We start from the raw sequence: 121,896 nt of genomic DNA, 5'->3' as shown, positions 1-121,896 counted from the left end.
GGAAAGCCATCTGGTCCTGGGGTTTTATTCTTTGGGATGTTTTTGATTGCTGTTTCAATCTCTTTCCTTGTGATTGGTCTGTTCAAATTGTCTGCCTCTTCTTGAGTGAGCTTTGGGAGATTGTAGGAGTCCAAGAATTTATCCATTTCCTATAGGTTATCCAATCTGTTGGCATATAGTTTTTCGTAGTATTCTCTTATAATCCGTTGTATTTCTGCAGAGTCTGTTGTTATTTCTCCTCGCTCATTTCTGATTTTGTTTATTTGAGATTTCTCCCTTTTTTTCTTTGTAAGTCTGGCTAGGGGTTTGTCAATTTTATTTATCTTCTCAAAAAACCAGCTCTTTGTTTCATTGATCCTTTCTACTGCCTTTTTCATTTCAATAGCATTTATTTCTGCTCTGATTTTTATTATTTCTCTCCTTCTGCTGACTTTGGGCTTTATTTGTTCTTTTTTCTCTAGTTCAGTTAGGTGTAGTTTAAGATTGCTTATTTGGGATTTTTCTTGTTTGTTAAGATGTGCCTGTATTGCGATGAATTTTCCTCTTAATACAGCTTTTGCTGTATCCCATATGAGTTGGTATGGCATGCTATCATTTTCATTTGTTTCCCAGTATTTTTTTATTTCTTCTTTAATTTCTTCAATGATCCATTGCTTGTTCACTAGTGTGTTGTTTAGTCTCCACATCTTTGTGCCTTTCTCAGCTTTTTTCTTGTAATTAATTCCTAGCCTTATAGCATTATGATCGGCGAAGATGCTTGTTATTATTTCAATTTTTTTAAATTTGTAGAGGCTTGCCTTGTTTCCCAACATATGGTCTATCCTAGAGAATGTTCCATGTGCACTTGAGAAGAATGTGTATTCAGCTGTTTTAGGATGAAGTGATCTATATATGTCTATTAAGTCCAACTGTTTTAGTTTTTCATTCAGCTCCACTATTTCCTTGTTGATTTTCTGTCTGGATGATCTGTCAATTGATGTGAGTGGGGTGTTGAGGTCGCCTACTATTATTGTGTTGTTTTTAATATCTTCCTTTAGGTCTGTTAATAGTTCCTTTATGAATCTTGGTGCTCCTGTGTTGGGTGCATAGATATTTATAAGCGTTATTTCTTCTTGATGAAGTGTCCCTTTGATCATTATATATTGTCCCTCTGTGTCTCTCTTTACCTGTCTTATTTTGAAATCCACTTGGTCTGATATGAGAATTGCAACACCTGCCTTTTTTTGCTTGCTATTAGCTTGAAGTATTGTCCTCCACTCCTTCACTCTGAGCCTGTGTTTGTCCTTGGGGCTGAGGTGTGTTTCCTGGAGGCAACAAATTGTTGGATCTTGTTCTTTAATCCATTTTGCCACTCTGTGTCTTTTTATTGGAGAGTTCAATCCGTTTACATTGAGAGTGATTATTGATGTATGTGGGCTTAATGCTGTCAATCTGTCGCTCATGATCTTGTTTTCCTGTGTTTCTTTTCCTGTGTGCTTTAGCCTACCCATTTAATACTGCAATTTCTTATGCTGCGTTTCTTAGATTTTTCATTATTTATGATTTGTGACTCTGTTCTGTATTTTATTTTAGTGTCTACCCTGAAGTTTGTATTTAGAATCTCGTGTATAATATAGTGTATTCTCTGGTGGTCTCTTACTTACTTGGCCAATACTGATTTAGACTCTTTGCTCTTCCCCTCCTAAATAATTATTTTCATTTCTTATTCCAACTTGTGTTATAAATTTGTAGTTAGAGTGATAAGATCGTCCTTGCTTTGGTAGTTTCCTTACCTTTACCCTAATGCTATAGTTGAATATTTGCTATCCTGTTCTGGTTCTATCCATCGGTCTCCCTAGTCTGTGGATTGTGACCCCTTTCTCCCTTTTTTCTTTTTTCAGGTATGAGGGCCTTCTTGAGGATTTCTTGTAGTGGAGGGCTTTTAGTTACAAATTCCCTTAACTTTTGTTTGTCTGGAAAAGATTTAATTTCTCCCTCCTATCTGAAGGAAATTCTTGCTGGATAGAGTATTCTTGGCTGAAGATTTTTATCTTTTAAAGCTTTGAATATGGCACTCCATTCTCTCCTAGCTTGTAAGGTTTCTGTAGAGAAATCTGATGAATCTGATAGGAGCTCCTTTATAGGGTATTCTGTTCTTTTTTCTTACTTCCCTGAGTATTCTTTCTTTATCTTTCTTTCTTGCCAATTGTACTACTATGTGCCTTGCATAGGTCTTTTTACATTGACAGATCTAGGAGATCTGAAAACTTCCTCTACACACATTTCTCCGCCAATCCCTAGATTTGGGAAGTTCTCTTCAATAATTTCGTTAAGCACACTTTCTGCTCCATTTTCCTTTTTCCACGTTCTTGGGAATTCCTATGATCCTTAAGTTCTTACTCCTCATTGAATCCACTATCTCTCGGAGATTTTCCTCATTTTTTTAAATTCTTAGTTCTCTTTCTTCCTCTGTCTGGAGTCATTCAGCCTGTCTATCTTCAATTATGTTAATTTGCTCATCTATGGTGTCTACACGGGCATTCAGGGAGTCCGTGTTCTGTTTTATCTGGTCCATTGTGTTTTTCATCTCTAGTAATTCTGTTTGACTCTTCTTTATGATTTCAATCTCTTTTGTGAAGTAACTCCAGAACTCATTAGCTTGTTTATCTATCTTTCTCTCTACTTCATTGAGTGTTTTGATTATAGCTGCTCTGAACTCATTATCACTTAGTTTACGTAATTCCAAGTCCTCAGCACTTAATTCTATGTTTTTATTGTTTTCCTTCTGGTCTGGGGCTTTTACAAATTGCAGGATGGTAGAGGAGTGGTTTTTTCGCATGGTGGTAGAAGTCGGTTGCAGTTACAGCCTGTCACCACTAGATGGGTGTCAAGAGCTGCGTGTTCTGAGCTCTCTGCCTTCCGGCAAGATGGCGGCATCCAGTGCGCTTTTCCGTGAGGGAGGGACTGCTATTCTCGTAGGCCGATCTGGATTCAGATCAGTTCTGTTCTCTGGTCTCCTGAGGCCCTGGGTTTATGGGGTTCCCACGCACAGAAGCTTTCCCCCGTCAGCGGGTTTCCACTGAACCAGCGGCAGGAGTCCTGGATGATCTCTGGTCGCCTGGCCCCTCCCCTGCTCCTTCCCGGACCTGCGCAGCAGGGATCCAGACTCTAGGGGAGGGAGCGACCTTCTCTCCTACCCATTCCAGCACCTCTGAGGCCATCAGCAAGGTTTATGTTCTCCGCCTTCTTGGTGTTGTAGGTCTCTAATGTGTTGGCATTAGATTTATTCTCTGAAATTCAGCTTTTCCAATCCTTTGTTGTATTTTGGAGGGGAGAGAATCCCAGGTCAGCTCACCCCACCATTTTGCTCTGCCCCTTCCTTGTTTTCCTTTTTTTTGTCTGGGAAAGGTTTGCCTTGAGCTAACACCTGTTGCCAATCTTTTCTCTCTCTTATTTGTTTTCCCCTCCCCAAAGCCCCAGTACATAGTTGTATATTCTAGTTGTAAGTCCTTCTAGTTCTATGTGAGCCACTGCCACAGCCTGGCTACTGACAGACAAGTGGTGTGGTTCCACACCCAGGAACCAAACCTGGGCTGCTGAAGTGGGACATGCTGAACTTTAACCGCTAGGCCATCAGGGCTGGCTCCACATTGATCTTTTTGACTCTAAACTCCTGGAGGTCAGACTTTGTGTCTGTTTTTGTTCACCATTACATTCCAGCGCTCACTCAGGTCTCCAGATATTTGTTGAATGAAGTAAGAAATAACCCTCCAAAGTTCTTGTACGATGAAATTCCCAGAATACATTCTCAGAGGAGAAACACCTCAGGATTTGGCAGATTCCATAATTTAAAAAAGTAGCTTTAGTGAAATATAATTCACATACCATACAATTCATCCATTTAAAGTGAATTCAGTGTTAAATTTTTAGTATATCCACGGAGTTGTGCAAACATCACCACAATCTAATTTTAGAACATTTTTGCCCCCTCCAAAAGAAGTCCTGTACCCATTAACAGTCACTCCTCACTGTCCCTCCTTGCCCAAGTTTTAAGCAACTATTAATCTACTTTCTGTCTCTATAGATTTGCCTATTCTGGACATTTCATATAAATAGGATCTCACAATAGGTGGTCTTTTGTGAATGGCTTCTTTCACTTGCCATGTTATCAAGTTTACCCATGTTGTAGCATGTATCAGTACTCCATTCCTTTTTATGGCCGAATAATATTCCATTGTATGGGGCTGGCCCCATGGCTGAGCGGTTAAGTTCGCATGCTCCACTGCAGGTGGCCCAGTGTTTCATTGGTTCGAATCCTGGGCGCGGACATGGCACTGCTCATCAAACCACACTGAGGCAGCATCCCACATGACACAACTAGAAGGACCCACAATGAAGAATATACAGCTATGTACTTGGGGGCTTTGGGGAGAAAAAGGAAAAAAATAAAATCTTCAAAAAAAATTAAAAATAATATAATATTCCATTGTAAGTCCATACCACTTCTTATTTACCCATGCATCATTTGGTGGACATTTGGCTTACTTCCACTTTGGGGCTATTATGAATAATGCTGCCGTGAATATCTGTGTACAGTTTTTGTGTGGACATATATTTTCAGTTCTCTTCAGTATATACCTAGGAGAGGAATTGCTGGGCCATGTGTTTTTTTCAAGGAATTGCCAAAAACTGTCACATCAGTTTTTAAAAAAATTTTGTGTTTTACAACATTGTGTAATTTCAGGTGTACCTTATTATATATCAGTTTCAGTATAGACTGCATTGTGCTCATCACCAATAGGCTAGTTTTTATCCGTCACCATATGTATGTGCCCCTTTTTCCCTTTTTCCCACCGTCCCACCTCTTTCATCTCTGGTAACCACTAATATGTTCTCTTTATCCATGTGCTTTGTGGTTTTCTTTTTGAGGAAGTACAGCTCTGAGCTAACATCTGCTTCCAATCCTCCTCTTTTTGCTGAAGAAGACTGGCTCTGAGCTAACACCTGTGCCCATGTTCCTCTACTTTATATATGGGATGCCCGCCACAGCATAGCTTACTAAGCAGTGTGTAGGTCTGCACCCAGGATCTGAACCAGCGAACCCCAGAATGGTGAAGTGGAATGTGTGAGCTTAACTGCTGTGCCACCAGGCCAGCCCTGTTTATCCATGTGTTTGTTTATGTTCTGCATATGAGTGAAATCATATGCTGTTTGTCTTTCTTTGTCTGGTTTATTTCACTTAGCATAATACCCTCAAGGTGCATCCATATTGTTGCAAATGGGACAATTTTGTCTTTTTATGGCTGAGTAGTATTCCATTATATATATATGTACCACATCTTCTTTATCCATTCATCGGTCAATGGGCACTTGGGTTGCTTCCACATCTTGGCTATTGTGAATAGTGCTGCAGTGAACATAGGGGTACATAAGTCTCTGAATTGTTTATTTCAAGTTCTTTGGATAGATACCCAGTAGTGGGATAGCTGGGTTTATGGTATTTCTATTTTTTATTTTTTGGGAATCTCCATACTGTTTTCCATAGTGGTTGCACCAGTTTGCATTCCCACCAGCCAATGTACGAGGGTTTCCTTTCTTTTCTCCACATTCTCTCCAACACTTGCTGTTTCTTGTCTTTTTAATAATAACCATTCTGACTGGCACGAGGAGATATCTCATTGTAGTTTTGATTTGCATTTCCCCAATGACTAGTAATGTTGATCTTTTCATGTCCCTGTGGGCCATCTGTATATCTTCTTTGGAAAAATGTCTCTTCATATCCTCTGCTCATTTTTTGATTGGGTTGTTTGTCTTTTTGTTGTTGAGTTGTATGAGTTCTGTACATAATTTGGAGATTAACCCCTTGTTGGATATATGATTTGTAAATATTTTCTCCCAGTTGGTGGGTTGTAGTTTCATTTTGTTCATGATTTCCTTTGCCTTGCAGAAGCTTTTTAGTCTGATGTTGTCCCATTTGTTTATTTTTTCTTTTGTTTCACTTGTCTGAGTAGACCTGGTGTTCATTCTGTCAGATGCTGCTGAGACCAGTGTCGAAAAGGGCACTGTCTATGTCTTCTTCTAGCAGTTTTATGATTCTAGATCTTACCTTCAAGTCTTTAATCCATTTTGAGTTGATTTTTGTGTATGGTGTAAGATAAGGGTCTACTGTCATTCTTTTGCATGTGGCTGTCCAATTTTCCCAAGACCATTTATTGAAAAGACTTTCCTTTCTCCATTGTATGTTCTTGGCTCCTTTGTCGAAGATTAGCTGTCAATAGATGTGTGGCTTTATTTCTGGGCTCTCGATCCTGTTCCGTTGATCTGTGTGCCTGTTTTTGTACCAGCACCCTGCTGTTTTGATTACTATAGTTTTGTAATGTATTTTGAAGTCAGGAATTGTGATGCCTCCAACTTTGTTCTTTTTCTCAGGATTTCCTTGGCTATTTGGGGGCTCTTGTTGTTCCATGTAAATTTTAGGGTTCTTTGTTCTATTTCTGTGAAGACTTGTCATTGGGATTCTGAATGGGATTGCATTGAATCTGTGGATTGCCTTAGGTAATAGGGACATTTTAACTATGTTTAGTCTTCCAATCCATGAGCATGGAATAACTTTCCATTTTTTTTATGTCTTCTTTGATTTCTTTCAATAATGTCATAGTTTTCAGTGTATAGCTCTTTCACCTCCTTGGTTAAATTTATTCCTAGATATTTTATTCTTTTTGATGCAATTGTACATGGGATTGTATTCTTGATTTCTCTTTCTGTTAGTTCATTATTAGCGTATAGAAATGTGCCTGATTTATTCTTTTTGAGGAAGATTAACCCTGAGCTAACATCTGCTGCCAATCCTCTTCTTTTTTTGCTGAGGAAGACTGGCCCTGAGCGTATCCATGCCCATCTTCCTCTACTTTATATGTGGGATGCCTACCACAGCATGGCTTGCCAAGTGGTGCCATGTCTGCACCTGAGATCCAAACTGCACCACTGGACCAGCCCCACACCTGATTTTTGTAAGTTGATTTCATGCCCTGCAAATTTGCTGTAGTAGTTGATTATTTCTAATAGCTTTCTGGTGGATTCTTTAGGGTTTTCTATATATAGAACCATGTCATCTGCAAATAGGGTTTTACTTCTTCCTTTCCAGTTTGGATACCTTTTATTTCTTTTTCTTGCCTAATTGCTCTGATCAAAACCTCCAGTACTATGGTGAATAAGAGTGGCAAGAGTGGGCATCCTTGCCTTTTCCTGTTCTCAGCAGGGTGGCTTTCAGTTTTTCCCCATTGAGTATGATGTTGGCTACAGGTTGTCATGTATGGCCTTTATTATGTTGAGGTACTTTCCGTCTATACCCATTTTATTGAGAATTTTTATCATAAATGGATGTTGGATCTTGTCAGATGCCTTCTCTGCACCTATTGAGATGATCATCTGGTTTTTATTCCTCATTTTGTTAATGTGATGTATCACATGGATTGATTTGTGGACGTTGAACCATCCCTGCATCTCTGGTATAAACCCCACTTGATCATGGTGTATGATCCTTTTAAGGTATTGCTGTATTCGATTTGCCAATATTTTGTTGAGGATTTTTGCATCTACGTTCATTAGTGATATTGGCCTGTAGTTTTCCTTCTTTGTGTTGTCCATGTCTGGTTTTGGTCTCAAGGTGATGTTGGCCTCATAGAATGAGTTAGGAAGCATTCTCTCTTCTTCAATTTTTTGAATAGTTTGAGAAGGATAGTTAGTACATCTTCTTTGAATGTTTGGTAGAATTCTCCAGAGAAGCTGTCTGGTCCCGGACTTTTGTTTTTTGGGAGGTTTCTGATTACTGTTTCAGTCTCTTTACTTGTGATTGGTCTATTCAGATTCTTGATTTCTTCTTGATCTGGTTTTGGGAGGTTGTATGAGTCTAAGAACTTATCCATGTTTTTCTAGGTTATCCAATTTGTTGGCATATAGTTTTTCTTGGTATTCTCTTATAATGCTTTGTATTTCTGTGGTATCTGTTGTAATTCCACCTCTTTTGTTTCTAATTTTATTTATTTGAGACTTCTCTCTTTTTTTCTTGGTGATTCTGGCTAAGGGGTTGTCAATTTTGTATGTCATCTCAAAGAACCAGCTCTTAGTTTCATTAATCCTTTCTATTGTGTGTTTTAGCCTGTATTTCATTTATTTCTGCTCTAATTTTTATTATTTCCCTGCTTCTGACTTGGGGTTTTGTTTATTCTTCTTTTTCTAGTTGTTTAAGGTGTAGTTTAAGATTACTTATCTGAGATTTTTCTCCTTTGTTGAGATATGTCTGTATTGCTAGAAATTTCCCTCTTAGGACCACTTTTGCTGAATCCTGTAAGAGTTGGTATGTTGTGGTTTCATTTGTCTCCAGGTATTTTTTTATTTCTCCTTTGATTTCTTCATTGATCCACTGGTTGTTCAGTAGCATGTTGTTCAGTCTCCACACATTTGTGGCTTTCCTAGCCTTTTTCTTGTAGTTGATTTCTAATTTCATAGCATCGTGGTCAGAAAAGATGCTTGGTATGATCTCAATCTTCTTAAATTTTTTTTTTTTTAAGATTTTATTTTTTCCTTTTTCTCCCCAAAGCCCCCCCGGTACATAGTTGTGTATTCTTCGTTGTGGGTTCTTCTAGTTGTGGCATGTGGGACGCTGCCTCAGCGTGGTTTGATGAGCAGTGCCATGTCCGCGCCCAGGATTCGAACTAACGAAACACTGGGCCGCCTGCAGCGGAGCACGTGAACTTAACCACTCGGCCACGGGGCCAGCCCCTCAATCTTCTTAAATTTTTGAGGCTTGTCTTCTTTCCCCATATATGGTCTATCTTTGAGAACATTCCATATGCACTTGAGAAGAATGTGTATTCTGATGTTTTTGGATGGAATGTTCTATGTATTATCTATTAAGTCCATCTGGTCTAGTATGTCATTTAAGGCCACTGTTTCCTTGTTGACTTTCTGCATGGATGATCAATCCATTGATGTAAGTGGGGAGTTGAGGTGCCCTAGTATTATTGTGTTGCCGTCAATTTCTCCTTTTAGGTCTGTTAATAACTGCTTTATATAATTTGGTGCTCTTGTATTTGGTCCACATATATTCATAAGTGTTATGTCCTCTTGGTGGAACGTCCGTTTTATCATTATGTACTGCCCCTCTTTGTCTCTTATTGTCTTTTTTATCTTGAAGTCTGCTTTGTCTGATATAAGTATGGCAACCCCTGCTTTCGTTTGCTGGCCATTTGCTTGGCGTATTGTCTTCCATCCCTTCACTCTGAGCCTATGTTTGTCTTTAGAGCTGAGATTTGTTTCCTGGAGGTAGCATATTGTTGGGTGTTGTTTTTTAATCCATCCAGCCACTCTGTGTCTTTTGATTTGAGAACTCAATCCTTTTACATTTAGAGTGATTATTGATATATGAGAGCTTAGTAGTGCCATTTTATCTCTTGTCTTCCGGTTGTTGTATATTTCGATTGTTTCTTTTTCCTTGTACTTCTGACTGCCATTTCAGTTTGGTGGCTTTCTGTGATGGGTTTGTCAGTTTTTTCTTTATGTATGATTTCTGGTTCTGCTCTGATTTTTCGTTTAGTGGTTGCCATGAGGTTTGTATAAAAGATCTCATAGATAGTCCATTTTCTGATGGCCTCTTATCTCCATTAGCCTAAGCAGGCTCCCTCCCTTTGCTCTTCCCCTTCTGAGTTATTGTTGTCATAAAATGTTCATTTCTGCGTTGTGAGTTTGTGACTAAATTGAAGTGTTTATAGCTATTTTTGATGCTTCCCTTCCCTTTGTCTTTTATGTTATTATTAATATTTTACTGACCTATTCTGATATAGAGCTGCAGTTTTCTGATTCTATCTGTCTACTTATCTCCTTGCTCAAGGCTTTGTAAACCTATGCTTTTTAGTTTCAGATGGGAGGGCTCCTTTCAATGTTTCTTGTGGGGCAGCCCTAGTGGCGATGAACTCCCTCAGATTTGTTTATCTGGGAAGGCTTTTATTTCTCCATTGTATCTGAAGCATAGTTTCACTGCATAGAGTATTCTTGGCTGAAAGTTTCTGTTTTCCAGCATTTTGAATATATCATCCCCTTCTCTCATAGCCTGTAAGGTGTCTGTCAAGAAATCTGCTGAAAGCGTGATAGGGATTCCTTTGTAGGTTATTTTCTTCTGCCTTGCTGTCCTTAATATTTTTTCTTTGTCATTGATTTTTGCCGGTTTTAATAGTATATGCCTTGGAGAAGGTCTTTTTGCATTGATGTAATTATGAGTTCTATTGGTTTCACGTACTTGTAAGTCCAGTTCTTTCCCCAGGTTTGGGAAATTCTCAGCTATTATTTCTTTGAACAAGTTCTCTGCTTTTTTCTCTCTCTTCTCCCTCTTGAATACCTATAATCCTTATGTTGCTTTTTCTAATTGAGCTGGGTACTGCTTGAAGAATTTCTTCCTCTTTTAAAAATCTTAGTTCTCTCTCCTCCACCTGAAGCATTTCTATATTTCTATCCTCTAAATCACTGATTCTGTCCTCTATATTGTCAGCTCTATTTTTGGTGGATTCTAGATTAGTTTCTTTTTTTTTTATCTCATTGTGTTCTTCAGATCTAGAATTTCATATCCAGAACAGAAATTCTGAGTTTTAGTCTCTTTGGTGAATTATTCCTTCTGTTCATTAATTTTATTCCTGAGCTCACTGAACTGTCTTTCTGAGTTTTCTTATAAATTGCTGAGTTTATGATAACTATTTTGAAGTCTCTGTCATTTAGGTTGTAAATTTCTGTGAGTTCAGGATTGGTTTCTGGAGACTTGTTGTTTTCCTTCTGCTCTGAAGTGTTAATATAGTTGTCCATGGTATTTGATGAAGTGATCCTTTGCCAGCGCATTTGTGGTAATATTAGGTTACAGATTCCACCTGCCTTCACTTTGGGGTGGGCACGAGCTGTGTTTTCTCAGCCCACCCCATCTGCTGGAAGTTGTGCAGGTAGGGCTACTCTGTGGTTGCCTGGGCTGGTTGCAGCTGCTCTTCAGGTTGTGCTCACGTGTACAGAGCCTCTTTGCTGGGTGGGCAGGTTGGGCACCATTGGTGGGGCATCTGTTCTCAGCAGGGGACTGGCTGAGCTAGTTTGCGGTAGGCAGGAGGGGTGCCTACTAGTGGGTCTTGTGGGCTGCTGTGTTCCAAGGCAGGGAGGGGTGCCTTCTCACTTGTGCTGTGCTAAGTGTTGGGGGCATCCACACGGGGGCTGAACTGCCACTTGGTGGATCCCTCAGGCTGCTGTGCTCCACAGGTGGGGGTGCCTTCTGAGTGGACAGAGTGCATTCTTGCCTGTGCTGGGCAAGAGTGAGGGGTACTCACGTAGTAGCTGAGACACTGCTGCTCTCAGTGTACAGTGTTCCACAGACGGGGCCACCACAGCGCATTGGGCACTCCCATGGGCCGGGCTGCAACTCCAAAAGGGTTTGCACAGGCCAGGCTGTCCCTGCCTCCTCTTATAGTCACATGTGGCTGCTGTGTGAGGATCCATGAATGGGCTTGCTGCCACCAGTGAGGGGGAGTGGGGCACTTACTCAGTTCAGGGATCCAGTCCACCCCCCTTCAGATGTGTAGCTGCGTGGATCTCTTGAAGTCCTGCTGTGCTGTCAGGGAATCCTCTGCTGGCTAACGAATGTCCATTTAGTTGTAACTTAAAAGGGAGAGACTGAAGGAACAGCTCCCTCCACCAGGAGGCTGACATCACTCTGTCAGATCATTTTACATTCCCACCAGCCATGTGTGACAGTTCCAATTTCTCCATGTTGCCAAGTCTGGTCATTTGTATGTCTTTTTGATTATGGCCATCCCAGTGAGTGTGAAGTAATATCTTACTGTCGTTTCGATTGGCATTTCCCAAATTACAAATGATGCTGAGTATCTTTTCATGTGCTTTTTGGCCATTTGTGTATCTTTTTTGGAAAAATGTCTATTCAAATCCTTCACTCATTTTTAATTTGGGTTATTTACCTTTTTATTGTTGAATTATAAGTATTCTTTGTATATTCTAGATATAAGCACCTTATCAAATATATGAGTTGCAAATAGTTTCTCCCATTCTGTAGGTTGTCTGCTCACGTTGTTGTTAGTATCATTTGAGGTACAAAGATTTTTAATTTTGATGAAATCCAATTTATTTTTTCTTTTGCCACTTGTACCTTTGATATCATATCTAAAAAACCATTGCCTGATGCAAGGTTATGAAGAGTCCCTCTTATGTTTTCTCCTAACAGTTTATAGGTTTCACTCTCATACGTAGCTCTATGATTTGAATGATTGGACAGGTCCCTTTCAAGACAGTGACCATGTCTTTCCCCAACGATTTTTGTTCAACATTAAACTGAAGAGCCCTTTTCCCTGTCTCAGTCCTTGTCCATTCACGTACAAATTTATCCAAGTAGTTCATATTTTGGTTCTTGAGAGGTTAGGAGCTGGGTGTGTATATAATAGGTAAAATAAGTATTTGTCAGACAAATGTATTTACTGGGCAGCTACTGTGGAGCTGGAGCTAGAAAGATGAGTAAATTACACTCTTGTCCTCAAGGAGAAAATACACCAGTTGGAGCGAGTCAGTCACAGTATTTCTTTATTCAGCATCTTGAAGGGCCCAGCACGAAGCAGTGGTAAAGAAGTACTTCTCTGCTTTTATCTATGGAATGGTGGGCTAAGTACAGAGTAGGGCACTTAATCCAACCCGAGAGGAGGGGGCAGTTGGGTGGGAGTGGAGAGAGAGTCAGGAAGTGATGACTGAAGGGGAGGATGTCAGCTGGCTGAGGAGGCAATCAGACAGAGCTGACCTTCAGAGGCTTGGTCTGAGGACCATAGAGGACTGTGCATCTCAGCAGTGAGCATGGGGCTGTGTGCGGTGAAAACAACACCTCCTTCACCTGGAAAGGGGGAGTGGTGCAGGAAATCAGCACTGGACTGTTGGGGGCCGCCCAAGGCAGACAGCTGGCTTCACCCTCCTTTCTGGGTGGCCTACAACATAGTTCTTAATGGGGAAGATTTCATAGGCACAAACTCAGAGCTTTCCAGATAACATTCTGCACAACACAGCATGCTAGGATATTACCAGATGCCACTAGACAAACGCCGAGGAACAGCACAGCCTCAGGGGCTGGGGAGTGGCTGGCATGAAGCCTCAGAAGAATCATGGAGATGCCAGAAGGCCTGGGGCTGTGTGCTCTGAGAGGCATCTGAATTTGGCCCTTTGGCAGCAGTTGGAGTGGCAACCAGACAGCACAAAGTCAAGGCGAGTGGGAGCTGAGGAGGTGGAGGCAGAGGGCACAGACCACTCCTGAGGGTCCTGGGAGAGGGTGGAGAATGGCATGGCAAGGATTCCCACCCCCCTGCCTGACCTCCCCTGAGCCAGGCTGACAGCCTCTCCCCTTGGATGTCTGTTTCCTCCTCGATGTGTCCCCGTCCCCTACCCTGGCCTGCGCTACCCTGAGGCACCCCATTCTTCCAGCTGTCATGACTCTAGGACTTCTCTCAAAGTCCACACCCAGCCACCTGAGCATCCTTCCGACTTTGCTTCTGCCTCTGCTCTCGGCCCCCATTTCTCTCTCAACTCTGCAGCAAGAGCCCTTTGCAAACTTTAACTCAGGGTCATTGTGAAGGTAATGTCCTATTACCCTCTCCTGGAAGCAGCTGGCACCCCAGCTGCCCATGCTGCCCTGGCACCCTGGGCACCAGCCACTGTGGGCTGTGGGCTGTCCTTCTCATGTGCCATCTGCTCTCCCTAGATATCGCCTCCTAGGCCCCTGACCACTGGACCATCCCCTCCTTGACCTTACTGTTCTTCGCTCTTTATCACTCTAGGCTCTGCAGCATGAGGTCCCAGGGCAGTGGGCAGTCTTGCCTGTTCCATGTCCCCAGCACAGTGGAGCTGCACACAGTAGGTGACTGTTTCAGTTAATGGATGCATAGGTGAAGGGGAGCATTTCGCTTTTGCTTTTTAGGAGACTGGAGAATGTTTTCAGGTGAAGAAAAAGAGCATGAGAAATGTAGATGAGGGTGGTGTGTGAGGCTTCAGTGAAACCAGGAGAAAGATGGAAGGTCAAGGGGGACATCCCATCCTCATGGGCAGGGCTGGACGTCAATTGGGGGTGTTGTAGGGAAACAGTACCACTGCTGACCCCAGATATCATCTCAGAGTTGTTCACATGCTTTCTCTTGAATTAATGAGTCTGGTAACGAAAGCCTGTCATCTGTTCATGGTGAACTTGTAGGAATGAGGATCTCTCATCTCCATCTGACAGAAGCAACTGCCCCACCCAAGGAAAGGGGCACATTTCACTCAGGCCAGGACAGACCCCTCCTGGCTGGCTGCTCTGGTGGGCTGGTCAGTGCATAGTTCAGTTCCCAGCAGCACGCACGATGCTCTGAGCATCCAGAGCCACAAAAAAATGCAACACGTGTCTCAGGATCGTCAGCTGTTTGTATTAAGCCCACTCTGACCTGCTGAGCAGAAGGCAAAATCCTCTGCTCAGACCCAGCTCCGGGCCTATGCTGGCTGAGGCCCACTCTGGGCCCACTTCCCCGAGCTCATGGGGCCTGCCCTCTCCCAGCAACTTCAGTGTTACACCCGCATCGGCCTATTGCCACTGTAAAGGAACACACTGTCCCCCTGGGCGAGGACAACAGGGTACCCAGTGGTCTCTGCTGTCCCCAAGTGCTCAGCAGACCGCGTAGGTGACCTCACTAGAGGCTGAACCCAGGCACCACAAGACTCAGGAGCAAGAGCGGGTTTATTCAGATCTGCGGTCGGTTATAAATCTGGTTTGATGTTTGGTCACAGGCCCCAAAAAATGCCATTGTTTTGAGTTTACGTCAAAATACAAAGCCTAACATTTACAGCGTGAAAACTTAAAAACAAAAGCAAACTTGGTTTAAAATCACTGTTGAGGCGTTGTTCTCTCCGAGCGTCATCTGTGCGATGAAGGAAGGCACTCAAGACCTCAGGGGATGGTTTCTGACAGTGCACACAGAACCGTTGTGTCGTGTGAACACTCAGGTGTTACCGAACGGTACTGTGTCTCTGAGCACTTCATTTTATTGAAGATACAAATGCTTTTGATCGTCTTTGGTTGTAGACCAGATGCCCCACTCGGCGGCCCCACCACCTCCCCTCCGCCCACAGGGATGAGAGCCCGACCCGGACCAGGTGGTGGTGCCAGGCAGCTGCTGTGCACCGTGCTCGATGGCTCGGGGGCTGGAAGGGAGCCAGAGGGGAAGCACTGTTCCTTAAGCATCTGGGCTCCTGGAGGATCTTTTCTCCTTCAATGCAAAATCACACGGCCGAGCCTCAGGATGGCGGGGAGAACAAGAAGGAAAATGACCCTCGCTTTGCCAAATGCGGCAAAACGTAGCTTTAAAATTAGGAATCAGAGAACTGTCATCTAATTTCCTCACCAATCGCTTTTAGGGTCTTTGATTCTTTCCTGAAGCCGGAGGCTGAGCTACTGTCCTGGTGTCCCTGGGGGAGAGGAGACTCGCTACACACTGCCTACCTCAAGGACAGCGAGGGCAGAGGCCAAAGCCCCTCCCAGGGACACCCTGACTCCTGCGCTTCACACGGCTAAACCCTCAAATGGCTGAAGAAGGGAAAGGCCTCGAGAGCCACCGCACTGCGGGGCCTCCAGCTTACGGAAGGAGGGAGGGCCCAGTGGCTAGGTGACTTGCGACCCTTTGACGCCGCGTACCTCTCATTTCAGGTTCTTCCGGATGGTTCCAAAGCTGTAGGAAAACATCCCCTAGAAGCTCAAAGGCAACTGGGCTCAGGCTCGGAGGTGGCCTTCCTGGTCTAAGGGAAGGGCCGTGAGGCCATCCCACTGACTTGCCCAGGTTCACGGCCAGCCCACGGTCAGAGGTGGTGCAGCTTGCCCCGCTCGGTCAGCAGCGTCATGGCCACGGCGTAGAGGAGGTAGCCCAGCACGAGGAGGAGAGTGCAGGGCAGGGGCCCGATGCAGAAGAGAGAGGCCACAAAGAAGGCCAGCAGCAGCGACAGCAGCGTCCGATAGCTGCCCAGGAAGCGCAGGCTGAGCCTGGGGCCCTGGGCACGGCTAGCCGTGCGCCCCCGCTGCACAGGGCTCAGCAGGTGCCTGTCTGCCAGCCCGGGCTCCGTGAGGTGGTAGCGACAGAAGCTGCCGAGGAAGTCGGCCCGGGAACACAGGGCTGCCATCTGGCCTGCGAACTAGAGCACAGAAAAAGGCCCGGGGATGGGCACAGGTCAAGGACTGCAGTCTCCACCTGGCTTCTCCCCAAGACTGGGGAGGACGGGAAGGGGGCACAGAGATGAGGGTGTGGCCCTCCTGAGCACACTCACCCTGCAGTTGATGGCGGAGGACAGCCGGAAGAGCAGGCGGACCAGGCTGGCAATCTCATAGCTCCGGATGGGCTGCAACTCCGCGTCCCCCTGGTACTCGATGTCAAACTTGCGCAGCCCGTTGATGATCTAGAAGCAGCAGGAGAGGAGAGCCCCAGATGAAACCCAGGCCATGGGCACAATCCAGAAAATACACCTTTGCCAATGACTAAGAGGAGATGTGTCTGCTCTGGGGGTGACGGGGGAGACAAGGACAGGCTGGTGGGACCTACGGTCACGCTGCCTACAAAGCCAGACCCCCGCGGGACACAGGCCTTACCTGGTAACGGCCCAGGGGCGTGAGGATGAGTCCGTCCTCCCCAACAATGCAGTCTGGGAGCTGCTTCTTTCCATTCTCATCCTGAGTTGTCCCCAAGGCAAGTGTGAGCTGGGCGAGCTGGGCCTCGCTGAGCTGTCAGAGAGGAAGCCCCTCATGAGGCAGTGGCCGCTTCTCACCACCGCTTCCAGTTTCCAAGGGGAGGGAGGAGACTGCTGTTCACCGCCCGGGCCTCTAACAGTGAGAACGAGGGAACCCAGACATGACATTGCAGGTAGGGGCCAGCATCTCCTACCAGAGGAGCCCAGGGGCCCTGTGCAGCAGGAACCACACCAGGTCCTGGCAGGTGGCCAGTCCTGCCTGGGCATGGGGTGAGGGTTGTGGCACCAAACCCCAGGAGGGGAGAGCTCCACGGCTCATACTCGGAACATCTGGCACAGGTACTCCAGGGCCTTCTCCAGGTACTCATCCGTCTTGCGGACACTGTCTTGTCCCAATTCATCCAGGTCGTTGGCTGCATAGGAGCCATTTGTGTCTGTGGGGCAGAAGCCCAACCATGACAGAAAGGGCCGGGCTGCTGCGCTCTCCCCACACTGGTCAGAGAGGCACTTGGCAGTCTGCTTGGCCTGCGTGATGAGCTGAGCCAGGCGCAAGACCTGTGGGGAGACGGGCAGGTCAGCCTGCTTCAGGGGTGTCACCTCACACCACCCAGCCACCAACAGATCAGATGGCCAGGAGGGGTGGCTTCCATGTGACGAGGATCTTTAAAGACTAAGATGTGTACTCTAAGTGTGGGAAATTCCCAACAAACACGGCCTTTATTATCAGAAAAGAATCAAGGGCCAGCCCCGTGGCTGAGTGGTTAAGTTCGTGCTCTCTACTTCAGTGGGACAGAGTTTTGCTGGCCCAGATCCTGGGTGTGGACATGGCACCGCTTATCAAGCCATGTTGAGGCGGCATCCCACACAGTAGAATTAGAAGGACCTACAAGTGGAATATACAGTTATGTACTGGGGGACTTTGGGGGAGAACAACAACAAAAAAGACTGGCATCAGATGTTAACTCAGGGCCAACCTTTAAAAAAAAAAAAAAGAAATTAAAGAATCAGACTTCACTGCACCAAAGGCGCCGGGCTGTAGCAGCATCTACTTGACACCAGCCTTCCTTTTCTCTTTCCTGAACCAAGCGGGTCTTCCCTGGTGTGCTGGGGCCCGGAAGACCCCCGACTCACTCACCAGTGTCCGGACCTCGGGCCCGAACATCGGGGTGTACTTGCAGTCCTGGCCCTCCAGGCCGTAGACGTGGCTCTTCACCTTGAAAGAGTTGTCGGTGACAGCAGGCGGCCATGACGACAGGAAGCTACTGGTGAATGGGGGAGCTGCGAGGAGGCGGTGTTGGCGGTGGGGGATGACCAGCTCGGGCTCCAGGAACAGCTGCTCGCCTGGAAGGCAGGATCTGACTCTGGCTTCGGCTTCCAAGGGCGCAAAATACCCAGCTGCCACGGACAGGCTTCCTGAGCTCCTCCAAAGGTTTCTGAGGGGGTGACCGCGTGGCGTGGAGCCCCTCACCAGCAGGAAGCCAGAGGGGCCAACGCCTCACAAAGCTGGCTGAGACGAAAGCATTACTGGGACCGAGATCATCTCTTGATGCCACCACCAGGGTCACTGGGGAGCCGAAGCTTGGAGCTCTGCTTCCCCTCCTACTGGGCACACCCGCGGCCACGAGTCCAGCAGCACCAGGGTAAGGCGGGCAGCAGCCAGGCTCACCCCATCACCGTGCCCCAGGGGTCCCCACAGCACCCTTCACCAAGGCCACCCACAAGCCCATGCGGTGCACGCAGGGTCTGTGGGTCCCTCTTTAAGTGCTGCTATCTGCCAGCAAAGGGCTTACCTTTCTGGATCATTTCAGCCAGGTTGGGCTGGGCAAAGACTTTGGCCACTCGGAAGACCATGAGTGCGTTCTTGGGGCTGACCAGGTCGGTGCGGAGTGCACGACTCAGGAAGCCCACAAAGAGCTTGGTGTACATCAGCAGGTTCTCCTGCACGAAGGGCGCCCTGGGGATGGAGCAGTGTGTCAGGGGCCAGACCTCCTTCTGGAGGCAGGGCTGCACTGGCCTCGCCTCCACTGCACCCTGCTCTTCCTGGGGTTCCACATTTTTCCCAGCCATGACCTCATGGAAGTATCACAAATCGGGGCTGAGGGGCTGGAGGAGGCAGGACAGAGGCAGGGGAGACTAGGCCCCCTGCAGACAAAGGAATCTTCCACAGGACGAGGCTCTTTCCTACAGGATCAAGACCACTGTAGCAGAGTTGGCCAGGGCCCAGAGGGGCGCACAGGGGAAGGTGGTCAAGGAGCAGAGGTGCCAGTGGCAGGCTGGGGTGGGCTGCAAGGAGATAATGGGAGGCAGTTTTGGCGGCTGCCATGCAGGGAGCTGGTGAGTAAGGGTTGAGGGGCAGTTTGGGGGTAAGCGTGAACCATGCATCTGGGACGATAATGGCAAGGAGACAGTTTCTGCAGGAAATCCATCCCAGGGCCCAGGCAAGACACAGCAGGGTCAAGGAGGGGGCAGACTGTGCTCCTACCCTGTGGGCCCTCAGAGAAGAGCCCCAAGAGGCCCCTCAAGCAGGTCCCCTCGGGGAGGATAGGGTACCAGCGCTCACCATCTCTCCGACACACACCGGGCCTGGTAGTCACTGCTCTGAGCCTGCTTCTCAGGCGCATACCTCCAGGGCTGCAGGTAGCTCAGCCACATCTCCAGGACCTGGGGAGACACGTGTGCCCCAAGGGCCCGGTGACTGGCACGCAGGTGGCTGTGGGCTAGGCTTTGGGCCGAATCCTTGTGTGGCCTGGAGCCGGTTCCCGGGAGGAGCTCAGGGAGCAGGTGTAGCCCGAGCCACGGGCTTCGGCTCTGCTGGGGAGGGCAGGGGTGCCGCTGGTTCTGGTCTCTTCCCATGGCCCTGAGAGTGAACAGCTGAGTCCCTCCCATGTCTGCCCCCCAGGACCTCTGTCATCAAGGGCACACGGAGGGCAAAGGCGAAGCTGTGACAGGCTGACACTCACGGCTCTGAACGACGCGTCCAGGGGCCAGTGGCCGAAGCAGTGCTGCAGGAAGAGGTAGAGCTTCTGCTGGACAAACCTCGGGACAGCGGCCCTGCAGGGAGAGGGGAGGGTCACCTCCCGTTTGCAAGGGTCGGCTCTGCCAGGGGGCACCCCTGGGGGTGAGGCCTCCTACTGTAGCCCCATTCTTCAGAGGAAAGGACCAAGGTTCAGAGAGGTTAGAGAACGTCAAAGGACACACAGCACACGCACAGCTGACCCAGCATGGCTCTGTGTGCACTTCACCTCAGCTCACCCCACACAAGTTGCTCACTCTGCTGGTCCCAGTGAGCCTGAGAGTCAGGCCACCACCCCAGCCTTCTCCTGATGTGGGGGGAGCAGGGAGCAGCGCAGAGCGCGGTCTCCAGTCACAACTGAGCCACCTGCTGTGGAGGTGCTCCCAGCCCGCTGCCTTTCCTGGGTGCTCTGTGGAATACTGTCAACGCAGAGCTCCCACTCCTGCCCAGCGCTGGGGAGGATGGACAAGGTGGAGCAGCAAGATGGGGCCTCGGCCCAGCCAGCCTGGCTCTTTCCACTGAAGAGGGCAAGCCTGGAAGGAAAGGCCACGGCAGCCGGAGAAGCAGCTGGGCAGCCCCGACCCGGCTCTGTTGACAAGACTCTGAGGGGCCTGTAGGGGGTGAGGAGACAGACCCAGGAGGGGACAAGGTGATTTCCCACCTGCCCCAGCCTGCAGAGGTCTCACACACCTGGGCAGATGTCACCGTGGACGACATGTGTGTGTGGGACAAGGAGGCGGCCAGCTGGGGACAGGAGCCCTGCCGATGGCCCCGTACCCACCGTTTGAACTCCTCCAAGGGGCTGGCGGCGTGGGAGTGGGCGGAGGGAGAGAGCTGCTCGGCCTTCAGGCTGTGGGAGAAGGCGTGCAGGTGCTTCAGCAGCAGGCGCACCACCAGCACATGCTCCTCCGTGGGCATGAACGGCTCCTAAGATGGGGAGGGCGTGGCCTCAGGACCACGCGGTCAGGAGGAGGGCTCCCAGCTCTCCCTGTGCTCGGCCCCCAGGGCTGACCCCACTCAGCCTGGGCCTGTCTCTCTGCTTCCCTGACAGGAGAGGTGGGCTGGGCTGGCAGTGGGCCACCGCAGGCCCCACCCGTGCCTGGCACCGGGCAGATGAGCCACGTGCTGCTGGGTCTAACGGCTGGGTCTACCAGAGACAGGCTCAAAGCGGTGAAGCGCCTGGCCCAGTGCCTGCCGTGCGCCCTGGGATGGCTTCCTAAAACAGACACGTCTGCCAAGGGCTTCCCTGCGTGCTTCAGACCCCTTTTCTGCACCCTCTGTGGGCGACTCAGGTCACTGCTGCCCATCTGGGTCCCCAGCTCCCAGCTAGCTGGAGGAGAAGGAGCAGGGGGCAGGGCAAGCCAGCATCCACTGTGATCTGGATTTGGGGGTCCCCTGCCCACCTCCCGGGCATGTGCAGACAGCTCACTGGGGCCACGGCTTTCCCTTTTGGGTGAACCCCTCCCCAGGTCCTCTTCCTGCCGCAACCCCACCCTCCCACCTGCTCCCCCTCCTGGACACGGCTCTTTGGGGCTCAGCCTATGGCAGCCCTTCCTCCCTTACTAATGGACCTGTGGTTAACACAACCCCCAAACCAAGCCACCCTCAATCTGGAGCCGAACTTTCGATTCATGGAGTCCATGAAGGATCTCTGAGACCCAGACCTGAGAGGAGAGCCGAGTGCTGGCCATTCAGCAATGGAGATCAGGGTGGGGCCCCTGAGGAAGTGGTGGACGGCATGGCTCCCAGCTCTGGGGTGTCCAGAGCGACACGCTCCTCTCCCACCCTCATCCCCAGTCCCCTGGGGCCTCCATAACCTTGACGGAGGAGCATTTAGCAGCCATGTCCAAATCCCATGCGGTGCTGAGGCTGGCGCAAGCCCCACCTCCTGGCACATCCCAGGTGCAGCAGGCCTCACACGGGCCCCAAGCCCCAGCCCTGGCGCCACTGCTGCCCACAGCCCCGTCCACTCAGCTCTGTTATGGAAACACTGCCACAGGCCCAGGCGACACATCCCACGGGGCACTACATCTGGGGATGGAACTCCAGGAGGCCAGAGGTAATTTTCTTTTGCTTATCTACATTTTGTAAGTCTTTGTGCAAGGAACTTGCATTGTTTTGAGAAAAAAGGAAGATTTTAATAATAATAAGATTAGAAGGGCATCTAAAACCATAGGGCACCAATGCCAGGCCATGACTCCCCACCGGGAGCCTCCCCTCTCTCATTCCTGGCCCCTTGCTCTGACCCTGGTTACCACCCTGTCGGCTCAGGGGAGGCGAGCGCATCCACTTGGGAACAGGGACCCCTGCCCTACCTCGTCCCACCTTCTGCGGTGTTTCTGTAGAGCCAGGCTCCCCCCACATGACCCCAGCAACCACACTGGAACCCTCTCGGGTGATCTTCCGTCTAGGTTTGTCAAGTCAAACTTATTTTCCTCCAATTCCCCACCCTCCTGAGCCAAATCCCCATGGGAGTCTCTGACTATAGCTGCACATGGCCTCCTCCCCTTTTAAGGACACCTTTCCAAAGTCTGCAGCATTTCTCACGGGCCTGGCTCTCGCTGGAGCTCTGTATGCCTCTCCCAGGGCTCTCGGCCCTCCTTGGAAGGGAAGGCAGCCAGGATGCTTCTCCAGGGACCCTGCTTGTAGCCAAGTGAGACCCTCCCCAACAGAGGCCGGAATGGCCCCCACTCCTGTGCCCAGCCGTCCACACTAGCCCTTCTGGATTGTTCCTTTCCCTCCCCCTTGCAGCTGCTGCTTCTGAGCGGGAAGCTCGCTGTGAACTGCACTCACCATCCCATCCCAGCAAAACGTGATTCCTCATCTTGTTCTCAAGGTCAGTGCTGTGTGTTCCCACCCAGGGTGACTGGACAGGCCCTTGGCCATGAACACGGCTCCAGATACACGTTTGAGTGGTTCCTGTCCAGACTTCCTGGCAAGCATCTTGTGAATCAAGGAACCACAGATTGTTGGCCTGAAACAGCCTCCAGGTCTGAACTCCACATCACTGACCTCAGATTTGTCCACACACTGGTCACTTCGCCTAAGCAGACCACAGTCGCCATGAGATCACCACCGGTTCTCATCCGCCTCTAGAGGAGTCCATGAGGCCACAAGAGGCCAGGCTCAGAGGAGAAGGCCAGGCCCTGGCTCGCCCAGGGATTGACAGACTCTCTGGGCTGGGGGCTGAGCACCACATTCTCCTTACACTCTGCCTCACACATGGCTCGGGTTGGCAGAACCATACCACCCACAGGTCCCAGGGCCTCTGCCTCCTCAGTCAGTTCCTGAGTGCCAGGCCTGCACCGCGGGCCGCGGGCAAGTCAGGCCACTGCAAAGGCTGCACCATTTCGCTCCCTCGAACCAGGACCAAGCACAGAGCCCTCCAACACCTGAGAACTGCAACACCTCAGCTGGCTTAGGGCTTGGCTAGGCAGGTTCTGTGATCCCATAGCAAGCTGGGGTCATCTGCCTTGCTCCCTGCCACATGATGCACACCCCAACCCAGGCTAGTCTGCAAAGGTGGGGCTGGGCCAGGTTGAAGGCTGACCCCTACTGCTCCCTCCTCACACACATGGGCCTCAATCTGCCTGGAACAGGTCTCTGAATCACCCCCAGCCAGCCCCCTGCCAGCCCCTCGCTTTACCACTGCACTGACGTTAGCTCTGTGGCTTACACCACGGGCAGGCGTGAAAAGGAACAAAACGAGAGCGGCCAGTACTTGGTAGGCGTGGAGGGCCTGGAGGCTGGGTTGGGCAGGGCTGTGGAGGGCGCTGGAGACACTGAGTCGGTAGTGCAGAACCTCCAGCTGAGAGACAACAAAATAGAGAAGCCAAGAGAAAAGGTGGGGGCGGGGCAGGGGCAGAGGGCAGAGGAGAAGCGGAGGCAGGGCAGAAGGGAAGGGGAGAGTGGGGAGAGAAAAAAAGTGAGAACGAGCCCAGAAGTAAGGAGAGAAAACAACAAAAACAAAAGCAGGTCAGTGACAATCCAACAACCACAGCCCAACAGCCTCAGGCCAGGAGACATCCCCTCTCAGCCGCCCAGACCAGCCCCACCCTCCGGGGGGTGGACCGGAGCCAGGCCTGAGGAGGGCATGCTCCTCCAGCTCCCAGGCAGAGGGACTAGGGAAGGACAGACCCTCAAGGTCACCTGGGCAGCCCCCTCCATGTCGCCGGGGCCTGAAGGCCTCTCCAGCTCCCTGAGGTCAGCCACACTCACTCTCCTTCCAGAGGGTCCTGCTCTCTCTCGACCCTGATCACAGTGTGTGCAGTGCATGCATGCTGCCGCCCACCAGAAGCCCAGGGGCCTTACTGGGACACACTGCCGGCCACCAAGGCCCTGAAGGCCCTGAGGCTCACAGAAACTTTTGAGGAGCCAGTTCCACATGGAGGCGTCTCTGGCCAGGAAGGAAAAATATGTAATTTATTGGACTTCCCTGGGTTGTCCCGACGAGAAATTCACTAAGGCGATACATGATGTGCTCAATTCCTGGCTCCAACATCCAATCAGTGTCCCGTCCTGAATGGATCCCTCTGCCTGGGGATGGGTTCCCAAAGGCAGCACAGGCTCACCTGGCACCCTCTACACCCCACATTCCAGAAATAGCTCAAGTGGCCCAAACACTCATCCGTTCTAGTTCTGGGAAGATCAGCCTCTACCTCACCAGGACCTCCACCCTCCAGATACAGAGCCTTCCATCAGTTCCAATGTCAGAAGTCCCTGAGAATCTGGCCACGGCCACACACACCCTGAGGCGGCTAGAACTCTGAAGCTGGGACAGCCATGGACACCGGGGACAACAGCTGAGAGGGCATGCTATCTGGCTCCCAGCCCAGGACCCTCAGCCCTACCTGCTGCAGCATTGAGGCCTGCTGAAGCAGCCCCCTTCAGCCAAGCACAGCTCAGAGCCGGCCCCGCACACATCCTGCCCCGTGAGGGCCAGCCTCCCACCTGAGCAGCATGCCCCACTGGGCTTCACAGAGGAGAGATCAGAGCGCATGTGCCAGACTCTGAGGAAACAGGCACAGCCAGAGACACGCAGAGCAGGGCTGGGAAGGAGCACAGCAATGAGGCGGGGGCCCTTCACAGCCTTCCTCCAGCCAATCCTGGGCTTGGCTGCAGCTCTCAGCAAGGGCTGAGGGAACACACAGGTCCCCCGTTGGATCCCTGCCCCTACCTGCAGGAACGCAAGGCAGGCCCCACAGTGGCCTGCAGGCTGCAGGGCTGTGGCCGTCCTTACTACTGGCCCTTCCAGAAGCCCCACTCGGCAAGCTGGGGTCAATGGAGGCCTGGGCCTCTGGGAGCAGTATACACGGGACCCTGCCCAGCCACGGACCCACTGTGGGACCTCCAGGAGCTGCACCTCCTGCATCCCTAACACCAGGAACACTGACCCCAGGGCTTCCAGGAGACACACAGTGCAGAAGGCCTTTTGGCTGGCAGATCTACTACTAAAAATTAAGATGGGCGTGCTTCCACCGGCTCAGGAGACAGAAAGAGCAGACAGGAAGGCAATACAGCGAAGCGGCCTCTGCAGATCAAGCCACACGCACAGGGGCTGAGCAAGGCTCCCAGGACCCCAGGGGAGAAGCCCCCTGGCCCGATTACTCATGCACTGGCCAGGAACATGCAGCAAGTCTGCTCTGGAAGCAAGAGGGCAGTGCAGGGGCTTTGCAACATGAGAGGTCCAGGACAGAGTCCTGGCTTTCCTCCTCCTCCCATGTGACGCCAAGGATGGAGATTTAGGGTGCCCTGCACTTTAAGAGAGCAGTGGCAGGGGTTGCACACCCCCAGCGTCCATACAGCAGAGCACTGGGGCTGCAGAACTGGTGGCCAAGGCTCTGAAGCAGGAGAACCACGGCTTCTCCCAAGAATCACACAGCAAAACCTGCAGGCTGCCCTCCTCAATTTTCACCCAGGATCCGTAATTCTTAGGGAAGCCCTCGAGAATTGTATCTGGCAGTGACAAAAACCAAGTGTGAGGAACAAACTGGTGCACAGAAGCTGTGGACGCAGTTACAGGCCAATGCTGCCTTCAGCAGCACACAGTATGCTGCCCAGCAAGAGATGGGGGAAAAGCGAGGAGAGGACAGGCCAGGGGGTGTGTGGGAAGGTGTCAGACCCCACCCACCCCCAAAATGGCTGCCTGTCAACGCTCTAGAGGAAGTGGAGGGCAGCGTGGGCACCAGGGTGGGCTGGGTCTGCCAGGGGCCACCTCAGGGGGAAAGCAGGAGGCACTGTGACGGTAGAGGGGACAGACCTGGACGTGACTCCCAGAGGCATCACAGCTCCCCCAGTCCCAGAACACAAGCACCACAACTTCATCTGCTCATGCTGCCAGGGAGGGGGCTCTGGGATTAGCACGGGCATGACCCCAGAGAGCACAGGCCTCCAGCCCTAGGGTGCAAACCCACCACAGAACAAAACCCACCTGCTGTTCAGCAACTCAGTGAGGGGTGAAGGTGGGTTTCTGCTTCCCACTATCCAGCCCTCAGAAAGTAGCTGTGATCGAGGACAGGAAGCAGCAGGCTGACCAGGCACACCAGGGCCAGAGCAGGAGATGGGAAAAGGCTGTGGCAACATACCTTGGCATGAGGGGACTGCATTTTTTGGTACATCTCCAAGGAATAATGATGAAGCCACATTTCAACAAAAACCTGCAAAAGAGCATTAGCTGGTCTAATGATGTTCAACAAGGCATCACCACCATTTAATGGGGAAAGGACAGTCTTTTCAACAAATGCTGCCAGAAACCAGGATCTCCACATGCAAATGAATAAGCAGGACCCTTACCTCACACCACATACAAAAAATAACTCAAAATGGATCAAAGAGTTAAATGTAAGAGCTGAAACTATCAAACTCTTAGAAGCAAACGGGGAGAAAGCTTCATGACATTGAATTTGGCAATGATTTCTTAGATACGACTCCAAAAGCACACACTACAAAAGAAAAAAATAGACAAACTGGACTTCATGAAAATTAAAAACTTTTGTGCATCAAAAGGCACTATCGACGAAGGGGCTGGCCCCGTGGCCGAGTGGTTAAGTTCGCGCGCTCCGCTGCAGGCGGCCCAGTGTTTCGTTGGTTCGAATCCTGGGCGCGGACATGGCACCACTCATCAAACCACGCTGAGGCAGCGTCCCACATACCACAACTAGAAGGACCCACAACGAAGAATATACAACTATGTACCGGGGGGGGGGGGGGGGGGGCTTTGGGGAGAAAAAGGAAAAAATAAAATCTTTAAAAAAAAAAAAAGGCACCATCGACGGAATAAAAAGGCAAGCCACAGAATGGGGGAAAATATTTGCAAATTACATATCTAATAAGGGATTAATATCAGGCTATATAGAGAAACCCTAAAACTCAGCAACAAAAATAAAACAACAACTGAATTCAAGAATAGGCAAAGGATTTGAATAGACATTTCTCCAAAGAGGACAAGTGGCAAACAGCCAATAAGGACCTGAGAAGATATTCAACACCACTAATCATTAGGACAATGCTAACCAAAATCACAATGAGATACCACCTCATAGCCATGAGGATAGTTATAATCAAAACACAGAAAATAACAAGCACTGGTGAGGATGCAGACGAATCGGAACCTTTGTGCATTAATGGAAGGAATGTAAAGTGGTGCAGCTACCGTGGAGAACAGTAAGGTGGTTCCTCAAAAAATTAAAGAGAATTACCGGATGGTCCAGCAATTACACTTCTGGGTATATACCTCCCAGAAACTGAAAGTAGAGTCTCAAAGAGATATTTGCATATCCGTCTTAATAACAGTATTATTTTCAGTAGCCAAGAACTGGAAGCAACCCAAGTGACCATCAACAGATGAATGGATAAACAAAATGTGGTATATCCATACAATGGAATATTATTCAGCCTGAAGGAAGGAAATTCTGACACATGCTACAATGTGAATGAACCCCGAAGACACTATGCTAAGTGAAATAAGTCAGTCTTAAAAAGACAAATACTGTGTGATTCCACTCATCTAGATACCTAGAGTAGTCAAATTCACAGAGACAGAAAGTAGTGTGGTGGTTGCCAGGGGCTGGGGGAAGGGGTAAATGAGCAATTATTGTTTAATGGGTATAGAGGTTCAGTTTTACAGCATGACAAAGTTCTGCAGATACATTATAACCATGTGAACACATTTAACACTACTGAGTGTACACTTTAAAAGTGTTAAGGTGGTAAATTTTATGTATTTTACCACAAGTCCTAAAAACTTTTTTAATTAAAAAAAAAAAAAAAGGGCACGAGCATTTCAGTCCAGGAAATAACCCTCCAGTTCTGCCCTGTAAGCTCATCTTGGTGGCCTGCCCTCCTCACAGGCTGGCAGAGCAAGAGCCCACATCAGTGTGGGCCACTGGAAGCACCAGGAGACCCTTCTGTGAACACAGATGATAATTCCAGCTGTCCGACCTCCCGGTGCTGCTGTGACAACAACATGGAAGCCTCAAAAAGCACAGCAACCCACACGCCAAGAGTGACGTACAGGGTAGGGGGGACAGAGTCCCATTTTATACACATTCCAGGCTGTCAACAAGCAATGCTTGCAGTTACCAACTCAACAACTCCAGAATCCAGGGTCAGAACCAGCCAAATTCCTCCAAGATGTGTTTGGAAGAGACACTCAAGCCTGGGGGGTGCCAGCGGTGCACTGTGGAAATGAGCCAGCCCATGCCTGAGGGAGGGTCTGGAGCCCGCATATGGGCAGACAAGGGGTCCCGCTGCCACCCTTTTGTTTTTTGGGGTTTTTTTTGGAGGAAGATTAGCCCTGAGCTAAGTACTGCCAATCCTCCTGTTTTTGGCTGAGGAAGACTGGCCCTGAGCTAACACCCATGCCCATCCTCCTCTGCTTTATACGTGGGACGCCTACCACAGCATGGCACTTGCCAAGCAGTGCCATGTCTACACCCAGAATCCGAACCGGTGAACCCCTGGCCACCAAGAAGTGGAACGTGTGAACTTAACCGCTGCGCCACCAGGCCGGCCCCTCCACCACCCTTTTGGATCCCCTGACATGGAAGGGCTGGGGGCTGCCTGCCGACTGAGGTGAAGTCTTTGAGGGACCTCTCCACTCAGCGTCATAAAAATGTTGCTGGCATAGGGTTTATACCCACAGGATGGTGATCCCAGGAAACATAGACATGGGAGTGGGTCAGAAAGGCCAGGTCAGGTGGGGAGAGCACTTACACGGATCCATTGGAAACTAGAAGACTGCACAGCTATTACATCACCATGAGAAAAACAAAACTGTGGACAGGGAATCCTGGGATGAAAAACACTCCCAATGACATATAGGTTAGACAGGTGGGCAAATTTCTTCCATCTCTGTTTTCTAAACATCACAGTAGGAAAATACTAACAATTTAGAACCACCCACAGGATGAGGGGCAGTCTTTAGGCCTCTGCCCCACAGGGTAGAAGGTGGCTGAGCAGTTTATTTGAAATGGAAGCAGAGAAGAGCTGCCTTGGCTCTCACCTGGAGCAGAGTTTCTGACCTCCAGATCTCATGGGAGGCAGGGTCTGCATTCACAGATGTCTGATGAGAGATGTGTCGCTTCAGGAGGCTGGTGTGGTGGAGGCCATAGGAAGCGAAAGGCATGGCTGGCGTCCTGAGGGAGACACAGAAGCAGGCCTTAGTTAGGGACTCCTGCTGGCATAAGCAGGGGCGATCTGGACTTCAAAATCAATGACAGCAGTAATGATTACAGTCTGTTCAATCATACAATGACCCCCAAGTCCATGTTGATACATACAAATAAATAGAAAAGTCTTCCTTACCATAGAGTACCCACTAATACATGTAAGAGTGAGGAAATCAGAAAAGCATCAGTTGGCAACCAACTTATTAATAGCTGATCTGGCCGAAGATCATCAGGGGATGCTAACACTAGTGATAACTGCATAGTCTTAGTATATTTTCCCACTAAATCCCCCTTGTTAATTAATTTGGGCACAAAGTCTTTAACTTTACAGCAGGAAAACCTGGCCAACACCCCTTAGCCCAGTGATCAAGCTAATGTCACCAGTAATGGGGGACAGACACCCTGGGCCACACCTGCAGTGCTCCTTCCAACACCCACCCTGGGCCTGATCCAAAGGAAACACTTGAGAACACCCACACCCAGGCTGCACACTTTAAAGGCGTGAAGGTAAGGAAAGACTGAGGGACCGCTCCAGACTGACGGTCACTAAAGTGACAACTGCATGCAGCGAGTGGACCTGCTCTGGGTGCCAGCCAGGCAGCAGACATTAGCAGGGCAGCTGGTGAAACCTGAGTGGGGTCTGAGGATTAGATGGTGGCCTGGTAGCAATACGAACTCCCTGATCTGGATGGAAGTGCTGTGGTTATGAAGGAGAATGCACAGCTTTTAGGAAACACACTCTGAAACATTAAGAGGTTACGGGGCATTACATCTATAACTTATTCACATGGCGCAGAAAGAAACCTATGCAGATAAATCGAGAGAGGATGAAACAATTCAAAAATCTGGGTGAAGAATCTCTGAAAGTTCTTAATGTTGTGTGCAGCAACTTTTCTGTAAGTCTGAAATTGTATGTTGAAACAGCAAACAAAATTGGGCCTAGAAAACTGCCTGGCAGCTGAAGTCTGCCCTGGAGAGGGAATGAACCCGGCCCACCCAAGTCCTCCTTCTCGGCTGCAGCATCACCAATGCCAGGGAAGCCTCTCCCCACTTCTGTGCCCCCACTTTCAACGCCTTTTCCTTGGGGGCATCTGTCCACACGTGGGAATTTGGGGTAATGGCATGGCATGGACCAGCAGATGTGAGTGGCCAGCACCTGCAGGAAAGAGCCTGCCTGCAGCCTCCCAGGGAAGGCAAGGGGCCAGTGAGGTGGAGGAGGGCTCAGAGGAGCACAGGCGGCAGCTGCCGGGGCAGGGGGGTCTCCTGGGGAGAGTTGGCCAAGAGGCCCCACGTTTAGGGCTCAGCAGTCCCCAGTTCACCCTTGGGCTCAGGCTGGTGCTCATTCCCCTCCTGCATAGTCCAGCCTGCTTGGATTGACACAAAAGGCTCTTCACCCCAAGGCCTCTGGTTCAGGCCAAGACTTGGTCCTGGAGCCCACACAGATTCCTACTATTCTCATTTGTCCATGGGTCAACCTTCCATGGCCTGCCTACACGTTCTTTCTCTCCAGAACCATCGGCCCAACACCATCAATCAGCTCTCACCTTCAAGTCATCTGCCACCCTGCTCAGTGCCTCAGTGTGAGGCTTGGGTGCTGCATGTGATGGGGGCTGCTACAGGCAGAACACAGCCTGTTCCCACATCAGAGCCAGGCCCTGTCAATGAGGCCACAGGACCTGACAGTGCAGGGATGGCTCCTGAAAACCAAAATACAGATGTCCTCCTCACCCTCACCCTCCAGTCTGCCTCGGCAGGTGAAGATGGGGAATCTCAGGTATAAGAAAAATCAGGGAACCCTGGACAAAGAGTGGCACCATCGTCCCCATAAGCAGTGCCCACTGACTGGGCCACTGCCTCGGGGAAGGGCCAGGCCTTAACGGCTAACAGGAGGCATTGGCCACCTCAGGCACTGGCCAAGAGCCTTACCTGGGAGCTGGTGAGGGGCTGGGCGCCCCCGGACTGGAGGAGAGTAGGGGGAGCACATTGCCTTCTGTGGGCAGGAACCATGAGAGGTACCTGTCCACCAGGATGAAATAGGCACAGTCTGAAGTACGAATGTGCAGGGCTCCGGGGAGTGGCTGGAAAATGAAACTCACATTAGCGTGTGGCTCTGGGTATCGCCCCAGGCTGCTGAACCCAGCAATCGCAGGCTTGACTCAATGCAGGGAGGCCGTGGGACGTGGGCTGTGTCCCCGAGGCCGGCCCACGAGCACCCAGGGCAATGCCAGAAAAGTTCCCACTGCAGAGGGCCTCACTAGACCCCTCAGTCCTGCCGGCATGTAAACACCCCGGCACCTCCACCCTGACCCCACGCCCAGCAAGCACCTTCTGTGGGAAGCCTCCCTGACCGCCACCTGGGGTGCTCAGGTCACCCCACACTGGCTGGTAAGTCTGCCCACCAGCCTGTCATCCTCACTAAGTAAGGACGGCTTGAAGAGCAAAGGCTGGAGGCAGAATGAAAGAAGGACCCGCAGAAAGGAGGCAGGAAAGGAAAAGGAGAAACAGAAGACAAGGAAGGGCCAACAGGTGGCGCTCGGGCAAATCCAAGCTCCCTCTTCTCCGTGTGAAAACAAGAGCCCGGGGTCATGGCCCCCACCCTTCACGAGGGGCTTTGCAAAAGCAAACCGCTCACAGACATCGCTTCTGTACCTTCTGAGTGATGAGGCTCAACGCAAAGAAGAACAGGTAATACTCAAACGGACCTGAAGGCAGTGTTAGGGGCAAATAGCACGGTTGCTGGCCACCCCCCAGCACTGTGCTGGCCACCCACAGCCTCCCACCCTCAGGGCCGACAAAAGGATACTGAGAGCCAGGTTCAGACCGAGGCCCCCAGGCGGGGGAAACTGGACCTTGTTGTGGTACAGAGGGCTGTCTGGGAGCACGCGCTCCTGGATGGAGGCCTTCACGGGACCCTGCAGGGAGAGGGAGGTGGGCTCGTGGGCAGGTCCCGGCACGGTGCCCCACATGTGGCGCAGCCCTTTGGGAAGGCTGTTGAGGAGACCAGCACAGAGACCCTGCCCGTGGGACCAGTGCTGTCTCTGCGTGGCACTTGAGCAAAGGAGCCTTCACAAAGATGTGCAAACAGCAAGGGCAGCAGCTGTGCATGTTTCTGAGTGTAGCCAGGCTCTTGATAAATCCCATCTCCTGTGCTTCTCATACCCACCAAGCAAGTCACCCCTTAATTTGCCCTGCAGGACTGCAAACCTGGAAAAACAAAGTGACCAGTCACACGGCCCTGCCTGTCACCAGGCGGCACGGCGCTTTCCCCATCGGCAGAGTTTGGAGTGATCTTTATAAAAACCACTGAAGCTGCAACTTGTGATGCCTCCTGGGCCCTGAGCAGACACTGTGGCTTCTCTTGCCCACTGTCACAGCCCCTCTGAGGGCTGGCCCACCCACCACTACCGCAGCCGCTGCATAGGGCTCTCCACCCCCAGCATAGCTGTCCTCACATGGTGTACTTACAGGCAGGTAGGAGACCGGAAAGTCAAACTTATAGTCTTCAGCTTGCAGTTTATAGACCAGCTTCATCATCGGGCCACTGAAGATGAAATTAAACCAACAAGCACAGGGCAAATGAACTACAAACCATCTTGCTTTGATTGTTTTTTAACTTTGAAAAATAGAGTGATTTAAAAATGGGGTGGGCCGGCCTGGTGGTACAGTGATTAAGTTTGCACATTCTGCTTTGGTGGCCCAGGGTCACTGGTTTGGATCCCGGGTATGGACCTACGCACTGCTTGTCAAGCTATGCTGTGGCAGGCATCCCACACATGAAAAGAAAAGTAGAGAAGGATGGGCATGGACGTCAGCTCAGGGCCAGTCTTCCTCAGCAAAAAGAGGAGGATTGGCTGCAGATGTTAGCTCAGGGCTAATCTTCCTCAAAAAAAAAAAGGGGGGGGGGGGTCACAACAGGAAAACACCCAGCCCCTCAGGTGACAAACCTACTTACCCAGGGTCTAGAAATTCCATCGCAATGCTGTACTCTACAGGGCTCACACGTCCCTGTAAGCAGCGGAGGTTCCAGCCAACGAGGACGCCATCCAAGCTGCCGAAGATGCTCTCTACCAGCCATGGGAAGATGGTCTGCAGCTCCTGAAACAGCGTGCCAGTGAGGCTTTGGGCAGGCTCGCCGAGGACCAGTGCCCACGGACGGGCTGTGTGCCATGTGGGCCTCCCCGCCCAGCTCTAGTCCTGCACCACATGCTGCCCACCTCCCTCTCGGGCCCAGTTCTCTGAGGATGTCACTCCCTGGTTCAGAGACCCACAGGAACCCTGGCACAACAGTGCCAACAGGAGGAGCAGCTTTGGATTCTTTCGCTGTGGTTGCGTGGCATAGCAAGCAAGACTGCTTCACGTGTCGGCCAATTAATGAAGTCAGTCTATGATTAAAAGGTTTTTAAAAAAATGTCAGAAATTTCTGATCTGAAGAGAGTTTTATTAAAAAGGGCCTCAACCTCCTGTCTCAGAGTGAGCCCTTGAAACTATGACTTACTGTCATTTGGTAGTAACTCCTTGTCCAGGCCAACTTCTTGCACTTACTTACCCTTACTATTTGACAATTCCACATGTGACGTAAATATACATTTTCAGTATTTACATCAGGGTTTCCAACCTTGGCACTGCTGACATTTTGAGTTGGACACTTCTTTGTTGTGGGGGCTGTCCTGTGCACTGTGAGATGGTTACCGGCATGCCTAGCTCCCACCTACTCAATACTAGTAGCACTATATGCATCTGACAACTAAAAATGTCTCCAGACATCGCCAAGTATCCCACATGGGACACAAGCATCCACAGTTGAGGACCCCTGGTTTACGTGTTCACATGTTTAAATGTGTCTATAAACGTGACAGTCACAATACCAGGTCAGGCCTCCATAGGCCAGTGCTCAGAGGTGAGGATCAGTAATAACGTTTCTTAAGGATGTATGAGACACATCCCAGAGACACTAGCAAAGCTGTACCTTTGCTGGAAAATCTTCAATGACTTTAACCAAGTCTTGGCAGCGCTGAGCAAAGGGTTTATTTACAGAGTCAGCTTTCAGGCTAGCCTAGAAGACAGAACAAATCAAAAAAATCAGGAGCATATTCATCTTGCAGCTTTTGCTGATATTCTGGCTCAAGTCAAAAGAGAAATCCAAATGCTGGGCAGGACTCAGACACACACCACTGGCCTGATTCTCCAACACCTCATCCATCAGGTCATGTATGTGGCAGTGGCCTAAAGGATGCTACTAGAAGAGAGGCAAGGTCCTATGCTCTCTAGACCAGTGATTCTCAGGCTTGCTTCCCAGCACCCTCCTTCAGGCACCTCCAGTTACCTGAGAGAACGGCACATTAGCATAACAAAAGTGACTTCCATCTGATCCGAAAGCAAGGGGTCAGCTCCAGGGTCAACCCCACAGCAGGAGAGGACCCCTATTGTGTAGGGCACCCCTCAAAGACCACAGAGCACTCACCCAGTGTGCACACATGAACTGGAGATTTCCCATGACTGACCACTCTTGATTCACCCCACTGTGATCACCAGTGAGAATGACCAATGGTATGACGGTGTCATTTGTTGTCATTTAAGTCCTCTTAACCAAGATGTCCTCTACTCAGTAGATAATGAACCTACTAAATTCATCACCTTAAGAAATAAGGCAAGGGCTTGCACCATAGCCTAGTGGTTAAGTTTGGCACGCTCCGCTTTGGTGGCCCAGGTTCGGTTCCCAGGACCTACACCACTCATTGGCAGCTGTACTGTGGCAGTGACCCACATATAAAGTAGAGAAAGACTGGCACAGGTATTAGCCTGGGGTAAAGCTTCCTCAAGCAAAAAGAGGAAGATTGGCAACAGATAATAGCTTAGGGCGAACGTTCCTCAGCAAAAGAAAAAAAGAAATAAGGCAGGCTAAAAACCGCAGATAGTTTCAGCCAAGTGCCGACACTAATCACGAAGGTGATGGAGAGAGAACATCGAGGACAAGGACTGAGGACATATACCCGAGGTCACGGGGCGCGGGAAAGCACTATGTGTCCTGACTCCACGAAGAAAAGAAGCCTCCACGCAAATGGATAAACATCCGAAGGAAATGCCAGAATTTTAACCAAGAGGGTTTGTCCACTTGCTAATGCGGGCAGAGTCCACAGAGCTCAGGCAGAGGCGGAGACCTGGGCTGTTCAGGCCATGGGGCAGATCTGTTGGCTCCAGAGGGTGCACTGAGGAAGAACGTCCCAAGTAAAAGTTTACCGAAAGCATCTTCCAGGAAGTGAAATTAGAAACTTTCGCCACTGACATCCACCTCACACTAACTTCTCAGGATTATGCTTAATGCTTAAGTACAGTTCTGGTGGCCCCCAGCATAGCTGTGTCCCTCCATTTTTCACTGACAACAGTCATGATTATTAAAACACCTCACTTTTGTGTAAGGAATTACGAGACGTGACAATTCGGACCTACATCCTTTTCACTGCTCTTCCCCACACCCTGGGAAGTAAGAAAACGGCGTTTGAGTCAATTCGTCTTGTAGATGAGAAAACCAGGGCTTAGCGGTTGAGGAACCCCAAGGTCCTGCACCAACAGGAGGCAGAGTCAAACCTAAGGATTCTAAGCCAGTCCAGTGTTACTCCCATCACACGCCCCAGAACACCCACGGGAGAGTTCTTCCAGCCTGTGGAAAGCAGGCTCCAGTCCCTCGGCTACACGAATGTCCTCATGCCACACTCACCAGTAGGAAGCTGGGCTGCTGCAGGTGAGGGAATGCCATGACAGCTCCCGTGGAGGTGGAAACCGCCGTCTCAGGAAAGCACTGTGGAAGCAAGAGGAAACCTCAGCACCTGCCTCCGCAGAACGCTGCCCGCCTCACAGTGTAACACAGGGACACGCTGGTGACCACCCGCTGCAGGCCAGGCCCGCGTCCCACGGAAGGCGCCTCTCCCGCGTGCACAGCGCCAGCCTCACCAAGCTCGAGGGGGGTCCTCGCCAACGCTGGGTGGCGCTGGCACAGCCCTGCCAGGAGCCAGGCTGGTGGAAGGGCTCCCCAGCACTTCTCACTCAACCCTGGGGGGCAGGCAGACCTCTACAGACAGCCCCCAGCGCCCCTGCCCCGCTAGGCACTGAGGGGACGGGACTCTGTAGACACCGCGAGAGCCTCCAGTCGGGGGGCCGCTGCAGAGCAGCCGCGGAGGACAGGCGGGAGACGCAGCCCCCGTCCCACAGCCCCAGGGAGCTGGTGCCGCCTGGACGGGCACGGAAGCAGAGTCTCCCCCAGGGCCTCCGGGCACAGGAGAGGCGGACGCCGCGTGGCTGGGAGGCAGCGAGCGCAGGGGCTGTAAGCCTCTGGCTTCTTTAAGCGAGAACAGAAAGCCCGGCCTCACACCAGGCCTGGCGCCGCACAGACGAGCAGCCGGAGACGGAGAGAAGCCGAGCCCCTCGCCCTGGCCGGCGGGTAACGGGCAGGGCCGGGAGCCACACACACAGACCTGCTCGCGGTCTCTCAGGGGACAGGCGGCCATGGCCTCCGTGTCGCCTCGGCTGAACGGAGGCTCGGGGGGACAGCGCGCCCAGGGAGCCTCTGCAGCAGCCGTCAGGATAGCGGGACCAGCTCCGCAGACGCCCGCCTCCGCCCCGGCCCCACACGGAAGACCCAGGCCCGGACAAGCAGCCCGGAGGCGGGGTCCTCCGGAGGGCTGTGCCCACGCCGAAGGCGGGCGCCCTGCTGTGAACACCCGCTGAGGAAGACGGAAGCCCCGCCGCAGGCCGGGGCCCAGGGCTCCCGGGAACAGGGCGCCCGCTCCAGAGCGAGGCGGTGGCGCGGAGGTGAGACGAGAGGAGAGCACCCGCGCTCAGGAGCGCCGCCCGGGCAGCGGCGGGAGGAAAAGGCCGCAGGCGCGACCCGGGCCCCAGAGGAGGCGGCGTCTCTCCGCCTGGGCCCGGCTGCCAGCACGCCTCCCGCCCCGCCCTCCGGAGCGGCTCCCGCCTCAGCGGGCTCTCCCGAGAGCCGCAGCGCCCAGCGACGCCGGTCGCGCCACCCCTCCCCGCGGCCGCTCTGCTCCCGCTCCGGCTCACCGGTGTCCTGTGAGGCGAGCCTCGGCGGCCCCTCCTACAGATGGGGAAACTGAGGCTCGGAGATCGAGCCACACGGGGAGGAGGGCTCGGGGGCCACACCTCTGGCTGACCCGAGGCTCCACTTTAATCGGAGCTCCCCTCCTCCGGCCCGTTCACCGCGCGGTAACCGAGCACCGCCGGGGCAGGCGCGGGAGGCGACAGGAAGGTGTCAGGAGAGCGCTGCCGGCCCGGCCCGGCCCGGGGCTCGCGGAGGAACGGCGACGGCTCCGGCGGAGGTTCGGGGAGGCCGCTAGGACGCGGGGCGGTCCCGCGCACGGCTCCCGCCACTCACGTGTGGAGTCCACAGCCTCGCTTGCCTCAGGGACAGAGGCTGCCGTTCAGTTACCGAGCGCCCAAATGTCGTCATCAGGCTGCGCGTGGCGTCACGTCCCCTGGCTGGGCGGGAAACGGGCTGCAACCAATGGGAGCCTCTACCTCTGAAGGCGCCTGCGCAAAACGACGGCCAAGTTTTGCGTCTCCGCCTCTGGCGGCGCGTGCGCAGGGAGGGACAGTTGCGCGCCAAACTTCTGGGCGGCCGACTTGTTCCGGCAAGGACTGCGCGAGCGCATAAGGAGAGGCCGTTCATTAGGGCCAGCGAGGCGCGGCCTCTAGTGGGAACCGGACGCTAGAGAGCGCTGTGGGAGCGCATAGTGGGGCGGGGCGGGGCGGGGCGGGGCGGGCCGGGGCTGGCGGTAGGCGAGGCCGTGGTCGGGGGCGGGGAGAGCGCGGGGCCAGCGGATGGCACGGGGCGGGCTCAGGGGCCGGCAGGGCGCGCACCTTCGCGCGGCCGCGCAGATGGAGGCGCTGGGCGCCGGCCCCCGCCGGGGGCGCGCCCAGGTACAGGAGGCGGCCCTGCAGAAGCTCGCGCTGCGGCCGAAGAAGGCGCTGAGCGCCCAGGAGATGGACCCGGACGAGCTGCGCAGGCGGCGGACGGCGCCATCGACCCGACGTGTTCAGTGAGTGGGCGCGGGCGGGGCTGCACGCTTGGCGACCCCCGACACCCCTGCTCTCCACCCCTCGCCCTTGCCGGAGCCCCTGAGGCCCAGGGCAGAGTCGGGTCTTGAGGGGGGCGGCCACGCCCGCCCGCTGTCGCCGAGCCGCCCGGCCCGGGCGAGGTCTCCCTGCGCAGGGTGTCTGTCTCTGCAGGAGCCCGGTGGCCCTGCTGACGCTGCACGTGGCGCCCCTCGCCGTCCTCCAGATGCTCCGTCCGTCCGTGTGCCGAGCAGAGGCTGCCGAGCGAGCCCTAGCCCCCTGCGGCCGTGTCTGCCCCCATCGAGCGTGCCCGAGACGAGAGGTCAGAGTTGGGCCCGGTGCTCCCCGCCCCTGTGGCCCGGGTGGCGAGGTGGCAGGGATGGGGAGGGGGCAGCGCCGGGCACGGGGTGGCCTTGGCCCTCAGTGGCCAGGCCTTTCCGTCGGTCTTGACCCAGGACCCCCTGGGCCCAAGCCAGGGGCTCGCCCCTGGGGCTGCAGTCCCCAGCTTCGGCCTGGCTGCCGCCCTGGAGAGAGCACCTGCGGATCGGGTGGATGCAGAGTGGGTGCCCCAGGGAGGCCGAGTAGGCTGGGCCTTATCTGGAACTTTTGCTGCCCCAGCCTCTCCTCCCCTCTGCGCTCCTGCCTTCGTTCCACAAACCCGGGAACAAGACTGCTTTGGTGCCTGTGCTCATGGTTTGTCCGGCCTCAGGGAAGCGCTCAGGGAGCTGGGCAGGCAGAGGCTTTCCTGCCACCCCCTCATCTTACCCCACTCGCCCCAAGTCCTGCTCTGGAGTCTGGCCAGATGAGCTTCCCTCCTCGGGTGGTGGGGCGTGGGATGGGAGTGAGCGTGGCATCCCCTGGCTGCCCTGGACACTCAGGGTGCAGAGGCCGGAGTGGCAGAGCACTGGGCATGGGTGTGAGGGGCCTCCCCGCTCTCGAGGGTCATGACTGGGGCATAAACAGGTGCTGGTGACGAGGTGTCATGGTGCAGCTCCAACTGCCTCCTCCCCATGTGTCTGTCCCTTCTGCTCCCAGGTGCTATCACAAACCCTCTGACTTGCAGCTGAACCTTCTGGGCTGGCTCCTTGGCCAGAAGCTCCGGGGCTCTCTCAGACAGCCCGAGAAGGGCCGACGTTTGGGTGGAGGGCAGGCTGGGCCCCTGTGGGAGGGAGTGCCAGGGTCAGCTGGGTGAGACTCGGTTCTGTGGAGGTGTCCCCACCCCAGAGGAGGACAGCAGACCGAGGGGCAGGGAAGGGGCAGCGTGGTGCACCGTGCAGAGCAGAGCCCTGGGTATGAGAAACGCCTCGGCCTCTGAGATGCTATAGGCCACCTGGGTGGGCAGTCTGGAGGACAAACTGTGACTCTTCTTTTCTGCCTGGTTCCTGAGCTGAGAGTACCTTCCAGGCGTTTCTAGGGGTGTGTGAGGGAGAGCTGAGATCCCACATGTGGTGTGGCTTCACCCTCCTTCCTGCCCCTCCCCATGTCGCCCACCTGGAAGTTCCAGGTGCCACCTGGAGCTTGGGCCAGGGAGGAGTGGGGCAGGGCCAAGGGGCAGGTCAGGGGAGGGGTGGGTGGACTAGCGGCTGAGCTGAGGAATCGATGTGTGAGTTTCCAGAAGGAAGGAGAAACTGGGAACAGAGCCCTCCTCCCTCGAGGGGTGTTGGGGCTCATGTGCTGAGGACTCTGGGTGCCAGGCCGGCTGTAGCGCTGGGGGCGCAGTGGGACTGCGAGGTGGACATGCTCTTGGTCCAGGGAGGGAGATGGCTAGACAAACCGACAGTAACAGAAGGGAGGAGGCCAGTGCAGCTGGCCTTGCTGGAGCAGTAAGGGTTGAGCAGGGTGGGGGGCCCTGGGTGCCAGCTGCAGTGTCCTTGCCCTGCAGCCCTGCAGGCGGGAAGTGGGGAGGGGGCTGAGAGAGGAAGGGCAGGCGGGGAGGCAGGGCAGAGCGTGGATCCAGTGGATCCAGGCCATTGGTGGGAGCGGGGCCTGAGCTGGGGGTGCAGGAAGAGGGAGAGAGTGGAGAGTCAGGAGGGGTGCTGTGGGAATGGCGCTGGGAGCACTGGCACAGAGGGGTTGGGAGGTCAGAGGGGGCTCTTAAGGAGGTGGGGAGGGAGCCCTGAGCACGGGGGCAAGAGTGGAGTGCTCGGCTACGCAGGGTCGTTTTCGCCTCAAGTGCTCGGGCCTTGGGTCCTACTGGGCTGGGCGGCCAGTGGCCAGGCTACCAGGACACAGGGGCCTTGGGGAGATGCCTGGTGGGGTAGAGGGCAGCCTGGGGAGGGGTTTGATGGGGAGGAGCGGGAGGGGAGTGGCAGATGAGGGGCCATGCCAGGAATGCGCTGTGGCCGAGAGGCTGAGGCCAGCAGACAAGACAGATCTCTGAGGCCCCTGTCCCAACATCTGTGCACAGAGACCTTCCTGCCACCTCATCAATGGCAGTTTCTGGGGTGGAGAAAATAAAGAGTTGTCAGAGTGGTCCAAGTGTGGGGACCATGGTGGCCTAGGAGGACGAGGGGTTTGGGGCTGTGGGCACTCACTGGCCTTAGATTTCCCACAGAATCGGGGTGTGCAGCTGCTGCAGGCCATGGGCTGGAGCCCACTCAGGGGCTTGACTCTGTCTGGATTCCTGACCCCTGGCCATTGAGGTGGCCTGTGGCGACTGCCACCGACCAGCTCACTCCTTTCTGCATTTTCCCATAGAAAAGGGAGAAGCAGAAGACCCCAGAAGCAGCGAGGGGGAATGCTTGTCATGGGGGGACGTGGGTCACTGAGGAAAGAAATTCAGTGGAGTGCTCCCTGTTGAAGTTCAGTAAACTGTTTTAAAGACGTCCCTCCAGGATATGGTGCACATCAGTCTCTGTTGTTACGTCTGTAACATATTCTGGAAGCACTGATTAAACCCTTACTGTGTGCCTGGCCAGAGAGGGCAGCAGGCCTAGCTGGTGGGTGCAGACCTGGTGGGCTCTCCAGCCAGGTGATGGAATGCCCTGGACACCACCCTGCCAGGTAGCCTTGATCTCCGGGTGACCTGCTTTAGGGGTGGGAGGAGCCCTGACTTTGAAGACAATAAGCCAGAGTGTTTTTAATATTCAGGGATCGTTGTCTGCCTTTGATGCCTAAGAGGGCCCCTCAGGAACCAGGCCTGGGAGCATGTCCCCACCGCTCCCCACCCCAGCCTGCAGTCACCTTTGACTCAGCCCCACCCTCCATTCCCTCTGACTCTAATAACATCTCTGTATAATACACCACAGCTGCACCCAATGGCTCTAGGAGAGAAGACTCAACTCGCAGGACAAATGCCAGAATGACCGGTTCCCCAAGAAGGGAGGAGAGCTCTCACACCGGCGCACAGGCAACTCTACACATGCGTGTTTCTTCCATCCCCAAAGCTACAGCCAAGGGTGGAATTTAAAAATCCCTTACAGGCTAGACAGTCCCCAGCATGACTGTTGCAGGGCAGTCCCATCAGGCCACCCTATGTGGCCTGGGTCTCACAGGCTTCAGGGTGACATTCTGTCATCCCCTGGTGGCCACTGAAAGGTGCTCTCTTTGCAGCTCTCCTCGGAAACTACCTCAGACTTCTAATCTGGAGGAACCCAACGAATGTTGTATACTGAGCTTTCTATGTCTAAAATGCAGGTCAAGACTCGTGCCCCAGCCTGAGGGAGCGCACAGCACTAAGGAGGGACTGGTGCCTGGGCTACACAGACAGGGTCTACACAACCACCTGACCGGGCGGAGGAGGCCACGAGTGACTCCACCCCCAGCCCATCTCAGTGCCGGCCAACCTCACAGCAGGTTTTTCTCAATTAGGAGCCTGAGTCCCACGGACATTTCAGGCACTAACCTTCCAGTGTGTGACCTAACGTGACCACGGGCATACACTTGTACGTCCGTCCCTTCTGCAGGGGGATCCAAGGAGCACATGGGGGGCTTTAGCAAGGCTGTGCCACCCTCCCAGGACAGCTGCCCCAAGTGTCCACATACCTACCGACATGGTGGACTCCAGGTCCACAAACAATGCTCTGGGTACATGCTTGCCAGCCCCAGTTTCGCTGAAGCACGTGCTAAACAAGTCATCCCCACCGCCAATGGTTTTGTCACTTGGCATCTGATCATTGAGTGAATTTCATGATCAAGGCAGTACCCTTCCCAGCAGGCATTGCCCATCTGGACCCCCGCCTGCCCCATGTGGATAGAGATGCACTTGCACTGGGACAAAGAACATGAATGTGAAACCCTCATCTTCAAGGCAATTGTCACTCTACAAATGCAAATGGGACCTGATGTCATAAATTAATATTTGTAAAACATTTTGATGTCTGCAGGTTTTCTCAATCATTACATCCCATGACCTGCCATGATCATTTCATATCTGAACACCTGCCATCCACATGGATAGAGACACACTTGAACTATGATTAAGAATACAGCCATTATGAGCTTGTCTTCCAAGCGATCAGTAAGTAATATAAAAATTAATATAAAATAAGCAGTCAAGCAATTTTGCTTCCACCAAAGGGTAGATTTCCCACCCTGTTTTAAGCAATGGCTTAAAATATCACACAAAATAAGAGTGAAATAACAGTTTTCGGTCACTGGACAACAGGCAGCAGAGGCAGTGATGGCTCACAGCAAAGAAACAAGTCAGCGTGTTCCTGCCCCAGAAGCCTGCTGGGGAGTTTTCCAGCTGCAGCAGAGGGAGGGAGACCCGAAGCCCAGGGATCCCCCCGAGTTGTGAAGAGAGGATTCGGGGTTCGGGGAGGCCAAGGCAGCTGGAAACCATGGTGCTGAGACCGGGGGCAGGGGGAGAGCTGCAGGGAAGAGCTCTGTGCAGACCAGCAGGGGGTCCCACGGAGTCCACAGCTGTGGCCAGCTTGGCACACGTGTGGGGCACTCCTGACCTCACAGCTGCCACGCTGGAAAGACCTCTCCCTCACAGACACTGCACGGGGTCCTCAGAAGTGGGGCCCAGTGAGGCCTACACTCCAGGCTGTTTGGAACCCACCTAAGCAAGCTGAAAAGCAAGCCTCAAAGGGTCACACTGTTCCCAGGTATATTGATAGCATCGCCCAAAAAGCCTAAACATAGCTAAAGGAACTCCAAGAAAATCTAGCACCCAAGAATGTGAAATTCATAATGTCTGGTATCCAATCTAAACTTACGAGGTATACGAAAAAAATCCAGAGAATATGACCCTATGAAGAGAAAAAGCAACCGATGAAAACAGACCCAGAAATGGCATAGATGATAGAATTAGTAGACAAGGACATTAAAATAACTGTTATATATCCACATGCTCAGGAAGGTAGAGGAAAAATTAGCATGATAAGGGGAACATGTTTGCTATTAAAAAGACATAAATCAAACTGCTAATGATAAAATAGATAGTGTCTGAAATGAACACTGGATGATATTAACAACAGATTATATACCACAGAAGATAAGATTTGAGGATGATGAAAAAGTTCTGGAAATAGTGGTGCTGGTTATACAACACATGAATGTACTTAATGCTACTGAATTGTACACTGAAAAATGGTTAAAATGGTAAATTGTGTCATTTATTTTGTCACAAAAAAAGTGATACTCTGCAACAAAATGAACCATGTCAACATGTGCAACAACATGGATGAATCTCAAAATAATCACAGTGAGTGAAAGAATCCAAACCACAACAACCAATGAACTCAGTGATCCCACTGACATAAAATTCTAGAAAATACAGAAAAATAGATTGGTAGGGAGTAGGAGAAGGGGGGCAGGAGGGAACTTGGGGTGATGGACATGTTCATTATCTTGATGGAGGTGATGGCTTCAGGGGTTATCAATATGTTAATATTAAACCTTGTCAAATCATGTGCTTTAAATGAGTACTTCATGTCAATTTTACCTCAATGAAAGTAAAAAATAAGGCAAAATAAAGATTTTTCAGACATTGAAACACTGAGAGAATTAATCATCAGCAGAGCACGACAAGAGATGTGAAAGGAACCCCTCCAGGCAGAGGGAAACAATCCTAGATGGACAGCTGGGACTACGCAAGGAGCGCAGACACCACGATTGCTAAATATGGGGCAAATATCAAAGACTTTTTGCCATATTTTAAAAGTAAAGTTGAATGTTAAAGCAAAAATAATGGTTTATTGTGGGGTTAATAACTCATATAAAAGTAACATATGGTGAACAATAGCACAGGGCCAAGAAGAGGACACGGAAGTGGACTGTCGTGAAGTGGACAGTGTCACCTGACGGCAGACTGGCACAAACAGAAGATTGAGGCAGGAATCCTCAAAGCAACCACAAAACATGAAGCGGCAGAGCCAAGAAGCTAACACAGGAGATAAGATGAAATCATACCAATAATTAACCCAAAAGAAGGTAGGAAAAGAGAGAACTGGGGACAAACGGGATAAATAGCAAACAAACATCAACCTGGTGGATCTAAATCCAACCACGCCCATAGTCACATCAGTGTCCTTACACATTCCATGTAATTACCTAATAAAGGTGGATTGTCAGAGGGAGGAAAAAGCAGACCTGACTCTGTGCTAAGTGCAGGAAGCCCAGAGACAGGGAACAGGAAAGAGGAGAGAGACCCGGCAGGCTGAGGCTCCACCGCAGGAAAGGAGGGTGGCTGCAGGGGCAGCGCGGTGTGCATGCTGTGCCATCTGCTTTCTGCTGACAGCAGCATGTGCGAGCGCAGATGGGCCTTGGTCTGGGAGAGGGGAGGCTGGCATGGATGGACCACCCCACCAGGCGTCCTCCAAGCAGGTGTAGAGGAAACTCCGCTCTGGATGAGGTGGGACAGCAGGGGTGGGAGAGGCGCATGGCACACGGAAGGGGCAGCAAGGACATTGCTCCAGCACATGGGGACCAGGTGGAGATGCTGGGGCCTCCCACTCCACCACTCATCTTGTGCTTCTCCAAGAGCGCCACGGTGGGCTCTCGCCTGCAGCTGGGTGGGCAGACTAGCAGGAACTCAGGGTCTCTCAGTTCTCTGATGCCCCCGAAGGCCTCTGGTTGGGGGTGGGAGGCAGGCCCCGCCAGACAGCACCTCGCCTGCAGGGAGCTCTCAGGGAGCAGTGCTTTCACTGGAGTCCAGTGGGGAGAGTGCAGGCCAGGACCAACAGTGCTGCTTTCAAAGCATAGAATTTCCCAGGGAAAGAGGGTCATTTCCTAATAGTAGAGGGACCATTCACCAGGAAGGCATCACAGTCCTTGATGGCTGTGTATCAGGAGAGTCATAGCTTCTAGACACAGAGCTTCAAATATACAAAGAAAACCCACAGAACTGAAAGGAGAAACAGACGGCCCACAGTCCGAGATTTCAACACTCGCTCAATCACTGACTCAGCAGCTAGACAGAGACGAGGACGGATGCGGAAGCCCTGGACAGCACTGTCACCACTCTGCCCGAACTAACATTACAGAACACGCCCTCCAACACAGCAGAGAACACATTCTTCTCACGTGCGCAGGGGACATTTGCCAAGAGACCACATTCCCCACCAACCAAAGACAAGTCTCAGTAAACCCCAAATAATCCAAAGAAGAGTTTGCTCAGTAGTGGGAGGAAGAGCGGAGCCCAGAGAGCCCTGAGCAGCCCCGCCTCCAGCTCCAGTCTCCATCCCTGCACCTTTGAGGGGTGAGCTGGCCCAGCCACCGTCACCACACCCTGAGCAGCCCTGCCTCCATCCAGTCTCCATCACTGCACCCTTGAGGGGTGAGCTGGCCCAGCCACTGTCACCACACCTTGAGCAGCGAGGCCAAGACCCTCAGCTGCCCCCACCCCCTGTGCTGGCGACACCAAGCCCAGCACCACAGATGGAGTGCAGGCACAAGAGGGTAATTGTGATACAGGCTTGGGAACAGTAAAATGGTTCAGTGTAAGAAGTGGATATGGTTTCGCCCACAGGAAGGAGCAGGGAAGATGCACTAGAACACAGACCACCACAGAGGAGGAAGCCCAGCCGGACCTTCCAGTGCAGAAGATGGGGAGACTATGCAGTCTGATGCTGCTGCAGGAGAAGGGGGCAGAGGAGCAAATGTGACAGGCCTGGCGGAGCTGCAGTGCAGACACTAAATGTGCGGCAGCCTGGGGCCAGCATAGCTGCTGTTCACGTCGCAGGGGTCTCCCCATCCCCCAGCAGAACCACCAGAATAGTGACAGCGGGAAAGAATGCGGGATCAGAGAGAGCTCCCGAAGGCCAGGCCCCACAGTGCTGGCCTAACTGCATGCAGGCCACGGTCCCCACCTCACCACATGCAGAGACCCTGTGGGTGACAACCACAGTGTTCCAGCCCTCCTGTGCAGGGAGAAGTGATGGAGGGGACTGACACCCAGGTGCAGGAGAACAAGCTAGACCAGTGAACAGAAGCTGTATCGGGGTATAGACCACAGTGCTGCAGGGACCCTCCTCGCCAAAGACAGCCAGAGAGGACGGCCACGCAGATCAGGAAGATCAGGGACAGGAGACCTACTGTAAGCAGCCACCTCAACGTCAGCACCGCCGCACCTTCAACGACCAACACAGAGGCCAAGAAATCCCTAGACCACAAAATGGCCAGGAGACGAAAGCAGCTGCGCCCCAGCTGAGAACCCTCCTCCTGGGGCTGAGCGTCCCACCTCCACCACCGTCTGTAGTCATCCAACACAAAGAGATGAGACGACATTCCAGTACCGAGAAATGAACAGAAGATCGGAGCGGAAGAGCTTAAGGGCTTGCTTTTTGCCCTCTGACCAGATAGCTGGAACCATCTGCATTATCTATGCAGCATGGGACCTTCATTATTTTATCTAAAGATGTCTCTTTTTGGTAACGACAAAGGTGTTTTGTTTTAAGCCTAGTTTTTCTCAATACACCTTTAAAAGTTTTAAAATTGTTTCATATCTGGTCAAGTTAAGTTTCTAAGAACCTGAGTTTTAACTTGTGATAAAAATTTACAAGTTGATATTTTCAAAAACCTCAACAAACTGCAAGCACCTATTAATAACGGTCTTAAAAAAATTAAACAATACAAGATATGTTTTCTGAATGCTGGAATTAGAAACCAGTAACACAAAGACACCTGAAAAGTCCCCAAATATTTGGAAACTAATAACAAGGGATATTAGGAAGTATTCTGACTGGAATGAAAATGAAAACATGACATACCAAAATTTGTGGGATGCAGCTAACACAGTGCTTAGAGGCAAACATATATAATAAACACTCATATCAGAAACAGTTGCAAAGGCCTAAAATCAATGACCCATAAAACTCTTATGGAAAATGGAAGCAGAATGAACGTTTCCCAACTCACTCTATGAGGCCAGCATCATCCTTGTACCAAAACCAACAACAGTATAAGGAACCTACAAACCAGTAACCCTCATGAACACAGACACAGGAAGTCGTTCAAAAGTTTCAGAATCAATGACCTAAGCTTTCACCTTAAGAAACTGAAAAAGAGCCAATATCCAACTTATACAGGGAAAAAGGAAATAATAAAGAACAGAAATAAACTAAACAGAAACAGATTTTAAAAAAAAGGAGGGAATCAATGAAACCAAAACCTAGTCCTCTGAGCTGAGCAATCACATTGATAAACCCCCACCCAAATTGATTCAGAGAAAGAGAAGACACACATTACCAAAATCAGGAATGAAAAAGAGGATGTCACTATTGACACTGAGATATTGACAGGTAAAGGAATATTATGAATGACTCTGCTCCAATAAATTCAACAACATAGATGAAACAGACAAATACCTTACACTTACTACTGGAGCTCACCCAAGGAGAGAGAACAGAAGAAATGAAATAGGCAGTCAAAATGGCCACATCAGGACCCAGACCATTTTAAGCGTGGGTATTATTTTCCCATCATATAATCATGACCACATCACAGTTCAAGTTGTTTCTGATTTCCTAACCCAGCATTGTAATCTCCCAGCTCATAAGAGTGATGGTCTAGAAGCCTAGAAATTCTGCTTCTGGGCTCCTCTATAGTAAGTGAAAGACAAGGGGCTAATTCACAGCTAATAGGATAACTCTGCTTCTGCCCAAATTGCAATAGTGAGCCAGAAAAAAATCACCCTTCGAGGCAGGGATAAATTCTCTAGAAGGTACTAAACTTTGTGATGAGGCTTTGCGATGCATAAAGTAGGACTTTAATCAAAATTTCTACGGCTGGGATTTCCATTAAATTCATCTTGAGGCACAAACCCTTCTAACAAAGGGAAAGTACCTGGAATAACACTGTCTCAGAGAAGGTCAGTGTAAGTTCTTCTAGGTTAAATTAACACCAACTCATCACCACCTCCCCCTCACCTGAAGTTGCTTAGTTTAGTTGGTTTAACCAAGTACTATGAACTCTTAAAATCACATTTAGGCATTTCAACTTGAGAAGACTATTATACCAACAAACAATGGCTGAATAGCTCTTCTGAAAGTATTAATCACGGTATTTTTCTTTTTAAGACAAAGACTTTAGTAAAAATAACAGCTCCTAAAAATGATGAAATGCACAAATTTCTTCTAATCTAGAAGCCTTCTTTTACCTGTCAGGTAACAGAAGATACTTTTCCTTTACACTTGGAATACTTCACCTCTATAAAACATTTTTGTGAGCAGCTTGATTTCATGCTGTGCAATGACCAATAACAGAAGCCTCAAAACCAACTTCTACAAAAGGAGAATGCAGAGGCTAGTGTGAGTTATTGTATAATTACATACTTTTTATAAAGTTTGGACTCTACCACAATGGTCAGGAGGGGAAACTGAGGCTGAGATGATTGCCCGTCAGCCTCAGCTCCCTGGGAACAAGTGAAATTTGAACTGGACCATGTGAAGTCTGGTTCCAGGGTCATTCTTGCCTCTCTCCACATCAGGCTGCCTCTGGGCACTGCTTGTTCTAGAAGCGCAGGATGACAGAAGTGATGGTTGGGTTCCACCGACATGTAAACTATTAACATATTAATCCAACAATTACCCAGGAGATACCTGTGAGCTGAGGATACAAAAATGAACAAGCTAAAGGCAGAAGCCCACCCTGTGTGGGAAAACAGGAATCCTCACATGTCGCCGACGGAAGGGGATCTGCCCATGTCTACAGACTCCCAGTCCTCCGCCCCTGGCAGCCCCTGCACACCCACACGGCAGGAAGCAGCACACGCGCGGACGCTCACGGCAGCGTTCTGGGTCAAGGCTGGAAACACCCGAGACTCCGTGACACAGAACAGGCCGACTGACCCACAGCCACGCTCTGGACACTGTGCGGGGCAAACGACCATGCAGATCCTTGGAGCTGACACGGAGGGAGCCGGAGTTTCCGTACAACGAAACTACAGGCACAAGAGTGCATACTGGGTGCTACCTTTGGTGCAAGAAAGAGGGGATGTCAGCACATCTATTCCTGTTTGCTTGGTTTTGCTTTAAAAAAAATTATAAGTATAAACAACCAGGAAAAAAAAAAAACCCTATCTAATGGGGGAAGCAAGATTTTTCCGCATATGCCGGTTTCTATCGTTCTTATTACAAGACCTTGTAAATACTGCCCATCGTTTAAGCGCCCTCGTGAGCTCCCAACACAGCAGAGACGTGCAGAAGAGAGCTCGGGCACAACACTCGGTGCTGCTTCCGAAGGAAGAGTCTGGAAGGGTGAGGGCAGAGGGCGACTGCACCCGCGCAGTGTGCCCGGTGCCCACCCCCGACCCACAAGCTGTGGGGACACGGCCTTGGCTGGCGCCCGGTCCCGGGGCTGCCGGTCAGGGACAAGGCCCTGGAGCCCAGCCGCCCCCGAGCCAGGGCGACCCTTGCTGGCCGCACGCGCGCTCCTACCCGCTACAGGTCCAACACCACGCCCCCGACTGCAGCCCGCAGCAGCCTGATTGGCTTGCCGCCCGTCCTACGGCCATTGGCTCTGATCGCTTTGGGGGGCGGGCCCTAGACAGGGTCCCCAATCGCCACTGGCCATTTTCCTGAGCAGCGAAATTGCTCTTTTGATTGGTCTTCCCTTTGGGTGGGAAGTTGAACGTGTGGTGCCGTGCCGGCGGGAAGCTGCGGGGCTGGTGGTGGCTGGGCTGGGGGAGCCCTGATGGGAAGGCCGCGCTGCCAGCTCTCGGCGCCTGAGCCCCGTCCGTCCGTGAAAGGCGGGCTCCCCGTGAGCAGCACAGGCCAGGAGGGATAGGGCCGGGCCTGTGAGAGGCTCTGCAGCCGGCAGCGCAGCCACCGGGGAGGGCTGTCAGCGCCCCTCTCACCGCCGTGGCCGGCGTCCTGGGCTGGGACAAAGCTCCAAGCCTAGGCCTGTCAGGGGCAGACGTGTCACCGGACTCCTGCAAGCGCACCCGGGGCGGACCAGTGCTGGGTCCTGGGAGGAAGTGGCTGGGAAGGTCAAGGGGGGAGAGAGGGGTACTTCCGCCTTCCGGGAGACTTGGGACGCGGGAGCGGGTCTTAAAGAAAGTATCGCGAGGTTTCCAAGCAGCACGAGGGCAGGGCGGGCTTGGGAGAGTTGGGGGAATCAGCGTGGCGCGTGGACTGTGGTGGAGACGGTGACACTGGCGGCTCTGGGCTGGGCTGTCGTGACGACGGAAGGACAAAGGGTTTGGCTCACCTGGGTGGGCGGAGGCCAGCAGGCAGCAGGTGCGGGTCGGACTGGCCCACTAGAGGGGGCATATGGCATCCGGGGAGGATGGGGGCAGGAGACCCCCCCCACGGGGTCATTGCAGGAGGCCAAAGAATTACCCACACCCCACACCTTGGTGAAAGAACATAATTTCCAAGGTCTGGAAGGGTGACTGATGCCCTCAGTTTACCACCCCCAGAATTCCCCCACTCCTGCTGCTGGTCCATGGGAGAGTGTGTGTTTACCCTACAGGGGAAAGAGCCCCTCTCGTGGCTCTTCTAAGCACGACCTGAATGGGCTGGAATTTTCGTAGAGCAGGCAGCCCCAAAAAGGAGTTAAATACAGAGAATATAAATACATAAATATGTTATGTATAATAATTTAAAATATAAATTATATATCAATATATTAATAAATATAAAGTAAAAATTAGAAAAAAGATGCAAAATGTGGATTTCTTACCCTGCCTACACAGCTAGGCCAATGGGTGCATGGGGTAATGTTCTCAGTGGCAGTTCAAATGGGCTGGCTTTCAGCAACACAACCCACACACACACACACAACCCCAGCTCCCCATGGATCCAGTGGGACCAACTCTTCAGCGCCCCTTGCTCTGGCAGATTTCAGAGTGGGGTCTAGGGGTCAGAAGGGTCAGTCCGCTAGCTGGGGCTTCCAGGGAGTGATGTTTGGAGAACCAGACACGGGACTCTCCCAGGGAGGCCCAATGTGGTGGATACAAGGAGCCGGTCAGCCTCGGGCAGAGAGGCTACAGGAATTGGAGGAGGGTGCACCTCTGGTCAGGGCTGGAGCAGGTGGGGACAGTGGTGACTGCCATTGCCAGGGCTGGAGGACAAGAAGAAGGAAGGGCTGGGAAACCAGTTCATGGTGAGGTGTAGTGAGGATGACTGTGGAGAGCTAATATGGGGCCGCATGCTGGTGGGCTTTGAATGCTGGAGTTTGGGCTGAATTTGGCCCTGGGGAGAATAGCACACTGGGGGAGGGGACAGCATGGGGACAGAGAGACAGACAAAAGTGGAGGAAAAGATAGCAAGGAGGACTGACTTGGGAGAAATGTAAGACTTCTTTTGCCCCATCCCACTCCCCAAAAGAAAAAAGCCCTCAGAAACTGGGGAAGCCTGGACTGCCTGAAATGAATGAGCTGATTTGAGCAATCTGATTTGGATACTAACAGAAAGGGGAACTCCAGGAGGCAGGACATAGGGACATCTGGCTCACATGTGGCATGTGGACTCAATGATTAAGAGGAGTGGTGTGTGTGTGTGGGGGAGTAATGCCTTGACTCTGTTAACCTAAAAATAAACAGCCAAAATGAGAGACAGAGAGGCATTTATTTTGGGATCAAAGAATTGCAATTCAGGGAGAACAGATTGAGGTAGAAACCCAAGTAGTGTTCCAATAGGGCATAAAAGTCAGGGGCTTTTAAAGGCACAGAAGGGAGGGTTGCATTACTGAGAATGTTAATTGGGATTGGTGGCAGAAAGCTAATCTTGGCTAAAATAATGATTGCTAAGTCCAGCTAGAGGGGGGCAAAAGTCAAACACTGTGAGGGGCTGCAGGTTTCTTGCAGCATTACTCAGTTCAGAAGTTCATGTTCTGCTGGATGAGGACATGCATGAGACACATTTCCTTCATGGCTTCCCAGCTCCATTTTAAAGCCCTTAGACATAAGTGACTCTGTTTTATGTCACATTTCATGTTTTTCCCCTTTTGATCAAGATCTTTCTCTGAAAGCATCACTGATCAACCAAGATTTGTTTAGTCCCACATTGCTGGGATTGACCTGTCCCCGAAAGTCGTTTCCCACATCTGGGAGAATTTTTTTCCCCCAGTGGTTATTTTAAGGACTCTGTGTCATAGGGGTTAGGCCACATTTGAGCAACAATGAGGCAGTCAAGAAAGGACACTTAGGGGGTTGGCCCCGTGGCCGAGTGGTTAAGTTTGCACACTCCACTTTGGTGGCCCAGGGTTTCAGTGGTTCGGATCCTGGGCACAGACATGGCACCACTTATCAGGCCACGCTGAGGCGGCATCCCACATGCCACAACTAGAAGGACCCGCAACTAAAATATGCAACCATGTACTAGGGGGATGGGAAGAAAAAGCGGGGGGGGGGGGGGTGCGGGGGAAAGAAGATTCACAACAGTTGTTAGCTCAGGTGCCAATCTTTAAAAAATAAAACTAAATAAATAAATAAAAAAGAAACAACACTTAGGGAGTTTCCCTGCCTGGGAATTTCATCTGATTACCTGAAGTTTCAGATGAATAACTTATCTATCAGTTCAACATGTTGAGTGACCATGATCTTGGTGTTTGTAGAAGTTCTGGAGCAGATCTGAGTGAGTAGCAGCACAAGAAGCTTAAATACGAGTGCATATAGCACATTTCCAGTAATAATCATAAACAATAGTTGAAGTCCTGGTGTTATCCAAGCACCTTTACCTGAAGGAAGCAGCTGAAAACACTAATAGGGAACCAAAAAGTGTTACTAAAAGACATTGGACTACAGAAATCCTGTGCTATTTTTGTGATTTTTTTCCAATTTATAACTCAACTTCACTGGAAAAGTTGATGCAGGTACAGCGGGAGGTGTTGGCTGTGACACAGATGCTACTCTGTCCTGCAAGGAGATAATGGGGTGCTGTTTGATTATCTAATATGACCCTTGCTAGGGAATCCACGGATCATTGTTGTTGAGCTAGGGCTTGAGCGGTAGAATTTGCCAGTGTGGCTATGGTTAGGGATACATTTTTTAATCAGCAGCTCATCATGGACAACATCAGTCAAAGGGGCAAAGCCTTTGTCAATGATAATCAGTGGAGAGGAAGACGAGGTGTAAAAAGGGGGTCTTGAAGTCTTGCCTAGACCTATGAGACTGCAATTGGGTTTCTTCTTTAACAAAAACTTGAAATTGAAAATTATGGCATCCTGAAAGGCATTGTCCTGCCATATGCCAACTGTCTAGATTTCATAAGCCCATGGTGGTAATCACACACAAAGGTGTAACCTAAAGGGGGCAATTTCTTCTAGTTCGGTAGCAGTGTCAGTGGTCAGGGGCACTTGGTGAGGTCCTTCCCAGTGGCGCTCGAGGGCTGGCCTCCTCCTCTGATGCTTCCAGAATACCCAGTCACCAGGCTGTAAAGTGTGACCAACAGGACCCTTTAAAGTGGGATCCAGGAAAGTGTCTTTAACCTGTTGGTAATGGGCTGGGGATAAGACAGTAGAGACTCACAGGAGCTGGTCACACTCACATAAGACAACAGGGGAGCAGCAGAAGGTTGTGGACCAACAGACACTGATCTGCTGGTGACTGTCCCATGTGGAGTTAGTCTATGTTTTCCAAAGAGGGCACTGCCAACAGCCAGCAAGGCCGAAGGCAATACCTTAGGCCAGGGCAGTCCAGTCCACAGTGTGTAACAAACCTCAGAGACAATTAACAGGACTAGAATCTAATGTCTACAAAGGTGCAAACAGAATTTTTCTCTCTACAATTAGCCTCAATTTTTTTTTTTTTTTTTTTGCCAAAGATAATCACAGTAAAACTAATTTACTCATATTAAAAAGTTGGCCTGACCATTTATACAAGTGAAATAAGAACACTTGCTGAGACTTTCTGAATTCTGGAGGGATCAGGTAGGGAGAAAAAGTCAATGTTTCACCTTTCTTTACAAAGGTAGGTGTTACCAAATTGTCAATAGATTAAGAGAAATGATTTCTTTAAATCTGGAAAAACAAAACATTAGAGCATCTTTCTCACCTCATGTAGTTCTATGTAATTTAATATTTCTTCAGCTTGAATCTAGTTTTTCATTAGTTTTCTTGACTTTGCCTGATTATTGAGGGTGACAGGGACAGTGATAATCCCAAGAGTTTGGAAAGTTTTTGTTAAGGGTCGTATGATTTGCCCATTGAAGCGGGTGCCTGGAGATCGTGGAAGGTACATCTCAAGTGGGAAGCATGTGTTCTAGCAGTTTCTCTGCCATTGTGAGGGCATCAGCTTTGTAGCAAGGGAAAGGCTTTAACCCATCCAGAAACCACAGACAACAACAAGAACGTATTGATGAGCCATAGGAAGTGGCAGCTGAGTGAAGTCTGGCTTCAGGTGCTCAAAGGACCCCGAGGGAGGAGTTCTGAGGCCTCTGGGGACAGAAATAGTTTCTCCTGTACTGGGTGAAGGAATTTAAAAACTGAAAAATGGGATTTGCCAGGGAGCTGGGAAAAGCCCAGCAGCCATCTTCAGTTTTCCATAGTTCTGACTGTTTGTTGAATTTACAGCCATTGTTCAACCACCTTAATTTCTGTGCTTTAGGAGCAGACTGTTGCCATGTTATAAGGACATCAGGATGCCAAAAGTCTGGCAATGAGGGACTATTCTTTGCAGAGGCAGAGTGAACTTCATCCACATAAGCCAATCTTTATAGATTCTGTGGTTGCTGCCTTTATCTGAAAATCAGCTAAGGAGCTTTCCTGACTTTTAGTGTGAACCTCAATTTTGATGACAGACAACATTTTATCCCAGGACATGTTAGACTCCCAGGAATTTCACATAATTTCTTGAACTCTTATAACATACTTACAAAGACATAACATAAAGAAGGCTTAATGTTATTTCTTACTTGACGACACTTCCCCTGTAATTTAACATATCAGATAAGCTTAATTAGCTTAATGTCTCTCTTTTTATAAGGAGAGAAAACCAATCTTTTGAGATGTTTTAGCGATCCTCTGAAAAATCCCGCTGTTACCTAGAGGTCAAAAAAAGACTTCATTTAGAATCTGATTTTGGGAAGTTTGTCAAAAATATCAAAGAAGTCTTAAAATACTTGCCTAAATAGGACCAAAAATCATTACAAAACAATATTTAATTATCTATCTAACCAAGGTGACATAAAGATTTCAAAGACACATATAGAAGGTTATATAGCCGCAAAACCTTAGCTCTCTGTAATAGGATAGACTCAGCTTTTAACAAAGAGCACAGGAAATTATTTTGATAAAACATAAAATCCCTGCCTTTCAGGCAGATTACTCAAAGATAAAGAAAACTTTTCATAATCCGTTTATCAAGACTAGATTAAAAGCCCAGGAAACCTTGTCCTTATAACAAAAGCAGAGAGAAAACCAAATTCCCATTTTGCACCCACTTCTTTTTGATATTAAAACTCATTTGCTTAATGAAATTCATTCCAATCTTAGCCAGCTCAACCATGCACAACCTTTTGTCAGGGTTCCTCTTCCACAAACTTTCTTTTTTACATTCAGAATTTGTCCTTTCTTCCCCATAACCAGTTTTACTTTAGGACTAATATACTTTCTTAACAAAAATATCTCCATTCCTGTTTAGAAGGAAAGTACCTCAACATAATAAAAGCCATATATGACAAACCCACAGCCAACATCATTCTCAATGGGGAAAAACGGAAAGCCATGCCTCTGAGAACAAGAACAAGAAAAGGGTGCCCACTCTCACCACTCTTATTCAACATAGTACTGGAGGTTTGGGCCAGAGCAATTAGACAAGAAAAAGAAATAAAAGGAATCCAAATAGGCAATGAAGAAGTGAAACTGTTGCTGTTTGCAGGTGACATGATGTTATATAGAGAAAACCCTAAAAAATCCATCAGAAAGCTACTAGAAATAGTCAACAATTATAGCAAAGTTGCAGGGTACAAAAATCAACACACAGAAATCAGTTGCTTTTTATACTCGAATAACAAACTAACAGAAAGAGAACTCAAGAACACAATCCCATTCACAAATAAAATATCTTGGAATAAATTTAACGATGGAGGTGAAAGACCTATACAATGAAAACTACAAGACTTTCCTGAAAGAAATTGATGATATAAAGAGATGGAAGGACATTCCATGCACATGGATTGGAAGAATAAACATACTTAAAATGTCCATACTACCTACAGCAATCTACAGATTCAATGCAATCTCAATCAGAATCCCAATGACACTCTTCATGGAAATAGAACAAAGAATCCTAAAATTCATATGGGGCAATAAAAGACCCCAAATTTCTAAATCTATCCTGAGAAAAAGGAACAAAGCTGGAGGCTTCACAATCCCAGACTTCAAAACATACTCCAAAGCTACAGTAATCAAAACAGCATGGTACTGGTACAAAAACAGGTGCACAGATCAATGGAACAGAATTGAAAGCCCAGAAATAAAACCACACATCTACAGACAGCTGACCTTCAGCAAAGGAGCTGAGAACATACAATGGAGAAAGTAAAGTCTCTTCAACAAATGGTGTTGGGAAAACCTGACAGCTAGATGTAAAAGAATGAAAATAGACTATTTTCTTATACCGTTCACAAAAATAAACTCAAAATGGATCAAAGACTTAAAGGTAAGACCTGAAACCATAAGACTTCCAGAAGAAAATATAGGCAGTACACTCTTTGACATCAGCCTTAAAAGGATCTTTTCAGACACCATGTCTTCTTGGACAAGGCAAACAAAAGAAAGAATAAACAAGTGGGACTTCATCGGACTAAAGAGCTTCTGCAAGGCAAGGGAAAACAGGATTGAAATGAAAAGACAACCCACCAACTGGGAAAAAATATTTGCAAGTCATATATCTGGCAAAGGGTTAAGCTCCATAATATATAAAGAACCCACACAACTCAACAACAAAAAAATAAAAAAATCTGATCAAAAAATGGGCAGGGGATATGAACAGACATTCCTCCAAAGAAGATATATGGATGACCAATAGGCACATGAAAAGATGCTTATCATCACTGATCATCAGGGAAATACAAATCAAAACTACACTAAGATATCAGCTTACACCAGTTAGAATGGCTAAACTAACCAAGACAAAAAATAACAAATGTTGGAGAGATTGTGGAGAAAAAGGAACCCTCATATACTGCTGTGGGAATGCAAACTGGTGCAGCCACTATGTAACAGTATGGCGATTTCTCAAAAAATTAAAAATAGAAATACCATATGACCCAGCCATCCCACTACTCAGTATTTATCCAAAGAACTTGAAATCAGCAATTCAAAGAGACTTCTGCACCCCTATGCTCATTGCAGCACTATTTACAATAGCCAAGATGTGGAAGCAACCTAAGTGCCCATCGACTGAGGACTGGATAAAGAACATATGGTATATTCACAAAGGAATGGAGCACTCCTGGGCTATATGGTCTTCAGGGTTGGCTCATAATAAATTCACCCCAATTTTGATTTATAGATTGTTTATGGATTATTTGCATCAAGATTTCTTGGCATAGTCAGCAGGATTTCAGAGAAACCCACCAGAGACCACCTGGAATCTACATGGAACTGGCATTTGGTACCAATAGGGGCCCACTGAGCACCTGCCCCCCCGACCCTGGATCACTGCATTCTTCAGGTGACCCTGGTGAGTTTCCCTGAAACCTGGACCTCCTTATTTTAAGTTGACGGTCTAGAGTTTATATGAGCTATTTCAAACCTTAAGACTAGGCGTCTTACAGGGGTACCATACATACCCTAGGTAAGAGGAACCAAGGGGGGAATTTCTAGGTAAGGGAAACTTAGGGGTAATTTCCTAGGCCAGGGGAGCCTTGGGGTAACTTTGGAGTGAATGGGTCAGGCTGACCTTTTTAATTTGGCTTTAAACTGGAAAGAATTGTATCCATAAAGTCTGAATAAATTGTTTGTCCAGTGCCCTGAGCTCCCACGGGAGTTTTAGACTGCTGGTGGGTGCAAGGGGCCAAGACACCTAGGAGAGTGCTCATGACCTTTTTGGGGAGTGACATTCACAAGCAGCACACTTCTGACCCACAGCACTGTCCCTAGAGATTATTAAGACTTTATAGTAAAACAAAACTAAAGGAAAAATGGGAACTCAATCTTCTAAAGGCTGACGAGTTCCTGCATGAGCAGCCTTTCCTTGGAACTCTGGCTGGCTTCATGCTGAAACTTACAAGTGCTTAATGAAATGCAGATAGCTGTAAACGGCTGGCAGGATAACCCAGGATAATTGAAAATCTTACCAAGCTTTTTTCACGTTCTGAGAGGTTGGCGTACTAAACATCAGGTTGAGGTCCCAAAATATGATCAGACAAAATGTAGTTTCACCCCATATTGTGGTCAGGGATACTCAGACAGAAATGTAGGTTGCACTCCATCCATGGCTAAGGGTTCTACCAAACTGCTGCCAGCCTCAGGGGAATTACACTGGCCATTAGAAAGAACGTTCCAATTAGATAAGATTATTTAAAAAGTGCACTTAAGAAGTAAAGACTTCAAAATTCCAAAATAACCTTATTGAAAGTTTTGTTGCAAAAAGCTAATAAAGAGTTACATTTAAAATGTACCTGAAGGAATATATTAGGCCATGACTTTACAGACATCTTGGTAGTCTACCCCTAGAGTTAATGAGACTGAGAGATTTTTCTTGGAAACTGCTATATTAAAGATTATTGAAACTGTTCAATACAGCCAGGTAGTTACTGTTTGTCTCAGCTGAAACCTGACAAGGTATTTGAAAGGATTTAGCAACTTATCATCAGAAATTTGGTCAAACTGGAAGTTGATGTTCAGAGCCTGATAGGAATTCTTTTTTAGGCCTTCTTCCCTAAATTAAAATAAAACTAAATACCCAGATGGAAGGAAGAAAATTAGGGTGATGCGGTTGGACAGGTAGAACAACTGTCCTCAACTTACAAACCCTGTAAGACTGGAAAAGCAGCTCTAGAGGCAGTTCAGATTCCACCCAGCTCCTTCATCTCAGAAAGGATCATGGCCCCACCTCTCTGGGAACTGTTATCTGGCCCATCACCAATTCGTAAGACTGAAAGGAAAAAAAGGGAAAAGGCCAAAAAAAATGGCCATAAGCGTCCCCTTGCCCAAAATGTAGCATCTTGGGTGTCTTCTCCACAAATATTAGTAAAAGAGGCTGAAAACAAAATTTGGATTCATAACTAGGGAGCTTTATATTACTGGACCTGATTCATGTCAGTAATTTTAAAACAATAGCTGTGGAGTCTCTGTGTATGTGTGTCTATATGTATGTGATATATGTGTGATATTTTACCTCCGGATGGTATGGCCAAAATTAGGAGCTCTAGTTAATTGGCTAATGTAAGCACTTACATAAGTTATTTCTAAATGCAACTAACCCAAATGTCTTTCAAGTTAACTGGATAAAATTAATCTTTGGTAAATGAAAGCTTATTTAAGATTGTTGATTTAATTAAAATGGACATGTCCTCAGAGTTATAAGCATTGGATATGATGCAGACATGCAGCCTTTATTCTAAATTTGTTGATCAAATAAGCCAATGTTATCTCTATTACAAAACTGGTTAACAAAAATAATAACTTAAACTGATGGCTAATTTTGCCTAATGTCTCATGAAGTTTTGTAGGCAATCTAAATATTTGTTAGGAAGGAGTAAATAGATGTGAAATAGATAAAAGTGTTGGGTGAACTTTTAAAAATAATTATGTTATGGCATGTATATTTAAAATAACTTCAAAACCTTTTGGTAACTTGAAACCTTAAAGTTTTGCTAATTAAATTAAATAATAAAATTTATTGAGTATCTAGGTCATTTCCATGTAAGATAAAATATTAGATGCTAATTATTAAAATACTGAAGTTTATTTACTTTTGGCTTCTTATTACAGAGAAACCAAAAGATGTTTGGGTCTATTAGTAAATATGTCTTCTATTTTATTAAAAGATTGTACTATGAAGCAACATGTTTTTACAAATTATAAAAGGTATTTATAAATTTGCCAAGCCACAAAATGCTAATCTAAAAGATAGTTTATAATTGCTTACTTCTTAGTTTTCATTAAAAATTAAGGTCTGTAAGGGTTAAAAATTCTAATTAATATATATGATGGAAACTACTAAAAATCAATAAGGAAAACATCTTTGTATTCAAGGAAAGATGTATGTTTTCAGCAAAAAAGTTATAAAGAATGGAAATGTTTTTGTTCATTTTGTTAAGAAAGATAAATTTGTCCCAAAGTTCTAAGAGTGGGAAGAAAAGAAAGACATGGGACAAATTCTGAATGTAAAAAGAAAGGTATAGAAGGTTTGTTACAAAGGAACCCTGAAGAAAGAGTTTTATACATGGTCAAATTGGCTCAAATGAAAATAAATTTAATGAAGTGAATAAGTTTTAATATCAGAAGTAAGCTGGTACAAAAATTAGAATTTGGTTTTCTCTTTCTCTTAAAAGGTATAATTTTCTTAAACTCTTAGTCTGCTCTCGATAAAGAGCTTATAAAAGGTTTTTCTTTATTTTTAAGTAAGACTACCTAAAAGACAGAAAATCTGTGCTTGTTAAAATAATTTCCTATGTTCAAAAAAACTGAGGTTTCTCTGTTACGATTTTTTTTACTGTTTCTGTTGTCACTTTGATTGAATGGCTAACTGAGCATTGTTTCATGACACAAGATCAGTAAACACCTGATCTTGTTTGACCACCTTTTGGGAAACATCAGCTGTCTCCTTTTGAAATAATAATAGGACAGCCTATGCAATTAGATGAGGAAATGTATAAATCAACTTTGCTTAAGGGAGATATATTACATTGTTGTCAGGGTCTCATTGAGGTGCTTGAAAGAAATGAAAAGTTGTAGCTGACTCCTTTCACAGAGAGCGCCCAGGAGGTGAAGACCCTAAGGATCATAGACTAGACCCTGGAGAATTTATTTACTTGAAGAGGCATCAAATAAAAGACTCTCTGCAGCTCTATTGGAAAGAACCATACCAGGTACTTTTAACCAATCCATGTGCTGCAGAATTAAAGGGCAGAAACTCATGGACTCACATTTCTCGTTAAAAAAGACTCCTCTGCCTGAGTGGATTTCAACTCCTATTTCTGACACCTGACTTGAGTGACCAAGACAAATACCTCCAAATGGGGATGAGAAGAACACAGCCTCTGTTGTAGACAGCTGTCCCAAGACTCTGGACCAGGCCCGTATTCCCAACCTTATATCTCCTCATTTAAACCCTTGTAATGCTCAAACCATATACCCACTTTATAACTGCTCCATTTAAGGTTTTCAGAATATTATCATGCTTAAAGAAAGTGGTTGATTTGCAACAGACTGGTCTCGAAGGCCACACGTTTATTGGGTGGCTCCTAATGGAACTCAATGGTTATGTGGAACAAATCTCTGACCTTGGCTACTGCCTGGATGGCTAGGACGCTGCACCCTGAGCTTCCCTTGGATGCAGGGAAAGATTCACACTGAGCTAACACCTGTTGCAAATCTTCCTCTCTTTAGGGCCAGATGGGCTCATTCAGTGTTCCGCTGGTATGGCCACTGAGCAGCTGTATTTGTTCCTCCTTTGGGGCTAGAGGATGTCATATCACATATAGAAGCCCTGACGAAATTTACTCAACAAACCCTTAATGATAGTCAAGCAGGAATAGCCTTATTAAATACTAAAATGTCTTTAATGAGAAAGGCTGTTCTTCGAAATAGAATGGGCTTAGATATTCTATCTGTATCCCAAGGTGGTACATGTACAGTCCTTCAAACTGAATGCTGTGTTTTTATACCTGATGAATCTTCCAGTGTGTCATCTCTGCTAAAGCACATGGAAAAGCAGGTCAATGTCTTAAGCGATCCTACAGCTAGTCTTGATTTGTTTGGTTGGCCCCCTTCAGGTATTGGTTTCCTTTTTTGATCCAGATTGCAATTGTAATTGTAAACAATGTGAGCATGAGGAGTCATGGAAAAGCACATGTACAATGTTTGTGCAACAACCTAAAATTAATTGAAAAACCTATGAAATGCTTGTCTGTTAATATATACAACTCTATGCTTGTCCACTATATCCAACTATTTCCCCCCAATGTGGACAACTGGACAAATGAGATAAAAGCTTGGCACTGAGGGACATGATGGACCCAGGGCAGACAGCAACCACTCTGGTCCCGAGGGACAATATTTTGATCATCAATGCTTTCTATCAAAAGATTATAGATCAAAAAGGGTAAAATGATAAGTAAATGACAAGTAATAGGATATAGTGGAGTATATGAGGGAACCATTTGGATTGAAACTAATTCGGCCTCACCTTGTTTTTCCAAAAGGGCCTGACATGGCCTGTTGAACATGCATTGTACACCTGCTTTAAGCATTTACTATGTCCCCAAGACAAGAATGATGCCCTTAAAGATAGGGATGTAACTTCCCCCATATCAGCATTTCTTTAAGGATAAGCATCTCTCCCTAAACTAAGGATTAATTGCTGACCTGCTGCACTCACCTTGTGACCACCCATCTTATGACCACCGACCTGCTGACCACTGATCTGTTGTGCCAGCAAAGCAATCTCATGACAACTGTAAATGGGACACTCCTGTCATATGTGATTGGTGTATGCTCTTTGTTCCAAGATGGAATATAGCCACTCTGTACACCCCACTTCTTTGATGCCCTTCCTTCCTTGGGGAAAGAAGGCCCTGGGATAGTCCTCAGATCTGGCTTATAATAAACTCACCCCAATTTTGATTTATAGATTGATTGTAGATTATTGGCATCAACAAACCCCCTGTGCAGTAATTAACATATTCCTGTTTTATCTTATCTGGAGATCTATTTTTTCTTGTCTAGATATTCAATGAATTTTCCATCACTTATTGTCATTTAGCAAAACTCTAAGATTTCAAGTTCCAAAAGATTTGGAGAAGCTACTTTGAAGTATACATAAAACAATATTTGCACTTAAAATTCCTTATTTAACTAGCATCTATATAATTCATTTGTTCTTAACAATGATACTTAGACTATTCATGAAAATTTCATGAGACGTTAAAGCAATTAGCTATCATTTTAACTTAATCTTTTCTTGTTGACAAATTTTCTAACAGTGATAACATGAGCGTATTTGATTAATAACCCAGGTAGAATAAAAGGTGTATGTTTCCATTATATCCAGTGCTGATAACTCTGAAGACATGCCTATTTTAAAGATTTTTTATTTTTTCCTTTTTCTCCCCAAAGCCCCCCAGTACATAGTTGTATATTTCTCGTTGTGGGTTCTTCTAGTTGTGGTATGTGGGACGCCGCCTCAGCGTGGTCTGACGAGCAGTGCCATGTCCGCGCCCAGGATTCGAACCAACGAAACACTGGGACGCCTGCAGCGGAGCGCGCGAACTTAACCACTCGGCCACGGGGCCAGCCCCAAGACATGCCTATTTTAATTAAACCAACAAACTTAAACAAGCTTTTAATTAACAAGGATTATTTTATAGCATATTAATTTGAAAAACATTTGGGTTAGTTTCTTTTATATTTAGAAGTAATATATGTAAGCTCTTACTTTAAGTTCATTAAGTAGAACTCTTTAGAAAATAATTTTGTTAATACCATCTCGAGGTAGAAAAATATCACTCATATATAATGTACATACATATATATAGGCTGACACAGACAGATCTTATAGCTTTGATTTAAAAATTTTCAGGGGCCGGCCCAGAGGTGCAGCAAAGTGTGCACGTTCTGCGTTGGCAGCCTGGGGTTCGCTGGTTCAGATCCTGGGTGCAGACAGGGCACCACTTGGAAAGCCACGCTGTGGTAGGCATCCCACATATAAAGTAGAGGAAGATGGGCACGGATGTTAGCTCAGGGCCTGCCTTCCTCAGCAAAAAGAGGAGGATTGGCAGCAGTTAGCTCAGGGCTAATCTTCCTCAAAAAAAAAATTTTCAGCCATGAATCAGGTAGAATACAAAACTCCCTACTTTATTAATAATTGTCTCTCTAGCAGATGGAACAAGTTAAGTGTACCTGCTTAAAAGTTTTTGTTGTTGTTAATATTTGTGGAGAAGACTTTTAAGATTTATCTTTTTAGATAAGGATGTGATGAATTAGATTTTTGGGGAGAGAACCTCTCTAGCAGCCTGCATTTGAAAGAAAACATTTCCCCCCTTCTTTTTCTTTTACCTCAGGCTTTGCTGATTGAGGAGCCAGGTTGAGTCTCAGGTGACTGTGGGCTGTTATCTCCTGGAGTGTTTACATTCTAAAAAAATGGAAAAATTTACAACTTCAAAGGATGGAGAGAAAAAAACGCAAGTTTTTTCCTAGGAGTTTCAGGGAAATTCTGATTTAAAATTTTCCTTCAGTCTCAGGAAATAGGGATGGTCAAATAAGAGTTCCTGGAGAAGTTACAAGCCTTTCATGCCTGCTAACACAACATCCATTCTGCAGGATCTGGGCAGTCACTTTGATCATGGATCAAGGAGTAATTTTGACTTTCCAGTCTTATTATTTAAGAAATACATTTTGTAAGGCTATAGCTGCCATAGACAGTGGTTCCTCTGATGGATCTGGGCATAGTAAATTGAGAAACCGCTGGACAGGAAAAACCATTCTACGTGTCGTTAAGAGCATTCATGATTCATGGGAAGAGGTCAAAATACCAACATTAACAGGAGTTTGGAAGAAGTTGATTCTAACCCTCATGGATGACTTTGAGGGGCTCAAGACTTCAGTGGAGGAAGAAACTGCAGATGTGGTGGGAATAGCAGGAGAACTGGAATCAGAAGTGGAGCCTGAAGATGTGACTGAATTGCTGCAACCTCAGGATCAAACTAATAGATCAGGAGCTGCTTCTTATGGATGAGCAAAGAAAGTGGTTTCTTGAAATGAAATCTACTAGTGAAGATGCTGTGAAGATTGTTGAAATGACAACAAAGAATTCAGAATATTACAAAAATTTAGTTGACAAAGCACTCACAGGGTTTGAGAGAACTGACTCCAATTTCGAAAGAAGTTCTAGTGTGGGTACAATGTTACCAAACAGTGTCACATGCTACAGATAAATTATTCGTGAAAGGAAGAGTCAATTGATGCAACAAACTTCACTGTTGGCTATTTGAAGAAATTGTCACAGTCGCTCCAAGTTTCAGCAACCATCACCCTGATCAGTCAGCAGCCATCAAGGCAAGAAGATTACAACACCACCAGCAAAAAGATTACAACTCACTGAAAGTTCAGATGATGGTTAGCATTTGTTAGCAATGAAGTATTTTTAAATTAATGTACGTACATTCTCTTTTTAGACATAAAATGTCTAATGTATGTACATTCTTTTTTTAGACATAAAATAGGCTACAGTGTAGTGTAAACATAACTTTTATATACACTGGGAAACCAAAAAATTCACCTGACTCACTTTATTGTGACATTCACTTTATTGCAGTGGTCTGGAACAGAACCCACAACATCTCCAAGGTATGCCTGTATAGTTTCAGCTCTTAGATTTAGATCTTTGATCCATTTTGAATGAATTTTTGTAAGTGGTGTGAGGTGGGAGTCTGACTTCATTCATTTGCATGTGGAGATCCAGTTGTTGCAGCACAGTGTGTTCAAAAGGTTATTCTCTCCCCCAGTGAATTGCTTTGGCTCTCTTGTCAAAAATCAACTGGCCATCATATACGACAAACCCATAGCCAACATCATACTCAATGGGCAAAAACTGAACGCCATCCCCCTGAAAACAGGAACGAGACAAGGATGCCCTCTATCACCACCCTTATTTAACATAGTACTGGAGGTCCTGGCCAGAGCAATCAGGCAAGTAAAAGGAATAAAAGGAATCCAAATAGGGAGGGAAGAAGTGAAACTCTCCCTGTTTGCAGAGGACGTGATCTTATATATAGAAAACCACAAAGAATCCATTGGAAAACTGTTACAAGTAATCAACAACTACAGCAAAGTTGCAGGGTATAAAATCAATTTGCATAAATCAGTAGCATTTCTATACTCCAGTAATGAACCAACAGAAAAAGAACTCAAGAATACAATACCATTCACAATCGCAACAAAAAGAATAAAATACCTTGGGGTAAATTTAACTAAGGAAGTGAAAGACCTATATAATGAAAATTACAAGGCCTTTCTGAGAGAATTGGATGACGACATAAGGAGATGGAAAGACATTCCATGTACATGGATTGGAAGAATAAACATAGTTAAAATGTCCGTTCTACCTAAAGCAATCTACAGATTCAACACAATCCCAATCAGAATCCCAATGACATTCTTTACAGAGTTAGAACAAAGAATCCTAAAATTCATATGGGGCAAGAAAAGACCCAGAATTTCTAAAGCAATCCTGAGAAAAAAGAACAAAACGGGAGGCATCACAATCCCTGACTTCAAAACATACTACAAAGCTACAGTAATCAAAACAGCATGGTACTGGTACAAAAGCAGGTGCACAGATCAATGGAACAGAATTGAAAGCCCAGAAATAAAACCACACATCTATGGACAGCTAATCTTCAACAAAGGAGCTGAGGGCATACAATGGAGAAAAGAAAGTCTTTTCAACAAATGGTGCTGGGAAAACTGGAAAGCCACATGTAAAAGAATGAAAATTGACCATTCTTTTTCACCATTCACCAAAATAAACTCAAAATGGATCAAAGACCTAAAGGTGAGACCTGAAACCATAAGGCTTCTAGAAGAAAACGTAGGCAGTACACTCTTTGACATCAGTATTAAAAGGATCTTTTCGGACACCATGCCTTCTCAGAGAAGGGAAACAATAGAAAGAATAAACAAATGGGACTTCCTCAGATTAAAGAGCTTCTTCAAGGCAAATGAAAACAGGATTGAAACAAAAAAACAACCCACTAATTGGGAAAAAATATTTGCAAGTCATATATCCGACAAAGGGCTAATCTCCATAATATATAAAGAACTCTCGCAACTCAACAACCAAACATCAAACAACCCAATCAAAAAATGGGCTGGAGACATGAACAGACATTTCTCCAAAGAAGATATACTGATGGCCAATAGGCACATGAAAAGATGCTCATCATCGCTGATCATCAGGGAAATACAAATCAAAACTACACTAAGATATCACCTTACACCCGTTAGAATGACAAAAATATCTAAAACTAATAGCAACGAATGTTGGAGAGGTTGCAGAGAAAAAGGAACCCTCATACACTGCTGGTGGGAATGCAAACTGGTGCAGCCACTATGGAAAACAGTATGGAGATTACTCAAAAAATTAAAAATAGAACTACCATACGATCCAGCCATCCCACTACTGGGTATATATCCAAAGAGCTTGAAGTCAGCAATCCCAAAAGTCCTATGCACCCCAATGTTTATTGCAGCACTGTTTACAATAGCCAAGATTTGGAAGCAACCGAAGTGTCCAGCAACAGACGAATGGATAAAGAAGATGGGGTACATATATACAATGGAATACTACTCAGCTGCAAAACAGAACAAAATCATTCCATTTGCAATAACATGGATGGACCTTGAGAGAATTATGTTAAGTGAAATAAGCCAGCGAGAGAAGGACAATCTGTGTATGACTCCACTCATATGAGGAATTTAAAATTATGGACTAAGAACAGTTTAGTGGATACCAGGGGAAAGGTGGGGTCGGGGGTGGGCACAAAGGGTGAAATGGTGCACCTACAACATGACTGACAAACATTAATGTACACCTGAAATTTCACAAGATTGTAACCTATCAATAACTCAATAAAAAAAAAAGAAAAAAAAAAGAAAAGCTAATCAGCCACCTCTTAAAAAAAAAAAATCAACTGGCCATCAAGAGAATGAGAAGACAAGGCACAGACTAGGAGAAAATATTTGTAAAGACATATCTGACAAAGGATTGTTATCCAAAATGTTCAAAGAACTCTTAAAAATCAACTATAAGAAAACCAAGATCCCAATTAAAAATGGGCAAAAGATCTGAACAGACACCTCATGAAAGAAGACATACAGTTGGCAAATAAGCCTATGAAAAGATGCTCCACATAATATGTCATTAGGGAATTGCAAATTTAAAGAACAACGTGATACCACCACACACCTGATAGAATGGCAATAATCCAACACACTGAGAGCACCAAATGTTGCTGAGGATGTGGAGCAACAGGAATGTTCACTCATTGCTGCTGGGAATGCAATATGGCACAGCCATTTTGGAAGACAGTTCGGCAGTTTTTTACAAAACTAAAGAAACGATTGAACAACCACACTCCTTGCATTTACCCAAATGAATTGAAAACTTGTGCCCACACAAAATCCTGCACATGGATGTTTACAGCAGCTTCATTCATAATCACCAAAACTTGGCAGCAACCAGGATGTCCTTCAGTAGGCGAATGGATAAATAAACTGTGGACCATCCAGACAAGAAATATTACTCAGTGTCTAAAATAAAGGCTATCAAGCCAGGAAAAGACATAAGACAACCTTAATGCATATTACTAAGTGAAAAAGGCCAATCTCAAAAGGCTACATACTGTGTAATTCCCACTATATGACATTCTGGAAAGACAAAACTATGGAGGCAGTGAAAAGATCAGTGGTTGCCAGTGTTTACTGGGGAGGAAGGGCAGAATAGGTGAAGCACAGAGGACTTTTAGGGCTTACTGTAATAGTGTGCACACGTCATTATACATTTGTCAAAACCCAGGGAATGTACAATACCAAGAGTGAGCCCTAATGTAGACCGTGGACTGTAGTTGATAATAATGTGTCAATTTAGATTCAACAGTTACAACAGATGTACTAATCTGGTGGGGGATGTTGATAGTGGGGAAGCTGTGCATGTGGAGGGGCTGGGTGTATATGGGAATTCTACCTTCTGCTCAATTTTGATGTGAACCTAAAACTTCTCTAAAAAATAAAGTCTATTTTTTAAAAAAATCAACTGGCTATAAATTTAAAAAAAATTAATTGCCCTTATTTTTGGACTCTCAATTCTATTCCATTGATCTATATATCTCTCATTATTTCAGTAACAGACTGTTATGATTACTGTAGCTTTGCAGTCAGGTTAGAAATCAGAAAGTGTAAGTCCTCCAACTTTGTTCTTTGTCAAAATTGTTTTGGCTCTTCTGGGTCCCTTTCATCTCCACACGAATTTTAGGATCAACTTGATAATTTCTGCAAAATAGGGAATTGGGATTTTGATAGGGATTGCACTGAATCTCTACACCAGCTTGGGGAGTATTGCCATCTTTACAATATTAACTTTTCCAGTCCATGAACGTGGGATGTCTTTCCACTTATTTAGGTCTTCTTTAATTTCTTTCAAAGATGTCTAGTCGTTTTCAGTGTACAGGTCTTGCATTCATTTTGTTAAGTTTATTCTAAGTATGTTTATACGTAAATTTATTCTTTTTGACTCTAAGCAGGCAGAATTGTTCTCTTAATTTCATTTCCAGATTGTTCATTGTTAGTGTAGAGAAATACAGTAGGTTTTTGTATATTGATTTTGTATCCTGCGCCTTTGCTGAACTGGTTTATCCATTCTAATATTTTTTGTGTGGATTCCTTAGGGTTTTTCTCTACTTAAGATCATGTCATCTGAGGCCAGAGATAGTTTTACTCCTCCCTTTCCAATCTGGATTCCTTTTATTTCGTGTTCTCCCCTAATTGTCATGACCAGAGCCCCCTGCCGGGAGCCGTGGCTACATCATTTGATCGGCTGTTTGACAGGGTCCAGCCGATTAACGCCGAGGGGTGCAGGGTCACCCCTTGGTGAAGAATAACCGGCCGGCCCCTCACATAGTTCTGAAACCTGTGCTGCTTTTAATTGCCCTTCATTCCTTTTCCTTTCTTAACCTCCAGTTTTCACTCCTTTGGGTGGCTGCTTGGGAGGCACTACCTCCTGGGAAAATTAGACATAGTAAGAGAATGTGACCACCTGCAGGTAACTTTCAAGATATTTTTCAGTTAATTAATGGAGGAGCACATAGTCCCTTTTTGAGACAAGCAGAAAGGAACCCTGCCCAGATAAGATGTCGAATTAGGTTTATGGCCTCCATCTGGTTAATGTTTCCTTCTCCCTCCAGTTCTTTGTCTAAATACATATGCATCATCTTTCCCAGTTTGCTGGTTAATTGGATGATCAAGAAGTATCTATATATTATTCTTGACCTTCTGCTTTCTGCTAAAATGTTATAGAGGTTTTCTCCTAAAAGCAATAAATAATAAATAATTGATGAGTAGAAGGGCCGAGGGGTGCAGGGATGCCCCTCAGTGAAGAATGGCTGGCCGACACCCCTGATACTTTCTGAATTATATGCATGCTTTTTATCAAGGTTATGTCTATACTTATTTCTGTTTTTTATTCTTGAAGATATATAGTTTAGCTTAGCTTTTCAGCCCTTTACTTTACTAACAAAATGATATCTTCTCCGGGCAGTGCGCTTAAGGGACTGTTAGCTCCACAATCTAAAAGACAAAGGAATGCTTTCACCCCCTAAAGGGCGCGGGAATGTAAAGATGTTTAACTGCCCGCTGAGAATGCAGATAGCCCTGGGGATAAGATACCCTGGAGTTGCCTTTTGTTCCCATTAACCATCCACACTAATGGTGTAAATGATTGAGGTAGGGGGGATGGCTCCCCCAGGATGTAACCAGACGGAATGCTGTCCTGTCCGGAGGTCTGGACCTTCTCTCTTTGATTTAACTTTACCATGAATTACAACAGATGTCTAGGTACCTATCTCTTTTAGCTTAGAGACAACAAACACTAGTTAATTGTGGAGAAGACTACCACTAACCTTATGCTCTATAGAATAGAATGCTAATAAATATTCTTGTGCTTGTTTTTTACTTCCTTATCTCTCTGAGAATATTTGTAGAGCTATTTCTGTACTAATCCTGAAAAATATATAAATGACACTTGTGCACAGTAAAGTTGGACTTGCTAACACCAACCCAAGTCTCACATCCTCTTTATTTTCCCCTCATTGCGCCGACGCCATCCAGCCCTCAGGAACCTGGACTCAGCCGGGGCGGGACTCTGGCAGCCCCCAGTAAAATGTTGGATACAAGTGAAGAGACGACCTCCCGATGTTGTTCCTGAGCAAAGGGAAAGCTTTCAGTGTCTCACCACTGAGCACAGCAGCCGAGGGATTTTCACGGATGGTCTTCATCAGTTTGAGGGCGGTCTCTTCTAGTCCAGCTTTGTGGACTGTTTTTTCTGTGTCTGTTGAGACCATCATGTGGTTTTTGTCCTTTATTCTATTAGTATGGCATATTACACTGATTGACTTTCATTTGTTAAATCAATCTTGCATTCCTGGGATAAATCCCGCTTGGTCTTTTTTATATGTTGCTGGATTCGATTTGCTAATACTCAGTCTAGCAGTCCTGCATCTATATTCATAAATGATATTGGTCTGTAGTTTTCTTTCTTTGTGATGTCTTTGTTGGGTTTGGTGTCAGGGTGCTCCTGGCTGTGTAGGATGAGGTAGGAAGCATTCTCTCTTCTTCTCCTTGTATTTTTGGTGCTTTCTCTTCACTGCATCTCCATGTGTTGCTCTGTGTAACTGCCTTGCTCGCTGGGGTCCAGCACTTGGCCCAGCCATGTCCCTGGAAGTTTACAGTTTACTGTGTCGACCATGCTTGGCCACGAGTATCCATTGGATGTTGGCCCCTGTGAAGGGGGTGTGGTGAGAGCCCCTCTCTGGGTGGATAAAAAGTCAGTGCTCTGAAACCCTGCACTCCAGCTCTCAGGTGGCCATCGGTCAGGCCTTGGGGGAGCTCCTGTTACACAACTGCCCAGGTCTCTTGGTTGGAAATGCATTTTTCTGGGTTTCTGTGAAGGCGTTTCAGAACAAGGAACTCTGCTCAGTTATGTTTAGGCCACAAGGAGCGAGGTGCGGGAGGTGTCACCCCTGCAGGAAGTGGGAGCCCATCTGAGAAGCTCCTCAAGACAACGTCAGCCACATACCAGAAGGGATATGTGAGACACCGCCTCAGTGTGGCCTGATGCGTGGTGCCATGCTTGTGCCCAGGATCCGAAGCAGCGAAACCCTCGACCTCCGAAGCGGAGCATATGATCTTAACCAGTCAGCCACGGGGCCAGCCCCAGGCAGAGTGTTCTAAGTGGCACCGTCTCGCCTGGGAGTCCACCAAACTGTCACCAGCCACTGAGCCAGACAGCCTGCAGGTGCCCCTAACGTCCTATTCCACAAACTGCATGTAAACCTGACAACATGGAGAGAGTTCTGGGGGAAGAGGATGACTGTTTTGGTTTTGCTTTGCTTGGATGGATGGTCCTCATTTTGCTGTAAACAAGTTCACACCCTGTCACACCAGCCTTTCCACTTTCAAAGGAGTGGGAAGAGCAGAAGGACAAAGACCACTCAGCCCCAGGAATAAATAAGCCTGAGGGGGTTTGTGATGGTCACATGATGAGACAGGTGATGGATCCCCATGATGCAGGGACTGGCATGGAGCAGATGCTCAGTCCACAACACCTCTCACGGATATCCACAAGTGAGAGCTGCTGTTAGGGTCCCCCAGGGTCCTCCAAGCTTGACAGGTGCTCCTGGGCTGGGAGGGGCTGCCATTGGGGTCTGAGGGGCCCTAGGGGTGCCCCAAGTTGGAGGGCTGGAGGTGGTCCCCAGGGGTCTGCTTGCCTCCTTTCAGGACACTGTCTGTAGCTGGAAGCTCAGAACAGAACAGCCAGCACGAGTTCTGCCAATTCACAGAACCCTCCCCACAGCCGGGCACTCCCTCGTCAGTGGGTGAGGGTGGCTTACTGCCATCCCATTGTGCCAGAGGTCAGGGACTGCCCAGGGCCTCCAAGCCACATTCAGACCCTCATCTTACCAGCGTCTTGCCTGACTCCCGCAGCCCCCACACCTCACAGGGTCGAGGGGCCTGGATGGTGCCCCGCTGGTGGAGTCAGTGTGTTGGGATGAGAGATCAAGGCGGGTGTCTGCAGCAGTGGCTCCAGACCCCACCCAGACCTGGACCTTAGCCTCCACTGGCCTCCCAAGGCCACCTTGGTGACCTGGGCTAGTCAGTTACCTGGGCTTCCTCATCTGTGAACCGGGCACAGTCACAGGGCTTACCTAGAACCTGGGGAGCGCTGGTCCTGACCGTGTGAGGAGTGGGTAGCGTGGTCTGAGTACGCGTGGGACCACGAGGCAGGGCCCAGCGCTGGATCTGGAGCCCGGGATGGGGCGGGCCTTGCGCACAGGCGGCGCGGGCGGGGCGGGCGCAGCACGCAGAGAGGAGGAGGCGGTGACAGCAGGTGAGTCACAGTAAGTCCTGTGGGGACGGACTCAGGCCAGAGAGGAGGCGAAGGCTCAGGTACCTGGGGACAGGGACGCGGCAGAAGTGGCTAGCGCAGCGGCGGCAGCGTGTGGGGGCGCGGGGGCGGAGCGCGAGGCTTTGGCTTGAGGCTCAGAGCAGGGTGCGCTGATACACCAGCCCGACGAGGCGGGGGTTGGGGGGATGAACGCCTCTGTCTGAGGTCCGGTGGCTGCCTGGGCTGCTGCCAGGGCCACAGAGTCGCTCCTGTTCCGGGTCCTGGAGACCTGGCCCAGCTCCCGGGAATCCTCGGGTTTCCACCCTGCTCTGGGATCCCAGACCACTGGAGCGGTTCCTAGCCGGGCTCCCTGGGGCTGCCCCCTACCCACTCTCAGAGCCCCTCCCAATCATCCAGTTCCTTGCCCAGGAGGCAGGCCGAAGGGATCCCCATGCTTCCCTGTGGCCTCCTGCCCACCCTGCTGGCAGGCCCTGAGCCTGCCTCATCCAGCCCTCCAGCTGCCAGTGGTTCCAGGCTTGGGTCCCCAGGGCAGGGTCAGAGCAAGGATTGAAGGCTGGTCAGGACCCAGGGCAGCCTATCACTCCTCTCTGGCTCTCGTAGGTGCCGGCAGCTGGCTTGGTGCTTGTCTCAGCCACCCACCATGGCCCAGGAGCTGCCCAGCACTGCCAGCCTGGCATGCTTCTGCCAGAAGCTGAACCGGCTGAAGCCACTGGAGTACACCATGGAGACATCGCTGCGGCGCTGCTTGACCACGCTGGACCTGACCCTACTGGGTGTGGGTTGCATGGTGGGCTCAGGCCTCTATGTGCTCACAGGCACTGTAGCCAAGGAGATGGCTGGCCCTGCGGTGCTCATGTCTTTCGGTGTGGCCGCCGTGGCCTCCCTGCTTGCAGCCCTGTGCTATGCAGAGTTTGGGGCACGTGTGCCCCGCACTGGCTCTGCCTACCTGTTCACCTATGTGTCCATAGGTGAGCTGTGGGCCTTCCTCATCGGCTGGGATGTGCTCCTTGAGTACCTCATTGGTGGGGCTGCCACGGCCCGCGCCTGGAGCAGCTACCTGGACTCCATCTTTAGCCACCGCATCCGCAACTTCACTGAGGCCCATGTGGGCATCTGGCAGGTGCCCTTCCTGGCCCGGTACCCGGACTTCTTGGCTGCTGGCATTGTACTTTTGGCCTCCACATTCATCTCCTGCGGAGCCCGCATCTCTTCCTGGGTCAACCGCACCTTCTCTGCCATCAGCCTGGCCATCATCCTCTTCATCATCATCCTGGGGTTTGTCCTGGCCCGCCCACACAACTGGAGTGCTGAGGAGGGTGGCTTTGCACCCTTTGGCTTCTCTGGCATCATGACTGGCACTGCCACCTGCTTCTACGCCTTTGTGGGCTTTGATGTCATTGCTGCCTCCAGCGAGGAGGCCCGGAACCCGAAGCGAGCAGTGCCTATGGCCATCGCCATCTCACTTGGCCTGGCGGCTGGTGCTTATATCCTCGTCTCCACTGTGCTCACCCTCATGGTGCCCTGGCACAGCCTGGACCCTAACTCAGCACTCGCTGATGCCTTCTACCAGCGAGGCTATAGCTGGGCGGGCTTCATCGTGGCGGCTGGCTCCATCTGCGGTAAGGGGCCCTTCTGGACAATGAGGGAGGGAACAGGGTGGTGGGGCCCTGCCCTAAGCCTCCAGGGAGCATATCTCCATCTGGGCCTGTGCTCCCAGTTGCATCCTGGGCCCAGGAAGGTGCTAATGATTAAACTCTCCACCCGGGCTTGTTGGGAGGGACCTCCTCACCGCCCCTCCCAGTTGTACATAGAATGTCAGTTCTGGGCATGCACTTCCAGATCCTGCCAGGCAGAGGGACTCAGCCCCCATCAGATTCTTCAGTGGGCCTGTCACCTCAACTGGGGTGTCCCATTCCTGGGTGGTGAGGGGGAACAATCCAGCACCCACATACACTCAGGCTCACTCTCAGAGCCCAGAAAACTCATGCCCATGTTCCCAAGGGGCCACCCATGCCCTGGCCCCCAGCAGCAGCCCTTGGTGGGCCTGCCCACCACGCCGACCTCTCTCCCACACTCTGTCACAGCCATGAACACTGTCCTGCTCACCGCCCTCTTTTCCCTGCCTCGCATCATCTATGCCATGGCCGTCGACGGGCTCTTCTTCCACGTGTTTGCCCATGTGCACCCCCGGACCCAGGTGCCTGTGGTGGGCATCCTGGTGTTTGGGGCCCTCATGGCTTTCCTGGTGCTGCTGCTGGACCTTGAGGCACTGGTCCAGTTCCTGTCCATCGGCACACTGATGGCCTACACCTTCGTGGCCACGAGCATTATTGTGCTACGCTTCCAAAAGGCCCCTCCAGCCAGTTCCCTGGGCCCAGCCAGCCCTGGCCCCATGGCCAAGGAGTACAACTCCTTCTCAGACCACATACAACTGGTGGGCACAGAGCCAGCCTCAGCCCCTGAGCCTGGGCAGCTGCGACCAGCCCTGAGGCCCTACCTCGGCTTCCTGGGTGGGTGCAGACCCGGAGCCGCCGTGGCTTGGGCACTCGGTGTCCTGGTGGCCTCGGCCATCACCCTGGGCTGCGTGCTGGTCTTCGGGGACTCGGCCCTGCAACTCCCGCCCTGGGGCTACACCCTGCTGCTCCTGCTCAGCTCCGCCACGTTTCTGCTCAGTCTCCTCGTCCTGGGGGCCCACCAGCAATAGCACCGGCAGGACACCTTTCAGGTACTTCCTCCAGCCAGCACCCACCGCGCTCAGCCCAGCCAGCTCCCTTTGCCCCTTCCTTCTCTGCCATGGCAGGATGCACCAGGGCCTCAGGGTGGGGGAGGCCAGTGCCCCACACCCTGCTCTCTGCATGGCGGGTGGGCCCTTGTCTCTGGAATCTCCAGAGGCAGAGAAGGGCTCTGCGGACTCCAGAGAAATCAGGCCCTGGGCCAGCAGCCCCTCCCTGCAGCCCAGCCCAGCCCAGCCCTTGTCTCCTCAGGTTCCCATGGCGCCCCTGACTCCCGCCCTGAGCATCCTCCTCAACGTCGTCCTCATGCTGAAGCTGAGCTACCTGACCTGGCTGCGCTTCTCCATCTGGCTGCTGATCGGTGAGTGGGGGCCAGGCTGGGACCCCGGGGGGCGCTGCAGGGGGAGGGCAAGCAGGGAAGCAGGGCTGGGACCTGCCCCTCAGGCTTGTGTCACCCTTTCAGGACTCGTGGTGTATTTTGGCTACGGCATCCGGCACAGCAAGGAAAACCAGCGGGAGAGGTCGGAGTTGACTGCCACACACTACGTGGTGTACCCCAGCAGCAGCCTGGAGGCAACGGTGCAGGCCGTGCAGCCCCCCAGCCAGGCACCAGCCAAGGAGCCCGGCCACACAGAGCAGCCCGCCAGTCCATGAGTACTGCTGGGGTCCTGCCCTCCCTCCCCCACCTCCTCAGGAGGCCGGAGGGGCTGGCAGCCCCTCTATCCAGGGCAGCTCAGGTTTGCAGGCCTGCCCATGCTGTGGGGTACTCAGGACCTCAGGACCTTAGCCCAGGTGCCGAGCTTCGAGTCTTTGGGAGTGGGCTGTGGCCAGCGCTGGTTTGGTGGACTCTGCCCAGCGCCTTCCAGTTTATGACTAACTCCAGCTACCTGGGTAGGTGGAGTAGGGCGGGCAGGGAAGAAGCCCGAACCCCAGGGACCCACAATAATAGCTGCTCGGCCAACCACGTGGCCTGCTGCTGTGTCCACTGTGGTGTTCTTTGTGTCAATGTGTCTTCACCTGCCCCTGGGAACCAGATGATTGTCCTCAATCCACAGCAAAGATGCCGAGGTTCCAGAAGGGGGACACGCTAGCCTTAGGACAGCACTGAGTCAGGGACATGGCCAGGCCTATGTCCCTGTGTCATGCCCTCAAGCCAGTGCCCTCTGCCCAGCTCAGAGGGGAGCAACACACACCAGGCACAGAGGGGTCCCTGACAGGTTGGGGCCGGGCTCCCTCCCAGGCTCCCCACATGTCCCCTTGGCGACTGAAACAGAGAGCAGAGCCTGGACCCCAAGGAGACTGCCTAGAAAGGGCGGTGGAGTTGTGGGGTTCCCTCAGTTTCCCAGGCCTCCCAGAGAGCAGGGCATGTCCTGAGGCCTGCCCCGGATGGAGAGGCCCCCTGCCCGGGCACACGCATCTCTCAGGCACAGGCCCACATGGCCCACATGGTCCGCTGGGTGTGCACCCACGTGCAGACTGAGGCAACAGCTGTTTCCAAGCCCAGGGCTGCCTGCAGCTTCCAGCGGCCTCTCTCCTTGCCGCCCCCTCAGGGCTTTGTGACTAAGGCTCGGGATGGGATACACGTGGGCAGGTGGGTGCACAAGTGTCTGGGCCTGCTCCAGGGACCTTCAGCCCACCTGGTGGTGGTGGGGCCCCATCCTTGGGGGTCCCCAGGCCCACCCTGCACCCCCCGTGGTCTCCCCAAGGCCATGCTCCATCTACCATAGATGCCTCCACCTCTCCATTTCTGCCTGTAAGGACCACACAGGAAGCCGCTGGCTTTGGCAGCTTTACTCCTCGACTCTCTGCAGCCTCAACATCACTTTCTCTGGGCCCCAAGGACAACCAGGGACACATGACCCCACTCCAATAACCAGGCCTAAGGGCCATGATCTCTCACCCCGGCCCTTCTGAACCCACCTTGCATGGACACTGCCCTGGGGTGAGAGGCAGCAGGGACCCCAAGGCTTTGCTGAGGCTTCAGGTGCCAGATGATTCCAGATGCTGTCCAGCCTGAGCCCCAGGCCTCCCTTCCCAGCCTGTCCCATGTCGCTCCACCAGCAAGCTGCAAGCACGGCCCTGCTCACCAGGGACCCATGAGGAGGCAGCCCCTTGTCTCCAGGGGGTGGGTACCCCAAACCCTGCTCCTCCCTGGGACCCAGAGAGGGCTTGGTTCCTGCAGCCCCATCCCTCCCCTCCTGACCGTGGGGCCAGGACACGGGGAAATTCTCCAGCAGGCAGGACTCAGGCCCCCAGGGGGATTCCAGAGCCTGAACCAGGCCAGCTTGCTGGGGGTTCCATGTCCTCTATTAGGGACATTCTCTCCAGCCCCTGGGTTCCCCCTGGGGTTTTGGTCAGAGCGTGGTCCTCGTATAGGTGCCTCTGGCTGGGTGGGCAGGTGCCCAGACACGTTTTCGGGTTTGACCTTTGGCAGCTGAGACATATGTGTCCAGATATACAATCTCCCCACCCCATGGCTCCTAGGAAGCCTGGTGTGCAGGTTCCAGAGCGTTGAGCTGGTGTCACCAAGGAGACAGACAGAAGGTCCCAAAGGACCCCATGCCCACCAACTCAGCGCCTCCCCCCCCACCCCCCCACCCATCCCAGCCTTCCACAGTCCCAGGGCTGCCACCAGGATGGGGCTGGTGCTCATCAGCTGAGCAGGTATGGGCCCAAGGGGGTCCTATGCCCTTGCCTGGGGCCCTAGGGGGTTGGAGCATCTGCCCACCACACTCCACTCCATGGATGAGACCCAGTGCTGGGAGGGGCCCTGCCCTAGGAACCCAGCACAGCAGCTGCCACAGCTCCTTTTGTCAGGCTGCCTCTCCCTGGCCTTGGACTCTGGCTGCACAGACCCCAGTGAGGGGCAGCTGAGAGGGCAGGGGCTCTCCCTGTGAGGGGGCTGCGGCAGGGGGAGGAGGGCTGAGAGCCAGGCAGGGCCGGAGGCGACCACAGCCAGTGTGGTGGACAGCTGGAGAGCAGGGAGCTGCTTGGAACACTGGAGACGGAGCCTGGTAGAACGTCTCCAGCCCCAGCCCCAGGCGGAGCCCCACTGGGCCAGGGCCCTGCGTCTGTTCCCTGCAGTCTCTGCACAAAACTGGCTTCTGTCATCCCCAGGCAGCACCTGCCGAGGCTGGAGTTGGGGACGGACAGGCTGCCTGGGAGCTGAAGGGTGGAATTCTCCCCCCACCCCTGCCCTGGTCCTGCTAGAGCTTCATCCAAATCCCCAAGGCAGGGCCTCCACCCTTCCCACCCCCCAACTCCCAACCAGCAGAGAAAGGCTACAGGCCTCAGGAATGGGCCAGCGAGTGGGTGTCAGGGCCACCCTGCTGACAGCGTCCAGCTCCCAGCAGCAGCAGTGGGGGCAGGTGCCTGGCCCCCTCTAAGGCACCTGGGCAGCTGGATGTGGGGGTGGGGAAGCCACCTGTCTGCTCAGGGTTGGCAGTCCTCTTCGGGGCCTTGGCCTGCAGATGAGGACAGAAGGTCAGGGCTCCAGCCACCATCCTCCAAAGTGTAGCCGAGGGTCCAGGCAGACTGGAAGCTCACCTCTTCATACTTGGTGCTCCAGTAGAAATGGGCTTCTCCATCCACGTACAACAGCAGCAGGTCACAGCAGAAGGTGATCTGGGAGAGGCAGGGCAGATCCATGGCCTGGCCAAACCTGCCGTTCCACTGCCTCCCCAGCCCTCACCCTGACACTGGATGTCAGCACAGGGGGCTCGGGGGGGCCCTTGGGGGGCACGTGCTTGCTGGCAGCCCGAGGGAGCCACGAAGTCAGACTCACCACACCCAGCCAGGCCGCTCCAGTGCCCAGAGTGATGGTTGTGGGGATGAGCCCGAACTTCCCTGCCTGAGAGAGACCTGGGCTGAGCCTCCCTGCCTGTGGCTGTTGTCCCCTCCTGCTCCTCACCCCTGCCCACCCCACCTGCCCAGGCCTGGCCCCTACCCGCCCAGTGACGAGGATGTCGAAGCGGATCCCGTAGAGTTTGAGCAGACTCCGGGCCTCCAAGCCTGAGGCCTCCCTCCAGTGAGTGGCTGTCCTGGGGCAGGAGAGAGTCCAGTGGCTGCTCTGCCCACTCCTGGGGGGGCTGGCCCTCACAGCCCTCATCTTACTCATCCACTGACTCCATCCACCCCAGCCTGAGTCCTAGGTCTCAGCCCTGTGTCACTGCTGAGAACACAGGGGACAAGCAAGCTGGGACCTGCCTTTCATAAGCTCCCTGCCTGCTGAGGGGATGGGGACAGAAGGGTCCCTAAAGAGACATGGGCAGTCGGGGTGGGGGAGGTGGGGCAGGCCCGGGGCTGTGGGGTCCAGAGAGGGGCACTCACTCTCCCCTGGGAACCAGGGAAGACTTCCTGCCGGGAGCCCCTCAGGCTGGATTCCCAGGGCTCAGGAAGGAGCTCCAGGCAGAGATGGAGGGTGGGGAGAGCGCAGAGGGGAGGGGAGCAGGGCGTGGGCGGCTCTAGCCCCATGTGATTGCAAAGGGCTGGGGGACCAGCGAAGCCAGGCCAGGCAGGGCCCAGCGGGCACCTGTAGGCCTGGTGGCTGTGTGCATGTCTGCATGAGGATGAGGAGGTGACATGAGGGGGCAGAAGGATGGGGGTTCTGCTTAGGAACCTCAAAGACATGACAATACATGCAAGGCAAGAGCCTTGAGTGCATCTTGGGTCAGAAAATAAAAAGATTTAGAACTATTATTGGCACAGCTGGGGAAATTTATATATTATTAGATCTATCTGCCAATGTTAAATTTCCTGAGTGTGACAAGAGGACAGTGGTCACCTGGGGAAGGTCCTCAGTCTCAAGACAGCATTGAAAGGGGTGAGTGTCTAGATATCTGCCAATTACTTTCAAATGGTTTCCTTTGAAATCTATCTAAATATATCCAGCTCACTCTAGAGAGGCAGAGAGAAAACAAATGGGGCAAAATGGTAAAAAAAAAAAAAAAAAAAAAAACCTGGTGAACCCAGATGAAGTCTCTATGGGTTTTCATGGTACTGATCCTTGAAATTTTCTATAGATTCTTGTACTTTTTTAGATAAAACCTTAAGGGAAAAGTAACAAGAAAGCCCCTGTGCCGTGGAGGGAGGTGCTGGAGGCAGGGTGGAGTGGAGGAGGGGCTGGGGTGAGGGGTCCCAGCTGCAGCAGGGTGTGGGGATAGACGGGGTGGAGGCCAAAGGGCTCAGGAGGGAGGCTGGACGGAGCCTGTGCTGGGGGACCTGGAGCTGAGACCCTTCCTGCCCTGGGACCCCCTCACACACAGCAGAGCGTCCAGAGAGATGGGCCAGGCTGTGGTCTGTCCCGGGCACCAGAGGAGGACAGGTCGGGGAGGACCTGGCTGAGGAGCAGCGGGCGGGCAGTGGGGCCGCACCTGAAGTTGTAGCTCCTCTCCTGCAGCTGGAAGGAGTAGTGGGGCCGGCAGTCAGAGCCCACAGCGTCCAGGTCACAATCCCAGTGGACGTGGATGCCCACAGCACCGCCCTGCACACAGCGCATCACTGCTCCACCAGCACGCGGGCCTGGGACCCTCTCCCCATGGCCTCCCGCAATCCTGCCCCCACGGACCCACCAGCAATGCCAGGTCCTCAAAGACCCCTCCAGCCATGGCCACGAGGTCCCCGATGCGGAACACAGGGCAGTAGGGGCTGAAGCGTGGGTCGTAGCGGCAGCGCTTGAAATAGGTGGCATCCCACGTCTCCAAGGCATTGGACCTGAGCGGAGGTGAAGCTGGGGATCAGGCCAGGAGGGGACAAGGAGGATCTGGGCCAGCCAGGACCCACCGTGCTCACTTGGAGAAGTTGAACTTGCTGAAGGTGACAGTGTTTTTGATGAACAGGGTGAAGTTCTCAGCCTGGACCAGCAGGGGCTTCCTGCAGGTGGGGGAGGTAAGAGGCAGGCTCTGCTGCTCCTGAGACCCTGCCCTGGGTGTCAGGGACACTTACACAGGCACAGTGTCACTCTCCACAGGGCACCAGCCCCAGATCTCACAGGTCCTGTGGGTCCCATTGAAGATCACACACTGGCCCGTTTTTATGCCTTGAAAACACGAGACAAAGTCCAGGCCTCCAATCCCCATAGGGCCTGGGAAAGGAGTGGGCAGGGGGCTGCTGAGAAAGAAGAAACACAGAAGCACCACTGGGCCTGCATGAGGGAGCCACCCAGGGTCCCAGCCCAGTCCCCTGAACCCCCATCCCAGTGGAGACTCCAGAAGTAGGGCCCACAGTTACCGTGGCTATGTGTCCCCGTCTCCCCTTCAGGACAGTCCTCGTCAGACCAGCAGTTCGCCAGTGGGATGGAGGGGGCCTGAGGTGGTGAGAGAGCAGAGCTGTCCAGGCTCTGGAGGTGTCTCCCCTGCGTGACCCAGCCCTGCAGTCCCCAGGGACACTCCCCTGCTTAGTCCCCAGGTTCCCTGCGTTTGGGGCACATGGGAAAGCTGGAGGGTGCAGATAAAAGGAGGAGGTCAGAGGGGGAGGGCGAGCAGCCCCCCGGCCAGATAGGGGTGCAGCGCTGTCTCCCAAGGCGGAGCGAGACTCCTTCCCTCCTGACAGTTCTGTTCCTGGAGGGGGAGGGGCAGAAGTGACTCCTCGAGGCCCAGCTCCTCTGGTCCAATTCGGACAACCGAGTTGGGAAGGTGGAGGAACTTTAGGAGGGTGAGCTCATGCCAGGGTGGAGGTGCTGGCACCTTGGATGCCACACAAAGGATGGGACCCTCATCAGAGGGGCCTCTAGGGAAGTGGACCACACACACTGGCCAAGGGACCGCAGGCCAGTCCCGTCCCCGCCTGTTCTGCTGTAAACAGGGACGTTAGTGCCTGCACAGGGTCACGGAGTTCTGGGCATCAGCCAGGAGGGAATGAGGGCGAGTTCTCTGGGAGTCCCAGAACCTGGAGAGGAAGCACCCTCAAGCGTCAGGCACTAGCACAGACATGGCTCCGCCAGACGGAGGGTGGACGCCACTGTCCAGGGCCCCTAGCTCAGGGGCAGCTGGAAGAATGCAGTACCAGGGTGGCAGGAAGGGCTGGGGACTCAGAGAAGCCAAATGAGATGGTGGGACTTTGTGGGGGTGGGGCTGTGAGAAGTGGGCAGGGGACAGTGTGGGGCCACCTGCTCTGCCTCGCTGTCCCTAACTATGTCCTGAGTCTGCCCCTCCTCTCCACCTGGGCTGGGCCAACATCTCCTCTGACAAGACCCCATGGTGACCAGCACAGGCCCCACCTCTGCCCCCATCCACCTCCCTCCAGCAGCCTGCGTGGTCCATCCCAATGCACAGACGGTCGCACACCCCTCCACTGACCCCATCTGTGACTCTGCTGCTGCTGGATCCACTTTAGCTCCTGAGAGGGGCTCACAGGGCTTTGTGATCTAGGGCCCAGTCCAAACCTAGGGACAGCCCCACTCAGTGCAGGGAGCCCTGGAGGGGCCTCATCTCACACAGCTCGGGGCTTTTGCCCACGCAGCCCCCTCTGCCTGGACATCCTCAAGATCCCCCTCCAGCCTCACACCCTGCAGGAAACCCTTCCTGAGGCCCTGTGTTGGCTGACGTGCCTCCCTGGGTCTCCCAGCTGCAGCTTCTGCCCCCATCGCAGGACGGCCACCTTGGCTGCGCTGTCTGTGCAGGAGCTCCGAGAGGTGGGGAGGGTGGAGTTTTGCAAGCCTGGTCTGGGGCAGGCTCAGCAGGTGTTCGCTGGAGGCTGTGACACTACAAGGACACAATACATGTGCTGGGAGGGACCAGACGACCAGGCCCCTGAGAGGAGCTGGCAGGAACTCCGCTATTCTCAGGAAGCCGGCTTGTTGGATCTGGTGGATCACTCAGCCCCGGCAGTTTCGAGGGAAGGGCCAGAAGCCCGGACATGGGCAAAGAGGATCACACGGATTCCAGAAAACACAGACTTGTGGCCCCAGCACAGTTTCAGGACAGTCTACAAGCCGAACATTAACTAGACATCTCTGAGCATTTGGAAAGGGAAGGACGTCGTGTGTGTTTCTGAACGTCAGCACATCCTCTGTGCACATGCCTCACCTCGTTGTGGACGGGGCCAACCAGGGACATGTGGCCACTGTGGTGGGACCAACGACCAGGACTCAGGGGACAGGGGCCCCCACAGTTACCCTCCAGCCCAGCAAGCAATTCAGTGTTGGACTCAATTAAAGAAAGGCGTCGCCATGGAGGCAGGCCTCCAGGGCTGTGTCCCGGGTCCCAGCTGTCACACAAAAGCCACAACTGGGGAACTTATAAAAATAGTTAGGATGGTAAATTTTATATTAATGTGTATTTTGGGTCAATAACAAAAATTGGAAACAAATCCACAGCTGGGGAGGAGAGGGAGTATGCTCTGCAACAGATGCTGGATCCCTGGTACGTCCTTAGGTGAGAGGAAAAGGTGAGATTTCAGGGAGAGTCTGTATTTCTGCACGAACGGGCAAGAATAGGGTGGGGCACTCTGGCTTGACCACAGTTGTAGTAAAAATACCCAGAGAACATAAGTGACCCTGCACTCCGCAAAAGAAGGAGTGTGCTGTGTTTGCCCACAAAACGGAAGCTGCCATGGGACCCATTAACAGAGGCTGGGCATAGGGAAGGAGAGGTGATCTTCCAGCTGAGCTCTTGCTATTAGAGCCCATCTAAGCATTGTGACCAGTTCTGAGAGTTACACTAACAACCTGGAGAGTGCCCAGAGGAGGGGCCAGGGTGGGGAGGGGCCTGGACACCTCACAGAGAACAAGAGTGGAAGGATCTGGAAGCAGACCTCTCAGGGGTGCAGAGTCCCATCACCCACAGGCTGGAGGCCTTGGGTCAGTGACTCAGGCTGGCTGAGCCTCAGTCTTCTCCTCTTAAATGGGGCCTGCAGTAATTCCTGCCAGGCAGGGTGCTTGTGAGACAAAATGAAATGATTCAGGAAAGGTTTCAGCTCAGAGCAGGGGCTACAGCAGCACACGCTGAGCCTCAGGCACCTGGGAAGGAGAAGGGGGGACACGGCTGTGACCCAGGGCTGCTGGAGGAACCAGGGACCCGCTGGGAGGCTCCCAGGCAGCCTTACCTCTGGGCATCTGCCCTGAACTTGTTCTGGCGTCACAAGGAAATTGGTCACCAAGAAGAACACGTTCTCTCCCTGGAAGGCAGGGGTCAGGGTTGGCCCCACTTGGCTCCTCGATGGGAGAGGCCAGAGGCTGGCAGCTGGGTTTGGGAGGGAAGGGGTCCTGCCCCATTGAGTCATCAACCCTGTGCCCCAGGACAACCCTGTGCATCTAGTGATGTGCGTTGAGGCAGAGATGGGAGGCTGTCTGGGTTTCTGGCCATTTCTGAGGCCCCTTCCATCTGTTTGAGGCAACTTTTTTTTCTCTATTCACTCTCATTCACTCAACCAGAATTCTCCATGAGCCTCCTGCTTCTAGGCACTGAGGATCCAGAGCTAAACTGGGCCGGGCACCCGCCCAGGCTAGTGGGGAGGTGGATCCTTCATTGCACGCATGGCCAGGGCCGGGGGCCGGGGGAGCAGGTGGTGAGCTCTGCCCAGGAAAAGGCAGGGGCTGTGGGGAAGGGTGGCTGGCACCGTGTGCTGCCCATGACAGTTCTGCACGTGTAGGGGGACGCACACCCAGGAAGGGGCGGGGAGGGCTGGGCAGAGGGCAGTGGGGGTGGCAGCGGTCAGGATCTGCAGGGACTTGGTGGCCACCATCACAGAAAGGGAGCCTCCAAGGGTGGCAAGCAAGGTCTGGCAGGTTCTGATGGAGTCACCTCTGAAAGCTCAGCCTGGCCTCTGCATGGAGCACACGTTGGGACCCACAGGAAGATCACAGGGACAGTGGGGGCAGCAGGGAAACTGTCACAGATGGAATGGATGGGAGGGAGGGGCAGGGAGGTGTCGAGCAGGGTCCAGCTTTGGCCCTGGGGACATCATGACCTCACTGGATGAAAAGAGGCCCCCCTGGGAGAGGGAGACGGTTCCCTTGGACGAGGCGGGTGTGCACCAGGAGGCAGCTATGCTGGGGCAGGTGTCCCCAGGGTACAGTGTGGGCATCAGGAGAACAGAGGAGACGGGGGCTGTGGAGGATCTGGGTGGAGGGAGGAGGGGCTGGAAGGCAGGGTGGGGCAGGCAGAGGAGGAGCCAGCCCACAGGGCCCAGGGCAGGGAGGGAGCATTCAGGAGCTCCAGGCCCTGCCCCCACGCTCTCACCCCTCCCTCAAGCTCAAGCATTGAGCCCCCAAACCCTCCACTCTTCCCGATGCCCTTTTGTAAATGCAGTCCCTCTGGCCCGGCTCCCTGACTTGTCCCCTTGTCCACTTGGAAACCTCTGACATGTCCCCAAGAGCCTGTCCAGGGCCACTCCTCTGTCAGGCCCTTCCTGAGCCCGGCCCTGTGACAGTGCCAGCACCTCCTCTAGCATCACATGCCCCTCTTGCACACACTTGCTGCAGGTGTGTGATCAGAGGGTCAGTGCCTGTCAGTAGCACCCAGACACCCACCTGTGGTGGCTTCACGAAGTCGGCCACGTCCCACAGCCGGTTCCCCAGCTCCTTGATCTGAGTCACGGAAACCCCTTTGAGTTTGGTGATGACAGAAACCTGGGGGTCCAGGTCCTGCTCCTGGTAGCCTTTTTTGGCCAGGAGGGCCCACCTGGGGAGGAGGCGATGGGCAGTGTGTCCTGTCCCCCGCACACCACACGGTGAGCAGCAGCAGAGCTGGACCAGCCCACTCAGCCCCTACACACCCTATAGGCTCCCAGTGCAACGTTCAGGCCCCACCTCTTCCCCAGCCTCATTTCCACCTAAACACCCTGCACAGGCCAGACGTTGCACCCACGCATCGGAGAGCCCTGCGCTCAGACTGAGCTGCCCACCTCCTCCCTCACCAGCCTCACCCTCCCCTGCCTCAGCCACACCAGCTCCTCCTCAAAGGCTCCCCTGACCCAGCACAGCTGGTGGCCTTTCTCAGGGACCTCAGGGCTGCAGCTCTCACAGGGGTCAGGGACTACCTCCTGCCCTCCCAGGGCCTCCTGGGCAGGGCGAGACCATCCTGCTCTGTGCCCAGAGCCCAGCACGGGGCTGGGGACAAGGCCCAGGAAAGGGAGCAGTTGGGCACACAGGAGGACACAAGCACATGGCTCGCTCTTGTCCCTGCTGGTCTCTAGACAGAGGGAGATCCTTCCTTCTGCCCCTCCCCTGTCCAACATGCCCCCTCCACCACCACCAGCCCGGCTCCTGGAGAGTCAGACCCCCAACCCTCAGCCCAACAGGACCAGTCAGGGTCCCTCCAGCCAACCCGCCCAGGAGCCATTCTCTTACCCCACCATGTAGACCAGGACCCCGAGCTGCAGCAGCCTCTGCAGGGCGCCCACCCGCCAGTTCTTGGTCATCACATACTTCTCAGTTTTGTAATCCAGAAGCCCCCAGCCTGTCCAGGCCCCTGAGGAGCCCATGCTCTCAGCTCCTGCTGGCTGCTGGGGAGTGTGAGTCAGCACAGCTGCTGCAGCCCCAGCTGAACAGGAGGCAAATCAGGTGCCCAGGCCAGCAGCCGTTAAAGGGACACTTCCACTGGGGGCAGAATCCAGCCCCACCCCAGCCCTGGGCTCAGTCCCAACCCCCAGCTGCTCTGGGCCTCCCTTCCTCCCCACACTCCCTCTGCTGGGCCCTGGGGCACCGACAGGAGCAGCCCCTCTCCCCTGTCCTTTGACCTCACTTCCTGGAGGGGGGGGGCGGTGAGGGAATGACAGGGTTATAGGTACTTTGAGACGGTGGCATGGGGTCTGCAGGAGCTCAGAGGAGGGGCCAAGGAAAGCTTCAGGAAGAAGGACCCTCTGAGCTGACACTGCAGATTCTGAAGTTCAACAAGCGAAGCTGGCGAGGGATGTTCCTGGAGGAGGAAGCCGCACATCCGACGCTAGAGCAGGAGAGAGAACTGGGACCCACAGAGAGAGAGCGTGACTCTGGCTCCAGAGAGGAGGGTGGCTGGCTCTGCAAGGTCCCCCAGGCCCTCCTGTGCGACGCCCGGTAGACCTGCCCCACCCGCAAGCGCAGGGACTAAGCACAGCTCTGGAGTCAGGCAGGGTCCTCAGTCCGCGGAAGCGGGGCGCTGCTGGAACCATGCGGACTGCAGGGGGAACAAGCGCCGGCAAGGCGCCCAGGCCTGCGCCTGGCCCGTGGCGCGCGCCCTTCTGCACCCTGGCCAGGAGCGGGCTCAAGGTCAGCGCACGCCAGCGGCGGTGTCTGCAGCGACCAACAGCCCGGGGTAGCCCAGGCGACCGAGGAGCGCGTCTCTACTGGCTGCGGGGGGCGCCTGTCCGCTGCCCTCCAGGCTCGATTGGTCCATGCGGCCGGTGGGTCCGCCCACATCCCAGGCCGCGCTCTAAGTGCCACTTGGTTCAGTCCCAGCCCCAGTGCGCGCGACTGCGAAATGGGCGGAACCATGAGGGGTCCCTGCGAGAGGTCTGTGGGGAGGGAAGAGCGGGAGGAAGAGGCGGCGGCCGCTGGGCAACCTGCAGGGGTCCCGGAGGCCGAGGGGGATTTCGACGCCGGTTTGGACTCCGACCTTCAGACAGGAGGTGCCCGGGCGGGGGTTCAGGTCTGTCTCCTCACCTTGGAGGATTCTAGGTGAGCGTGGAGAGAGCAGGCTGGGGCCGAGGGGGCAGGGTACCCATGTCCAGCAGAGAGCACATCCCTCCGTGGGACACCTGCAGGGCAGCCGGCAGCCCCTCCAGCCCTGTGCCCTCCAGGAAAGCTCTTGGCAGCATTAGTTGTTCCACCATCAGAACACGCTTCCAGAATGATGGTAAAATGCAAAAACTCAGCCAAACAGGCTAAGGAGGGGTGTCCCACCACTTCCTTCAATGAGATCAGGGCTGGGTTTTGCCAACCCACAGGAGAAACTAAACTAACGAATGTATTAAATTTAGAGTTATTTCAGTGTTGTGCCCTATAAAATGTTCATAAAACATACGTGGTCTGCGATGCAATAGAAAAGACACAGCACGCACTTTGCTGTCAGACAGGTGGGTCCTAAGCCTGGCTCTGCTGGGATCAGCTACTTCTAGCTATGTGACTTTGAGGAAAGAACTTGCTTTCTCTGAGCCTCAGTGTCCTCATCTGTATACGGGGCAGGAGTCCCTGTTAGCACAGGAAGAAATGCCTCTAGAGGGGAAACGGGCTGGGGAGTGACAGAGGGCAGGGGAGGAGGCAGACGGTGGTGCCTGGGGAGGGAGCCACACTTAGCCCCTGTCTCCTATCAGGCACCGTGGGCTTGGAGAGCTGGTCAAAGGACACCATCTCCTTGAGGTCCACCGGGGCCCACACCATCGTGCCTGCCTCCTGCTTTCTATGCCAGGGAAGTGCCCCAGAGCTGAACCTGAGACACTGTGGCCTGGGGCCTCAGGTACCCCTGGAGGGACCCTGGGCCAGGCTTGGAGGGGAGGACCTGGGAGGCAGCAGCCATGGGAGTGGCCCTCCCTGAGCCCATCGCACACATTCCCCAGCCTTGCTCTGTGACAGGTATGTCCCATCCCCCACATCTGGGTGGCAGATGGGATCCAGGCTGTGACTGAGATCACTATAAGGGCTGGGGATCCCCACTAATGCACTTGGGGGTCAGAGAAGGCTCCAGGAGGTCTGGTGGAGCCTAGACAGAGAAGCAGGAGTCCCCTGGGCCTGTGGGAAGGGGAGGGCCTTCCAGGTGGAGGGCATCGAGTGGGTGGAGCCCTGGGAACAGGAACCAGGGTAGTGAGCAGCTATGTATGAGGCCTTCAGCCCTGGGGAGGACCAGGCCCTCAGGCCCCTCTCTGTCCCAGGGGGCCCAGGCTCTGGCTTCCACGCTGACCTCCAATCCCTGTGTCAAGTGGCTGGACCTTCGGGACATTGGGCTGTGTGAGGCTGGCACAGAGGCCCTGGCAGGTGCCCTGAGCAGAAGCAGCAGCATCTGTGGGAGGTGCCCAGCCTGGGACATGTGGGCAGACTTTCTGAGCGATGTGGGCTCCCCACAGCCGGGTCTTTCCCCATGGACCTGCTGGTGTTGCTGGGGGAGGGGCCTCAGAACAGGATGGGGGAGTGGGGTGGAGTTAGACCCACTGTGGTGCACCCAACACTGGATGCCACTCCCTTCCTGACCTGTCCCACCCCTCCACCAGCGCCCCCTGCATGTGGTGGCCTCCCAGTGCCTGGATGCAGGGTGGGAGGGTCCTTCCACACAGAGAGATGGGGCTGGCAGTGCGAGAGGAGGGAGGGCTGGGTGGGAGTTTGATGGGGCTGGATCCAAATGCCATCTCTGCCAAAGAAAAGCAGGGTGACCCTGGGCCAGCAGCTCAACCTCGCCGAGCCTCAGTCTCCAATCTGTGAAATGGACCCAACAATGCCACTCAGCCCTCGGGGTTGTGATGAGCATTAAATGCTCAGCAGAGTGTCTGCCCTTGTATGTGCTCCTTGCATGGCCCCTTGGGCTGTCACTGCCAGTCCCCAGAGATGTGGCAGTGGGGGCTCCGGTGGGGGTTGTATTGCTGCCAGGCATGAGTCATCAATGGGCTGTTGTTTCATCCCAGCATCCTCCATAGCACCTCAAAGGAGGTGGCTTTAACCCCTTGACAAAGTAGCTTGTGGACACATGGGGTGGGGTGGGGTATCCAGCCAATGGGTTGCAGAGTCACCATGCAACCCCAGGACAGTCCGCCTGCAAAGCCCCTTTCACTGCCTCAGGCCTGGAGTTTGGAGGATGGAGGAAGGTAGAGGAGGGCAGTGCCTGACTTGGACCCCACTGACTGAGGAGGGGTGCTGGCCCCCAGATGTGGACCTGTCGGAGAACCAGCTGGGAGCAGTGGGCGCCCAGGCTGTGTGTGCCGCCCTCACAGTGACCCCAGCCATGCAGAGGGTACAGCTGGCAGGGAACGGCCTGGAGGAGCAGGCGGCCCAGTACCTTGCTGAGCTCCTGCTGGCCCCCACGGGCCTGAAACCCCTGGACCTGAGCTACAGCAAGCTGAGTGACCAAGCAGATCCCATCCGGCCTGGGCCACCATGGGGCCCGTCTTCCTGGGGCAGGTGTGGGTGGAGGTTGGCAGGACCACTCTGAGCATCCGTGCTCTGGCCCCTCTCCCCACGTCCCACCTAGGCCTGCCCCTTGCCCACTCCTTCCACACAGAACTCTTACTCCTCGCTGGATGTCTCATTGCCTGCAGCTACCTGTGCTGGGTGCTGACTTAGCCACTAGGGACGCAGCATGAACAAAACAGAGGTCCTGGCCTCAGGGAACACGTATTAACAAGGTCATGCGCCATAATTACTGGTGCTACAGAGAAACAAACAGGGCGTAATTCCAGAGAAGAATAGGGATCCCTGCTTAGTGGGGTGGCCAGGGTGGCCTCTGTGAGGAGGTGACATTGAAGCTGAAATGTACTGGGTGGGAAGAATCAGCCATGGCAGGACCAGAGGGAGTGCATTTCAAGCAGAACCGTGAACACAGAGGCCTATTTCTTAGACTGATGGCCACTAGTGTGACTGGGCTATTGGGCCAGGGGAGAGTGGCCAGGTTGTGGTGGAGAGGCAACAGGGGGTTGCGGGACGACAAATCACGGCAAAAGGCATGAAGACTTTATTCCGAGTTGGTGGAAGACATCAGTGGGATTCCTTGATCTCACTACTTTCTCTTGTGCCCCAGGGTCTTTGCATGGGCTGTTTGCATTGGGCAGGGAGTCTGCGCTCTGTTCTCAGGGAGGGCGCCCCTCCTGCAGGGAGCTCTCCGCGGTGCTGAAAGTGCCCGCCCAGGCGCGTCAGACCCCGCGGGCTGGCTCAGCGCTCTGCCCAGTCAGCGCATCTGTTTTCCTCTCTGCCTTTCTTTAGACTCGCTTTCCTAGAACTGTGCTGGGACCATGGAGAGGGGTCAAAGTCAGGTCCCTGAGGGCCCCTGGGCTGGTAGGAGAGACTGGCCAGGCAGACAGGTCTGACGGCCAGAGCCTGGAAGGAGGGAAACACGGTGGACATGGTGCCCGAGGCTGCCCAGCCCAGCCAGGTGGGCAAGGCTTCCTGACACCGTGACCCCAGGTTAGAAGGAGGAGGAGCTGTTAGCCAGGTCGAGAAGGGGGTCAACAGTTCCACACATGGGGACAGCCCGGGGGCATGTTGGTCCCTGCACTTTTGAGAACTGGATGCAGGTCAGACTGGCTGGGTCTCCCTTTCCTACATCTCCCCTCCTCCATCTCACCTCCTACAGAGAGCTCAGGCTGCCTGCTCCTCCTTCTCACTCCCCTCCTCCAGGGTGAGGCACTTAAGACCAACAATGTATTGGAGGAACTTGACATGAGGCGAGGAGCATTGCATACCCCCTGTGTCATAGTCTCAGGGCTCATAGCCACCCCAGGGACCAGGGGCTCTATGATCTTGCTGCTGTTCACCACTTTAATTCCCAAAACTACCACAGTCTACCCATGATGGGGCCTGAGCTGCAATCTGAGAGCGCCCAGCTCCGTCCTTCTCACTCGAGTTCATCATTTGAACATTGGGGCTTGTGATTCCCACAGCACAGGTTGGGGCTTGGAATTGCACACGTGTGTGTGAAGCATCTTCAGAGAGCCTGGTGCAGGGCGGGTGCTCACATGCTCTGCTCAGCTCATGGCAGCTAGGGGCCTGCTGTGTGTGGGCTGCTCCTCCAGGCCCAGACAGGGAACCAGAGCAGGGGCCACAAGCCAGAAGGGAAGGAAAGAGGCAGAGGCCTGACAGGTCATGGCTGCCGGGGTGAGCAGGGCCTGCCCGCTGCAATCTTGCCCACCTTTGCTCCCCATGGAAGGAGCCAAGGCCAGAGGAGGCCCCAAGAGATGCTTAAATTTGATGCCAGAGCTGGGGTCTGAGGAGTCAGAGAGAAGTGGGACTGGCTTCAGGACAAAGTGGCCAAGAGCGATGCTGAGGCCTGGAGTTCAGGTCCAACAGGAGGAGGAGGAAGAGGGTGTGGGGAGGGAGCTGAGTGGTTTTCCTGAACACCGCTGTCAGGGTGATAGGGACAGGGTGCCAGCTGGAGCACAACACATGGGAACTGAGCTCTGAGGACCAGGGAGCAGCAGCTGGTCTCCACCAGGGGGGTCACTCTAGGCGTGTTTTCTGGGTGATCTCTTCAACAATTGGGGCCTCCAATGAAGCAGGGTCATTATCCAGCTTTTACTCACTGACCTGCCCAGGGTCCCCAGCGTGTTTGTGGAGCTGGAATGTGACTCCTGACCCAGTGATGGACCAGCAGCTCCAGCTGGGACCCTGGGGAGATCTGTGTGCAAGGCAGCACCATGCTCATGTCTTTCTGTTGCAGCAACAACCACATCTGCAGTGGGAGCCCTGAGCCCGGGCCTGGGCATCCAGGTCAACCAGACACTGAGGACTCCTGTTGAGAGTGCTGACCTGATGGGGGAGGCCCCAGCACAGACCTGCCTGTGCCTATCCACACAGATCCCTTCTCTGTCACATCTCCCCACCCCAGTGGCAGCAGGGTGCAGTTTCCAGAGCCCTGATTGGGAGGGGGCCTCCTGGCTTCTCCTTGTGACCACTTCTTCCCTTTGCCCACCTCTGGCCTTGCCCATGCACTTCTGCAGACTCCTCCCCTCCATCCTTCCCTCCCAGCTGTCCTCCCTCCTCCTCAGCCCACTGGAGAGCTGCTCTGCTGTGATGGCTGGGGCACACTCGCTTCCCCTTCATCTTCTCTCATTCTTCCTCTGGCCTTGCTGGACACAGGCTCAGACCTACCTGAGGCCTTGTGTGCACAGTATAGGTTCCTTCCTGCAGGGTTGCCAATGGGGAGGGAGGGGCTGAGCAGGGCTGAGAGCAGAAGACAGAGAAGGGAGGGTGCAACAGAGGATGGAGCAGGCCCACAGGGACCACTCTGCCAACAGCATGTGCTCAGAGGACACTACAACCAGCTCCAGGGGATCCAGCCCTGCCTGGCCCTCAGCTCCCTCAACTGGCAGAGGCGCCCCCTGCAGCACCCCATCCCCAGCCTGAGGCTCACCCCTCTGCGGCCCTTGGCTGGAACCCAGACCTCTCTGGAACCCCATTTCCAGCCACCTGCTGGACGGTCCCCCAGAGGGCCCATAGGGGTATTAGATTCTGAAAGTCCAACCTGGATGCACCATATCCCTCTAAGGGCTGCCTCCTCCCCATCAGAAGCTGAGCCCAGCACTTGTCTCCCTTTCCTACATCTCCCCTCCTCCATCTCACCTCCTACAGAGAGCTCAGGCTGCCTGCTCCTCCTTCTCACTCCCCTCCTCCAGGCCTGTGCTCCTGCTACTTCCTCCTCTCTGGCGCTTCCTGCCCACCTGCTCCCAGGTGATCTTTCTACACCAGAAACAAGCCCATGTCCCTTCTGCTTTAAACCTGTCAGCAGCCCCCTCTGGATGAATCCAGGCTTAGCAGTGTGTCATTCACAGCACGCCCTCGGGATCTGGGCTCTGCCAACCCCCCTCTTCCCTCCTGCTCTGAAATCCATCCTCTCCCTCCAAGCTGCCTGGAAGTCTCCGTGCACACGGGGCAGTTTCTCCCTCTGTGTTGCTCCCGCTGCTCTTCTTGCTGAAATGCCCAGCTCCGCCCACCTCACCTGCAGAGCTCAGCTCAGTGGCTCAATCCCCATCCAACCTTTACCCCCAGGAGAGCTGGTGCACACTCTCTCCTTGGACATATCACGCTGCACTTTTATGATGTTCCTTTTCCTCTACTCCCCCAGTGGGTGGTCCATTTACGGGCAGGAGTCTGTCTCGTGTGTCTGTCTTTGTCCCCTGCACTGAGCCAGGCACTGGGTGGGCACTCAGCCAGCATCCACTCCTTTCCTCTCTCCCGGCCCTGCAGCCTCACCCAGGGCATTCTGTCCCATGGAGACATTTCTGAGCAGAGGCGGTGGGGCGGTCCTCGGCCATGTCAGCAGAGAAGAGGAGTCCTTGCTTCCCTCTCACGCTGCTCTCCCGGCCTCCCTGGGCTCAGCTGCTCTCAGTGTCCTGCGTGTGTTTCTTAGGTGTCTGCTTTCGTGTTCTCCAGTCTGTGCAGGGGGACCCAGTGTCTGCCCTGGAACTGCTGGATTTCTCTGTGAGGGCTTTTCCTAAACCCCACCTCAGTCCTCCCAGCAGCCCTGTGAGGCCTCATTTAAGGGAGGGAGTGGGAATTGGAGGACTAGTGTCCTGCCCAGATGCATGGCATGGCCAAGACCACGTTCCAGCCCAGGCCTGAACGTGGGTCTTGACGCCCCTCCAGCCCCACTCCTGCTCCTGACTGGGGTGCCGCCCTGGCCTCACCTCAGACCCCTGCCTGGGTTCTTCACCAGCTGAGAGAATAGCTGCCTCAGGGTCACAATGCTCCCTGTTCACTGATGTTTGGATTTGCAGGTCCAGCACTCGCAAGGCGGCCCCTCCCCCACCCGCACTGCCTGAAGGGGGATCCTGGTCCTGGAAGAGTCACTGTGCGGGTGTGAGGGAGATCAGGATCCCTTTCACTCAATTTTGCCTTTTTTTTTTTTTTTAAAGATTTTATTTTTTCCTTTTTCTCCCCAAAGCCCTCCGGTACATAGTTGTATATTCTTTGTTGTGGGTCCTTCTAGTTGTGGCATGTGGGACGCTGCCTCAGCGTGGTTTGATGAGCAGTGCCATGTCCGTGCCCAGGATTCGAACCAACGAAACACTGGGCCACCTGCGGCGGAGTGTGCGAACTTAACCACTCGGCCATGGGGCCAGCCCCAATTTTGCCTTTTTAATGTAGAAAAAATGTCATTCTTTTCCAAGGCAGTTAAACACTAAGGAGAGAACCCCAAATACGAATTATTAAAAGAAAGTCTAGTCCCAAATCACTGCTCATTCCAACCCTGATTCACTTCAGTCCAGACCTGAGTCAAAGCCTCTCCAGAGACCTGTCTTCACAGCTCCAACCCTCAGGCTCGGGACACCTGGTGTTGAACGTCGTCGTTCCCTTCTCCCTTCTCCCTGCCTCGTCTCTACGGCTCCACAGCCAGAGATGAGCTTGCCTTGACCATGTCCCTCTGCTCTGAGAAGGCCGCTCAGCACTGGACTCCATCATTCTAACACAAACGGAATATGTGAAATTGTCCTGCAACAGTACATGCTTGTTCAATACGATGTACGGTTACTGTCAGAAGCGTTAGTATAGTGGAAATCCTATAGGGTTTGGAATCAGACATTGGATCTTGGATTCTGGATCAGAGATCAGCTCTAGTCTAGATACAATGTTCTGTTTCCTGTTCCTTCACTGTTGTCATTAGTCTAATCTGCCTAGCCCAGATTGTATCCTCACCTTCAAGGGAAATCCTTCTGAATCCTTACAGTTCATGTAAAACCCTTCCCAGGACTCAGCCTTGTGTCCATGTGAAATGGGGCTAGTACCTTCCTGCCAGGGTCACTGTGAGACGGGATGAGATGACAGACCCTACAGAAAGGGCCTGTGCAGAGACAGACTCAGTGCTGGTTCTCTTCCTCCAACCTCTCTGGTTTTCATTTCCTGTTGAGGAACAATATTTATGCTGCAAAGTGCACATGGATTAAGGGCAGAGTCCAGTGAATTTTCACAAACAGCATAGACCTATGTAATCAGCTCCCTGAAGCCCCCTGGAGCCCCTGCCCTTCTCTATTTTAAGTTTGGGGAGTAATGACATTGTTACCCATAGGAGAGAAGCTGTCCTAAGGAGCTTCTTTGACGCCCTGTGTGGGTAAAAGAAGTCAAGTTCTCAGAAAGTGACAATGTGCTGCCTGGTCCTGGGTCTCTCCTCAGGATGTCCAGGTGAGCAGAGAGTTTGATGACCTCGCCAGCTCAGTGAAGGTCACTCTTCCAGGGCTTTGCAGAAAGACTGCTGCCCGCAGAGTGGAGCACAGAACAGAGTTGCTGCCAGCCTTCAGCCCGTCCCCACCAGCGTCTGCCCCTAAATGACCGTGGAGTGTGGCTTCCTCATCTTCCATCGGCCACTTCAACTTCCATATGGAAGGTTCTGGACCTCACCATGCCTTGTTACCACCTGAGTCTGCACTGAGTCCCCATGTCAACTAGGGGGAAGTCCTACAGAGCTGGTCTTCACGATGACACAGACACCTGTACCCTCCTCAGCCCCCACGGTCCCTGCACTAGCCTGGGCCTCTTGCTGCTCTCACTCGTTTGGTGAATTCACTCATGAGTGAATTATATGATACGTGAATTATATCTCAAGAAAGCTGTTACCAAAAAAAAAAAATCCACATTGTTTGATCCAAATTGTGTAAAAAAATATATGAATACATATACACAGAAAAAAAGACCCAAAAAACCCCTGTCATCTTAATAATGTTTATGTTGTGGGTTTCTGTATTCTATTTTCTTTATATTTTTCTGCATTTTCCACACTTGCTACTCTAAGTATGTGTTATTTTAGAATCAGAAAAATAAATAGCACTTAACAACACAATGTGATACAGGCTACAGTTCCATCATGCGCACAGTATGGTTGGAGCCCTGAGGGAGGAGGGCATTATAGATTGAATTTTGTCCCTCTCAAATTCATATGTGGAAGCCCTAACCCCAGTGCGACTCTACTTGGAGACAGGAAGTAATCAAGGTTAAATGAGGTCATAAGGGTGGGTCCTGACCGGATAGGATGAGTATCCTTATCAGAAGCAGCACCAGAAAGCTTGCTCTCTACCCCTCCCCCATGTGAGCACAGCAAGAAGGCAGCCCTCTGTGGGCCAGGAGGAGAGGCCTCACCAGAAATCAAGCCTCCCAGACCTGGATCCGGGAATCCTGGCCTCCAGAAGTATGAGATGTCGACTCAGGGAAAATTCACAACACTTCAAATAGCAGATATTTACTTGGGCAATTAACATTGCAACTCAGGAGACACAGATTCAGGCAGAAACCCAAAATGGGTTCTGAGGAAAACAAGGAGGTAAGGGTTTATAAAGGCTGAAAGACATAAATTACACAGGTGGTTTTGCCAAATTTGTGATTTGTGCTGGCAACAGCTGTTACCTCTTGGCTATTTGTGATCTGTTGCTAAGGCCATCTCTAAGGCAGGAAATTTTTATCTATGGGAGTAAGCACATTTCTGTAAAGGTCAATAGGACAACAGTGAAGCAGAGTTCAAAAGTTAACATTCCCTCTGGTAGAGACGTGGTATGCCTGCATAAGCGCCATTTCCTTAAGGGCCTCCCAGCTCCATTTTAGAAGCCTTGACATATGTTACTCCATTTTGTTGACACTGTCCACATTTTTCCCTTCTGATCAAGAAGTTTCAGCAGAAAGCATCATGGATCAATTGTTTGGTATATTGACATTTCCCTCATTGCCAGGAAGGCTCATTCCTTTGAAGGCATGTCCCTTGTTGGGGGAAGCCATGTGCTCAACCATCAGTAGGACTAACATAGTCAGAGGCTCTGGAAGCAGTCTGAGCAATAAGGAGCTGGTCGGGAAATGAGTCTTAGGCACAGTTTCTGTCTGGAAAACTATCAAGTCTTTTGTTTGGAGTTTAAATATTGGTCCATCACCTCAAGTCATTGAACAATCATTATTCAGGAGGTAAAGACAGACACACAGTATCAAGAAATGCAAATCTTTAGTAGCTTGAAGGTGACAAATACTGCAGAAGACAGAACAATAATCACTAGTATAACATGGACCAGGTCTGAGGGAGTAGCAGCATAAGAAGCTTAAACACAAGTACACATAACAAAATTCTAATAATCATAAGCAGTATCTGAAGTCCTCATCTCATCCAAGCACATACACCTGAAGAAAGCCAGTTGAAAACATGAATAGGGAACCAGAGGATGTCATTAAAAGACACTGGACTAGATACACCCTGTGCTATTTTCATAATTTTTCCAATTTCTAGCTCAACTTCTCCAGAAGAGTTGACCCAGGTACAGCAGGATGTGTTGGTGATGACACAGATGCCACCCTGTTCTGCAAGGAGATAGTCAAGTGTCACATGATTATCTAATACAGCCCTCCCTAAGAAATCCAGGGATTGTTGTTATTGAACCAAAGTTGATGCAGTAGAATTTGCCAGTGTAGCTAAGGTTAAGGATACATTTTTTTTACCAACAGTCATCATGGACAACATCAATGCAAGGACAAAGCCTTTGGCAGTGGGCATCAGTGGAGAGTAGATGGGGTGAAAAAAGGGGTCGTTTCGCGTAGACCTATGAGATGGTGGTTGGGTTTCTCCTTTAACAAGAACTTGAAATGGAATCCTATGAAGGCATTGTCCTGCCATATGCCGGCTGTCTAGACATCCATAAGCCCACAGCTCCCTGTAGGTGGAAGGTGTACTCAGAAGCAGGCACATAGTATGCAGTACCTTCTACTTCTGTAGCAGTGTCAGTGGTCGGGGCACTTGGTGAGGTCCTTTCCAGTGGGGCTCAAGGGCTGTCCTCCTCTGATGATGCTTCCAGAATACCCAGTCACCAGGCTCGAGACTGTGACCAACAGGATCCTTTAAAGTGGGATCCAGGAAAGTATCTTTAACCTGTTGATGATGGGCTGGGGATAAGACAGTAGAAACTCACAGTAGCTGGTCACACTCACATAAGACAACAGAGGATCAGCAGAAGGTTGCGGACCAACAAACTCTGATCTGCTGGTGACTGTCTCATGTGGAGTTAGTTCATGTTTTCCAAAGAGGGCACTGAAAACAGACAGCAAGGCTGAAGGCAATACCTTAGGCCAGGGGAGTCCAGTCCACCGTATGTAACAAACCTCAGAGACAATTAACAGGACTAGAATCTACTATCTACAAGGTGCAAACAGAATTTTTCTCTCTATAATTACCTTCATTTTCTTTCCTTTGCCAAAGCTAATCACAGTAAACTAATTTGTTTATATTAAAAACTTAACCTGATTATTTATGCAAGTGAAAATAAGAATACTCACTGAGTTTCTGAATTCTGGAGGGATCAGGTAGGGAGAAAAGGTAAATGTTTCACCTTTGTTCACATAGGTATGTGTTACCAAATAGACATTCAATGAATATCTGTTATTCAGTTTAACTTAGTATAAACTTTTCTCTTATTTACATTTCTTTAAATACTTGTTTTAACAATTATGTTTGGATTAGACAGTAAATAGTTAACCATCATCCCAAGTCATTCCCTCTGCAGACAAATTCTGCAACAGAAACAGCAGGAACCAACCTGGCCAGTGGACCCAGGTAGAAAAAGTTGTATGTTTGCTTTACATTCACTAGTGATGACTTGGAAGACATGTCTCTTTCTATTAAACCAACAAACTTGAACTATTTTTTACCACAGATTATCTCAGATCACTTGAACTTGAAAAACACTTGGGTTAGTTTCTATATTTCTGATAGTTTTAGGAATACTTAACTTACATAAATGTTTAACTTTGGCAATACCATTTGGAGGTAGAAAAATATAATATATATATAGAGAGAGAGAGAGCCGTACATACAAAGAGATACAGATACACACAACAGAGATCTTTAAGAATTTTAGCTATGTCTCAGATCCAAAACTGAAAAGAATAGTTGGATCCAAATTGTGTTTCTGGCAGATGGACTAAATTAAGGTTACCTGCTCAGATGGCCAAAAATTTTTAGTAAGGATTTGTGTTTTCTTTGTATTCTGTAAGGATCCTTTTACGAGCTGTTTTGAAGTCCTTTTGTCTTTTAGAAGCTCCCGCATACCAACTGAAGCATGCACTCCATCGTCTCAGGGAGGTTTGGAATCCTCTCTTTTAAGGGTGACCCTTAAGGTGGATGTATCTGAAACAAAGCTTCCTCAGAATGGTCATTATCATTCCCAGTTATTTCAAAAGTTCACCCATTTCCACTTGTTTAGTTTTAGATCTTTTATTTTCTAACCGTGCATGCAAATAAACTAATTTAGGTATTTTAAATAAGCCCCATTAGGACCAAGAAAGTTTTAAATCATCCTTGGGTAAAATGGGTCCATTGAGGTAAAAATTTACAAGAGGGACCATATTCTTTCAACATAAATCCAGCTGGGGTTCTCAAAGGAAGGTGACTATTTACGGTTCTTCTATAACAATTGTTCCCCATAATTTAGAGAGGGCTATTCTGAGATGACCAAGGCAGGAGGGTCTATGCCTTGGGTCAGGTATGTGCTGCCTGTGAGGACCACTTCCCAGAGTGTCACCAATGGGCCGTTGATCTCTCTTTTATGTGTCTCAGAGATTCCTGAGCAGCAAGTGGTGGCAGGTTGCTCAAGGTCCTAGGATGACCAGTCCTTCATCTGTGCCTTCCGATGAGCTTGTGAAGTTCTTCTGACCCAAGAACAGGGTCTGTTCTTCACTGGGAGGCCCTATGAGACCAGTGCACGTCACGGACAGAGAGCCAACACTTCTGCTGGATTTCCAGTCACCTAGAAACAACGCAAAAAGGGTCAGAAGGAGCAATGCGTCTCATCTTCGGAGTTGGAGGACCCTCATTTGGACAACAGGAGAAACTACGAGGTCTGCACTGGTTATGAAGAACAGCTGAATTTTGAATTGTAAGAGAATGTGGCCGCTTGAATAAAATGAAAATCTACTAGAGCCCAAGAATACTCACCAAGAAATGTCCTTACACCTGAATTCTCCGCCCAGTTAAGGTGAGGACGGAATCCTCCCCTCCAAAGGACAGAACCAGTTAGTCCTCCCAAATAAAATCTTCTCTGAACCTCAACCGAAAATAGGAGCTTTGGATCCAGGAGAACTTACTGCTGGAGCTCTGAGGCTCACCAAGGGAAACGCGAGAGAACAAGGCCCTCTTGGAGGTGCCTTCCACGTGTCCATGGCAGCGCCAGGGTCCGCACTCAGTTGCTCCGGATCTGCCGACTACACCAAAAAACATCAACTGAGGAAAACTTCACTACAGTTCAAACAGCAGATATTTATTTGGGCAATAAGAATTGCAATTTGGGAGGCACAGATTCAGGCAGAAACACAAAATTTGTGCAGAGGAAGAAAAAGAAGGCAAGGATTTATCAAGGCAAAAAGATAAATTACGCAGATTGTTTTGCAAAATTTGTGATTCGTGCTGGCAACAACTGTTACTTCCTGGCTATACTGATCGGTTACAGCAATCTCTAAAGCAGAAAGTGCTTATCTATGGATTTCTTGATAGGTGATCAAGATGACAACAGAGAAGCCCAGCTGAAAAGTGACATTCCCTCTGGTAGAGAGTGGTGTGCCTACCCTAGCCCCATTTCCTTAAAGGCCTCCCAGCTCCATGTTAGAAGCCTTGACAGATTTTGTCCACAGAGAAAATAAACTTCTTATGTTTAGGCCACTGGGACTATGGCATTTCGTCATGGCAGCCCAAGCCGACTGAGAGGAAGGACCCACTTTCCCGGCACACGGGCAGGGAGGGTTTCTCCCGTGTCCCTGGCTCTCTGTCCTCCTCGGTCCCCTGCTTCCTGCTGCCAAGGCCGTCTTTCTACGGCAGACCTGGGGGCACCGTTCAGAGGCTCCCCAAGGCCCGCCTGCTGTGTCCCAGTGCAGGGGTCGGTCCCCACTGTCCTTAGGGCGGAGGAGAAGTTAAGGGTCCTCGTGAACACCCACTGCTGAGTCGCCAGCACGGGGCGCTGCGCTCAGGCGCTGAGCGGGCTCCGCCTGGATCCCCTCCCCCGCTTTTCCCGGAAGGATCCACACACTGGATCCTGACGCAGCTTCAGTCCATCTCGACGGAATGGAGGCATCGGGGACTGTTCCAAAGTCCTCCAACAGGGACACTGTGCCCCAACTCAGCTCTTGGGGGTGGCACGGCTACGGGGCACCCCCTCCCCGTCCCTAGAATCCACTCCTCCTTCAAGAAGCAATCAGATAGCGCCGGTTCCCAGGCGCTGGATGGGAAAGGCTCTTCTGCACCAGAAAAGGGCTGGACAGGAAAGAGCAGCAGAAGGTCAGGACTTACACGCTCAGGAACATCCTGTGCGCCACCCAGGGGCTGCTACGGCTGCACCAACCAAAGGTTCCAGAATGTGCCAGAAAGCCCGAGACTCCCTCCACTTTATGCAACCCCTAGCCTTCCCGCAAAACCCGCATCTAATCAGAAAGCGCCAGACTCCGTACATCTAGCAACAGCCAATGGAAAGCGGGATTCGTCAGCCCACCCCTAGGCGCTGGGGACCAATGGCCCCAGGGGCAGATCTGGGAGCAAGCCCCGCGGGCGAGGTCGAGGGGTGGCGGGGAGCTCGCTATGTCAGAGCAGGGGGACGGGCGCTGCAGGACGGCACGATGGTACCCCGGGCAGTGGCCTCCCGCAGACGCACAGGCCGGAGAGGACGGAGCCGCCACATTTGGCGGCGAGGCCAGGCTGGGGAGGGTGGGGGCGGGGCCACGGGGGCCTCGGCTGGGAGTGAGGCCTCAAAGCCTGGAGGCCCAGCCCTCGATGGAAGGTTTTTGAGAACCCGAGAGCTGTGTGTGTGTGTGGTGTCACGTCTACCAGGATTGGTCACTAGAAATTCAGACTGAGATGCTTCACAGAAACGCACTTTCAAGCAACACGTGAACATAAATAGCGTGTGGAGTCTGAATCCTCCCCAGGTGGTTCTTTCAAGTCAACGTGCGTCCCACGAAAAGCAGCAGGCGACTCTGACACCCACCCAGCGCTTCCCCAACAGCTGCGTTCCAGCTGCTCACAGGGCTTGGTCTGTCCAGCTCTATCTCCAGGGAGAGACTGAACACAGGTGATGATCTTTCTGGCCTCAACTGGCTTTTCTTTCTTTTACTCTGAGTGCTAAGGGTGAGGAGTCCAGTGACCACAGGCAAAGTCCGGTGCCATTCCCTTGATCTGGGCTCAGGCGCCAGCAATCGTGTCCACCTTTGATTGTGCACCATCAGTGCGAACGTCAGCGCAGTGAAGGGACTAGGAACCTCCTAGTCCTGCTATGAAATGCTTGTCCCTCCACGTGCCCTGGAGAGGTCTGTGGACCCCCAGTGCCTGGGGACTCCACTGTGGTCACTCTGAGGACCGGGGCTGGGTAGGGGCTCAGGAGAAACAGGGTCGTTCCCAGGAGGGAGCTCAGCTTCACTGTAAAGGAAGAAAGGAGGAGAGCGGACAGTCTGCTTGCAGGTTTGGGGGCAGGAAGGTGAATCTTCCGGGTAGGAAGGGAACAAGGTCATCTTCCAAGAATGTGAAGAGAGAAGTTGGTCTGGAGTTGGACAGAGGAAGTTTCAAGTAATTTTTTCAGAGAGCAGATCCCAAAGCTCTTCCCAGGGTGCTGATGAACTTTTCCTCTGGAGGAGTGAGCTCCTTGTCGTTGGAGTAGTTCTTTCTGGAACTGAATGCTTCCTTCTGGGATGCTGTGGGGGGATTGCTGCATTGTGTCAATCTTTGATGCCCTGATGACTCTGAGATTCCCTGCTTATATAACAGACCACACGACTGCAAGTTCTGGGGACTGTGCATTAGAATTTAGGGTGGGCAGCACACCTCCAGTTTCATTGGACTTCCTCTCTGTATTTGTAAGGATGCTATGTCTACAAGTGAACAAGTGGTTCGTGTCTGTACACTTAGGTTCCCAGCAGGAGAGAGATGGTACATTCAGAATAGGTACATTGAGGAGAACCTTTAAAAGGTACCATTTAGAAAGGAATGGGCAGAATTTCAGGAAACCACCAAAGGGCAGCGCAGTATCCCAGCATTTGAGATGTCGGGAGACATCACCTCCTAGGCATGAAGGGGTGAGAGGAGGGAGTGGTCACTGGAAGTGGACAGGGTCACTTTAGGAGGAGTGCTGCCTGCTGAAAGTTGTGCCTTGATAAGCGGCCCTCAGCAACCTATGGCAGGCAGGCAGGGAGGCAGCCTGGGAGGGGGCGGCCTGCCCACACTTGCTTCTGCCCCTGGCTAAAGCACCTGGACACTGGAGGGCAAGGAAGCCTTATGAGGCAGTCCACGTGGGGCAGCCCCTGGGGGTCCAGAGCTGGATGGAGAAGCACAGAGGGGAAACCTAGAGGGCAGTTGGGAGGCATGCACACACAGTGACCCCTGGTGCCTGGGCTATGGTGACCTGTGTCCTAGTCCACTTTCCTTCCCGGACTCCATCACCTTTTACCTAATTCTTTCATTAGGACACAATCAAAAACTGCTGTAGGAGCCGGGCCAGTGGCACAGCACATTGCACATTCCACTTTGGCAGCCCAGGGTTTGCTGGTTCGGATTCCAGCTGCAGACATGACACTGCTTAGCAAGCTATGCTGTGGCAGGCATCCCACATATAAAGTAGGGGAAGATGGGCATGGATGTTAGCTCAGGGCCAGTCTTCCTCAGCAAAAAGAGGAGGATTGGCAGCAGATGTTAGCTCAGGGCTAATTATTCTCAAAAAAAACAAAAAAAAAACCCTGCTGGATTCTTCAGAGAATTACATGACTAGGCATAATGTGGAGTTAATGTTGACATTAGATGACTTCCACATTTTAAAATAACCTAACTTTTGTATAGTAGCAAACACTTAGGTTCTGGGCTGACTCTGGCACTCAGTAGCAGGGTGGGTTAGAGCATGTCAGTTTCACACAAAATGGTCACATAAGCCTTGGGAAATAAGGTTTGAGAAAACCATGGATGCTCTGAAGCACATATGTATGTTCTGCATGCCATGGAGGGACAATGGCCTTGAAGACAAGGGTCTCCCCTTTATGCTGTGGTTTGAAGCAAGCACATCTCTATCCATGTGGGGCACGTGGGGGTCCAGATCGGCGATGTCTGCTGGGAATGGTACTGCCTTGAACATGGAATTCACCTGATGGTCAGATGCGAAGTGACAAAATCACTGGCGGTGGGGATGACTCATTCAACATGTTCTTCAGCAAGATTGGGGCTGGCAAGCATGTACCCAAGGCAGTGTTTGTGGACCTGGAGCCTACTGTGTCAGTAGGTACACAAACACTCAGGGCACCTCTCCTGGGAGGGTGGGAGACCCTTACTAAGGCTCCCTCATGTGCTCTTTTGAATCACTCTGCAGAATGGATGGACGTACATGTGTATGCCTGTGGTCATGTTAGGTGACACACTGGAAGGTTAGTGCCTGAAACGTCGGTGGGACTCAGGCTCCTAATTGAGAAAAACCTGCTGTGAGGTTGGCCAGCAGTGAGATGAGCTGGGGGTGGAGTCACTCGTGGCCTCCTCGGCCCAGTCAGGTGGTTGTGTAGACCCTGTTTACAGGGCGCCCGGGCACCAGTCCCTCCTTAGTGCTGTGCGCTCCCTCAGGCTGGGGAACGAGTCTTGACCTGCATCTTAGACACAGAAAGCTCAGTATAGAATATTCATTGGGTTCCTCCAGATTAGAAGTCTGAGGTAGTTTCCGAGGACAGCTGCAAAGAGAGCACCTTTCAGTGGTCACCCAGGGGATGACAGAATGTCACCCTGAAGCCTGTGAGACCCAGGCCACATAGGGTGGCCTGATGGGACTGCCCAACAACAGTCATGCTGGGGACTGTCTAGCCTGTAAGGGATTTTTAAATTATACCTTTGGCTGTAGCTACGGGGATGGAAGAAACAGGCACGTGTAGAGTTGCCTGTGTGCAGGTGTGTTTGGGAACTGGTCACGCTGGCATTTGTACCACGAGTTGACTCTTCTTTCCTAGAGCCATTGGGTGCAGTTGTGGTCTGTGTATTACACAGAGATGTTTTCTATGAGACACCGATGCTGCTGACCTACAAGACACAGCACAGGCTTCATAGAAGGGGACAGTCCTGAATCTGTTCACCCTGGTGAGTTAACAATAGGCCTTAGAGACTCGTGGCCCCTGTGTCCTCTTTGTAGATGAAGTGCACACAGGAACCTATAGACAGCCCTTCCACCAGGAGCAGCTGATCACCAGGAAGATGCAGCCAATAATTATGCCAGAGGCCACTGCACCATTGGCAAGGAGATCATTGACCTGGTTCTGGAAGAGATCCACCAACTGGTGAGAAGAGCACCAAGAAGGCTTCCCGTGGACGCTGTCCTGGACAGGATGGTAGGCCTTGGAATGTGAGCAGGAGGACGTTTTGGTAAAACTGAGGCCAGAATCACGAGTCCACAGTCTTACACTCCAGTGTGGCTGTGGCGCATGCATACTTCTTTACCATCTGTCTGCTTTGCCTCTAAGTGCCATGCATGTTCTCTGTGGAGGGTGTGAATCACGTGATCTTGCAGAGGAAGAGAAGTGACCGGGGCTGGTTGGAGGTTGCGCTGTACCTTCTGCCTGTGTTGGCTCCTGTTCTCTGCTTTCTCTCAGGCAGATCTATGCGCAGGGCTGCAGGGCCTCCTCATCTTTCACAGCTCTGGGGGCGGCCCTGGCTCTGGGTTTGCATCTCTGCTCATGGAGCGCCTCTCGGTGGACTATGGCCAGAGGTCCAAGCTCGAATTTGCCATTTCCCCAACCCCTCAGGTTTCCACGGCCGTGGTGGAGCCCTACAACTCCATCCTGACCACCCACACGACCTTGGAACATGCTGATTGTGTCTTCATGGTGGACAACAAAGGCATGTACAACATATCTTGGCGCAACATGGATCTCGAGTGACCCACAAGCACCAACTGCATTCATCTCATAGAGCAGGTCCTGTCCTTCATCATGGCCTCCCCGCAATTCGATGGGTCCCTGAACATGGACTTGACAGACTTCCAGACCCACCTGGTCCTGTACCCCTGCATCTACTTTCCTCTGGCCTGAACCCCAGTCAGCCGAGAAGGCCTACCAGGAGCAGCGGCCCATGGCCAGGATCACCAACACCTGTTTCGAGCTGGCCAACCAGGTCAACTGTGACGCTCACCGTGGCAAGTACCTGGCCTACTACTTGTACAGGGTGAGGCGGGATCCTGAAAGACGTCAGTGTGCCATCGCCATCATTAAAACCAGCACGTCATCCAGTTTGTGGATTGGTGCCTGACTGGAGTTAAGGTAGGACTATGTGATGGGGAGTGGGTCGACCGGGCCCCAGAGGAGGCGGCGTCTCTCCGCCTGGGCCCAGCTGCCAGCACGCCTCCCGCGCCTCCTGCCCCGCCCTCCGGAGCGGCTCCCGCCTCAGCGGGCTCTTCCGAGAGCCGCAGCGCCCAGCGACGCCGGTCGCGCCACCCCTCCCCGTGGCTGCTCTGCTCCCGCTCCGGCTCACCGGCGTCCTGTGTGGCGAGCCTCGATGGCCCCTCCTGCAGATGGGGAAACTAAGGCTCGGAGATTGAGCCACACAGGGAGGAGGGCTCGGGGGCCACACCGCTGGCTGACCCGAGGCTCCACTTTAATCGGAGCTCCCCTCCTCCGGCCCGTTCACCGCGCGGTAACCGAGCACCGCCGGGGCAGGCGCGGGAGGCGGCAGGAAGATGGCAGGAGAGCGCTGCCGGCCCGGCCCGGCCCGGCCAGGGGCTCGCGGAGGAACGGCGACGGCTCCGGCGGAGGTTCGGGGAGGCCGCTAGGACGCGGGGCGGTCCCACGCACGGCTCCCGCCACTCACGTGTGGAGTCCACAGCGTCGCACGCCTCGGACGGAGGCTGCCGTTCAGCTACCGAGCGCCCAAATGTCGTCATCAAGCTGCGCGTGGCGTCACGCCCCCTGGCTGGGAGGGAAACGGGCCGCAACCAATGGGAGCCTCTACCTCTGCAGGCGCCTGCGCAAAACGACGGCCAAATTTTGCGTCTCCGCCTCTGGCTGCGCGTGCGCAAGGAGGGACAGCTGCGCGCCAAACTCCTGGGCGGCCGCCTTGTAGACCCGGCAAGGACTGCGCGAGCGCATAAGGAGAGGCCGTTCATTAGGGCCAGCGAGGCGCGGCCTCTAGTGGGAACCGGACGCTAGAGAGCGCTGTGGGAGCGCATAGTGGGGCGGGGCGGGGCGGGGCGCGGCGGGGCGGGGCGGGGCTGGCGGCGGGCGAGGCCCTGGTCGGGGGCGGGGAGAGAGGGGGGCCAGCGGATGGCACGGGGCGGGCTCAGGGGCCAGCAGGGCGCGCACCTTCGCGCGGCCGCGCAGATGGAGGCGCTGGACGCCCCCCCGGGCCGGGGGCGCGCCCAGGTATAGGAGGCGGCCCTGCAGAAACTCGCGCTGCGGCCGAAGAAGGCGCTGAGCGCCCAGGAGATGGACCCCAACGAGCTGCGCAGGCGGCGGGCGGCGCCATCGACCCGACGTGTTCAATGAGCGGGCGCGGGCGGGGCTGCACGCTCGGCGACCCCCGACACCCCTGCTCTCCACTCCCCGCCCTTGCCGGAGCCCCTGAGGCCCAGGGCAGAGTCGGGGCTTCAGGGTGGCGGCCACGCTCGCCCGCTGTCGCCAAGCCGCCTGGCCCGGGCAAGGAGGGCTCCCTGCGCAGGGCGTCTGTCTCTGCAGGAGCCCGGTGGCCCTGCTGACGCTGCACGTGGCGCCCCTCGCCGTCCTCCAGATGCTCCGTCCGTGTGCCGAGCAGAGGCTGCCGAGCGAGCCCCAGGTCCCTCCGGCTGTGTCTGCCCCCATCGAGCGTGCCTGAGACGAGAGGTCAGAGTTGGGCCCGGTGCTCCCCGCCCCTGTGGCCCGGGTGGCGAGGTGGCAGGGATGGGGAGGGGTCAGCGCCGGGCACGGGGTGGCCTTGGCCCTCAGTGGCCAGGCCTTTCCGTCGGTCTTGACCCAGGACACCCTGGGCCAAGCCAGGGGCTCGCCCCTGGGGCTGCAGTCCCCAGCTTCGGCCTGGCTGCCGCCCTGGAGAGAGCACCTGCGGATCGGGTGGATGCAGAGCGGTTGCCCCAGGGAGGCCGAGTAGGCTGGGCCTCATCTGGGACTTTTGCTGCCCTCCCCTCTGCGCTCCTGCCTTTGTTCCACAAACTCAGGAACGCGACTGCTTTGGTGCCTGTGCTCATGGTTTGTCCGGCCTCAGGGAAGCGCTCAGGGAGCTGGGCAGGCAGATGCCTTCCTGCCACCCCCTCATCTGTACCCCACTCGCCCCAAGTCCTGCTCTGGAGTCTGGCCAGGTGAGCTTCCCGCGGGCCGCGGGACGGGCGTCAGCGTGGCAGCCATCAGCTTAGAGACTGAGGACAGGGTTTCAGGGCTCGCTTTATTAGAGACTACTCACAGTCCTCCTGTAATGGGACCAACCGCCCCGCCCGCCCCGCCCCGCCCCTCTGAGGCTAACTCAGCTGGGTGAGACTTGGCTCTGTAGAGGTGTCCTCACCCCAGTGGAGGACAGCCGACCAGGGGGCAGGGAAGGGGCAGTGTGGTGCGCTGTGCAGAGCAAAGCCCTGGGTGTGACAAACACCTCAACCTCTGAGATGATATCAGCCACCTGGGTGGGCAGCCTTGAGGACAAACTATGACTCTTCTTTTCTGCCTGGTTCCTGAGCTTAGAGTACCTTCCAGGCATTTCCACGCCCCTCCCCACATCACCACCTGGAAGTTCTGAGGGACGGGCGCAAAGAGGGAATGTCACACCTCACGTGTGATTCTTATACTGATTCCATGTTGAAGTGATAATATGTTGGATATTTGGGGTTAATTAAAACAGATATTTAAATCAATTTCCTGTTACTTTTTACTTTTTAATGTGGCTACTAGAAAATTTAAAATTACGTGTGGCTTGCATCACCATTCTTGACTTCCCATCCCCATGTGGAAAATGAAGAAGCCTGGATGGGTCTCCCCACTAGTCCCAGGGGCACGTGATGCCTGAGGGGCTCCGAGAGCCGCACAGAGCTGGGTGATGGCCTGCTGTCATTGCTAGATGGTTTCTCAGGGCCTTCGGTGGCTCAAAGTTACCTTGGTTTCTTATTGCCAGGGTTTAGGAGCCTTGTCAGATTTAAAGATGAATGTTGTTTGCTCTTCTCTCCTCTCCTCTCATCCTTGAGTTTCCAGAAGGGTCAGGTCCTTACACTGAGTGGGAGAGGACGCTCATGTGTGGCAGGCTGAAGGAAAGCTGGCTTCACAGTCAGGCCCTGTCTGAGACCCGCCACTTGCTGGGGGTGAGCTGTGCCTGGCTGTACTCCCGAGTCCTCAGGAAAGGCCCCTCGTGGAGAGTTCGGGGACATCGCAGCACCCAGGGGCAGGCCCGAGGCCACAGAAGCCCTCCTTCTGCCTGGCCGGGCCTGCGTGGGGCTGTGGCCTCAGGAGGGCACTAGCACGTTGGGAGGCGCTGCAGGGTAGTGGGGTCCATGCTCTAGTAGGAGACGGGACCCTTGCAGTGGGGACCAGAATACTGGCATTTGCCCCAAAGGAAATGGGGGTGATGGTTCTCTCTGCGTCTGTCTTTTGTGAGTGACTGGTGGGCTGCATTGCCCAGCTTCACCCACCACACACCCCTGTGCTCTCTCTCTGCTCTGGGTAACCTGTTACTACACCTTTGTCACATCAAGTGTGCACGAGCACTTGAGTGTGAGGCCCAGGGAGGTGAGGCCGGGAAGACCCGAGCCCTCAGAGTTCCCAGCATGGCACCACTGTGACCCTCCCCACCCACCGGGCAGCAAAGACCCCCTGTTCTCTGAGGAAGAACTTTCCAGAAATTCCCTTAAGAAGGGCTGTTCCACCCCGGCAGGAGTCCTGGGGAGAATTCAGCTGTCAGTTTTAGCATGAAACAGTCTGATGTCCTTCTGGAGGAGTCAGGGTCTGCAGAGTCTCAAATGCAGATGCCTCCACTTGCTCAAGGTGACAAATGGTGACACAGAAGTGACCAGACAGGCCCGAGAACTCTCCTCACGTCTCTCCTCCAAGAACTCACAATGCCCTGTTGCAGGCAGTCTGACTGAGAACCAGGATGGAGGCTGCGGTCAAGGAGGACACACGTACCCTGGCCACAGCCCGCAGGGCAGACCCTGCCAGGCCAGAGGAGAGGAGAACCCTGGCTGGGGCAGGCCCAATGGCGGAGGGATGGGGCCCATCTCGTGAGCCTGTTCCCAGGCATGTTTGTCCCCATGGGGTCCTCTCAGTCTCACTGATGCTGTCACCCCCTCAGCCTGGGGCAGCTGCGCTTGTAATCTCACGCCCTGGCCCAGGCGTGGCTGCAGATCTTCCTGGCCGTCTGCACAGAGAATAAATTCAGCAAAGGACAAAGCAAGGAGGAGCTGAACCGAGGGTGCGACCTAGCAGGCGGGGAGGGAGCCTGGGAGCAGGAGGCTTGAGCAGTGAGTGTGTGCAGAATGCTGAGGGAGGGCGGGAAACGTGGGAGAAAGAGCTTTCCAGATCAAATCCAAAAGCCTGCCCCCCGGACTGGACAGTTGATGTGCTTCCTGACCTGTCATGTCGGAGAGGAGGAGAGTGCCTGGGGGCAGGGAGACCAGCGGCCCGCAGGGAGCCCTCCTGTCACGGCCAACCGCGTGCGCTCCCCAGGGCAGGAGTCAACAGGCCGAGCTTCCCTTCCCCGAAACTGACCTCCAGAACTTTCCCCATGGCTCCTGGCATGGCCTCCGTCCTCAGAGGGTCTCCTGCACTCTGCCAAGGAGACTCCTCTTGGAGGTGCTGTCTCCAGGTGGTGCTCAGCCTCAGGACTTAGGGCTGCCATAGGGTCCCCACTGAAAGGACCATGACAGAAGACGTAAATGCTGCTCAGAGAACACAAACACAGCAGGTGTGCGGCGCAACTGTGCAGCTTGCCCTGGTTCCTGATGACAGTGTCCCGTGTCTGCTCAGGGAGAAACAAAGGCAGCGGTGCTCTCAGTGGAGGCCAGGCACTGGCAGAATGTGGCGGCCAGGAAGGATCCAGCCAGAGGATGTCCTGCCAGCCCATTGCTGCCAGGCTGCTGGTGGGGGGGATGGGGAAGAGCCCCCCTGGGAGTGGCCCCTGAGAGGGGCAGAGATGCCTCCTGCTGCCCTGCTGTGGGCTCCCTAGCCCCTCGCAGAGGCTCTGTGTGCCTTCCTGCAGCTGGTCATAAAGCTTTGTGAAAACCTGAGGGTCCGTTCATGATGTTCTGTGTGCTGGTCCTGGTTATGCTACAGCTGAACTAACCAAGTGACCGAGACCAGTGACCTCCCCCTCCGGGACCTCAGGTTCGGGTCTGAGAGAAAATACCCATATTACTAGGTCTTTTATAAAGAGATGTCAGCACGTTTTGCTTAAAGTGAAACTTATGACGCTTTTACTGAGACCACAGACAGTGAGGACGAGGATGAATTGTGTTGTAACCTACAGCTTCTAAGCTTCTGTGGGTCCTAAATGCTGTGGAGAATCCAAAAAAGCCTTTCCCCCCAAAAATGTCCTGACCTTATACATTTGATCCACAGTTTTAGGGATTTTTGTGGACACCCCTCCTTCCACAGACCTCAGATTTCACTACTCCAGTTCTAAGCTTTTATTACTTTAGTCCACATGCCCCATCAATAGAGAAGCGTGAAAAATGCAAAGTCAATTGAAAAATCTAACTCAGTTTCCCTACAATTTAGTAAATCTTTGTGCTTTGAAAACTTGCAACTGACTATTTCACCCTGGGTCATGTCACATAGCAGTGGCTCCTTACAGATGCAGGTGGCGCTCTGCCCACTCCAGCTGCGCAGCCCTGTGCAGCCTGAACCAGCCTTCCATGTGGCCCGTCCAGCTCTGGGGTCCCACCCGCTCCTGTGGGCAGATGAGTGTGTCCCAGCCAAGCATCACGACAGACAGAGGTTGAACACAGCCACTTTAATAGGGAAGCATGTCCTGTAATGTTACAGTAGGGGAAGGACACACAGGGAGGGCTGCCAGCCGTGCTCCCACTCAGCGCTCTTCCCCTGCTTCGGCCTCGGTTTCCACGGAGCCCACACCCACCTCTTCGTAGTCTTTCTCCAGAGCTGCCAGGTCCTCCCGGGCCTCAGAGAGCTCTCCTTCCTCCATGCCTTCCCCACGTCCCAGTGCACAAAGGCTCACTGTGCGTACATGAGACCGAACTTACGGTCCAGGCGGGCCCGGGCCTCAGTGACAGCAGTGGTGTTGCTCAGCATGCACACGGCCCGCTGCACCTTGGCCAGGTCTCCCCTGGGACGACGGTGGGGGGCTGGGAGTTGATGCCCACCTGCCAGAAAAGGGGAAGAAAGCGCTCTGTGAAGCTTCTGTCAAACCCAGAAATTGTGGCTGCATCACGGGAACAGAAGACACAGGTCCCCTCTGGCAACCCAGGAGAAGGCTTGGTTCACCCTGCAGTCCTTGAGCCCTTCTTGGTGCCAGGCAAGAAGCCAGGAGAGCAGGGTGCTGGACTTCAGACAAGGAAAACAGGGATAGAGGAGCCCTGGAATTCGCCACCCTGACTGGGTCCCAAGCTGCCTGAAGGGCTGTGTCCCAGCAACTGGGACATGTGACAGGAGCCCAGGTGACAGGACTGTCTTCCTTCTGAAAAGGGACACTGCCCCGGATTCTTCATACACTGTTATCTCCACAGGCATCAACAGGATGGGGATCAATTTCAGTGGCTGAAACCTCTTCCACCCTGACAGACTCAGAGCACACAACTGTGGCTGTATCACAAGGGGAGATCGTACCCACTGCTTTCCCACCAACGAGCCAGGCTGTGCAGAGCAGGGGGACAGGGACACTGTCAGAAGCCCTAGGACTGCTGCTCCCACTGCACCAGGAGGTGGCCTATGTGTGTGCTAAGGAGGAGGAAGGCAGTGACATTCTAGGGCTGGGACAAAGGGGAGGCATTCCAAGTTTCAGATCCAAGGGACAAGGTGACCAGAGGTTTCAGCAGCAGCACACAGGGTCAGCTGGGGCCCGGGTCAGCAAACACTGTCTGGAGAGGGCGAGACACTACATGGTCTAGGCTGGGTGGGCCACGCGGTCTCTGTTGCAGCCCCTCAGTTCTGTCTTGGCAGCAAAAGCAGCCACAGCAATCCTCCCATGAGCAGCTGTGCTGTGTCCACAGAAAACGCATTTACAGAACTAGGCAGCTGGGCCACCCACCACGCTGACCCCGAACCAGAGGAGGCCCAGAGGAGGAAGGCCCAGTGCAGAACCCCCGCAGCGGGCCCAGCAGAAGCAGGGAGGGTCTGAGCAGGCAGAGGAGGCATGAAAAGATTCAGGGAGGCACAGTCCCGAGGGAGAGGATCCCCAGGGTTCGGTGACCGAGGATGGACAAAGCTGGAGAGCGACGGCAGGGTTTCCATCCCGTGTCCAATGGAAGGGGGGAAAACTGTGGTCTGAGGAAACTCGGGCCAGAATTTCTAGGCTTACCAAGACGGAAATAAAGATGTTGCCATTTTCCTCACAGAAAGATCCATGATAGTTTTTTTTTAAATCCAGCACTGCAGAGGAATTTAAGGTGGATGCAGTTTCTACAGAGTCATGGAATGAAGTGAGATTCAGGGACAGCAGTCAGTTCACAGTAATTCCCCCATTTCAGATATCCACATGAATTACCAAATGCTAGGAAAATGCCTCCATTTCTCAGTCCAACCGACATTTCCCACACTAATTCTACCACTCAAGAAAAGGAACAAAAATCCTCTAAAATTTTTCTATTCTGTTAATTAAGAATACTCTCCCCACAGATCTCTACTGTGATGACTCAGGAGGGAAGTTAAAGATGCCCCTTAATAGACGATCACTCTGGGTCCCTAAGTTACAGCCAAGAGCTGAGCTGCAGGGAACAGAGGATTCTCTGAAAGGGGCCGTGTTCCACGGCAGGGTCTGCTGCTTGCTAACGGGTTGACCCACTCCCCATCACCCAGTCCTACCTTAACCCCACTTGGGCCCCAAATCCACAAACTAGATGGTGCGCTTGGTGTTACTGGTGGTGATGGCCGCACTGACATCCTTCAGGATCAGTGCCCCCTGTAAAACATGCAGCAGTCCATGTACTTGCCACAGTGGGTGTCACACTTGACCATCTGGTTTGCCAGCTCGAAGCAGGCATTGGTGATACTGGCCACAGACAGCTGTTTGTGGTAGGCCTTCTCAGCTGAGATGAGCAGGGTGCAGGTGGCCAGGGGGAAGTGGATGCAGGGGTACAGGACCAGGTCGGTCTGGAAGTCTGTCAAGTCTAAGTTCAGAGCCCTGTAGAATGGCAGGGAGGCCATGATGGAGGACACAATCTGCCCAATCAGACGATTGAGGTTGGTGCCTGTGGGCCACTTGATATCCAGGTTGTGCTGACATATGTTGTAGACGGCTTCGCTGTCCACCATGAAGGCACAATCAGCATGTTCCAGGGTCGTGTGGGTGGTCAGGATGGAGTTGTAGGGCTCCACCATGCTTGGTGGAAACCTGGGGGGCTGGGGAAATGGCAAGTTCGAGCGTGGACCTCTTGCCATAGTCCACCGAGAGGCGCTCCATGAGCAGAGATGCAAACCCAGAGCCAGGGCCGCCCCCAGAGCTGTGGAAGATGAGGAAGCCCTGCAGCCCCGCACACAGACCCGCCTGAGAGAAAGCAGAGAACGGGAGCCAACACAGGCAGAAGGCACAGCGCAACCTCCAACCAGCCCCGGTCAATTCTCTTCCTCTACAAGATCACGAGATTCACACCCTCCACAGAGAACATGCATGGCACTTAGAGGCAAAGCAGACAGATGGTAAAGAAGTATGCATGCGCCACAGCCACACTGGAGGGTAAGACTGTGGACTCGTGATTCTGGCCTCAGTTTTGCCAAAATGTCCTTATGGTCACATTCCAAGGCCTACCATCCTGTGCAGGACAGTGTCCACAGGTGGCCTTCTCAGTGCTCTCCTCACCAGTTTGCAGATCCGGTCCAGGACCAGGTCGACGATCTCCTTGCCGATGGGGCAATGGCCTCTGGTGTAATTATTGGCTGCGTCTTCCTTCCCGGTGATCAGCTGCACCGGCTGGAAGGGCTGCCTGTGGGTCCCTGTGCACTTCATCTACAAAGAGGACACAGGGGCCACGAGTCTTTAAGTCCTGTTGTTAACTTACCAGGGTGGACAGATTCGGGACTGTCCCATTCTACCAAGCACATGCTGTTCCTTGTAGGTCAGCAGAGTCGGTGTCTCACAGAAAACATCTCTGTGTAATACACAGACCACAACTGCACGCGATGGCTCTAGGAGAGAGGAGTCAACTCGCAGGACAAATGCCAGCATGACCAGTTCCCTGAGAAGGGAGAAGAGCTCTCACACCCGCACACAGGCAACTCTACACATGCCTGTTTCTTCCATCCCCGTAGCTACAGCCAAGGGTGGAATTTAAAAATCCCTTACAGGCTAGACAGTCCCCGACATGACTGTTGCTGGGCAGTCCCATCAGGCCACCCTATGTGGCCTGGGTCTCACAGGCTTCAGGGTGACATTCTGTCATCCCCTGGTGGCCACTGAAAGGTGCTCTCTTTGCAGCTCTCCTCGGAAACTACCTCAGACTTCTAATCTGGGGAACCCAATGAATGTTGTATACTGAGCTTTCTATGTCTAAGATGCAGGTCAAGACTCGTGCCCCAGCCTGAGGGAGCCCATAGCACTAAGGAGGGACTGGTGCCCGGGCACCCTGCAGACAGGGTCTACACAACTACCTGACTGGGCCGAGAAGGCCACGAGTGACTCTACCCCGAGCCCATCTCACTGCCGGCCAACCTCACAGCAGGTTTTTCTCAGTTAGGAGCCTGAGTCCCACGGATATTTCACGCACTAACCTTCCAGTGTGTGACCTAACGTGACCACGGGCATACACTTGTACGTCTGTCCCTTCTGCAGGGGGATCCAAAGGAGCACATGCCCTTTAGCAAGGCTTTAGCAAGGCTCTCCCACCCTTCCAGGATAGCTGCCCCGAGTGTCCATGTACTTACCGACACGGTGGGGTCCAGGTCCACAAACACTGCTCTGGGCACACGCTTGCCAGCCCCAGTCTTGCTGAAGAACATGTTGAATGAGTCATCCCCACTGCCAGTGGTTTTGTCACTTCGCATCTGACCATCAGGTGAATTCCGTGATCAAGGCAGTACCATTCCCAGCAAGCATCGCCGATCTACCCCACCTGCCCCACGTGGGTAGAGATGCACTGGCTCTTTGAACCAGAACATAAAGGTGAGACTCTCATCTTCAAGGCCATCATCCCTCTATGGCATGCAGAACATACATGTGTGCTTCAGCGCGTCTATGGTTTTCCCCCGCCTGCCCCACGTGGGTAGAGATACACTGGCTCTTTGAACCAGAACATAAAGGTGAGACACTCATCTTCAAGGCCATCATCCCTCTATGGCATGCAGAACAGACATGTGTGCTTCAGAGCGTCTACGGTTTTCCCCAACCTTATTTCCCACAAGGCTTATGTGATCATTTTATGTGAAACTGACATGCTCTAACCCATTCTGCTACTAAGCACCAGAGTCAGCCCAGAAGCTAAGTGTATGCTACTACACAAAAGTTAGGTTATTTTAAAACTTGGAAGCCATGTAATGTCAACATTAACTCCACATTATGCCTAGTCACATAATACCCTGAAGAATACAGCAGTTTTGATTGTGTCCTGACCAGGGAACAAGGTAAACGGTGATGGAGTCAGGGAAGGAAAGTGGACTAGGACACAGGTCACTGTAGCCCAGGTGCCGGTGGCCCCTGTGTGTGTGTCTCCCAGCTCCCTCTACATCTCCCCTCTGTGCTTCTCCATCCAGCTCTGGACCCCTGGGGGCTGCACCACGTGGACTGCCTCAAAGGGCTTCCTTGCCCTCCAGTGTCCGGGTGCTTTAGCCAGGGGCAGAAGCAAGTGCGGGCAGGCCGCCCCCTCCCAGGCTGCCTCCCTGCCCACCTGCCATAGGTTGCTGGGGGCCGCTTATCAAGGCACAACTTTCAGCAGGCAGCACTCCTCCTAAAGTGACCCTGTCCACTTCCAGTGACCACTCCCTCCCCTCACCCCTTCATGCCTAGGAGGTGATGTCTCCCAGACGTCTCAAATGCTGGGATACTGCGCTGCCCTTTGGTGGTTTCCTGAAATTCTGCCCATTCCTTTCTAAATGGTACCTTTTAAAGGTTCTCCTCAATGTACCTATTCTGAATGTACCATCTCTCTCCTCCTGGGAACCTAAGCGTGCAGACATGAACCACTTGTTCACTTGTAGACACAGCATCCTTACAAATACAGAGAGGAAATCAAACGAAACTGGAGGTGTGCCGCCCACCCTAAATTCTAATGCACAGTCCCCAGAATTGAAGTCCTGTGGTCTGTTATACAAGCACCAAATCGCAGAGTCATCAGGGCATCAAAGATCAACACAATGCAGCAATCCCCCACAGCATTCCAGAAGGAAGCATTCAGTTCCAGAAAGAACTTCTCTAATGACAAGGAGCTCACTCCTCCAGAGGAAAAGTTCAACACCCTGGGAAGAGCTTTGGGATCCAGCCAACCACACAGTTTCAAATGTGTATTATTCATTTTGCCTTACTTCAACCTAGACACCCTGTAGTTCACAGAAAGTGTTTCCCAGGAGGCCTGATGTGGCCTTCGACTCTGTCAGCCCCCGTAGGATCAGCATCAGCTCTGTGACCCCGGAAATCCCGCAATTTCTGCATTTACAAGATGGGGGCCTGGGAGCCAGGTGGTCTGCAAGGCCACTGCCATCTCATGATCTAACCAGGATGCTAACCAGAGATATCGGGAAAATCATTCCTAGCTTTCAACAGAAAGCCTTAATTATAAATTCACCGCCAGCCTCACCTGGATCATTCACATTTACATTTCTTTAGTCAGCTGTATCTGCCTCTGAAAAAATTACTTGAAACTTCCTCTGTCCAACTCCAGACCAACTCCTCTCTTCACACTCTTGGAAGATGACCTTGTTCCCTTCCTACCCGGAAGATTCACCTTCCTGCCTCCAAACGTGCAAGCAGACCGTCCGCTCTCCTCCTTCCTTCCTTTACAGTGAAGCTGAGCTCCCTCTTGGGAACGACCCCCCGTTTCTCCTGAGCCCCTACCCAGCCCCAGTCCTCAGAGTGACCACAGTGGAGTCCCCAGGCGCTGGGGGTCCACAGACCTCTCCAGGGTGTGTGGACGGACAAGCGTTTCATAGCAGGACTGGGCGGTTCCTAGTCCCTTCACTGCGCTGACGTTCGCACTGACGGTGCACAATCAAAGGTGGACACGACTGCTGGCGCCTGAGCCCAGATCAAGGTGGTGGCACCGGACTGTGCCTGTGGTCACCGGACTCCTCACCATTAGTGCTCAGAGTAAAAGAAAGAAAAGCCAGTTGAGGCCGGGAATATCATCACTGTGTTCAGTCTCTCCCTGGAGACAGAGCTGGACAGACGGAGGCGCAGACGGAGCCCCGTGCGCAGCTGGAAGCCGCTGTCGGGAAGCGCGGGGCGGGTGTGGAGTCGCCGCTGGACCCGCTGCTTTTCCGTGGGACGCGCAGTGACTTGAAGGAACGGCCGGCGGAGGATTCAGACTCCACACGCTATTTATGTTCACGTGTTGCTTGAAAGTGCGTGTCTCTCGAGCGTCTCAGTCTGAATTTCTAGTGACCCCCATACACAGCTCTGGGGGCTTCGAGAACCTTCCTTCACAGGCCGGGCCTCCTGTGCTCTCCGGCCCCGCTCCCCGCCTACGCCCTGCAGCCCTGGCCCAGACCCTCCCGGGCCTGCCCCTGCCGCCCCAAGTAGCGGCTCCGTCGCCTCCCGCCTGGGCGTCCGCAGGGAACAGCGCCCGGGGTCCCCATCGCGCCAGGCTGCTGCGCCCCCTCCGGCCGCCTCCACACAGGAGCTTCCCGCCGAAGCTGCTCCTAGACCTCACCCGGCCGGCACGCTCGGAGATACGCCCCGCTACCCCGCGGCCATTGGTCCCGAGCGCCTGGGGGCGGGCCGACGCCTGGAATCCCGCTTTCCATAGGCTGTTGCTCGAAGCGCGGAGTGAGGCGCTCTCTGATTGGATGCGGGTTTGGTGGGAAGGCTGTGGGTGGTGCAAGGTGAGGGGAGCCTTGGGCGTTCCGGTGGGTTCTGGAACCTTTAGTTGGAGCGGCCGCAGCACCTCCTGGGTCGCGCACAGAACGTTACTGAGTACCTAAGCCCCGACCTTGTGCTGCTCTTTCCTGGTGCAGAAGGACCTTTCCTACTCAGCGCCCGGGAACCGGCGCGATCTGATTGCTTCTTGAAGGAGGAGTGGATTCTAGGGACGGGGAGGGGGTGCCCCGCAGCCGTGCCACCCCCAAGAGGTGGGTTGGGGCACAGTGTCCCTGTTGGAGGACTTTGGAACAATCCCCGATGCCTCCATTCCGTCGAGATGGACTGAAGC

General features: G+C 51.8%; 4 protein-coding genes, 2 long non-coding RNA genes and 2 pseudogenes across 43 annotated transcripts; 3 read left to right on the top strand and 5 right to left on the bottom strand.

Moving 5' to 3' along the window:
* Positions 1-14,740: 14,740 nt before the first annotated feature.
* On the bottom strand, positions 14,741-38,086 carry SMPD4 (sphingomyelin phosphodiesterase 4). 12 transcript variants are annotated; one of them, XM_023646655.2, is made up of 20 exons: positions 37,820-37,948; positions 36,149-36,229; positions 34,400-34,486; positions 33,386-33,528; positions 32,899-32,974; positions 32,237-32,345; positions 32,083-32,135; positions 31,360-31,511; positions 29,268-29,400; positions 26,350-26,421; positions 23,412-23,573; positions 20,547-20,692; positions 19,713-19,803; positions 19,313-19,413; positions 18,543-18,706; positions 17,888-18,093; positions 17,074-17,307; positions 16,655-16,786; positions 16,336-16,464; positions 14,741-16,203 (listed from the first exon to the last, which is right to left on the bottom strand). In XM_023646655.2, the coding sequence occupies exons 1-20, from the start codon at positions 37,892-37,894 to the stop codon at positions 15,874-15,876; spliced, it is 2,676 nt and encodes an 891-aa protein (XP_023502423.2). In that variant the 5' UTR covers positions 37,895-37,948; the 3' UTR covers positions 14,741-15,873. The 12 variants fall into 12 exon arrangements, with proteins under 12 accessions (XP_023502423.2, XP_023502424.2, XP_023502425.2 ...); XM_023646656.2 differs by having other exon boundaries at positions 23,442-23,573; positions 37,820-37,947; XM_023646657.2 differs by having other exon boundaries at positions 23,487-23,573; positions 37,820-37,947.
* A 143-nt stretch (positions 38,087-38,229) lies between these two features.
* Positions 38,230-78,686, top strand: LOC100051903 (cationic amino acid transporter 4). 18 transcript variants are annotated; one of them, XM_070275207.1, is made up of 6 exons: positions 38,268-38,483; positions 38,674-38,821; positions 74,777-75,795; positions 76,261-76,901; positions 77,161-77,269; positions 77,372-77,876. In XM_070275207.1, the coding sequence occupies exons 3-4, from the start codon at positions 74,817-74,819 to the stop codon at positions 76,878-76,880; spliced, it is 1,599 nt and encodes a 532-aa protein (XP_070131308.1). In that variant the 5' UTR covers positions 38,268-38,483; positions 38,674-38,821; positions 74,777-74,816; the 3' UTR covers positions 76,881-76,901; positions 77,161-77,269; positions 77,372-77,876. The 18 variants fall into 18 exon arrangements, with proteins under 18 accessions (XP_023502430.2, XP_023502434.2, XP_023502432.2 ...); XM_023646664.2 differs by having other exon boundaries at positions 38,244-38,483; positions 38,726-38,821; positions 74,777-76,901; XM_070275206.1 differs by having other exon boundaries at positions 38,244-38,821.
* LOC102148449 (uncharacterized) lies at positions 54,615-74,887 on the bottom strand. Of its 2 annotated transcripts, none has more exons than XR_011441281.1 (5): positions 73,977-74,887; positions 65,056-65,131; positions 59,803-59,929; positions 59,130-59,313; positions 54,615-55,868 (listed from the first exon to the last, which is right to left on the bottom strand). It is a non-coding gene; the product is annotated as an uncharacterized lncRNA (long non-coding RNA). The 2 variants fall into 2 exon arrangements; XR_011441280.1 differs by having other exon boundaries at positions 59,807-59,929; positions 73,977-74,332.
* Positions 78,685-89,102, bottom strand: P2RX6 (purinergic receptor P2X 6). Of its 8 annotated transcripts, XM_070275214.1 has the most exons (13): positions 88,196-89,066; positions 87,377-87,527; positions 85,951-86,022; positions 83,137-83,212; positions 82,852-82,945; positions 82,699-82,779; positions 82,479-82,620; positions 82,281-82,390; positions 80,855-80,948; positions 80,693-80,758; positions 80,455-80,532; positions 80,341-80,372; positions 80,132-80,299 (listed from the first exon to the last, which is right to left on the bottom strand). In XM_070275214.1, the coding sequence occupies exons 1-13, from the start codon at positions 88,327-88,329 to the stop codon at positions 80,224-80,226; spliced, it is 1,206 nt and encodes a 401-aa protein (XP_070131315.1). In that variant the 5' UTR covers positions 88,330-89,066; the 3' UTR covers positions 80,132-80,223. The 8 variants fall into 8 exon arrangements, 6 of the variants coding, with proteins under 6 accessions (XP_070131312.1, XP_014597588.3, XP_070131313.1 ...); XR_011441277.1 differs by having other exon boundaries at positions 78,685-80,372; positions 80,855-80,943; XR_002809582.2 differs by having other exon boundaries at positions 78,685-80,372; positions 80,855-80,943; positions 82,852-82,990; positions 88,196-88,467.
* Positions 89,093-92,089, top strand: LOC102149914 (leucine-rich repeat-containing protein 74B-like). The gene is made up of 5 exons (XM_070275927.1): positions 89,093-89,451; positions 90,136-90,278; positions 90,691-90,820; positions 91,675-91,927; positions 92,065-92,089. The coding sequence occupies exons 1-5, from the start codon at positions 89,304-89,306 to the stop codon at positions 92,087-92,089; spliced, it is 699 nt and encodes a 232-aa protein (XP_070132028.1). The 5' UTR covers positions 89,093-89,303.
* Positions 92,090-98,671: 6,582 nt separating this feature from the next.
* Positions 98,672-109,392, bottom strand: LOC138925312 (uncharacterized). 2 transcript variants are annotated; one of them, XR_011441279.1, is made up of 3 exons: positions 109,275-109,392; positions 102,560-102,676; positions 98,672-102,222 (listed from the first exon to the last, which is right to left on the bottom strand). It is a non-coding gene; the product is annotated as an uncharacterized lncRNA (long non-coding RNA). The 2 variants fall into 2 exon arrangements; XR_011441278.1 differs by lacking the exon at positions 109,275-109,392 and having other exon boundaries at positions 102,560-104,729.
* On the top strand, positions 106,638-109,133 carry LOC138915079 (tubulin alpha-3 chain-like; annotated as a pseudogene).
* Positions 109,393-114,361: 4,969 nt separating the features above from the next.
* On the bottom strand, positions 114,362-118,615 carry LOC100051442 (tubulin alpha-3 chain-like; annotated as a pseudogene).
* Between the last annotated feature and the right edge of the window lie 3,281 nt (positions 118,616-121,896).

This window comes from Equus caballus, chromosome 8 (assembly GCF_041296265.1).
Source record: "Equus caballus isolate H_3958 breed thoroughbred chromosome 8, TB-T2T, whole genome shotgun sequence".
NCBI classification, from domain to species: domain Eukaryota; kingdom Metazoa; phylum Chordata; class Mammalia; order Perissodactyla; family Equidae; genus Equus; species Equus caballus.
Note: the sequence above shows the minus strand (reverse complement) of the source record. Positions and strands in the feature narration are given on the sequence as shown.

Excerpts from the sequence above, each read along its gene's own strand:
- SMPD4 (XM_023646655.2), bottom strand. The coding sequence starts at position 37,894 with ATGACGACATTTGGGCGCTCGGTAACTGAACGGCAGCCTCTGTCCCTG. Across the intron at positions 32,346-32,898 it reads TTCCGGTCTCCTACCTGCCT|GGTCCCGTGAAGGCCTCCAT; the intron begins GTAAGTACACCA and ends CTCTCCCTGCAG. Across the intron at positions 20,693-23,411 it reads GAGCTAACGTCAGTGCAGTG|GAGCCGTTCATGCCCACGGA; the intron begins GTAAAGCGAGGG and ends TCCCCATCTTAG.
- LOC100051903 (XM_023646662.2), top strand. The coding sequence starts at position 38,266 with ATGGCACGGGGCGGGCTCAGGGGCCGGCAGGGCGCGCACCTTCGCGCG. Across the intron at positions 38,484-74,776 it reads CCATCGACCCGACGTGTTCA|GTGCCGGCAGCTGGCTTGGT; the intron begins GTGAGTGGGCGC and ends TGGCTCTCGTAG.
- P2RX6 (XM_014742102.3), bottom strand. The coding sequence starts at position 88,329 with ATGGGCTCCTCAGGGGCCTGGACAGGCTGGGGGCTTCTGGATTACAAA. Across the intron at positions 82,991-83,136 it reads GACGGGGACACATAGCCACG|GCCCTATGGGGATTGGAGGC; the intron begins GTAACTGTGGGC and ends CTCCTTTCCCAG. Across the intron at positions 80,949-82,280 it reads GAGAGGAGCTACAACTTCAG|GACAGCCACTCACTGGAGGG; the intron begins GTGCGGCCCCAC and ends CTCCTGCCCCAG.
- LOC102149914 (XM_070275927.1), top strand. The coding sequence starts at position 89,304 with ATGGGCGGAACCATGAGGGGTCCCTGCGAGAGGTCTGTGGGGAGGGAA. Across the intron at positions 89,452-90,135 it reads CTCCGACCTTCAGACAGGAG|GCACCGTGGGCTTGGAGAGC; the intron begins GTGCCCGGGCGG and ends GTCTCCTATCAG. Across the intron at positions 90,279-90,690 it reads ACTGTGGCCTGGGGCCTCAG|GGGGCCCAGGCTCTGGCTTC; the intron begins GTACCCCTGGAG and ends TCTCTGTCCCAG.